This window comes from Patagioenas fasciata, chromosome 6 (assembly GCF_037038585.1).
Source record: "Patagioenas fasciata isolate bPatFas1 chromosome 6, bPatFas1.hap1, whole genome shotgun sequence".
Classification (NCBI taxonomy): domain Eukaryota; kingdom Metazoa; phylum Chordata; class Aves; order Columbiformes; family Columbidae; genus Patagioenas; species Patagioenas fasciata.
The window spans coordinates 51,702,961-51,840,184 of record NC_092525.1 but is presented as its reverse complement, the minus strand read 5'-3'; positions in this window follow the sequence as shown (position 1 = coordinate 51,840,184).

Below are 137,224 nucleotides of genomic sequence, written 5' to 3'. Positions count from 1 at the left end.
ATTTTAGGTTTAGATTTGGGGTTAGGTTTAGATTTTAGGTTTAGATTTGGGGTTAGGTTTAGATTTGGGGTTAGGTTTAGATTTTAGGTTTAGATTTGGGGTTAGGTTTAGATTTTAGGTTTAGATTTGGGGTTAGGTTTAGATTTGGGGTTAGGTTTAGATTTTAGGTTTAGATTTGGGGTTAAGTTTAGATTTTAGGTTTAGATTTGGGATTAGGTTTAGATTTGGGGTTAGGATTAGATTTTAGGTTTAGATTTGGGGTTAGGTTTAGATTTTAGGTTTAGATTTGGGGTTAGGTTTAGATTTGGGGTTAGGTTTAGATTTTAGGTTTAGATTTGGGGTTAGGTTTAGATTTTAGGTTTAGATTTGGTGTTAGATTTAGAATTGGGGTTTGGGGTTGGGCTTAGGTTTAGATCTGGGGTTAGGTTTCAATTTGGGGTTAGGGGTTGAGGTTAGGTTTAGATTTTAAATTAGGGGTTGGGTTTGGGTTTAGATTTGGGTTTAGGGGTTGGGGTTATGTTTAGATTTTGTATAGGTTTAGATTTGGGGTTAGGGATTGGGGTTAGGTTTAGCTTTGGGGTTAGGTTTATATTTGGGGTTAGGGGTTGGGGTTAGGTTTAGATTTGGTGTTAGGTTTAGATTTTAGGTTTAGATTTGGGGTTAGTTTTAGATTTGGGGTTAGGTTTAGATTTGGGGTTAGGGGTTGGAATTAGGGGTTGGGTTTAGGTTTAGATTTGGGTTTAGGTTTAGATTTGGGGTTAGGGGTTGGGTTTAGGTTAAGATTTGGGGTTAGGTTTATATTTGGGGTTAGGGGTTGGGGTTAGGTTTAGATTTGGGGTTAGGTTTATATTTGGGGTTAGGGGTTGGGGGTTAGGTTTAGATTTGGGGTTAGGTTTAGAATTGGGGTTAGGGATTGAGGTTAGGTTTAGATTTGGGGTTAGGTTTAGATTTGGGGTTAGGGGTTGGGGTTAGGTTTAGATTTGGGGTTAGGTTTAGATTTTGGGTTAGGGGTTGGGGTTAGGTTTAGATTTGGGGTTAGGTTTAGATTTTGGGTTAGGGGTTGGGGTTAGGTTTAGATTTGGGGTTAGGGGATGGCGTTAGGGGTTGGGGTTAGGGTTTGGGGTTAGGTTTAGATCTGGGGTTAGGTTTAGCTTTCTGGTTAGGGTTTGGGGTTAGGTTTAGATTTGGGGTTAGGTTTAGATTTGGGGTTAGAGGTTGGGGTTAGGTTTAGATTTGGGGTTAGGTTTAGATTTGGGGTTAGGTTTTGGGGTTAGGTTTAGATTTGGGGTTAGGTTTAGATTTGGGGTTAGGGGTTGTGGTTAGGGGTTGGGGTTAGGTTTAGATTTTGGGTTAGGGGTTGGGGTTAGGAATTGGGGTTAGGTTTAGATTTGGGGTTAGGGGTTGTGGTTAGGGGTTGGGGTTTGGTTTAGATTTGGAGTTAGGTTTGGATTTGGGGTTAGGGGTTTGGGTTAGGTTTAGATTTGGGGTTAGGTTTAGATTTGGGGTTAGTTGTTGTGGTTAGGTTTAGATTTGGGTTTAGGGGTTGGGGTTAGGTTTAGATTTGGGGTTAGGTTTAGATTTGGGGTTAGGTTTAGATTTGGGGTTTAGATTTGGGGTTAGGTTTAGATTTGGGGTTGGGGTTGGGGTTAGGTTTAGATTTGGGGTATAGATTTGGGGTTAGGTTTAGATTTGGGGTTAGGTTTAGATTTGGGGTTAAGGGTTGGGGTTAGGTTTAGATTTGGGGTTAGGTTTAGATTTGGGGTTAGGGGTTGGGGTTAGCTTTATATTTTGGGTTATGTTTAGATTTGGGGTTAGATTTGGGGTTAGGTTTAGATTTGGGGTTAGTTTTAGATTTGGGGTTAGGGGTTGGGGTTAGGTTTAGATTTGGGGTTAGGTTTAGATTTGGAGTTAGGGTTTGGGGTTAGGTTTAGATTTGGGGTTAGGTTTAGATTTGGGGTTAGGGGTTGGGGTTAGGTTTAGATTTGGGGTTAGGTTTAGATTTGGTGTTAGGGGTTGGGGTTAGGTTTAGATTTGGGGTTAGGTTTAGATTTGGAGTTAGGGGTTGAGGTTAGGTTTAGATTTGGGGTTAGGTTTAGATTTTGGGTTAGGGGTTGGGGTTAGGTTTAGATTTGGGGTTAGGTTTAGATTTTATGTTTAGATTCCGGGTTAGGTTTAGATTTGGGGTTAGGTTTAGATTTTAGGTTTAGATTTGGGGTTAGGTTTAGATTTGGGGTTAGGTTTAGATTTTAGTTTTAGATTTGGGGTTAGGTTTAGATTTTAGGTTTAGATTTGGGGTTAGGATTAGATTTGGGGTTAGGTTTAGATTTTAGGTTTAGATTTGGTGTTAGGTTTAGATTTTAGGTTTAGATTTGGGGTTAGGTTTAGATTTGGGGTTAGGTTTAGATTTTAGGTTTAGATTTGGGGTTAGGTTTAGATTTTAGGTTTAGATTTGGGGTTAGGTTTAGATTTGGGGTTAGGTTTAGATTTGGGGTTAGAGGTTTGGGGTTAGCTTTAGATTTCGGGTTAGGTTTAGATTTGGGGTTAGGTTTTGGGGTTAGGTTTAGATTTGGGGTTAGGTATAGATTTGGGGTTAGGGGTTGTGGTTAGGGGTTGGGGTTAGGTTTAGATTTTGGGTTAGGGGTTGGGGTTAGGAATTGGGGTTAGGTTTAGATTTGGGTTTACGGGTTGTGGTTAGGGGTTGGGGTTTTGTTTAGATTTGGGGTTAGGTTTGGATTTGGGGTTAGGGGTTTGGGTTAGGTTTAGATTTGGGGTTAGGTTTAGATTTGGGGTTAGTTGTTGTGGTTAGGTTTAGATTTGGGTTTAGGGGTTGGGGTTAGGTTTAGATTTGGGGTTAGGTTTAGATTTGGGGTTAGTTTTAGATTTGGGGTTTAGATTTGGGGTTAGGTTTAGATTTGGGGTTGGGGTTGGGGTTAGGTTTAGATTTGGGGTTTAGATTTGGGGTTAGGTTTAGATTTGGGGTTAAGGGTTGGGGTTAGGTTTAGATTTGGGGTTAGGTTTAGATTTGGGGTTAGGGGTTGGGGTTAGCTTTAGATTTTGGGTTAGGTTTAGATTTGGGGTTAGATTTGGGGTTAGGTTTAGATTTGGGGTTAGTTTTAGATTTGGGGTTAGGGGTTGGGGTTAGGTTTAGATTTGGGGTTAGGTTTAGATTTGGAGTTAGGTTTTGGGGTTAGGTTTAGATTTGGGGTTAGGTTTAGATTTGGGGTTAGGTTTAGATTTTAGGTTTAGATTTGGGGTTAGGTTTAGATTTGGTGTTAGGGGTTGGGGTTAGGTTTAGATTTGGGGTTAGGTTTAGATTTGGAGTTAGGGGTTGAGGTTAGGTTTAGATTTGGGGTTAGGTTTAGATTTTGGGTTAGGGGTTGGGGTTAGGTTTAGATTTGGGGTTAGGTTTAGATTTTATGTTTAGATTCCGGGTTAGGTTTAGATTTCGGGTTAGGTTTAGATTTTAGGTTTAGATTTGGGGTTAGGTTTAGATTTGGGGTTAGGTTTAGATTTTAGGTTTAGATTTGGGGTTAGGTTTAGATTTTAGGTTTAGATTTGGGGATAGGCTTAGATTTTAGGTTTAGATTTGGGGTTAGGTTTAGATTTTTGGGTTTAGATTTGGGTTTAGGTTTGGATTTGGGGTTAGGTTTAGATTTTAGGTTTAGATTTGGGGTTATGTTTAGATTTTAGGTTTAGATTTGGGGTTAGGTTTAGATTTTAGGTTTAGATTTGGGGTTAGGTTTAGATTTTAGGTTTAAATTTGGTGTTAGATTTAGAATTGGAATTAGGGGTTGGGGTTAGGTTTAGATCTGGGGTTAGGTTTAGATTTGGGGTTTGGGGTTGAGGTTAGGTTTAGATTTGGGGTTAGGTTTAGATTTTAGGTTTAAATTTGGGGTTAGGTTTAGATTTGGGGTTAGGTTTAGATTTTAGGTTTAGATTTGTGGTTAGGTTTAGATTTCAGGTTTAGATTTGGGGTTAGGTTTAGATTTTAGGTTTAGATTTGGGGTTAGGTTTAGATTTTAGGTTTAGATTTGGGGTTAGGTTTAGATTTTAGGTTTAGATTTGGGATTTTAGGTTTAGATTTGGGGTGAGGTTTAGATTTTAGGTTTAGATTTGGGGTTAGGTTTAGATTTGGGGTTAGGTTTAGATTTTAGGTTTAGATTTGGGGTTAGGTTTAGATTTGGGGTTAGGTTTAGATTTTAGGTTTAGATTTGGGGTTAGGTTTAGATTTTAGGTTTAGATTTGGGGTTAGGTTTAGATTTTAGGTTTATATTTGGGGTAAGGTTTAGATTTGGGGTTAGGTTTAGATTTGGGGTTAGATGTAGATTTGGGGTTAGGTTTAGATTTTAGGTTTAGATTTGGGGTTAGGTTTAGATTTTAGGTTTAGATTTGGGGTTAGGTTTAGCTTTGGGGTTAGGTTTAGATTTAAGGTTTAGATTTGGGGTTAGGTTTAGATTTAAGGTTTAGATTTGGGGTTAGGTTTAGATTTTAGGTTTAGATTTGGGGTTAGGTTTAGATTTGGGGTTAGGTTTAGATTTGGTGTTAGATTAGAATTGGGATTTGGGGTTGGGGTTAGGTTTAGATCTGGGGTTAGGTTTAGATTTGGGGTTAGGGGTTGAGGTTAGGTTTAGATTTTAGGTTAGCGGTTGGGTCTGGGTTTAGATTTGGGGTTAGGGGTTGGGGTTAGGTTTAGATTTTGTTTAGGTTTAGATTTGGGGTTAGGGATTGGGGTTAGGTTTAGATTTGAAGTTAGGTTTAGATTTGGGGTTAGGGGTTGGGGTTAGGTTTAGATTTGGGGTTAGGTTTAGATTTTAGGTTTAGATTTGGGGTTAGGTTTAGATTTGGGGTTAGGTTTAGATTTTAGGTTTAGATTTGTGGTTAGGTTTAGAGTTTAGTTTTAGATTTGGGGTTAGGTTTAGATTTTAGGTTTAGATTTGGGGTTAGGTTTAGATTTGGGGTTAGGTTTAGATTTTAGGTTTAGATTTGGGGTTAGGTTTAGATTTTAGGTTTAGATTTGGGGTTAGGTTTAGATTTGGGGTTAGGTTTAGATTTGGGGTTAGAGGTTTGGGGTTAGCTTTAGATTTCGGGTTAGGTTTAGATTTGGGGTTAGGTTTTGGGGTTAGGTTTAGATTTGGGGTTAGGTATAGATTTGGGGTTAGGGGTTGTGGTTAGGGGTTGGGGTTAGGTTTAGATTTTGGGTTAGGGGTTGGGGTTAGGAATTGGGGTTAGGTTTAGATTTGGGTTTACGGGTTGTGGTTAGGGGTTGGGGTTTTGTTTAGATTTGGGGTTAGGTTTGGATTTGGGGTTAGGGGTTTGGGTTAGGTTTAGATTTGGGGTTAGGTTTAGATTTGGGGTTAGTTGTTGTGGTTAGGTTTAGATTTGGGTTTAGGGGTTGGGGTTAGGTTTAGATTTGGGGTTAGGTTTAGATTTGGGGTTAGTTTTAGATTTGGGGTTTAGATTTGGGGTTAGGTTTAGATTTGGGGTTGGGGTTGGGGTTAGGTTTAGATTTGGGGTTTAGATTTGGGGTTAGGTTTAGATTTGGGGTTAAGGGTTGGGGTTAGGTTTAGATTTGGGGTTAGGTTTAGATTTGGGGTTAGGGGTTGGGGTTAGCTTTAGATTTTGGGTTAGGTTTAGATTTGGGGTTAGATTTGGGGTTAGGTTTAGATTTGGGGTTAGTTTTAGATTTGGGGTTAGGGGTTGGGGTTAGGTTTAGATTTGGGGTTAGGTTTAGATTTGGAGTTAGGTTTTGGGGTTAGGTTTAGATTTGGGGTTAGGTTTAGATTTGGGGTTAGGTTTAGATTTTAGGTTTAGATTTGGGGTTAGGTTTAGATTTGGTGTTAGGGGTTGGGGTTAGGTTTAGATTTGGGGTTAGGTTTAGATTTGGAGTTAGGGGTTGAGGTTAGGTTTAGATTTGGGGTTAGGTTTAGATTTTGGGTTAGGGGTTGGGGTTAGGTTTAGATTTGGGGTTAGGTTTAGATTTTATGTTTAGATTCCGGGTTAGGTTTAGATTTCGGGTTAGGTTTAGATTTTAGGTTTAGATTTGGGGTTAGGTTTAGATTTGGGGTTAGGTTTAGATTTTAGGTTTAGATTTGGGGTTAGGTTTAGATTTTAGGTTTAGATTTGGGGATAGGCTTAGATTTTAGGTTTAGATTTGGGGTTAGGTTTAGATTTTTGGGTTTAGATTTGGGTTTAGGTTTGGATTTGGGGTTAGGTTTAGATTTTAGGTTTAGATTTGGGGTTATGTTTAGATTTTAGGTTTAGATTTGGGGTTAGGTTTAGATTTTAGGTTTAGATTTGGGGTTAGGTTTAGATTTTAGGTTTAAATTTGGTGTTAGATTTAGAATTGGAATTAGGGGTTGGGGTTAGGTTTAGATCTGGGGTTAGGTTTAGATTTGGGGTTTGGGGTTGAGGTTAGGTTTAGATTTGGGGTTAGGTTTAGATTTTAGGTTTAAATTTGGGGTTAGGTTTAGATTTGGGGTTAGGTTTAGATTTTAGGTTTAGATTTGTGGTTAGGTTTAGATTTTAGGTTTAGATTTGGGGTTAGGTTTAGATTTTAGGTTTAGATTTGGGGTTAGGTTTAGATTTTAGGTTTAGATTTGGGGTTAGGTTTAGATTTTAGGTTTAGATTTGGGATTTTAGGTTTAGATTTGGGGTGAGGTTTAGATTTTAGGTTTAGATTTGGGGTTAGGTTTAGATTTGGGGTTAGGTTTAGATTTTAGGTTTAGATTTGGGGTTAGGTTTAGATTTGGGGTTAGGTTTAGATTTTAGGTTTAGATTTGGGGTTAGGTTTAGATTTTAGGTTTAGATTTGGGGTTAGGTTTAGATTTTAGGTTTATATTTGGGGTAAGGTTTAGATTTGGGGTTAGGTTTAGATTTGGGGTTAGATGTAGATTTGGGGTTAGGTTTAGATTTTAGGTTTAGATTTGGGGTTAGGTTTAGATTTTAGGTTTAGATTTGGGGTTAGGTTTAGCTTTGGGGTTAGGTTTAGATTTAAGGTTTAGATTTGGGGTTAGGTTTAGATTTAAGGTTTAGATTTGGGGTTAGGTTTAGATTTTAGGTTTAGATTTGGGGTTAGGTTTAGATTTGGGGTTAGGTTTAGATTTTAGGTTTAGATTTGGTGTTAGATTAGAATTGGGATTTGGGGTTGGGGTTAGGTTTAGATCTGGGGTTAGGTTTAGATTTGGGGTTAGGGGTTGAGGTTAGGTTTAGATTTTAGTTTAGCGGTTGGGTCTGGGTTTAGATTTGGGGTTAGGGGTTGGGGTTAGGTTTAGATTTTGTTTAGGTTTAGATTTGGGGTTAGGGATTGGGGTTAGGTTTAGATTTGAAGTTAGGTTTAGATTTGGGGTTAGGGGTTGGGGTTAGGTTTAGATTTGGGGTTAGGTTTAGATTTTAGGTTTAGATTTGGGGTTAGGTTTAGATTTGGGGTTAGGTTTAGATTTTAGGTTTAGATTTGTGGTTAGGTTTAGAGTTTAGTTTTAGATTTGGGGTTAGGTTTAGATTTTAGGTTTAGATTTGGGGTTAGGTTTAGATTTTAGGTTTAGATTTGGGGTTAGGTTTAGATTTGGGGTTAGGTTTAGATTTTAGGTTTAGATTTGGGGTTAGGTTTAGATTTTAGGTTTAGATTTGGGGTTAGGTTTAGATTTGGGGTTAGGTTTAGATTTTAGGTTTAGATTTGGGGTTAGGTTTAGATTTTAGGTTTAGATTTGTGGTTAGGTTTAGATTTGGGGTTAGGTTTAGATTTTAGGTTTAGATTTGGGGTTAGGTTTAGATTTTAGGTTTAGATTTGGGGTTAGGTTTAGATTTGGGGTTAGGTTTAGATTTTAGGTTTAGATTTGGGGTTAGGTTTAGATTTTAGGTTTAGATTTTGGGTTAGGTTTAGATTTGGGGTTAGGATTAGATTTTAGATTTAGATTTGGGGTTAGGTTTAGATTTTAGGTTTAGATTTGGGGTTAGGTTTAGATTTGGGGTTTAGGTTTAGATTTGGGGTTAGGTTCAGATTTTAGGTTTAGATTTGGGGTTAGGTTTAGATTTTAGGTTTAGATTTGGTGTTAGATTTAGAATTGGGGTTTGGGGTTGGGCTTAGGTTTAGATCTGGGGTTAGGTTTCAATTTGGGGTTAGGGGTTGAGGTTAGGTTTAGATTTTAAATTAGGGGTTGGGTTTGGGTTTAGATTTGGGTTTAGGGGTTGGGGTTATGTTTAGATTTTGTATAGGTTTAGATTTGGGGTTAGGGATTGGGGTTAGGTTTAGCTTTGGGGTTAGGTTTATATTTGGGGTTAGGGGTTGGGGTTAGGTTTAGATTTGGTGTTAGGTTTAGATTTTAGGTTTAGATTTGGGGTTAGTTTTAGATTTGGGGTTAGGTTTATATTTGGGGTTAGGGGTTGGAATTAGGGGTTGGGTTTAGGTTTAGATTTGGGGTTAGGTTTAGATTTGGGGTTAGGGGTTGGGTTTAGGTTAAGATTTGGGGTTAGGTTTATATTTGGGGTTAGGGGTTGGGGTTAGGTTTAGATTTGGGGTTAGGTTTATATTTGGGGTTAGGGGTTGGGGGTTAGGTTTAGATTTGGGGTTAGGTTTAGAATTGGGGTTAGGGATTGAGGTTAGGTTTAGATTTGGGTTTAGGTTTAGATTTGGGGTTAGGGGTTGGGGTTAGGTTTAGATTTGGGGTTAGGTTTATATTTGGGGTTAGGGGTTGGGGTTAGGTTTAGATTTGGGGTTAGGTTTAGATTTTGGGTTAGGGGTTGGGGTTAGGTTTAGATTTGGGGTTAGGGGATGGCGTTAGGGGTTGGGGTTAGGGTTTGGGGTTAGGTTTAGATCTGGGGTTAGGTTTAGCTTTCTGGTTAGGGTTTGGGGTTAGGTTTAGATTTGGGGTTAGGTTTAGATTTGGGGTTAGAGGTTGGGGTTAGCTTTAGATTTGGGGTTAGGTTTAGATTTGGGGTTAGGTTTTGGGGTTAGGTTTAGATTTGGGGTTAGGTTTAGATTTGGGGTTAGGGGTTGTGGTTAGGGGTTGGGGTTAGGTTTAGATTTTGGGTTAGGGGTTGGGGTTAGGAATTGGGGTTAGGTTTAGATTTGGGGTTAGGGGTTGTGGTTAGGGGTTGGGGTTTGTTTTAGATTTGGAGTTAGGTTTGGATTTGGGGTTAGGGGTTTGGGTTAGGTTTAGATTTGGGGTTAGGTTTAGATTTGGGGTTAGTTGTTGTGGTTAGGTTTAGATTTGGGTTTAGGGGTTGGGGTTAGGTTTAGATTTGGGGTTAGGTTTAGATTTGGGGTTAGTTTTAGATTTGGGGTTTAGATTTGGGGTTAGGTTTAGATTTGGGGTTGGGGTTGGGGTTAGGTTTAGATTTGGGGTTTAGATTTGGGGTTAGGTTTAGATTTTAGGTTTAGATTTGGGGTTAGGTTTAGATTTTAGGTTTAGATTTGGGGTTAGGTTTAGATTTTAGGTTTAGATTTGGGGTTAGGTTTAGATTTGGGGTTATGTTTAGATTTTAGGTTTAGATTTGGGGTTAGGTTTAGATTTTAGGTTTAGATTTGGGGTTAGGTTTAGATTTTAGGTTTAGATTTGGGGTTAGGTTTAGATTTTAGGTTTAGATTTGGGGTTAGGTTTAGATTTTAGGTTTAGATTTGGGATTTTAGGTTTAGATTTGGGGTGAGGTTTAGATTTTAGGTTTAGATTTGGGGTTAGGTTTAGATTTGGGGTTAGGTTTAGATTTTAGGTTTAGATTTGGTGTTAGGTTTAGATTTTAGCTTTAGATTTGGGGTTAGGTTTAGATTTGGGGTTAGGTTTAGATTTTAGGTTTAGATTTGGGGTTAGGTTTAGATTTTAGGTTTAGATTTGGGGTTAGGTTTAGATTTGGGGTTAGGTTTAGATTTTAGGTTTAGATTTGGGGTTAGGTTTAGATTTTAGGTTTAGATTTGGGGTTAGGTTTAGATTTGGGGTTAGATGTAGATTTGGGGTTAGGTTTAGATTTTAGGTTTAGATTTGGGGTTAGGTTTAGATTTTAGGTTTAGATTTGGGGTTAGGTTTAGCTTTGGGGTTAGGTTTAGATTTTAGGTTTAGATTTGGGGTTAGGTTTAGATTTTAGGTTTAGATTTGGGGTTAGGTTTAGATTTTAGGTTTAGATTTGGGGTTAGGTTTAGATTTTAGGTTTAGATTTGGTGTTAGGTTTAGATTTGGGGTTAGGTTTCGATTTTAGGTTTAGATTTGGGGTTAGGTTTAGATTTGGGATTAGGGGTCGGGGTTAGGTTTAGATTTGGGGTTAGGTTTAGATTTGGGGTTAGGGGTTGGGGTTAGGTTTAGATTTGGGGTTAGGTTTAGATTTGGAGTTAGGGTTTGGGGTTAGGTTTAGATTTGGGGTTAGGTTTAGATTTTAGGTTTAGATTTGGGGTTAGATTTAGATTTGGGGTTAGGTTTAGATTTTAGGTTTAGATTTGGGTTCAGGTTTAGATTTTAGGTTTAGATTTGGGGTCAGGTTTAGATTTTAGGTTTAGATTTGGGGTTAGGTTTATATTTGGGGTTAGGTTTAGATTTTAGGTTTAGATTTGGGGTTAGGTTTAGATTTGGGGTTAGGTTTAGATTTTAGGTTTAGATTTGAGGTTAGGTTTAGATTTTAGGTTTAGATTTGGGGTTAGGTTTAGATTTTAGGTTTAGATTTGGGGTTAGGTTTAGATTTGGGGTTAGGTTTAGATTTTAGGTTTAGATTTGGGGTTAGGTTTAGATTTGGGGTTAGGTTTAGATTTTAGGTATAGATTTGAGGTTAGGTTTAGATTTTAGGTTTAGATTTGGGGTTAGGTTTAGATTTTAGGTTTAGATTTGGGGTTAGGTTTAGATTTGGGGTTAGGTTTAGATTTTAGGTTTAGATTTGGGGTTAGGTTTAGATTTTAGGTTTAGATTTTAGGTTTAGATTTGGGGTTAGGTTTAGATTTTAGGTTTAGATTTGGGGTTAGGTTTAGATTTGGGTTTAGGTTTAGATTTTAGGTTTAGATTTGGGGTTAGGTTTAGATTTTAGGTTTAGATTTGGGGTTAGGTTTAGATTTGGGGTTAGGTTTAGATTTTAGGTTTAGATTTGGTGTTAGATTAGAATTGGGGTTTGGGGTTGGGGTTAGGTTTAGATCTGGGGTTAGGTTTAGATTTGGGGTTAGGGGTTGAGGTTAGGTTTAGATTTTAGGTTAGCGGTTGGGTCTGGGTTTAGATTTGGGGTTAGGGGTTGGGGTTAGGTTTAGATTTTGTTTAGGTTTAGATTTGGGGTTAGGGATTTGGGTTAGGTTTAGATTTGGGGTTAGGTTTAGATTTGGGGTTAGGGGTTGGGGTTAGGTTTAGATTTGGGGTTAGGTTTAGATTTTAGGTTTAGATTTGGGGTTAGGTTTAGATTTGGGGTTAGGTTTAGATTTTAGGTTTAGATTTGTGGTTAGGTTTAGAGTTTAGGTTTAGATTTGGGGTTAGGTTTAGATTTTAGGTTTAGATTTGGGGTTATGTTTAGATTTTAGGTTTAGATTTGGGGTTAGGTTTAGATTTGGGGTTAGGTTTAGATTTTAGGTTTAGATTTGGGGTTAGGTTTAGATTTGGGGTTAGGTTTAGATTTTAGGTTTAGATTTGGGGTTAGGTTTAGATTTGGGGTTAGGTTTAGATTTTAGGTTTAGATTTGGGGTTAGGTTTAGATTTTAGGTTTAGATTTGGGGTTAGGTTTAGATTTGGGGTTAAGATTAGATTTTAGGTTTAGATTTGGGGTTAGGTTTAGATTTTAGGTTTAGATTTGGGGTTAGGTTTAGATTTGGGGTTAGGTTTAGATTTTAGGTTTAGATTTGGGGTTAGGTTTAGATTTAGGGTTTAGATTTGGGGTTAGGTTTAGATTTTAGGTTTAGATTTGGGGTTAGGTTTAGATTTGGGGTTAGGTTTAGATCTTAGGTTTAGATTTGGGGTTAGGTTTAGATTTTAAATTAGGGGTTGGGTTTGGGTTTAGATTTGGGTTTAGGGGTTGGGGTTATGTTTAGATTTTGTATAGGTTTAGATTTGGGGTTAGGGATTGGGTTTAGGTTTAGCTTTGGGGTTAGGTTTATATTTGGGGTTAGAGGCTGGGGTTAGGCTTAGATTTGGTGTTAGGTTTAGATTTTAGGTTTAGATTTGGGGTTAGTTTTAGATTTGGGGTTAGGTTTAGATTTGGGGTTAGGGGTTGGAGTTAGGGGTTGGGTTTAGGTTTAGATTTGGGGTTAGGTTTAGATTTGGGCTTAGGGGTTGGGTTTAGGTTAAGATTTGGGGTTAGGTTTATATTTGGGGTTAGGGGTTGGGGTTAGGTTTAGATTTTGGGTTAGGGGTTGGGGTTAGGAATTGGGGTTAGGTTTAGATTTGGGTTTACGGGTTGTGGTTAGGGGTTGGGGTTTTGTTTAGATTTGGGGTTAGGTTTGGATTTGGGGTTAGGGGTTTGGGTTAGGTTTAGATTTGGGGTTAGGTTTAGATTTGGGGTTAGTTGTTGTGGTTAGGTTTAGATTTGGGTTTAGGGGTTGGGGTTAGGTTTAGATTTGGGGTTAGGTTTAGATTTGGGGTTAGTTTTAGATTTGGGGTTTAGATTTGGGGTTAGGTTTAGATTTGGGGTTGGGGTTGGGGTTAGGTTTAGATTTGGGGTTTAGATTTGGGGTTAGGTTTAGATTTGGGGTTAAGGGTTGGGGTTAGGTTTAGATTTGGGGTTAGGTTTAGATTTGGGGTTAGGGGTTGGGGTTAGCTTTAGATTTTGGGTTAGGTTTAGATTTGGGGTTAGATTTGGGGTTAGGTTTAGATTTGGGGTTAGTTTTAGATTTGGGGTTAGGGGTTGGGGTTAGGTTTAGATTTGGGGTTAGGTTTAGATTTGGAGTTAGGTTTTGGGGTTAGGTTTAGATTTGGGGTTAGGTTTAGATTTGGGGTTAGGTTTAGATTTTAGGTTTAGATTTGGGGTTAGGTTTAGATTTGGTGTTAGGGGTTGGGGTTAGGTTTAGATTTGGGGTTAGGTTTAGATTTGGAGTTAGGGGTTGAGGTTAGGTTTAGATTTGGGGTTAGGTTTAGATTTTGGGTTAGGGGTTGGGGTTAGGTTTAGATTTGGGGTTAGGTTTAGATTTTATGTTTAGATTCCGGGTTAGGTTTAGATTTCGGGTTAGGTTTAGATTTTAGGTTTAGATTTGGGGTTAGGTTTAGATTTGGGGTTAGGTTTAGATTTTAGGTTTAGATTTGGGGTTAGGTTTAGATTTTAGGTTTAGATTTGGGGATAGGCTTAGATTTTAGGTTTAGATTTGGGGTTAGGTTTAGATTTTTGGGTTTAGATTTGGGTTTAGGTTTTGATTTGGGGTTAGGTTTAGATTTTTGGTTTAGATTTGGGGTTATGTTTAGATTTTAGGTTTAGATGTGGGGTTAGGTTTAGATTTTAGGTTTAGATTTGGGGTTAGGTTTAGATTTTAGGTTTAAATTTGGTGTTAGATTTAGAATTGGAATTAGGGGTTGGGGTTAGGTTTAGATCTGGGGTTAGCTTTAGATTTGGGGTTTGGGGTTGAGGTTAGGTTTAGATTTGGGGTTAGGTTTAGATTTTAGGTTTAAATTTGGGGTTAGGTTTAGATTTGGGGTTAGGTTTAGATTTTAGGTTTAGATTTGTGGTTAGGTTTAGATTTTAGGTTTAGATTTGGGGTTAGGTTTAGATTTTAGGTTTAGATTTGGGGTTAGGTTTAGATTTTAGGTTTAGATTTGGGGTTAGGTTTAGATTTTAGGTTTAGATTTGGGATTTTAGGTTTAGATTTGGGGTGAGGTTTAGATTTTAGGTTTAGATTTGGGGTTAGGTTTAGATTTGGGGTTAGGTTTAGATTTTAGGTTTAGATTTGGGGTTAGGTTTAGATTTGGGGTTAGGTTTAGATTTTAGGTTTAGATTTGGGGTTAGGTTTAGATTTTAGGTTTAGATTTGGGGTTAGGTTTAGATTTTAGGTTTATATTTGGGGTAAGGTTTAGATTTGGGGTTAGGTTTAGATTTTAGGTTTAGATTTGGGGTTAGGTTTAGATTTGTGGTTAGGTTTAGATTTTAGGTTTAGATTTGGGGTTAGGTTTAGATTTTAGGTTTAGATTTGGGGTTAGGTTTAGATTTGGGGTTAGATGTAGATTTGGGGTTAGGTTTAGATTTTAGGTTTAGATTTGGGGTTAGGTTTAGATTTTAGGTTTAGATTTGGGGTTAGGTTTAGCTTTGGGGTTAGGTTTAGATTTAAGGTTTAGATTTGGGGTTAGGTTTAGATTTAAGGTTTAGATTTGGGGTTAGGTTTAGATTTTAGGTTTAGATTTGGGGTTAGGTTTAGATTTGGGGTTAGGTTTAGATTTTAGGTTTAGATTTGGTGTTAGATTAGAATTGGGATTTGGGGTTGGGGTTAGGTTTAGATCTGGGGTTAGGTTTAGATTTGGGGTAGGGGTTGAGGTTAGGTTTAGATTTTAGGTTAGCGGTTGGGTCTGGGTTTAGATTTGGGGTTAGGGGTTGGGGTTAGGTTTAGATTTTGTTTAGGTTTAGATTTGGGGTTAGGGATTGGGGTTAGGTTTAGATTTGAAGTTAGGTTTAGATTTGGGGTTAGGGGTTGGGATTAGGTTTAGATTTGGGGTTAGGTTTAGATTTTAGGTTTAGATTTGGGGTTAGGTTTAGATTTGGGGTTAGGTTTAGATTTTAGGTTTAGATTTGTGGTTAGGTTTAGAGTTTAGTTTTAGATTTGGGGTTAGGTTTAGATTTTAGGTTTAGATTTGGGGTTAGGTTTAGATTTTAGGTTTAGATTTGGGGTTAGGTTTAGATTTGGGGTTAGGTTTAGATTTTAGGTTTAGATTTGGGGTTAGGTTTAGATTTTAGGTTTAGATTTGGGGTTAGGTTTAGATTTGGGGTTAGGTTTAGATTTTAGGTTTAGATTTGGGGTTAGGTTTAGATTTTAGGTTTAGATTTGTGGTTAGGTTTAGATTTGGGGTTAGGTTTAGATTTTAGGTTTAGATTTGGGGTTAGGTTTAGATTTTAGGTTTAGATTTGGGGTTAGGTTTAGATTTGGGGTTAGGTTTAGATTTTAGGTTTAGATTTGGGGTTAGGTTTAGATTTGGGGTTAGGATTAGATTTTAGATTTAGATTTGGGGTTAGGTTTAGATTTTAGGTTTAGATTTGGGGTTAGGTTTAGATTTGGGGTTAGGTTTAGATTTGGGGTTAGGTTTAGATTTTAGGTTTAGATTTGGGGTTAGGTTTAGATTTTAGGTTTAGATTTGGTGTTAGATTTAGAATTGGGGTTTGGGGTTGGGCTTAGGTTTAGATCTGGGGTTAGGTTTCAATTTGGGGTTAGGGGTTGAGGTTAGGTTTAGATTTTAAATTAGGGGTTGGGTTTGGGTTTAGATTTGGGTTTAGGGGTTGGGGTTGTGTTTAGATTTTGTATAGGTTTAGATTTGGGGTTAGGGATTGGGGTTAGGTTTAGCTTTGGGGTTAGGTTTATATTTGGGGTTAGGGGTTGGGGTTAGGTTTAGATTTGGTGTTAGGTTTAGATTTTAGGTTTAGATTTGGGGTTAGTTTTAGATTTGGGGTTAGGTTTATATTTGGGGTTAGGGGTTGGAATTAGGGGTTGGGTTTAGGTTTAGATTTGGGGTTAGGTTTAGATTTGGGGTTAGGGGTTGGGTTTAGGTTAAGATTTGGGGTTAGGTTTATATTTGGGGTTAGGGGTTGGGGTTAGGTTTAGATTTGGGGTTAGGTTTATATTTGGGGTTAGGGGTTGGGGGTTAGGTTTAGATTTGGGGTTAGGTTTAGAATTGGGGTTAGGGATTGAGGTTAGGTTTAGATTTGGGTTTAGGTTTAGATTTGGGGTTAGGGGTTGGGGTTAGGTTTAGATTTGGGGTTAGGTTTATATTTGGGGTTAGGGGTTGGGGTTAGGTTTAGATTTGGGGTTAGGTTTAGGTTTTGGGTTAGGGGTTGGGGTTAGGTTTAGATTTGGGGTTAGGGGATGGCGTTAGGGGTTGGGGTTAGGGTTTGGGGTTAGGTTTAGATCTGGGGTTAGGTTTAGCTTTCTGGTTAGGGTTTGGGGTTAGGTTTAGATTTGGGGTTAGGTTTAGATTTGGGGTTAGAGGTTGGGGTTAGCTTTAGATTTGGGGTTAGGTTTAGATTTGGGGTTAGGTTTTGGGGTTAGGTTTAGATTTGGGGTTAGGTTTAGATTTGGGGTTAGGGGTTGTGGTTAGGGGTTGGGGTTAGGTTTAGATTTTGGGTTAGGGGTTGGGGTTAGGAATTGGGGTTAGGTTTAGATTTGGGGTTAGGGGTTGTGGTTAGGGGTTGGGGTTTGTTTTAGATTTGGAGTTAGGTTTGGATTTGGGGTTAGGGGTTTGGGTTAGGTTTAGATTTGGGGTTAGGTTTAGATTTGGGGTTAGTTGTTGTGGTTAGGTTTAGATTTGGGTTTAGGGGTTGGGGTTAGGTTTAGATTTGGGGTTAGGTTTAGATTTGGGGTTAGTTTTAGATTTGGGGTTTAGATTTGGGGTTAGGTTTAGATTTGGGGTTGGGGTTGGGGTTAGGTTTAGATTTGGGGTTTAGATTTGGGGTTAGGTTTAGATTTGGGGTTAGGTTTAGATTTGGGGTTAAGGGTTGGGGTTAGGTTTAGATTTGGGGTTAGGTTTAGATTTGGGGTTAGGGGTTGGGGTTAGCTTTATATTTTGGGTTAGGTTTAGATTTGGGGTTAGATTTGGGGTTAGGTTTAGATTTGGGGTTAGTTTTAGATTTGGGGTTAGGGGTTGGGGTTAGGTTTAGATTTGGGGTTAGGTTTAGATTTGGAGTTAGGGTTTGGGGTTAGGTTTAGATTTGGGGTTAGGTTTAGATTTGGGGTTAGGGGTTGGGGTTAGGTTTAGATTTGGGGTTAGGTTTAGATTTGGTGTTAGGGGTTGGGGTTAGGTTTAGATTTGGGGTTAGGTTTAGATTTGGAGTTAGGGGTTGAGGTTAGGTTTAGATTTGGGGTTAGGTTTAGATTTTGGTTTAGGGGTTGGGGTTAGGTTTAGATTTGGGGTTAGGTTTAGATTTTATGTTTAGATTCCGGGTTAGGTATAGATTTGGGGTTAGGTTTAGATTTTAGGTTTAGATTTGGGGTTAGGTTTAGATTTGGGGTTAGGTTTAGATTTTAGGTTTAGATTTGGGGTTAGGTTTAGATTTTAGGTTTAGATTTGGGGATAGGCTTAGATTTTAGGTTTAGATTTGGTGTTAGGTTTAGATTTTTGGGTTTAGATTTGGGGTTAGGTTTGGATTTGGGGTTAGGTTTAGATTTTAGGTTTAGATTTGGGGTTATGTTTAGATTTTAGGTTTAGATTTGGGGTTAGGTTTAGATTTTAGGCTTAGATTTGGGGTTAGGTTTAGATTTTAGGTTTAAATTTGGTGTTAGATTTAGAATTGGAATTAGGGGTTGGGGTTAGGTTTAGATCTGGGGTTAGGTTTAGATTTGGGGTTAGGGGTTGAGGTTAGGTTTAGATTTTAGGTTAGGTATAGATTTTAGGTTTAAATTTGGGGTTAGGATTAGATTTGGGGTTAGGTTTAGATTTTAGGTTTAGATTTGGGGTTAGGTTTAGATTTTAGGTTTAGATTTGGGGTTAGGTTTAGATTTGGGGTTATGTTTAGATTTTAGGTTTAGATTTGGGGTTAGGTTTAGATTTTAGGTTTAGATTTGGGGTTAGGTTTAGATTTTAGGTTTAGATTTGGGGTTAGGTTTAGATTTTACGTTTAGATTTGGGCTTAGGTTTAGATTTTAGGTTTAGATTTGGGATTTTAGGTTTAGATTTGGGGTGAGGTTTAGATTTTAGGTTTAGATTTGGGGTTAGGTTTAGATTTGGGGTTAGGTTTAGATTTTAGGTTTAGATTTGGGGTAAGGTTTAGATTTGGGGTTAGGTTTAGATTTTAGGTTTAGATTTGGGGTTAGGTTTAGATTTTAGGTTTATATTTGGGGTAAGGTTTAGATTTGGGGTTAGGTTTAGATTTTAGGTTTAGATTTGGGGTTAGGTTTAGATTTGGGGTTAGGTTTAGATTTTAGGTTTAGATTTGGTGTTAGGTTTAGATTTTAGGTTTAGATTTGGGGTTAGGTTTAGATTTGGGGTTAGGTTTAGATTTTAGGTTTAGATTTGGGGTTAGGTTTAGATTTTAGGTTTAGATTTGGGGTTAGGTATAGATTTGGGGTTAGGTTTAGATTTTAGGTTTAGATTTGGGGTTAGGTTTAGATTTTAGGTTTAGATTTGGGGTTAGGTTTAGATTTGGGGTTAGGTTTAGATTTTAGGTTTAGATTTGGGGTTAGGTTTAGATTTTAGGTTTAGATTTGGGGTTAGGTTTAGATTTGGGGTTAGATGTAGATTTGGGGTTAGGTTTAGATTTTAGGTTTAGATTTGGGGTTAGGTTTAGATTTTAGGTTTAGATTTGGGGTTAGGTTTAGCTTTGGGGTTAGGTTTAGATTTTAGGTTTAGATTTGGGGTTAGGTTTAGATTTTAGGTTTAGATTTGGGGTTAGGTTTAGATTTTAGGTTTAGATTTGGTGTTAGGTTTAGATTTGGGGTTAGGTTTCGATTTTAGGTTTAGATTTGGGGTTAGGTTTAGATTTGGGATTAGGGGTCGGGGTTAGGTTTAGATTTGGGGTTAGGTTTAGATTTGGGGTTAGGGGTTGGGGTTAGGTTTAGATTTGGGGTTAGGTTTAGATTTGGAGTTAGGGTTTGGGGTTAGGTTTAGATTTGGGGTTAGGGGTTGGGGTTAGGTTTAGATTTGGGGTTAGGTTTATATTTGGGGTTAGGGGTTGGGGTTAGGTTATATTTGGGGTTAGGTTTAGATTTTGGGTTAGGGGTTGGGGTTAGGTTTAGATTTGGGGTTAGGGGATGGCGTTAGGGGTTGGGGTTAGGGTTTGGGGTTAGGTTTAGATCTGGGGTTAGGTTTAGCTTTCTGGTTAGGGTTTGGGGTTAGGTTTAGATTTGGGGTTAGGTTTAGATTTGGGGTTAGAGGTTGGGGTTAGCTTTAGATTTGGGGTTAGGTTTAGATTTGGGGTTAGGTTTTGGGGTTAGGTTTAGATTTGGGGTTAGGTTTAGATTTGGGGTTAGGGGTTGTGGTTAGGGGTTGGGGTTAGGTTTAGATTTTGGGTTAGGGGTTGGGGTTAGGAATTGGGGTTAGGTTTAGATTTGGGGTTAGGGGTTGTGGTTAGGGGTTGGGGTTTGGTTTAGATTTGGGGTTAGGTTTGGATTTGGGATTAGGGGTTTGGGTTAGGTTTAGATTTGGGGTTAGGTTTAGATTTGGGGTTAGTTGTTGTGGTTAGGTTTAGATTTGGGTTTAGGGGTTGGGGTTAGGTTTAGATTTGGGGTTAGGTTTAGATTTGCGGTTAGTTTTAGATTTGGGGTTTAGATTTGGGGTTAGGTTTAGATTTGGGGTTGGGGTTGGGGTTAGGTTTAGATTTGGGGTTTAGATTTGGGGTTAGGTTTAGATTTGGGGTTAGGTTTAGATTTAGGGTTAGTTTTAGATTTGGGGTTAGGGGTTGGGGTTAGGTTTAGATTTGGGGTTAGGTTTAGATTTGGAGTTAGGGTTTGGGGTTAGGTTTAGATTTGGGGTTAGGTTTAGATTTGGGGTTAGGTGTTGGGGTTAGCTTTAGATTTGGGGTTAGGTTTAGATTTGGTGTTAGGGGTTGGGGTTAGGTTTAGATTTGGGGTTAGGTTTAGATTTGGAGTTAGGGGTTGAGGTTAGGTTTAGATTTGGGGTTAGGTTTAAATTTTGGGTTAGGGGTTGGGGTTAGGTTTAGATTTGGGGTTAGGTTTAGATTTTATGTTTAGATTCCGGGTTAGGTTTAGATTTGGGGTTAGGTTTAGATTTTAGGTTTAGATTTGGGGTTAGGTTTAGATTTGGGGTTAGGTTTAGATTTTAGGTTTAGATTTGGGGTTAGGTTTAGATTTTAGGTTTAGATTTGGGGATAGGCTTAGATTTTAGGTTTAGATTTGGGGTTAGGTTTAGATTTTTGGGTTTAGATTTGGGGTTAGGTTTGGATTTGGGGTTAGGTTTAGATTTTAGGTTTAGATTTGGGGTTATGTTTAGATTTTAGGTTTAGATTTGGGGTTAGGTTTAGATTTTAGGTTTAGATTTGGGGTTAGGTTTAGATTTTAGGTTTAAATTTGGTGTTAGATTTAGAATTGGAATTAGGGTTTGGGGTTAGGTTTAGATCTGGTCTTATGTTTAGATTTGGGGTTAGGGGTTGAGGTTAGGTTTAGATTTGGGGTTAGGTTTTGATTTGGGGTTAGGTTTAGATTTTAGGTTTAGATTTGGGGTTAGGTTTAGATTTTAGGTTTAAATTTGGGGTTAGGTTTAGATTTTAGGTTTAGATTTGGGGTTAGGTTTAGATTTGGGGTTAGGTTTAGATTTTAGGTTTAGATTTGGGATTTTAGGTTTAGATTTGGGGTGAGGTTTAGATTTTAGGTTTAGATTTGGGGTTAGGTTTAGATTTGGGGTTAGGTTTAGATTTGGGGTTTAGATTTGGGGTTAGGTTTAGATTTTAGGTTTAGATTTGGGGTTAGGTTTAGATTTTATGTTTAGATTTGGGGTTAGGTTTAGATTTGGGGTTAGGTTTAGATTTGGGGTTAGGTTTAGATTTTAGGTTTAGATTTGGGGTTAGGTTTAGATTTTAGGTTTAGATTTGGGGTTAGGTTTAGATTTGGGGTTAGGTTTAGATTTTAGGTTTAGATTTGGGGTTAGGTTTAGATTTTAGGTTTAGATTTGGGGTTAGGTTTAGATTTGGGGTTAGGTTTAGATTTTAGGTTTAGATTTGGGGTTAGGTTTAGATTTTGGGTTATGTTTAGATTTTAGGTTTAGATTTGGGGTTAGGTTTAGATTTTAGGTTTAGATTTGGGGTTAGGTTTAGATTTTAGGTTTAGATCTGGGGTTAGGTTTCGATTTGGGGTTAGGGGTTGAGGTTAGGTTTAGATTTTAAATTAGGGGTTGGGTTTGGGTTTAGATTTGGGTTTAGGGGTTGGGCTTATGTTTAGATTTTGTATAGGTTTAGATTTGGGGTTAGGGATTGGGGTTAGGTTTAGCTTTGGGGTTAGGTTTATATTTGGGGTTAGGGGTTGGGGTTAGGTTTAGATTTGGTGTTAGGTTTAGATTTTAGGTTTAGATTTGGGGTTAGTTTTAGATTTGGGGTTAGGTTTAGATTTGGGTTTAGGGGTTGGAGTTAGGGGTTGGGTTTAGGTTTAGATTTGGGGTTAGGTTTAGATTTGGGGTTAGGGGTTGGGTTTAGGTTAAGATTTGGGGTTATGTTTATATTTGGGGTTAGGGGTTGGGGTTAGGTTTAGATTTGGGGTTAGGTTTATATTTGGGGTTAGGTGTTGGGGGTTAGGTTTAGATTTGGGGTTAGGTTTAGAATTGGGGTTAGGGATTGAGGTTAGGTTTAGATTTGGGGTTAGGTTTAGATTTGGGGTTAGGGGTTGGGGTTAGGTTTAGATTTGGGGGTAGGTTTATATTTGGGGTTAGGGGTTGGGGTTAGGTTTAGATTTGGGGTTAGGTTTAGATTTTGGTTTAGGTGTTGGGGTTAGGGTTTGGGGTTAGGTTTAAATCTGGGGTTAGGTTTAGATTTCTGGTTAGGGTTTGGGGTTAGGTTTAGATTTGGGGTTAGGTTTAGATTTGGGGTTAGAGGTTGGGGTTAGCTTTAGATTTTGGGTTAGGTTTAGATTTGGGGTTAGGTTTTGCGGTTAGGTTTAGATTTGGGGTTAGGTTTAGATTTGGGGTTAGGGGTTGTGGTTAGGGGTTGGGGTTAGGTTTAGATTTTGGGTTAGGGGTTGGGGTTAGGAATTGGGGTTAGGTTTAGATTTGGGGTTAGGGGTTGTGGTTAGGGGTTGGGGTTTGGTTTAGATTTGGAGTTAGGTTTGGATTTGGGGTTATAGGTTTGGGTTAGGTTTAGATTTGGGGTTAGGTTTAGATTTGGGGTTAGTTGTTGTGGTTAGGTTTAGATTTCGGTTTAGGGGTTGGGGTTAGGTTTAGATTTGGGGTTAGTTTTAGATTTGGGGTTTAGATTTGGGGTTAGGTTTAGATTTGGGGTTGGGGTTGGGGTTAGGTTTAGATTTGGGGTTAGGTTTAGATTTGGGGTTAGGGGTTGGGGTTAGCTTTAGATTTTGGGTTAGGTTTAGATCTGGGGTTAGATTTGGGGTTAGGTTTAGATTTGGGGTTAGTTTTAGATTTGGGGTTAGGGGTTGGGGTTAGGTTTAGATTTGGAGTTAGGGTTTGGGGTTAGGTTTAGATTTGGGGTTAGGTTTAGATTTGGGGTTAGGGGTTGGGGTTAGGTTTAGATTTGGGTTTAGGTTTAGATTTGGTGTTAGGGTTTGGGGTTAGGTTTAGATTTGGGGTTAGGTTTAGATTTGGAGTTAGGGGTTGAGGTTAGGTTTAGATTTGGGGTTAGGTTTAGATTTTGGGTTAGGGGTTGGGGTTAGGTTTAGATTTGGGGTTAGGTTTAGATTTTATGTTTAGATTCCGGGTTAGGTTTAGATTTGGGGTTAGGTTTAGATTTTAGGTTTAGATTTGGGGTTAGGTTTAGATTTGGGGTTAGGTTTAGATTTTAGGTTTAGATTTGGGGTTAGGTTTAGATTTTAGGTTTAGATTTGGGGATAGGCTTAGATTTTAGGTTTAGATTTGGGGTTAGGTTTAGATTTTAGGTTTAGATTTGGGGTTAGGTTTAGATTTTAGGTTTAGATTTGGGGTTAGGTTTAGATTTTAGGTTTAGATCTGGGGTTAGGTTTAGATTTGGGGTTAGGGGTTGAGGTTAGGTTTAGATTTGGGGTTAGGTTTAGATTTTAGGTTTAAATTTGGGGTTAGGTTTAGATTTGGGGTTAGGTTTAGATTTTAGGTTTAGATTTGGGGTTAGGTTTAGATTTTAGGTTTAGATTTGGGGTTAGGTTTAGATTTGGGGTTATGTTTAGATTTGGGGTTAGGTTTAGATTTTAGGTTTAGATTTTGGGTTAGGTTTAGATTTTAGGTTTAGATTTGGGATTTTAGGTTTAGATTTGGGGTGAGGTTTAGATTTTAGGTTTAGATTTGGGGTTAGGTTTAGATTTGGGGTTAGGTTTAGATTTTAGGTTTAGATTTGGGGTTAGGTTTAGATTTTAGGTTTAGATTTGGGGTTAGGTTTAGATTTTAGGTTTAGATTTGGGGTTAGGTTTAGATTTTAGGTTTATATTTGGGGTAAGGTTTAGATTTGGGGTTAGGTTTAGATTTGGGGTTAGGGGTTGGGGTTAGGTTTAGATTTGGGGTTAGGTTTATATTTGGGGTTAGGGGTTGGGGTTAGGTTTAGATTTGGGGTTAGGTTTAGATTTTGGTTTAGGTGTTGGGGTTAGGGTTTGGGGTTAGGTTTAGATCTGGGGTTTGGTTTAGATTTCTGGTTAGGGTTTGGGGTTAGGTTTAGATTTGGGGTTAGGTTTAGATTTGGGGTTAGAGGTTGGGGTTAGCTTTAGATTTTGGGTTAGGTTTAGATTTGGGGTTAGGTTTTGCGGTTAGGTTTTGATTTGGGGTTAGGTTTAGATTTGGGGTTAGGGGTTGTGGTTAGGGGTTGGGGTTAGGTTTAGATTTTGGGTTAGGGGTTGGGGTTAGGAATTGGGGTTAGGTTTAGATTTGGGGTTAGGGGTTGTGGTTAGGGGTTGGGGTTTGGTTTAGATTTGGAGTTAGGTTTGGATTTGGGGTTATAGGTTTGGGTTAGGTTTACATTTGGGGTTAGGTTTAGATTTGGGGTTAGTTGTTGTGGTTAGGTTTAGATTTCGGTTTAGGGGTTGGGGTTAGGTTTAGATTTGGGGTTAGTTTTAGATTTGGGGTTTAGATTTGGGGTTAGGTTTAGATTTGGGGTTGGGGTTGGGGTTAGGTTTAGATTTGGGGTTAGGTTTAGATTTGGGGTTAGGGGTTGGGGTTAGCTTTAGATTTTGGGTTAGGTTTAGATTTGGGGTTAGATTTGGGGTTAGGTTTAGATTTGGGGTTAGTTTTAGATTTGGGGTTAGGGGTTGGGGTTAGGTTTAGATTTGGAGTTAGGGTTTGGGGTTAGGTTTAGATTTGGGGTTAGGTTTAGATTTGGGGTTAGGGGTTGGGGTTAGGTTTAGATTTGGGTTTAGGTTTAGATTTGGTGTTAGGGTTTGGGGTTAGGTTTAGATTTGGGGTTAGGTTTAGATTTGGAGTTAGGGGTTGAGGTTAGGTTTAGATTTGGGGTTAGGTTTAGATTTTGGGTTAGGGGTTGGGGTTAGGTTTAGATTTGGGGTTAGGTTTAGATTTTATGTTTAGATTCCGGGTTAGGTTTAGATTTGGGGTTAGGTTTAGATTTTAGGTTTAGATTTGGGGTTAGGTTTAGATTTGGGGTTAGGTTTAGATTTTAGGTTTAGATTTGGGGTTAGGTTTAGATTTTAGGTTTAGATTTGGGGATAGGCTTAGATTTTAGGTTTAGATTTGGGGTTAGGTTTAGATTTTAGGTTTAGATTTGGGGTTAGGTTTAGATTTTAGGTTTAGATTTGGGGTTAGGTTTAGATTTTAGGTTTAGATCTGGGGTTAGGTTTAGTTTTGGGGTTAGGGGTTAAGGTTAGGTTTAGATTTGGGGTTAGGTTTAGATTTTAGGTTTAAATTTGGGGTTAGGTTTAGATTTGGGGTTAGGTTTAGATTTTAGGTTTAGATTTGGGGTTAGGTTTAGATTTTAGGTTTAGATTTGGGGTTAGGTTTAGATTTGGGGTTATGTTTAGATTTGGGGTTAGGTTTAGATTTTAGGTTTAGATTTTGGGTTAGGTTTAGATTTTAGGTTTAGATTTGGGATTTTAGGTTTAGATTTGGGGTGAGGTTTAGATTTTAGGTTTAGATTTGGGGTTAGGTTTAGATTTGGGGTTAGGGGTTGGGGTTAGGTTTAGATTTGGGGTTAGGTTTAGATTTTAGGTTTAGATTTGGGGTTAGGTTTAGATTTTAGGTTTACATTTGGGGTTAGGTTTAGATTTTAGGTTTATATTTGGGGTAAGGTTTAGATTTGGGGTTAGGTTTAGATTTTAGGTTTAGATTTGGGGTTAGGTTTAGATTTGGGGTTAGGTTTAGATTTTAGGTTTAGATTTGGTGTTAGGTTTAGATTTTAGGTTTAGATTTGGGGTTAGGTTTAGATTTGGGGTTAGGTTTAGATTTTAGGTTTAGATTTGGGGTTAGGTTTAGATTTTAGGTTTAGATTTGGGGTTAGGTTTAGATTTGGGGTTAGGTTTAGATTTTAGGTTTAGGTTTGGGGTTAGGTTTAGATTTTAGGTTTAGATTTGGGGTTAGGTTTAGATTTGGGGTTAGATGTAGATTTGGGGTTAGGTTTAGATTTTAGGTTTAGATTTGGGGTTAGGTTTAGATTTTAGGTTTAGATTTGGGGTTAGGTTTAGATTTTAGGTTTAGATTTTAGGTTTAGATTTGGGGTTAGGTTTAGATTTTAGGTTTAGATTTGGGGTTAGGTTTAGATTTGGGGTTAGGTTTAGATTTTAGGTTTAGATTTGGGGTTAGGTTTAGATTTTAGGTTTAGATTTGGGGTTAGGTTTAGATTTGGGGTTAGGTTTAGATTTTAGGTTTAGATTTGGGGTTAGGTTTAGATTTTAGGTTTAGATTTGGGGTTAGGTTTAGATTTGGGGTTATGTTTAGATTTTAGGTTTAGATTTGGGGTTAGGTTTAGATTTTAGGTTTAGATTTGGGGTTAGGTTTAGATTTTAGGTTTAGATTTGGGGTTAGGTTTAGATTTTAGGTTTAGATTTGGGATTTTAGGTTTAGATTTGGGGTGAGGTTTAGATTTTAGGTTTAGATTTGGGGTTAGGTTTAGATTTGGGGTTAGGTTTAGATTTTAGGTTTAGATTTGGGGTTAGGTTTAGATTTTAGGTTTAGATTTGGGGTTAGGTTTAGATTTGGGGTTAGGTTTAGATTTTAGGTTTAGATTTGGGGTTAGGTTTAGATTTTAGGTTTAGATTTGGGGTTAGGTTTAGATTTTAGGTTTATATTTGGGGTAAGGTTTAGATTTGGGGTTAGGTTTAGATTTTAGGTTTAGATTTGGTGTTAGATTAGAATTGGGGTTTGGGGTTGGGGTTAGGTTTAGATCTGGGGTTAGGTTTAGATTTGGGGTTAGGGGTTGAGGTTAGGTTTAGATTTTAGGTTAGCGGTTGGGTCTGGGTTTAGATTTGGGGTTAGGGGTTGGTGTTAGGTTAAGATTTGGGGTTAGGTTTAGATTTGGGGTTAGGGGTTGGGGTTAGGTTTAGATTTGGGGTTAGGTTTAGATTTTAGGTTTAGATTTGGGGTTAGGTTTAGATTTTAGGTTTAGATTTGTGGTTAGGTTTAGAGTTTAGGTTTAGATTTGGGGTTAGGTTTAGATTTTAGGTTTAGATTTGGGGTTAGGTTTAGATTTTAGGTTTAGATTTGGGGTTAGGTTTAGATTTGGGGTTAGGTTTAGATTTTAGGTTTAGATTTGGGGTTAGGTTTAGATTTTAGGTTTAGATTTGGGGTTAGGTTTAGATTTGGGGTTAGGTTTAGATTTTAGGTTTAGATTTGGGGTTCGGTTTAGATTTTAGGTTTAGATTTGGGGTTAGGTTTAGATTTGGGGTTAGAATTAGATTTTAGGTTTAGATTTGGGGTTAGGTTTAGATTTTAGGTTTAGATTTGGGGTTAGGTTTAGATTTGGGGTTAGGTTTAGATTTGGGGTTAGGTTTAGATTTTAGGTTTAGATTTGGGGTTAGGTTTAGATTTTAGGTTTAGATTTGGTGTTAGATTTAGAATTGGGGTTTGGGGTTGGGCTTAGGTTTAGATCTGGGGTTAGGTTTCGATTAGGGGTTAGGGGTTGAGGTTAGGTTTAGATTTTAAATTAGGGGTTTGGTTTGGGTTTAGATTTGGGTTTAGGGGTTGGGGTTATGTTTAGATTTTGTATAGGTTTAGATTTGGGGTTAGGGATTGGGGTTAGGTTTAGCTTTGGGGTTAGGTTTATATTTGGGGTTAGGGGTTGGGGTTAGGTTTAGATTTGGTGTTAGGTTTAGATTTTAGGTTTAGATTTGGGGTTAGGTTTAGATTTTAGGTTTAAATTTGGGGTTAGGTTTAGATTTGGGGTTAGGTTTAGATTTTAGGTTTAGATTTGGGGTTAGGTTTAGATTTTAGGTTTAGATTTGGGGTTAGGTTTAGATTTGGGGTTATGTTTAGATTTGGGGTTAGGTTTAGATTTTAGGTTTAGATTTTGGGTTAGGTTTAGATTTTAGGTTTAGATTTGGGATTTTAGGTTTAGATTTGGGGTGAGGTTTAGATTTTAGGTTTAGATTTGGGGTTAGGTTTAGATTTTAGGTTTAGATTTGGGGTTAGGTTTAGATTTTAGGTTTAGATTTGGGGTTAGGTTTAGATTTTAGGTTTATATTTGGGGTAAGGTTTAGATTTGGGGTTAGGTTTAGATTTGGGGTTAGGGGTTGGGGTTAGGTTTAGATTTGGGGTTAGGTTTATATTTGGGGTTAGGGGTTGGGGTTAGGTTTAGATTTGGGGTTAGGTTTAGATTTTGGTTTAGGTGTTGGGGTTAGGGTTTGGGGTTAGGTTTAGATCTGGGGTTAGGTTTAGATTTCTGGTTAGGGTTTGGGGTTAGGTTTAGATTTGGGGTTAGGTTTAGATTTGGGGTTAGAGGTTGGGGTTAGCTTTAGATTTTGGGTTCGGTTTAGATTTGGGGTTAGGTTTTGCGGTTAGGTTTAGATTTGGGGTTAGGTTTAGATTTGGGGTTAGTTTTAGATTTGGGGTTAGGGGTTGGGGTTAGGTTTAGATTTGGAGTTAGGGTTTGGGGTTAGGTTTAGATTTGGGGTTAGGTTTAGATTTGGGGTTAGGGGTTGGGGTTAGGTTTAGATTTGGGTTTAGGTTTAGATTTGGTGTTAGGGTTTGGGGTTAGGTTTAGATTTGGGGTTAGGTTTAGATTTGGAGTTAGGGGTTGAGGTTAGGTTTAGATTTGGGGTTAGGTTTAGATTTTGGGTTAGGGGTTGGGGTTAGGTTTAGATTTGGGGTTAGGTTTAGATTTTATGTTTAGATTCCGGGTTAGGTTTAGATTTGGGGTTAGGTTTAGATTTTAGGTTTAGATTTGGGGTTAGGTTTAGATTTGGGGTTAGGTTTAGATTTTAGGTTTAGATTTGAGGTTAGGTTTAGATTTTAGGTTTAGATTTGGGGATAGGCTTAGATTTTAGGTTTAGATTTGGGGTTAGGTTTAGATTTTAGGTTTAGATTTGGGGTTAGGTTTAGATTTTAGGTTTAGATTTGGGGTTAGGTTTAGATTTTAGGTTTAGATCTGGGGTTAGGTTTAGTTTTGGGGTTAGGGGTTAAGGTTAGGTTTAGATTTGGGGTTAGGTTTAGATTTTAGGTTTAAATTTGGGGTTAGGTTTAGATTTGGGGTTAGGTTTAGATTTTAGGTTTAGATTTGGGGTTAGGTTTAGATTTTAGGTTTAGATTTGGGGTTAGGTTTAGATTTGGGGTTATGTTTAGATTTGGGGTTTGGTTTAGATTTTAGGTTTAGATTTTGGGTTAGGTTTAGATTTTAGGTTTAGATTTGGGATTTTAGGTTTAGATTTGGGGTGAGGTTTAGATTTTAGGTTTAGATTTGGGGTTAGGTTTAGATTTGGGGTTAGGGGTTGGGGTTAGGTTTAGATTTGGGGTTAGGTTTAGATTTTAGGTTTAGATTTGGGGTTAGGTTTAGATTTTAGGTTTAGATTTGGGGTTAGTTTTAGATTTTAGGTTTATATTTGGGGTAAGGTTTAGATTTGGGGTTAGGTTTAGATTTGGGGTTAGGTTTAGATTTTAGGTTTAGATTTGGGGTTAGGTTTAGATTTTGGGTTTAGATTTGGGGTTAGTTTTAGATTTTAGGTTTATATTTGGGGTAAGGTTTAGATTTGGGGTTAGGTTTAGATTTTAGGTTTAGATTTGGGGTTAGGTTTAGATTTGGGGTTAGGTTTAGATTTTAGGTTTAGATTTGGTGTTAGGTTTAGATTTTAGGTTTAGATTTGGGGTTAGGTTTAGATTTGGGGTTAGGTTTAGATTTTAGGTTTAGATTTGGGGTTAGGTTTAGATTTTAGGTTTAGATTTGGGGTTAGGTTTAGATTTGGGGTTAGGTTTAGATTTTAGGTTTAGGTTTGGGGTTAGGTTTAGATTTTAGGTTTAGATTTGGGGTTAGGTTTAGATTTGGGGTTAGATGTAGATTTGGGGTTAGGTTTAGATTTTAGGTTTAGATTTGGGGTTAGGTTTAGATTTTAGGTTTAGATTTGGGGTTAGGTTTAGATTTTAGGTTTAGATTTTAGGTTTAGATTTGGGGTTAGGTTTAGATTTTAGGTTTAGATTTGGGGTTAGGTTTAGATTTGGGGTTAGGTTTAGATTTTAGGTTTAGATTTGGGGTTAGGTTTAGATTTGGGGTTAGGTTTAGATTTTAGGTTTAGATTTGGGGTTAGGTTTAGATTTTAGGTTTAGATTTGGGGTTAGGTTTAGATTTGGGGTTATGTTTAGATTTTAGGTTTAGATTTGGGGTTAGGTTTAGATTTTAGGTTTAGATTTGGGGTTAGGTTTAGATTTTAGGTTTAGATTTGGGATTTTAGGTTTAGATTTGGGGTGAGGTTTAGATTTTAGGTTTAGATTTGGGGTTAGGTTTAGATTTGGGGTTAGGTTTAGATTTTAGGTTTAGATTTGGGGTTAGGTTTAGATTTTAGGTTTAGATTTGGGGTTAGGTTTAGATTTGGGGTTAGGTTTAGATTTTAGGTTTAGATTTGGGGTTAGGTATAGATTTTAGGTTTATATTTGGGGTAAGGTTTAGATTTGGGGTTAGGTTTAGATTTTAGTTTTAGATTTGGGGTTAGGTTTAGATTTGGGGTTAGGTTTAGATTTTAGGTTTAGATTTGGGGTTAGGTTTAGATTTGGGGTTAGGTTTAGATTTTAGGTTTAGATTTGGGGTTAGGTTTAGATTTTAGGTTTAGATTTGGGGTTAGGTTTAGATTTGGGGTTAGGTTTAGATTTTAGGTTTAGATTTGGGGTTAGGTTTAGATTTTAGGTTTAGATTTGGGGTTAGGTTTAGATTTGGGGTTAGATGTAGATTTGGGGTTAGGTTTAGATTTTAGGTTTAGATTTGGGGTTAGGTTTAGATTTTAGGTTTAGATTTGGGGTTAGGTTTAGCTTTGGGGTTAGGTTTAGATTTAAGGTTTAGATTTGGGGTTAGGTTTAGATTTAAGGTTTAGATTTGGGGTTAGGTTTAGATTTGGGGTTAGGTTTAGATTTTAGGTTTAGATTTGGGGTTAGGTTTAGATTTTAGGTTTAGATTTGGTGTTAGATTAGAATTGGGGTTTGGGGTTGGGGTTAGGTTTAGATCTGGGGTTAGGTTTAGATTTGGGGTTAGGGGTTGAGGTTAGGTTTAGATTTTAGGTTAGCGGTTGGGTCTGGGTTTAGATTTGGGGTTAGGGGTTGGTGTTAGGTTAAGATTTGGGGTTAGGTTTAGATTTGGGGTTAGGGGTTGGGGTTAGGTTTAGATTTGGGGTTAGGTTTAGATTTTAGGTTTAGATTTGGGGTTAGGTTTAGATTTGGGGTTAGGTTTAGATTTTAGGTTTAGATTTGTGGTTAGGTTTAGAGTTTAGGTTTAGATTTGGGGTTAGGTTTAGATTTTAGGTTTAGATTTGGGGTTAGGTTTAGATTTTAGGTTTAGATTTGGGGTTAGGTTTAGATTTGGGGTTAGGTTTAGATTTTAGGTTTAGATTTGGGGTTAGGTTTAGATTTTAGGTTTAGATTTGGGGTTAGGTTTAGATTTGGGGTTAGGTTTAGATTTTAGGTTTAGATTTGGGGTTAGGTTTAGATTTTAGGTTTAGATTTGGGGTTAGGTTTAGATTTGGGGTTAGAATTAGATTTTAGGTTTAGATTTGGGGTTAGGTTTAGATTTTAGGTTTAGATTTGGGGTTAGGTTTAGATTTGGGGTTAGGTTTAGATTTGGGGTTAGGTTTAGATTTTAGGTTTAGATTTGGGGTTAGGTTTAGATTTTAGGTTTAGATTTGGTGTTAGATTTAGAATTGGGGTTTGGGGTTGGGCTTAGGTTTAGATCTGGGGTTAGGTTTCGATTAGGGGTTAGGGGTTGAGGTTAGGTTTAGATTTTAAATTAGGGGTTTGGTTTGGGTTTAGATTTGGGTTTAGGGGTTGGGGTTATGTTTAGATTTTGTATAGGTTTAGATTTGGGGTTAGGGATTGGGGTTAGGTTTAGCTTTGGGGTTAGGTTTATATTTGGGGTTAGGGGTTGGGGTTAGGTTTAGATTTGGTGTTAGGTTTAGATTTTAGGTTTAGATTTGGGGTTAGTTTTAGATTTGGGTTTAGCTTTAGATTTGGGGTTAGGGGTTGGAGTTAGGGGTTGGGTTTAGGTTTAGATTTGGGGTTAGGTTTAGATTTTAGGTTTAAATTAGGGGTTAGGTTTAGATTTGGGGTTAGGTTTAGATTTTAGGTTTAGATTTGGGGTTAGGTTTAGATTTGGGGTTATGTTTAGATTTGGGGTTAGGTTTAGATTTTAGGTTTAGATTTTGGGTTAGGTTTAGATTTTAGGTTTAGATTTGGGATTTGAGGTTTAGATTTGGGGTGAGGTTTAGATTTTAGGTTTAGATTTGGGGTTAGGTTTAGATTTGGGGTTATGTTTAGATTTTAGGTTTAGATTTGGGGTTAGGTTTAGATTTTAGGTTTAGATTTGGGGTTAGGTTTAGATTTTAGGTTTAGATTTGGGGTTAGGTTTAGATTTTAGGTTTATATTTGGGGTAAGGTTTAGATTTGGGGTTAGGTTTAGATTTTAGGTTTAGATTTGGGGTTAGGTTTAGATTTGGGGTTAGGTTTAGATTTTAGGTTTAGATTTGGTGTTAGGTTTAGATTTTAGGTTTAGATTTGGGGTTAGGTTTAGATTTGGGGTTAGGTTTAGATTTTAGGTTTAGATTTGGGGTTAGGTTTAGATTTTAGGTTTAGATTTGGGGTTAGGTTTAGATTTGGGGTTAGGTTTAGATTTTAGGTTTAGGTTTGGGGTTAGGTTTAGATTTTAGGTTTAGATTTGGGGTTAGGTTTAGATTTGGTGTTAGATGTAGATTTGGGGTTAGGTTTAGATTTTAGGTTTAGATTTGGGGTTAGGTTTAGATTTTAGGTTTAGATTTGGGGTTAGGTTTAGATTTTAGGTTTAGATTTGGGGTTAGGTTTAGATTTGGGGTTAGGTTTAGATTTTAGGTTTAGATTTGGTGTTAGATTAGAATTGGGGTTTGGGGTTGGGGTTAGGTTTAGATCTGGGGTTAGGTTTAGATTTGGGGTTAGGGGTTGAGGTTAGGTTTAGATTTTAGGTTAGCGGTTGGGTCTGGGTTTAGATTTGGGGTTAGGGGTTGGGGTTAGGTTTAGATTTTGTTTAGGTTTAGATTTGGGGTTAGGGATTGGTGTTAGGTTAAGATTTGGGGTTAGGTTTAGATTTGGGGTTAGGGGTTGGGGTTAGGTTTAGATTTGGGGTTAGGTTTAGATTTTAGGTTTAGATTTGGGGTTAGGTTTAGATTTGGGGTTAGGTTTAGATTTTAGGTTTAGATTTGTGGTTAGGTTTAGAGTTTAGGTTTAGATTTGGGGTTAGGTTTAGATTTTAGGTTTAGATTTGGGGTTAGGTTTAGATTTTAGGTTTAGATTTGGGGTTAGGTTTAGATTTGGGGTTAGGTTTAGATTTTAGGTTTAGATTTGGGGTTAGGTTTAGATTTTAGGTTTAGATTTGGGGTTAGGTTTAGATTTGGGGTTAGGTTTAGATTTTAGGTTTAGATTTGGGGTTAGGTTTAGATTTTAGGTTTAGATTTGGGGTTAGGTTTAGATTTGGGGTTAGAATTAGATTTTAGGTTTAGATTTGGGGTTAGGTTTAGATTTTAGGTTTAGATTTGGGGTTAGGTTTAGATTTGGGGTTAGGTTTAGATTTGGGGTTAGGTTTAGATTTTAGGTTTAGATTTGGGGTTAGGTTTAGATTTTAGGTTTAGATTTGGTGTTAGATTTAGAATTGGGGTTTGGGGTTGGGCTTAGGTTTAGATCTGGGGTTAGGTTTCGATTAGGGGTTAGGGGTTGAGGTTAGGTTTAGATTTTAAATTAGGGGTTTGGTTTGGGTTTAGATTTGGGTTTAGGGGTTGGGGTTATGTTTAGATTTTGTATAGGTTTAGATTTGGGGTTAGGGATTGGGGTTAGGTTTAGCTTTGGGGTTAGGTTTATATTTGGGGTTAGGGGTTGGGGTTAGGTTTAGATTTGGTGTTAGGTTTAGATTTTAGGTTTAGATTTGGGGTTAGTTTTAGATTTGGGTTTAGCTTTAGATTTGGGGTTAGGGGTTGGAGTTAGGGGTTGGGTTTAGGTTTAGATTTGGGGTTAGGTTTAGATTTTAGGTTTAAATTTGGGGTTAGGTTTAGATTTGGGGTTAGGTTTAGATTTTAGGTTTAGATTTGGGGTTAGGTTTAGATTTGGGGTTATGTTTAGATTTGGGGTTAGGTTTAGATTTTAGGTTTAGATTTTGGGTTAGGTTTAGATTTTAGGTTTAGATTTGGGATTTTAGGTTTAGATTTGGGGTGAGGTTTAGATTTTAGGTTTAGATTTGGGGTTAGGTTTAGATTTGGGGTTATGTTTAGATTTTAGGTTTAGATTTGGGGTTAGGTTTAGATTTTAGGTTTAGATTTGGGGTTAGGTTTAGATTTTAGGTTTAGATTTGGGGTTAGGTTTAGATTTTAGGTTTATATTTGGGGTAAGGTTTAGATTTGGGGTTAGGTTTAGATTTTAGGTTTAGATTTGGGGTTAGGTTTAGATTTGGGGTTAGGTTTAGATTTTAGGTTTAGATTTGGTGTTAGGTTTAGATTTTAGGTTTAGATTTGGGGTTAGGTTTAGATTTGGGGTTAGGTTTAGATTTTAGGTTTAGATTTGGGGTTAGGTTTAGATTTTAGGTTTAGATTTGGGGTTAGGTTTAGATTTGGGGTTAGGTTTAGATTTTAGGTTTAGGTTTGGGGTTAGGTTTAGATTTTAGGTTTAGATTTGGGGTTAGGTTTAGATTTGGGGTTAGATGTAGATTTGGGGTTAGGTTTAGATTTTAGGTTTAGATTTGGGGTTAGGTTTAGATTTTAGGTTTAGATTTGGGGTTAGGTTTAGATTTTAGGTTTAGATTTTAGGTTTAGATTTGGGGTTAGGTTTAGATTTTAGGTTTAGATTTGGGGTTAGGTTTAGATTTGGGGTTAGGTTTAGATTTTAGGTTTAGATTTGGGGTTAGGTTTAGATTTTAGGTTTAGATTTGGGGTTAGGTTTAGATTTGGGGATAGGTTTATATTTTAGGTTTAGATTTGGGGTTAGGTTTAGATTTTAGGTTTAGATTTGGGGTTAGGTTTAGATTTGGGGTTATGTTTAGATTTTAGGTTTAGATTTGGGGTTAGGTTTAGATTTTAGGTTTAGATTTGGGGTTAGGTTTAGATTTTAGGTTTAGATTTGGGGTTAGGTTTAGATTTTAGGTTTAGATTTGGGGTTAGGTTTAGATTTTAGGTTTAGATTTGGGATTTTAGGTTTAGATTTGGGGTGAGGTTTAGATTTTAGGTTTAGATTTGGGGTTAGGTTTAGATTTGGGGTTAGGTTTAGATTTTAGGTTTAGATTTGGGGTTAGGTTTAGATTTTAGGTTTAGATTTGGGGTTAGGTTTAGATTTGGGGTTAGGTTTAGATTTTAGGTTTAGATTTGGGGTTAGGTTTAGATTTTAGGTTTAGATTTGGGGTTAGGTTTAGATTTTAGGTTTATATTTGGGGTAAGGTTTAGATTTGGGGTTAGGTTTAGATTTTAGTTTTAGATTTGGGGTTAGGTTTAGATTTGGGGTTAGGTTTAGATTTTAGGTTTAGATTTGGGGTTAGGTTTAGATTTGGGGTTAGGTTTAGATTTTAGGTTTAGATTTGGGGTTAGGTTTAGATTTTAGGTTTAGATTTGGGGTTAGGTTTAGATTTGGGGTTAGGTTTAGATTTTAGGTTTAGATTTGGGGTTAGGTTTAGATTTTAGGTTTAGATTTGGGGTTAGGTTTAGATTTGGGGTTAGATGTAGATTTGGGGTTAGGTTTAGATTTTAGGTTTAGATTTGGGGTTAGGTTTAGATTTTAGGTTTAGATTTGGGGTTAGGTTTAGCTTTGGGTTTAGGTTTAGATTTAAGGTTTAGATTTGGGGTTAGGTTTAGATTTAAGGTTTAGATTTGGGGTTAGGTTTAGATTTGGGGTTAGGTTTAGATTTTAGGTTTAGATTTGGGGTTAGGTTTAGATTTGGGGTTAGGTTTAGATTTTAGGTTTAGATTTGGTGTTAGATTAGAATTGGGGTTTGGGGTTGGGGTTAGGTTTAGATCTGGGGTTAGGTTTAGATTTGGGGTTAGGGGTTGAGGTTAGGTTTAGATTTTAGGTTAGCGGTTGGGTCTGGGTTTAGATTTGGGGTTAGGGGTTGGGGTTATGTTTAGATTTTGTTTAGGTTTAGATTTGGGGTTAGGGATTGGTGTTAGGTTAAGATTTGGGGTTAGGTTTAGATTTGGGGTTAGGGGTTGGGGTTAGGTTTAGATTTGGGGTTAGGTTTAGATTTTAGGTTTAGATTTGGGGTTAGGTTTAGATTTGGGGTTAGGTTTAGATTTTAGGTTTAGATTTGTGGTTAGGTTTAGAGTTTAGGTTTAGATTTGGGGTTAGGTTTAGATTTTAGGTTTAGATTTGGGGTTAGGTTTAGATTTTAGGTTTAGATTTGGGGTTATGTTTAGATTTGGGGTTAGGTTTAGATTTTAGGTTTAGATTTGGGGTTAGGTTTAGATTTTAGGTTTAGATTTGGGGTTAGGTTTAGATTTGGGGTTAGGTTTAGATTTTAGGTTTAGATTTGGGGTTAGGTTTAGATTTTAGGTTTAGATTTGGGGTTAGGTTTAGATTTGGGGTTAGAATTAGATTTTAGGTGTAGATTTGGGGTTAGGTTTAGATTTTAGTTTTAGATTTGGGGTTAGGTTTAGATTTGGGGTTAGGTTTAGATTTGGGGTTAGGTTTAGATTTTAGGTTTAGATTTGGGGTTAGGTTTAGATTTTAGGTTTAGATTTGGTGTTAGATTTAGAATTGGGGTTTGGGGTTGGGCTTAGGTTTAGATCTGGGGTTAGGTTTCGATTAGGGGTTAGGGGTTGAGGTTAGGTTTAGATTTTAAATTAGGGGTTTGGTTTGGGTTTAGATTTGGGTTTAGGGGTTGGGGTTATGTTTAGATTTTGTATAGGTTTAGATTTGGGGTTAGGGATTGGGGTTACGTTTAGCTTTGGGGTTAGGTTTATATTTGGGGTTAGGGGTTGGGGTTAGGTTTAGATTTGGTGTTAGGTTTAGATTTTAGGTTTAGATTTGGGGTTAGTTTTAGATTTGGGTTTAGCTTTAGATTTGGGGTTAGGGGTTGGAGTTGGGGGTTGGGTTTAGGTTTAGATTTGGGGTTAGGTTTAGATTTGGGGTTAGGGGTTGGGTTTAGGTTAAGATTTGGGGTTAGGTTTATATTTGGGGTTAGGGGTTGGGGTTCGGTTTAGATTTGGGGTTAGGTTTATATTTGGGGTTAGGGGTTGGGAGTTAGGTTTAGATTTGGGGTTAGGTTTAGATTTTAGGTTTATATTTGGGGTAAGGTTTAGATTTGGGGTTAGGTTTAGATTTTAGTTTTAGATTTGGGGTTAGGTTTAGATTTGGGGTTAGGTTTAGATTTTAGGTTTAGATTTGGGGTTAGGTTTAGATTTGGGGTTAGGTTTAGATTTTAGGTTTAGATTTGGGGTTAGGTTTAGATTTTAGGTTTAGATTTGGGGTTAGGTTTAGATTTGGGGTTAGGTTTAGATTTTAGGTTTAGATTTGGGGTTAGGTTTAGATTTTAGGTTTAGATTTGGGGTTAGGTTTAGATTTGGGGTTAGATGTAGATTTGGGGTTAGGTTTAGATTTTAGGTTTAGATTTGGGGTTAGGTTTAGATTTTAGGTTTAGATTTGGGGTTAGGTTTAGCTTTGGGTTTAGGTTTAGATTTAAGGTTTAGATTTGGGGTTAGGTTTAGATTTAAGGTTTAGATTTGGGGTTGGGTTTAGATTTGGGGTTAGGTTTAGATTTTAGGTTTAGATTTGGGGTTAGGTTTAGATTTGGGGTTAGGTTTAGATTTTAGGTTTAGATTTGGTGTTAGATTAGAATTGGGGTTTGGGGTTGGGGTTAGGTTTAGATCTGGGGTTAGGTTTAGATTTGGGGTTAGGGGTTGAGGTTAGGTTTAGATTTTAGGTTAGCGGTTGGGTCTGGGTTTAGATTTGGGGTTAGGGGTTGGGGTTAGGTTTAGATTTTGTTTAGGTTTAGATTTGGGGTTAGGGATTGGTGTTAGGTTAAGATTTGGGGTTAGGTTTAGATTTGGGGTTAGGGGTTGGGGTTAGGTTTAGATTTGGGGTTAGGTTTAGATTTTAGGTTTAGATTTGTGGTTAGGTTTAGATTTGGGGTTAGGTTTAGATTTTAGGTTTAGATTTGTGGTTAGGTTTAGATTTTAGGTTTAGATTTGGGGTTAGGTTTAGATTTTAGGTTTAGATTTGGGGTTAGGTTTAGATTTTAGGTTTAGATTTGGGGTTAGGTTTAGATTTGGGGTTAGGTTTAGATTTTAGGTTTAGATTTGGGGTTAGGTTTAGATTTTAGGTTTAGATTTGGGGTTAGGTTTAGATTTGGGGTTAGGTTTAGATTTTAGGTTTAGATTTGGGGTTAGGTTTAGATTTTAGGTTTAGATTTGGGGTTAGGTTTAGATTTGGGGTTAGAATTAGATTTTAGGTTTAGATTTGGGGTTAGGTTTAGATTTTAGGTTTAGATTTGGGGTTAGGTTTAGATTTGGGGTTAGGTTTAGATTTGGGGTTAGGTTTAGATTTTAGGTTTAGATTTGGGGTTAGGTTTAGATTTTAGGTTTAGATTTGGTGTTAGATTTAGAATTGGGGTTTGGGGTTGGGCTTAGGTTTAGATCTGGGGTTAGGTTTCGATTAGGGGTTAGGGGTTGAGGTTAGGTTTAGATTTTAAATTAGGGGTTTGGTTTGGGTTTAGATTTGGGTTTAGGGGTTGGGGTTATGTTTAGATTTTGTATAGGTTTAGATTTGGGGTTAGGGATTGGGGTTACGTTTAGCTTTGGGGTTAGGTTTATATTTGGGGTTAGGGGTTGGGGTTAGGTTTAGATTTGGTGTTAGGTTTAGATTTTAGGTTTAGATTTGGGGTTAGTTTTAGATTTGGGTTTAGCTTTAGATTTGGGGTTAGGGGTTGGAGTTAGGGGTTGGGTTTAGGTTTAGATTTGGGGTTAGGTTTAGATTTGGGGTTAGGGGTTGGGTTTAGGTTAAGATTTGGGGTTAGGTTTATATTTGGGGTTAGGGGTTGGGGTTAGGTTTAGATTTGGGGTTAGGTTTATATTTGGGGTTAGGGGTTGGGGGTTAGGTTTAGATTTGGGGTTAGGTTTAGAATTGGGGTTAGGGATTGAGGTTAGGTTTAGATTTGGGGTTAGGTTTAGATTTGGGGTTAGGGGTTGGGGTTAGGTTTAGATTTGGGGTTAGGTTTATATTTGGGGTTAGGTGTTGGGGTTAGGTTTAGATTTGGGGTTAGGTTTAGATTTTGGGTTAGGGGTTGGGGTTAGGTTTAGATTTGGGGTTAGGGGATGGCGTTAGGGGTTGGGGTTAGGGTTTGGGGTTAGGTTTAGATCTGGGGTTAGGTTTAGCTTTCTGGTTAGGGTTTGGGGTTAGGTTTAGTTTTGGGGTTAGGTTTAGATTTGGGGTTAGAGGTTGGGGTTAGCTTTAGATTTGGGGTTAGGTTTAGATTTGGGGTTAGGTTTTGGGGTTAGGTTTAGATTTGGGGTTAGGTTTAGATTTGGGGTTAGGGGTTGTGGTTAGGGGTTGGGGTTAGGTTTAGATTTTGGGTTAGGGGTTGGGGTTAGGAATTGGGGTTAGGTTTAGATTTGGGGTTAGGGGTTGTGGTTAGGGGTTGGGGTTTGGTTTAGATTTGGAGTTAGGTTTGGATTTGGGGTTATAGGTTTGGGTTAGGTTTAGATTTGGGGTTAGGTTTAGATTTGGGGTTAGTTGTTGTGGTTAGGTTTAGATTTGGGTTTAGGGGTTGGGGTTAGGTTTAGATTTGGGGTTAGGTTTAGATTTGGGGTTAGTTTTAGATTTGGGGTTTAGATTTGGGGTTAGGTTTAGATTTGGGGTTGGGGTTGGGGTTAGGTTTAGATTTGGGGTTTAGATTTGGGGTTAGGTTTAGATTTGGGGTTAGGTTTAGATTTGGGGTTAAGGGTTGGGGTTAGGTTTAGATTTGGGGTTAGGTTTAGATTTGGGGTTAGGGGTTGGGGTTAGCTTTAGATTTTGGGTTAGGTTTAGATTTGGGGTTAGATTTGGGGTTAGGTTTAGATTTGGGGTTAGTTTTAGATTTGGGGTTAGGGGTTGGGGTTAGGTTTAGATTTGGGGATAGGTTTAGATTTGGAGTTAGGGTTTGGGGTTAGGTTTAGATTTGGGTTTAGGTTTAGATTTGGGGTTAGGGGTTGGGGTTAGGTTTAGATTTGGGGTTAGGTTTAGATTTGGTGTTAGGGGTTGGGGTTAGGTTTAGATTTGGGGTTAGGTTTAGATTTGGAGTTAGGGGTTGAGGTTAGGTTTAGATTTGGGGTTAGGTTTAGATTTTGGGTTAGGGGTTGTGGTTAGGTTTAGATTTGGGGTTAGGTTTAGATTTTATGTTTAGATTCCGGGTTAGGTTTAGATTTGGGGTTAGGTTTAGATTTTAGGTTTAGATTTGGGGTTAGGTTTAGATTTGGGGTTAGGTTTAGATTTTAGGTTTAGATTTGGGGTTAGGTTTAGATTTTAGGTTTAGATTTGGGGATAGGCTTAGATTTTAGGTTTAGATTTGGGGTTAGGTTTAGATTTTTGGGTTTAGATTTGGGGTTAGGTTTGGATTTGGGGTTAGGTTTATATTTTAGGTTTAGATTTGGGGTTATGTTTACATTTTAGGTTTAGATTTGGGGTTAGGTTTAGATTTTAGGTTTAGATTTGGGGTTAGGTTTAGATTTTAGGTTTAAATTTGGTGTTAGATTTAGAATTGGAATTAGGGGTTGGGGTTAGGTTTAGATCTGGGCTTAGGTTTAGATTTGGGGTTAGGGGTTGAGGTTAGGTTTAGATTTTGGGTTAGGTTTAGATTTTAGGTTTAAATTTGGGGTTAGGTTTAGATTTGGGGTTAGGTTTAGATTTTAGGTTTAGATTTGGGGTTAGGTTTAGATTTGGGGTTAGGTTTAGATTTTAGGTTTAGATTTGGGGTTAGGTTTAGATTTTAGGTTTAGATTTGGGGTTAGGTTTAGATTTAAGGTTTAGATTTGGGGTTAGGTTTAGATTTTAGGTTTAGATTCAGGTTAGGTTTAGATTTTAGGTTTAGATTTGGGATTTTAGGTTTAGATTTGGGGTGAGGTTTAGATTTTACGTTTAGATTTGGGGTTAGGTTTAGATTTGGGGTTAGGTTTAGATTTTAGGTTTAGATTTGGGGTTAGGTTTAGATTTTAGGTTTAGATTTGGGGTAAGGTTTAGATTTGGGGTTAGGTTTAGATTTTAGGTTTAGATTTGGGGTTAGGTTTAGATTTGGGGTTAGGTTTAGATTTTAGGTTTAGATTTGGTGTTAGGTTTAGATTTTAGGTTTAGATTTGGTGTTAGTTTTAGATTTGGGGTTAGGTTTAGATTTTAGGTTTAGATTTGGGGTTAGGTTTAGATTTGGGGTTAGGTTTAGATTTTAGGTTTAGATTTGGGGTTAGGTTTAGATTTTAGGTTTAGATTTTAGGTTTAAATTTGGGGTTAGGTTTAGATTTTAGGTTTAGATTTGGGGTTAGGTTTAGATTTTAGGTTTAGATTTGGGGTTAGATGTAGATTTGGGGTTAGGTTTAGATTTTAGGTTTAGATTTGGGGTTAGGTTTAGATTTGGGGTTAGGTTTAGATTTTAGGTTTAGATTTGGGGTTAGGTTTAGATTTTAGGTTTAGATTTGGGGTTAGATGTAGATTTGGGGTTAGGTTTAGATTTTAGGTTTAGATTTGGGGTTAGGTTTAGATTTTAGGTTTTGATTTGGGGTTAGGTTTAGCTTTGGGGTTAGGTTTAGATTTTAGGTTTAGATTTGGGGTTAGGTTTAGATTTTAGGTTTAGATTTGGGGTTAGGTTTAGATTTGGGGTTAGGTTTAGATTTTAGGTTTAGATTTGGGGTTAGGTTTAGATTTTAGGTTTAGATTTGGGGCTAGGTTTAGATTTGGGGTTAGGTTTAGATTTTAGGTTTAGATTTGGGGTTAGGTTTAGATTTGGGGTTAGGTTTAGATTTTAGGTTTAGATTTGGGGTTAGGTTTAGATTTGGGGTTAGGTTTAGATTTTAGGTTTAAATTTGGGGTTAGGTTTAGATTTTAGGTTTAGATTTGGGGTTAGATGTAGATTTGGGGTTAGGTTTAGATTTTAGGTTTAGATTTGGGGTTAGGTTTAGATTTGGGGTTAGGATTAGATTTTAGGTTTAGATTTGGGGTTAGGTTTAGATTTTAGGTTTAGATTTGGGGTTAGGTTTAGATTTGGGGTTAGGTTTAGATTTTAGGTTTAGATTTGGGGTTAGGTTTAGATTTGGGGTTAGGTTTAGATTTTAGGTTTAGATTTGGGGTTAGGTTTAGATTTTAGGTTTAGATTTGGGGTTAGGTTTAGATTTGGGGTTAGGTTTAGATTTTAGGTTTAGATTTGGGGTTAGGTTTAGATTTAAGGTTTAGATTTGGGGTTAGGTTTAGATTTTAGGTTTAGATTTGGGGTTAGGTTTAGATTTGGGGTTAGGTTTAGATTTTAGGTTTAAATTTGGGGTTAGGTTTAGATTTTAGGTTTAGATTTGGGGTTAGATGTAGATTTGGGGTTAGGTTTAGATTTTAGGTTTAGATTTGGTGTTAGGTTTAGATTTGGGGTTAGGTTTAGATTTTAGGTTTAGATTTGGGGTTAGGTTTAGATTTTAGGTTTAGATTTGGGGTTAGATGTAGATTTGGGGTTAGGTTTAGATTTTAGGTTTAGATTTGGGGTTAGGTTTAGATTTTAGGTTTTGATTTGGGGTTAGGTTTAGCTTTGGGGTTAGGTTTAGATTTTAGGTTTAGATTTGGGGTTAGGTTTAGATTTTAGGTTTAGATTTGGGGTTAGGTTTAGATTTGGGGTTAGGTTTAGATTTTAGGTTTAGATTTGGGGTTAGGTTTAGATTTTAGGTTTAGATTTGGGGCTAGGTTTAGATTTGGGGTTAGGTTTAGATTTTAGGTTTAGATTTGGGGTTAGGTTTAGATTTGGGGTTAGGTTTAGATTTTAGGTTTAGATTTGGGGTTAGGTTTAGATTTTAGGTTTAGATTTTAGGTTTAGATTTGGGGTTAGGTTTAGATTTTAGGTTTAGATTTGGGGTTAGGTTTAGATTTTAGGTTTAGATTTGGGGTTAGGTTTAGATTTTAGGTTTAGATTTGGGGTAAGGTTTAGATTTGGGGTTAGGTTTAGATTTTAGGTTTAGATTTGGGGTTAGGTTTAGATTTGGGGTTAGGTTTAGATTTTAGGTTTAGATTTGGGGTTAGGTTTAGATTTTAGGTTTAGATTTGGGGTTAGGTTTAGATTTGGTGTTAGGTTTAGATTTTAGGTTTAGATTTGGGGTTAGGTTTAGATTTGGGGTTAGGATTAGATTTTAGTTTTAGATTTGGGGTTAGGTTTAGATTTTAGGTTTAGATTTGGGGTTAGGTTTAGATTTGGGGTTAGGTTTAGATTTTAGGTTTAGATTTGGGGTTAGGTTTAGATTTGGGGTTAGGTTTAGATTTTAGGTTTAGATTTGGGGTTAGGTTTAGATTTTAGGTTTAGATTTGGGGTTAGCTTTAGATTTTAGGTTTAGATTTGGGGTTAGGTTTAGATTTAAGGTTTAGATTTGGGGTTAGGTTTAGATTTGGGGTTAGGTTTAGATTTTAGGTTTAGATTTGGGGTTAGGTTTAGATTTGGGGTTAGGTTTAGATTTTAGGTTTAAATTTGGGGTTAGGTTTAGATTTTAGGTTTAGATTTGGGGTTAGGTTTACATTTTAGGTTTAGATTTGGTGTTAGTTTTAGATTTGGGGTTAGGTTTAGATTTTAGGTTTAGATTTGGGGTTAGGTTTAGATTTGGGGTTAGGTTTAGATTTTAGGTTTAGATTTGGGGTTAGGTTTAGATTTTAGGTTTAGATTTTAGGTTTAAATTTGGGGTTAGGTTTAGATTTTAGGTTTAGATTTGGGGTTAGGTTTAGATTTTAGGTTTAGATTTGGGGTTAGATGTAGATTTGGGGTTAGGTTTAGATTTTAGGTTTAGATTTGGGGTTAGGTTTAGATTTGGGGTTAGGTTTAGATTTTAGGTTTAGATTTGGGGTTAGGTTTAGATTTTAGGTTTAGATTTGGGGTTAGATGTAGATTTGGGGTTAGGTTTAGATTTTAGGTTTAGATTTGGGGTTAGGTTTAGATTTTAGGTTTTGATTTGGGGTTAGGTTTAGCTTTGGGGTTAGGTTTAGATTTTAGGTTTAGATTTGGGGTTAGGTTTAGATTTTAGGTTTAGATTTGGGGTTAGGTTTAGATTTGGGGTTAGGTTTAGATTTTAGGTTTAGATTTGGGGTTAGGTTTAGATTTTAGGTTTAGATTTGGGGCTAGGTTTAGATTTGGGGTTAGGTTTAGATTTTAGGTTTAGATTTGGGGTTAGGTTTAGATTTGGGGTTAGGTTTAGATTTTAGGTTTAGATTTGGGGTTAGGTTTAGATTTGGGGTTAGGTTTAGATTTTAGGTTTAAATTTGGGGTTAGGTTTAGATTTTAGGTTTAGATTTGGGGTTAGATGTAGATTTGGGGTTAGGTTTAGATTTTAGGTTTAGATTTGGGGTTAGGTTTAGATTTGGGGTTAGGATTAGATTTTAGGTTTAGATTTGGGGTTAGGTTTAGATTTTAGGTTTAGATTTGGGGTTAGGTTTAGATTTGGGGTTAGGTTTAGATTTTAGGTTTAGATTTGGGGTTAGGTTTAGATTTGGGGTTAGGTTTAGATTTTAGGTTTAGATTTGGGGTTAGGTTTAGATTTTAGGTTTAGATTTGGGGTTAGGTTTAGATTTTAGGTTTAGATTTGGGGTTAGGTTTAGATTTAAGGTTTAGATTTGGGGTTAGGTTTAGATTTTAGGTTTAGATTTGGGGTTAGGTTTAGATTTGGGGTTAGGTTTAGATTTTAGGTTTAAATTTGGGGTTAGGTTTAGATTTTAGGTTTAGATTTGGGGTTAGATGTAGATTTGGGGTTAGGTTTAGATTTTAGGTTTAGATTTGGTGTTAGGTTTAGATTTGGGGTTAGGTTTAGATTTTAGGTTTAGATTTGGGGTTAGGTTTAGATTTTAGGTTTAGATTTGGGGTTAGATGTAGATTTGGGGTTAGGTTTAGATTTTAGGTTTAGATTTGGGGTTAGGTTTAGATTTTAGGTTTTGATTTGGGGTTAGGTTTAGCTTTGGGGTTAGGTTTAGATTTTAGGTTTAGATTTGGGGTTAGGTTTAGATTTTAGGTTTAGATTTGGGGTTAGGTTTAGATTTGGGGTTAGGTTTAGATTTTAGGTTTAGATTTGGGGTTAGGTTTAGATTTTAGGTTTAGATTTGGGGCTAGGTTTAGATTTGGGGTTAGGTTTAGATTTTAGGTTTAGATTTGGGGTTAGGTTTAGATTTGGGGTTAGGTTTAGATTTTAGGTTTAGATTTGGGGTTAGGTTTAGATTTTAGGTTTAGATTTTAGGTTTAGATTTGGGGTTAGGTTTAGATTTTAGGTTTAGATTTGGGGTTAGGTTTAGATTTTAGGTTTAGATTTGGGGTTAGGTTTAGATTTTAGGTTTAGATTTGGGGTAAGGTTTAGATTTGGGGTTAGGTTTAGATTTTAGGTTTAGATTTGGGGTTAGGTTTAGATTTGGGGTTAGGTTTAGATTTTAGGTTTAGATTTGGGGTTAGGTTTAGATTTTAGGTTTAGATTTGGGGTTAGGTTTAGATTTGGTGTTAGGTTTAGATTTTAGGTTTAGATTTGGGGTTAGGTTTAGATTTGGGGTTAGGATTAGATTTTAGTTTTAGATTTGGGGTTAGGTTTAGATTTTAGGTTTAGATTTGGGGTTAGGTTTAGATTTGGGGTTAGGTTTAGATTTTAGGTTTAGATTTGGGGTTAGGTTTAGATTTGGGGTTAGGTTTAGATTTTAGGTTTAGATTTGGGGTTAGGTTTAGATTTTAGGTTTAGATTTGGGGTTAGCTTTAGATTTTAGGTTTAGATTTGGGGTTAGGTTTAGATTTAAGGTTTAGATTTGGGGTTAGGTTTAGATTTGGGGTTAGGTTTAGATTTTAGGTTTAGATTTGGGGTTAGGTTTAGATTTGGGGTTAGGTTTAGATTTTAGGTTTAAATTTGGGGTTAGGTTTAGATTTTAGGTTTAGATTTGGGGTTAGGTTTACATTTTAGGTTTAGATTTGGGATTTTAGGTTTAGATTTGGGGTGAGGTTTAGATTTTAGGTTTAGATTTGGGGTTAGGTTTAGATTTGGGGTTAGGTTTAGATTTGGGGTTTAGATTTGGGGTTAGGTTTAGATTTTAGGTTTAGATTTGGGGTTAGCTTTAGATTTGGGGTTAGGTTTAGATTTTAGGTTTAGATTTGGGGTTAGGTTTAGATTTTAGGTTTAGATTTGGGGTTAGGTTTAGATTTGGGGTTAGCTTTAGATTTTAGGTTTAGATTTGGGGTTAGGTTTAGATTTGGGGTTAGGTTTAGATTTGGGGTTAGGTTTAGATTTTAGGTTTAGATTTGGGGTTAGGTTTAGATTTTACGTTTAGATTTGGGGTTAGGTTTAGATTTTAGGTTTAAATTTGGGGTTAGGTTTAGATTTTAGGTTTAGATTTGGGGTTAGGTTTAGATTTGGGGTTAGGTTTAGAATTGGGGTTAGGGATTGAGGTTAGGTTTAGATTTGGGGTTAGATTTAGATTTGGGGTTAGGGGTTGTGGTTAGATTTAGATTTGGGGTTAGGTTTATATTTGGGGTTAGGGGTTGGGGTTAGGTTTAGATTTGGGGTTAGGTTTAGATTTTGGGTTAGGGGTTGGGGTTAGGTTTAGATTTGGGGTTAGGGGATGGCGTTAGGGGTTGGGGTTAGGGTTTGGGGTTAGGTTTAGATCTGGGGTTAGGTTTAGCTTTCTGGTTAGGGTTTGGGGTTAGGTTTAGTTTTGGGGTTAGGTTTAGATTTGGGGTTAGAGGTTGGGGTTAGCTTTAGATTTGGGGTTAGGTTTAGATTTGGGGTTAGGTTTTGGGGTTAGGTTTAGATTTGGGGTTAGGTTTAGATTTGGGGTTAGGGGTTGTGGTTAGGGGTTGGGGTTAGGTTTAGATTTTGGGTTAGGGGTTGGGGTTAGGAATTGGGGTTAGGTTTAGATTTGGGGTTAGGGGTTGTGGTTAGGGGTTGGGGTTTGGTTTAGATTTGGGGTTAGGTTTGGATTTGGGGTTAGGGGTTTGGGTTAGGTTTAGATTTGGGGTTAGGTTTAGATTTGGGGTTAGTAGTTGTGGTTAGGTTTAGATTTGGGTTTAGGGGTTGGGGTTAGGTTTAGATTTGGGGTTAGGTTTAGATTTGGGGTTAGTTTTAGATTTGGGGTTAGATTTGGGGTTAGGTTTAGATTTGGGGTTGGGGTTGTGGTTAGGTTTAGATTTGGGGTTTAGATTTGGGGTTAGGTTTAGATTTGGGGTTAGTAGTTGTGGTTAGGTTTAGATTTGGGTTTAGGGGTTGGGGTTAGGTTTAGATTTAGGGTTAGTTTTAGATTTGGGGTTAGGGGTTGGGGTTAGGTTTAGATTTGGGGTTAGGTTTAGATTTGGAGTTAGGGTTTGGGGTTAGGTTTAGATTTGGGGTTAGGTTTAGATTTGGGGTTAGGTGTTGGGGTTAGGTTTAGATTTGGGGTTAGGTTTAGATTTGGTGTTAGGGGTTGGGGTTAGGTTTAGATTTGGGGTTAGGTTTAGATTTGGAGTTAGGGGTTGAGGTTAGGTTTAGATTTGGGGTTAGGTTTAGATTTTGGGTTAGGGGTTGGGGTTAGGTTTAGATTTGGGGTTAGGTTTAGATTTTATGTTTAGATTCCGGGTTAGGTTTAGATTTGGGGTTAGGTTTAGATTTTAGGTTTAGATTTGGGGTTAGGTTTAGATTTGGGGTTAGGTTTAGATTTTAGGTTTAGATTTGGGGTTAGGTTTAGATTTTAGGTTTAGATTTGGGGATAGGCTTAGATTTTAGGTTTAGATTTGGGGTTAGGTTTAGATTTTTGGGTTTAGATTTGGGGTTAGGTTTAGATTTGGGGTTAGGTTTAGATTTTAGGTTTAGATTTGGGGTTATGTTTAGATTTTAGGTTTAGATTTGGGGTTAGGTTTAGATTTTAGGTTTAGATTTGGGGTTAGGTTTAGATTTTAGGTTTAAATTTGGTGTTAGATTTAGAATTGGAATTAGGGTTTGGGGTTAGGTTTAGATCTGGGCTTATGTTTAGATTTGGGGTTAGGGGTTGAGGTTAGGTTTTGATTTGGGGTTAGGTTTAGATTTTAGGTTTAAATTTGGGGTTAGGTTTAGATTTGGGGTTAGGTTTAGATTTTAGGTTTAGATTTGGGGTTAGGTTTAGATTTTAGGTTTAGATTTGGGGTTAGGTTTAGATTTTAGGTTTAGATTTGGGGTTAGGTTTAGATTTTAGGTTTAGATTTGGGATTTTAGGTTTAGATTTGGGGTGAGGTTTAGATTTTAGGTTTAGATTTGGGGTTAGGTTTAGATTTGGGGTTAGGTTTAGATTTTAGGTTTAGATTTGGGGTTAGGTTTAGATTTTAGGTTTAGATTTGGGGTTAGGTTTAGATTTGGGGTTAGGTTTAGATTTTAGGTTTAGATTTGGGGTTAGGTTTAGTTTTTAGGTTTAGATTTGGGGTTAGGTTTAGATTTTAGGTTTATATTTGGGGTAAGGTTTAGATTTGGGGTTAGGTTTAGATTTTAGGTTTAGATTTGGGGTTAGGTTTAGATTTGGGGTTAGGTTTAGATTTTAGGTTTAGATTTGGTGTTAGGTTTAGATTTTAGGTTTAGATTTGGGGTTAGGTTTAGATTTTAGGTTTAGATTTGGGGTTAGGTTTAGATTTTAGGTTTAGATTTGGGGTTAGGTTTAGATTTGGGGTTAGGTTTAGATTTTAGGTTTAGATTTGTGGTTAGGTTTAGAGTTTAGGTTTAGATTTGGGGTTAGGTTTAGATTTTAGGTTTAGATTTGGGGTTAGGTTTAGATTTTAGGTTTAGATTTGGGGTTAGGTTTAGATTTGGGGTTAGGTTTAGATTTTAGGTTTAGATTTGGGGTTAGGTTTAGATTTTAGGTTTAGATTTGGGATTAGGTTTAGATTTGGGGTTAGGTTTAGATTTTAGGTTTAGATTTGGGGTTAGGTTTAGATTTTAGGTTTAGATTTGGGGTTAGGTTTAGATTTGGGGTTACATGTAGATTTGGGGTTAGGTTTAGATTTTAGGTTTAGATTTGGGGTTAGGTTTAGATTTTAGGTTTTGATTTGGGGTTAGGTTTAGCTTTGGTGTTAGGTTTAGGTTTTAGGTTTAGATTTGGGGTTAGGTTTAGATTTTAGGTTTAAATTTGGGGTTAGGTTTAGATTTTAGGTTTAGATTTGGGGTTAGGTTTAGATTTGGGGTTAGGTTTAGATTTTAAGTTTAGATTTGGGATTTTAGGTTTAGATTTGGGGTGAGGTTTAGATTTTAGGTTTAGATTTGGGGTTAGGTTTAGATTTGGGGTTAGGTTTAGATTTGGGATTTAGATTTGGGGTTAGGTTTAGATTTTAGGTTTAAATTTGGGGTTAGGTTTAGATTTTAGGTTTAGATTTGGGGTTAGGTTTAGATTTTAGGTTTAGATTTGGGGTTAGGTTTAGATTTTAGGTTTAGATTTGGGGTTAGGTTTAGATTTGGGGTTAGGTTTAGAATTGGGGTTAGGGATTGAGGTTAGGTTTAGATTTGGGGTTAGGTTTAGATTTGGGGTTAGGGGTTGGGGTTAGGTTTAGATTTGGGGTTAGGTTTATATTTGGGGTTAGGGGTTGGGGTTAGGTTTAGATTTGGGGTTAGGTTTAGATTTTGGGTTAGGGGTTGGGGTTAGGTTTAGATTTGGGGTTAGGGGATAGCGTTAGGGGTTGGGGTTAGGGTTTGGGGTTAGGTTTAGATCTGGGGTTAGGTTTAGCTTTCTGGTTAGGGTTTGGGGTTAGGTTTAGATTTGGGGTTAGGTTTAGATTTGGGGTTAGAGGTTGGGGTTAGGTTTAGATTTGGGGTTAGGTTTAGATTTGGGGTTAGGGGTTGTGGTTAGGGGTTGGGGTTAGGTTTAGACTTTGGGTTACGGGTTGGGGTTAGGAATTGGGGTTAGGTTTAGATTTGGGGTTAGGGGTTGTGGTTAGGGGTTGGGGTTTGGTTTAGATTTGGGGTTAGGTTTGGATTTGGGGTTAGGGGTTTGGGTTAGGTTTAGATTTGGGGTTAGGTTTAGATTTGGGGTTAGTTGTGGTTAGGTTTAGATTTGGGTTTAGGGGTTGGGGTTAGGTTTAGATTTGGGGTTAGGTTTAGATTTGGGGTTAGGTTTAGATTTGGGGTTTAGATTTGGGGTTAGGTTTAGATTTGGGGTTGGGGTTGGGGTTAGGTTTAGATTTGGGGTTTAGATTTGGGGTTAGGTTTAGATTTGGGGTTAGGTTTAGATTTGGGGTTAAGGGTTGGGGTTAGGTTTAGATTTGGGGTTAGGTTTAGATTTGTGGTTAGATTTGGGGTTAGGTTTAGATTTCGGGTTAGTTTTAGATTTGGGGTTAGGGGTTGGGGTTCGGTTTAGATTTGGGGTTAGGTTTAGATTTGGAGTTAGGGGTTGGGGTTAGGTTTAGATTTGGGGTTAGGTTTAGATTTGGGGTTAGGGGTTGGGGTTAGGTTTAGATTTGGGGTTAGGTTTTGATTTGGTGTTAGGGGTTGGGGTTAGGTTTAGATTTGGGGTTAGGTTTAGATTTGGAGTTAGGGGTTGAGGTTAGGTTTAGATTTGGGGTTAGGTTTAGATTTTGGGTTAGGGGTTGGGGTTAGGTTTAGATTTGGGGTTAGGTTTAGATTTTATGTTTAGATTCCGGGTTAGGTTTAGATTTGGGGTTAGGTTTAGATTTTAGGTTTAGATTTGGGGTTAGGTTTAGATTTGGGGTTAGGTTTAGATTTTAGGTTTAGATTTGGGGTTAGGTTTAGATTTTAGGTTTAGATTTCGGGATAGGCTTAGATTTTAGGTTTAGATTTGGGGTTAGGTTTAGATTTTTGGGTTTAGATTTGGGGTTAGGTTTGGATTTGGGGTTAGGTTTAGATTTTAGGTTTAGATTTGGGGTTATGTTTAGATTTTAGGTTTAGATTTGGGGTTAGGTTTAGATTTTAGGTTTAGATTTGTGGTTAGGTTTCGATTTTAGGTTTAAATTTGGTGTTAGATTTAGAATTGGAATTAGGGGTTGGGGTTAGGTTTAGATCTGGGCTTAGGTTTAGATTTGGGGTTAGGGGTTGAGGTTAGGTTTAGATTTGGGGTTAGGTTTAGATTTTAGGTTTAAATTTGGGGTTAGGTTTAGATTTGGGGTTAGGTTTAGATTTTAGGTTTAGATTTGGGGTTAGGTTTAGATTTTAGGTTTAGATTTGGGCTTAGGTTTAGATTTGGGGTTATGTTTAGATTTTAGGTTTAGATTTGGGGTTAGGTTTAGATTTTAGGTTTAGATTTGGGGTTAGGTTTAGATTTTAGGTTTAGATATGGGGTTAGGTTTAGATTTTAGGTTTAGATTTGGGGTTAGGTTTAGATTTTAGGTTTAGATTTGGGATTTTAGGTTTAGATTTGGGGTGAGGTTTAGATTTTAGGTTTAGATTTGGGGTTAGGTTTAGATTTGGGGTTAGGTTTAGATTTTAGGTTTAGATTTGGGGTTAGGTTTAGATTTTAGGTTTAGATTTGGGGTTAGGTTTAGATTTGGGGTTAGGTTTAGATTTCAGGTTTAGATTTGGGGTTAGGTTTAGATTTTAGGTTTAGATTTGGGGTTAGGTTTAGATTTTAGGTTTATATTTGGGGTAAGGTTTAGATTTGGGGTTAGGTTTAGATTTGGTGTTAGATTTAGATTTTAGTTTTAGATTTGGGGTTAGGTTTAGATTTGGGGTTAGGTTTAGATTTTAGGTTTAGATTTGGGGTTAGGTTTAGATTTTAGGTTTAGATTTGGGGTTAGGTTTAGATTTGGGGTTAGGTTTAGATTTTAGGTTTAGATTTGGGGTTAGGTTTAGATTTTAGGTTTAGATTTGGGGTTAGGTTTAGATTTGGGGTTAGATGTAGACTTGGGTATAGGTTTAGATTTTAGGTTTAGATTTGGGGTTAGGTTTAGATTTTAGGTTTTGATTTGGGGTTAGGTTTAGCTTTGGGGTTAGGTTTAGATTTTAGGTTTAGATTTGGGGTTAGGTTTAGATTTTAGGTTTAGATTTGGGGTTAGGTTTAGATTTGGGGTTAGGTTTAGATTTTAGGTTTAGATTTGGGGTTAGGTTTAGATTTTAGGTTTAGATTTGGGGCTAGGTTTAGATTTGGGGTTAGGTTTAGAGTTTAGGTTTAGATTTGGGGTTAGGTTTAGATTTGGGGTTAGGTTTAGATTTTAGGTTTAGATTTGGGGTTAGGTTTAGATTTTTGGTTTAGATTTTAGGTTTAGATTTGGGGTTAGGTTTAGATTTTAGGTTTAGATTTGGGGTTAGGTTTAGATTTTAGGTTTAGATTTGGGGTTAGGTTTAGATTTTAGGTTTAGATTTGGGGTTAGGTTTAGATTTGGGGTTAGGTTTAGATTTTAGGTTTAGATTTGGGGTTAGGTTTAGATTTTAGGTTTAGATTTTAGGTTTAGATTTGGGGTTAGGTTTAGATTTTAGGTTTAGATTTGGGGTAAGGTTTAGATTTGGGGTTAGGTTTAGATTTTAGGTTTAGATTTGGGGTTAGGTTTAGATTTGGGGTTAGGTTTAGATTTTAGGTTTAGATTTGGGGTTAGGTTTAGATTTTAGGTTTAGATTTCGGGATAGGCTTAGATTTTAGGTTTAGATTTGGGGTTAGGTTTAGATTTTTGGGTTTAGATTTGGGGTTAGGTTTGGATTTGGGGTTAGGTTTAGATTTTAGGTTTAGATTTGGGGTTATGTTTAGATTTTAGGTTTAGATTTGGGGTTAGGTTTAGATTTTAGGTTTAGATTTGTGGTTAGGTTTCGATTTTAGGTTTAAATTTGGTGTTAGATTTAGAATTGGAATTAGGGGTTGGGGTTAGGTTTAGATCTGGGCTTAGGTTTAGATTTGGGGTTAGGGGTTGAGGTTAGGTTTAGATTTGGGGTTAGGTTTAGATTTTAGGTTTAAATTTGGGGTTAGGTTTAGATTTGGGGTTAGGTTTAGATTTTAGGTTTAGATTTGGGGTTAGGTTTAGATTTTAGGTTTAGATTTGGGCTTAGGTTTAGATTTGGGGTTATGTTTAGATTTTAGGTTTAGATTTGGGGTTAGGTTTAGATTTTAGGTTTAGATTTGGGGTTAGGTTTAGATTTTAGGTTTAGATTTGGGGTTAGGTTTAGATTTTAGGTTTAGATTTGGGGTTAGGTTTAGATTTTAGGTTTAGATTTGGGATTTTAGGTTTAGATTTGGGGTGAGGTTTAGATTTTAGGTTTAGATTTGGGGTTAGGTTTAGATTTGGGGTTAGGTTTAGATTTTAGGTTTAGATTTGGGGTTAGGTTTAGATTTTAGGTTTAGATTTGGGGTTAGGTTTAGATTTGGGGTTAGGTTTAGATTTTAGGTTTAGATTTGGGGTTAGGTTTAGATTTTAGGTTTAGATTTGGGGTTAGGTTTAGATTTTAGGTTTATATTTGGGGTAAGGTTTAGATTTGGGGTTAGGTTTAGATTTGGTGTTAGATTTAGATTTTAGTTTTAGATTTGGGGTTAGGTTTAGATTTGGGGTTAGGTTTAGATTTTAGGTTTAGATTTGGGGTTAGGTTTAGATTTTAGGTTTAGATTTGGGGTTAGGTTTAGATTTGGCGTTAGGTTTAGATTTTAGGTTTAGATTTGGGGTTAGGTTTAGATTTTAGGTTTAGATTTGGGGTTAGGTTTAGATTTGGGGTTAGATGTAGACTTGGGTATAGGTTTAGATTTTAGGTTTAGATTTGGGGTTAGGTTTAGATTTTAGGTTTTGATTTGGGGTTAGGTTTAGCTTTGGGGTTAGGTTTAGATTTTAGGTTTAGATTTGGGGTTAGGTTTAGATTTTAGGTTTAGATTTGGGGTTAGGTTTAGATTTGGGGTTAGGTTTAGATTTTAGGTTTAGATTTGGGGTTAGGTTTAGATTTTAGGTTTAGATTTGGGGCTAGGTTTAGATTTGGGGTTAGGTTTAGAGTTTAGGTTTAGATTTGGGGTTAGGTTTAGATTTGGGGTTAGGTTTAGATTTTAGGTTTAGATTTGGGGTTAGGTTTAGATTTTTGGTTTAGATTTTAGGTTTAGATTTGGGGTTAGGTTTAGATTTTAGGTTTAGATTTGGGGTTAGGTTTAGATTTTAGGTTTAGATTTGGGGTTAGGTTTAGATTTTAGGTTTAGATTTGGGGTTAGGTTTAGATTTGGGGTTAGGTTTAGATTTTAGGTTTAGATTTGGGGTTAGGTTTAGATTTTTGGTTTAGATTTTAGGTTTAGATTTGGGGTTAGGTTTAGATTTTAGGTTTAGATTTGGGGTAAGGTTTAGATTTGGGGTTAGGTTTAGATTTTAGGTTTAGATTTGGGGTTAGGTTTAGATTTGGGGTTAGGTTTAGATTTTAGGTTTAGATTTGGGGTTAGGTTTAGATTTTAGGTTTAGATTTGGGGTTAGGTTTAGATTTGGGGTTAGGTTTAGATTTTAGGTTTAGATTTGGGGTTAGGTTTAGATTTGGGGTTAGGATTAGATTTTAGGTTTAGATTTGGGGTTAGGTTTAGATTTGGGGTTAGGTTTAGATTTTAGGTTTAGATTTGGTGTTAGGTTTAGATTTTAGGTTTAGATTTGGGGTTAGGTTTAGATTTTAGGTTTAGATTTGGGGTTAGGTTTAGATTTTAGGTTTAGATTTGGGGTTAGGTTTAGATTTGGGGTTAGGTTTATATTTTAGGTTTAGATTTGGGGTTAGGTTTAGATTTTAGGTTTAGATTTGGGGTTAGGTTTAGATTTGGGGTTACATGTAGATTTGGGGTTAGGTTTAGATTTTAGGTTTAGATTTGGGGTTAGGTTTAGATTTTAGGTTTTGATTTGGGGTTAGGTTTAGCTTTGGGGTTAGATTTAGGTTTTAGGTTTAGATTTGGGGTTAGGTTTAGATTTTAGGTTTAAATTTGGGGTTAGGTTTAGATTTTAGGTTTAGATTTGGGGTTAGGTTTAGATTTGGGGTTAGGTTTAGATTTTAGGTTTAGATTTGGGATTTTAGGTTTAGATTTGGGGTGAGGTTTAGATTTTAGGTTTAGATTTGGGGTTAGGTTTAGATTTGGGGTTAGGTTTAGATTTGGGGTTTAGATTTGGGGTTAGGTTTAGATTTTAGGTTTAAATTTGGGGTTAGGTTTAGATTTTAGGTTTAGATTTGGGGTTAGGTTTAGATTTTAGGTTTAAATTTGGGGTTAGGTTTAGATTTTAGGTTTAGATTTGGGGTTAGGTTTAGATTTGGGGTTAGGTTTAGAATTGGGGTTAGGGATTGAGGTTAGGTTTAGATTTGGGGTTAGGTTTAGATTTGGGGTTAGGGGTTGGGGTTAGGTTTAGATTTGGGGTTAGGTTTATATTTGGGGTTAGGGGTTGGGGTTAGGTTTAGATTTGGGGTTAGGTTTAGATTTTGGGTTAGGGGTTGGGGTTAGGTTTAGATTTGGGGTTAGGGGATAGCGTTAGGGGTTGGGGTTAGGGTTTGGGGTTAGGTTTAGATCTGGGGTTAGGTTTAGCTTTCTGGTTAGGGTTTGGGGTTAGGTTTAGATTTGGGGTTAGGTTTAGATTTGGGGTTAGAGGTTGGGGTTAGGTTTAGATTTGGGGTTAGGTTTAGATTTGGGGTTAGGTTTTGGGGTTAGGTTTAGATTTGGGGTTAGGTTTAGATTTGGGGTTAGGGGTTGTGGTTAGGGGTTGGGGTTAGGTTTAGACTTTGGGTTACGGGTTGGGGTTAGGAATTGGGGTTAGGTTTAGATTTGGGGTTAGGGGTTGTGGTTAGGGGTTGGGGTTTGGTTTAGATTTGGGGTTAGGTTTGGATTTGGGGTTAGGGGTTTGGGTTAGGTTTAGATTTGGGGTTAGGTTTAGATTTGGGGTTAGGTTTAGATTTGGGGTTTAGATTTGGGGTTAGGTTTAGATTTGGGGTTGGGGTTAGGTTTAGATTTGGGGTTTAGATTTGGGGTTAGGTTTAGATTTGGGGTTAGGTTTAGATTCGGGGTTAAGGGTTGGGGTTAGGTTTAGATTTGGGGTTAGGTTTAGATTTGGGGTTAGGGATTGGGGTTAGCTTTAGATTTTGGGTTAGGTTTAGATTTGTGGTTAGATTTGGGGTTAGGTTTAGATTTCGGGTTAGTTTTAGATTTGGGGTTAGGGGTTGGGGTTAGGTTTAGATTTGGGGTTAGGTTTAGATTTGGAGTTAGGGTTTGGGGTTAGGTTTAGATTTGGGGTTAGGTTTAGATTTGGGTTTGGGGGTTGGGGTTAGGTTTAGATTTGGGGTTAGGTTTTGATTTGGTGTTAGGGGTTGGGGTTAGGTTTAGATTTTGGGTTAGGTTTAGATTTGTGGTTAGATTTGGGGTTAGGTTTAGATTTCGGGTTAGTTTTAGATTTGGGGTTAGGGGTTGGGGTTAGGTTTAGATTTGGGGTTAGGTTTAGATTTGGAGTTAGGGGTTGAGGTTAGGTTTAGATTTGGGGTTAGGTTTAGATTTTGGGTTAGGGGTTGGGGTTAGGTTTAGATTTGGGGTTAGGTTTAGATTTTATGTTTAGATTCCGGGTTAGGTTTAGATTTGGGGTTAGGTTTAGATTTTAGGTTTAGATTTGGGGTTAGGTTTAGATTTGGGGTTAGGTTTAGATTTTAGGTTTAGATTTGGGGTTAGGTTTAGATTTTAGGTTTAGATTTCGGGATAGGCTTAGATTTTAGGTTTAGATTTGGGGTTAGGTTTAGATTTTTGGGTTTAGATTTGGGGTTAGGTTTGGATTTGGGGTTAGGTTTAGATTTTAGGTTTAGATTTGGGGTTATGTTTAGATTTTAGGTTTAGATTTGGGGTTAGGTTTAGATTTTAGGTTTAGATTTGGGGTTAGGTTTCGATTTTAGGTTTAAATTTGGTGTTAGATATAGAATTGGAATTAGGGGTTGGGGTTAGGTTTAGATCTGGGCTTAGGTTTAGATTTGGGGTTAGGGGTTGAGGTTAGGTTTAGATTTGGGGTTAGGTTTAGATTTTAGGTTTAAATTTGGGGTTAGGTTTAGATTTGGGGTTAGGTTTATATTTTAGGTTTAGATTTGGGGTTAGGTTTAGATTTTAGGTTTAGATTTGGGGTTAGGTTTAGATTTGGGGTTAGGTTTAGATTTTGGGTTAGGGGTTGGGGTTAGGTTTAGATTTGGGGTTAGGGGATAGCGTTAGGGGTTGGGGTTAGGGTTTGGGGTTAGGTTTAGATCTGGGGTTAGGTTTAGCTTTCTGGTTAGGGTTTGGGGTTAGGTTTAGATTTGGGGTTAGGTTTAGATTTGGGGTTAGAGGTTGGGGTTAGGTTTAGATTTGGGGTTAGGTTTAGATTTGGGTTTAGGGGTTGTGGTTAGGGGTTGGGGTTAGGTTTAGACTTTGGGTTACGGGTTGGGGTTAGGAATTGGGGTTAGGTTTAGATTTGGGGTTAGGGGTTGTGGTTAGGGGTTGGGGTTTGGTTTAGATTTGGGGTTAGGTTTGGATTTGGGGTTAGGGGTTTGGGTTAGGTTTAGATTTGGGGTTAGGTTTAGATTTGGGGTTAGTTGTGGTTAGGTTTAGATTTGGGTTTAGGGGTTGGGGTTAGGTTTAGATTTGGGGTTAGGTTTAGATTTGGGGTTAGGTTTAGATTTGGGGTTTAGATTTGGGGTTAGGTTTAGATTTGGGGTTGGGGTTGGGGTTAGGTTTAGATTTGGGGTTTAGATTTGGGGTTAGGTTTAGATTTGGGGTTAGGTTTAGATTTGGGGTTAAGGGTTGGGGTTAGGTTTAGATTTGGGGTTAGGTTTAGATTTGTGGTTAGATTTGGGGTTAGGTTTAGATTTCGGGTTAGTTTTAGATTTGGGGTTAGGGGTTGGGGTTCGGTTTAGATTTGGGGTTAGGTTTAGATTTGGAGTTAGGGGTTGGGGTTAGGTTTAGATTTGGGGTTAGGTTTAGATTTGGGGTTAGGGGTTGGGGTTAGGTTTAGATTTGGGGTTAGGTTTTGATTTGGTGTTAGGGGTTGGGGTTAGGTTTAGATTTGGGGTTAGGTTTAGATTTGGAGTTAGGGGTTGAGGTTAGGTTTAGATTTGGGGTTAGGTTTAGATTTTATGTTTAGATTCCGGGTTAGGTTTAGATTTGGGGTTAGGTTTAGATTTTAGGTTTAGATTTGGGGTTAGGTTTAGATTTGGGGTTAGGTTTAGATTTTAGGTTTAGATTTGGGGTTAGGTTTAGATTTTAGGTTTAGATTTCGGGATAGGCTTAGATTTTAGGTTTAGATTTGGGGTTAGGTTTAGATTTTTGGGTTTAGATTTGGGGTTAGGTTTGGATTTGGGGTTAGGTTTAGATTTTAGGTTTAGATTTGGGGTTATGTTTAGATTTTAGGTTTAGATTTGGGGTTAGGTTTAGATTTTAGGTTTAGATTTGGGGTTAGGTTTCGATTTTAGGTTTAAATTTGGTGTTAGATATAGAATTGGAATTAGGGGTTGGGGTTAGGTTTAGATCTGGGCTTAGGTTTAGATTTGGGGTTAGGGGTTGAGGTTAGGTTTAGATTTGGGGTTAGGTTTAGATTTTAGGTTTAAATTTGGGGTTAGGTTTAGATTTGGGGTTAGGTTTAGATTTTAGGTTTAGATTTGGGGTTAGGTTTAGATTTTAGGTTTAGATTTGGGGTTAGGTTTAGATTTGGGGTTATGTTTAGATTTTAGGTTTATATTTGGGGTTAGGTTTAGATTTTAGGTTTAGATTTGGGGTTAGGTTTAGATTTTAGGTTTAGATTTGGGGTTAGGTTTAGATTTTAGGTTTAGATTTGGGGTTAGGTTTAGATTTTAGGTTTAGATTTGGGATTTTAGGTTTAGATTTGGGGTGAGGTTTAGATTTTAGGTTTAGATTTGGGGTTAGGTTTAGATTTGGGGTTAGGTTTAGATTTTAGGTTTAGATTTGGGGTTAGGTTTAGATTTTAGGTTTAGATTTGGGGTTAGGTTTAGATTTGGGGTTAGGTTTAGATTTTAGGTTTAGATTTGGGGTTAGGTTTAGATTTAAGGTTTAGATTTGGGGTTAGGTTTAGATTTTAGGTTTATATTTGGGGTAAGGTTTAGATTTGGGGTTAGGTTTAGATTTTAGGTTTAGATTTGGGGTTAGGTTTAGATTTGGGGTTAGGTTTAGATTTTAGGTTTAGATTTGGGGTTAGGTTTAGATTTTAGGTTTAGATTTGGGGTTAGGTTTAGATTTGGGGTTAGGTTTAGATTTTAGGTTTAGATTTGGGGTTAGGTTTAGATTTTAGGTTTAGATTTGGGGTTAGGTTTAGATTTGGGGTTAGATGTAGATTTGGGGTTAGGTTTAGATTTTAGGTTTAGATTTGGGGTTAGGTTTAGATTTTAGGTTTTGATTTGGGGTTAGGTTTAGCTTTGGGGTTAGGTTTAGATTTTAGGTTTAGATTTGGGGTTAGGTTTAGATTTTAAGTTTAGATTTGGGGTTAGGTTTAGATTTGGGGTTAGGTTTAGATTTTAGGTTTAGATTTGGGGTTAGGTTTAGATTTTAGGTTTAGATTTGGGGTTAGGTTTAGATTTGGGGTTAGTTTTAGATTTTAGGTTTAGATTTGGGGTTAGGTTTAGATTTGGGGTTAGGTTTAGATTTTAGGTTTAGATTTGGGGTTAGGTTTAGATTTTTGGTTTAGATTTTAGGTTTAGATTTGGGGTTAGGTTTAGATTTTAGGTTTAGATTTGGGGTTAGGTTTAGATTTTAGGTTTAGATTTGGGGTTAGGTTTAGATTTGGGGTTAGGTTTAGATTTTAGGTTTAGATTTGGGGTTAGGTTTAGATTTTTGGTTTAGATTTTAGGTTTAGATTTGGGGTTAGGTTTAGATTTTAGGTTTAGATTTGGGGTTAGGTTTAGATTTTAGGTTTAGATTTGGGGTAAGGTTTAGATTTGGGGTTAGGTTTAGATTTTAGGTTTAGATTTGGGGTTAGGTTTAGATTTGGGGTTAGGTTTAGATTTTAGGTTTAGATTTGGGGTTAGGTTTAGATTTTAGGTTTAGATTTGGGGTAAGGTTTAGATTTGGGGTTAGGTTTAGATTTTAGGTTTAGATTTGGGGTTAGGTTTAGATTTGGGGTTAGGTTTAGATTTTAGGTTTAGATTTGGGGTTAGGTTTAGATTTTAGGTTTAGATTTGGGTTAGGTTTAGATTTGGGGTTAGGTTTAGATTTAGGGTTAGATTTGGGGTTAGGTTTAGATTTGGGGTTAGGTTTAGATTTTAGGTTTAGATTTGGGGTTAGGTTTAGATTTAAGGTTTAAATTTGGGGTTAGGTTTAGATTTTAGGTTTAGATTTGGGGTTAGGTTTAGATTTGGGGTTATGTTTAGATTTTAGGTTTAGATTTGGGATTTTAGGTTTAGATTTGGGGTGAGGTTTAGATTTTAGGTTTAGATTTGGGGTTAGGTTTAGATTTGGGGTTAGGTTTAGATTTGGGTTTTAGATTTGGGGTTAGGTTTAGATTTTAGGTTTAGATTTGGGGTTAGGTTTAGATTTGGGGTTAGGTTTAGATTTTAGGTTTAGATTTGGGGTTAGGTTTAGATTTTAGGTTTAGATTTGGGGTTAGGTTTAGATTTTAGGTTTAGATTTGGGGTTAGGTTCAGATTTGGGGTTAGGTTTAGATTTTAGGTTTAGATTTGTGGTTAGGTTTAGATTTGGGGTTAGGTTTACATTTTAGGTTTAGATTTGGGGTTAGGTTTAGATTTTAGGTTTAAATTTGGGGTTAGGTTTAGATTTTAGGTTTAGATTTGGGGTTAGGTTTAGATTTGGGGTTAGGTTTAGATTTTAGGTTTAGATTTGGGATTTTAGGTTTAGATTTGGGGTTAGGTTTAGATTTTAGGTTTAGATTTGGGGTTAGGTTTAGATTTTAGGTTTAGATTTGGGGTTAGGTTTAGATTTTAGGTTTAGATTTGGGGTTAGGTTTAGATTTGGGGTTAGGTTTAGATTTTAGGTTTAGATTTGGGGTTATGTTTAGATTTTAGGTTTAGATTTGCGGTTAGGTTTAGATTTTAGGTTTAGATTTGGGGTTAGGTTTAGATTTGGGGTTATGTTTAGATTTTAGGTTTAGATTTGGGGTTAGGTTTAGATTTTAGGTTTAGATTTGGGGTTAGGTTTAGATTTTAGGTTTAGATTTGGGGTTAGGTTTAGATTTTAGGTTTAGATTTGTGATTTTAGGTTTAGATTTGGGGTGAGGTTTAGATTTTAGGTTTAGATTTGGGGTTAGGTTTAGATTTGGGGTTAGGTTTAGATTTTAGGTTTAGATTTGGGGTTAGGTTTAGATTTTAGGTTTAGATTTGGGGTTAGGTTTAGATTTGGGGTTAGGTTTAGATTTTAGGTTTAGATTTGGGGTTAGGTTTAGATGTTAGGTTTAGATTTGGGGTTAGGTTTAGATTTTAGGTTTATATTTGGGGTAAGGTTTAGATTTGGGGTTAGGTTTAGATTTTAGGTTTAGATTTGGGGTTAGGTTTAGATTTGGGGTTAGGTTTAGATTTTAGGTTTAGATTTGGTGTTAGGTTTAGATTTTAGGTTTAGATTTGGGGTTAGGTTTAGATTTTAGGTTTAGATTTGGGGTTAGGTTTAGATTTTAGGTTTAGATTTGGGGTTAGGTTTAGATTTGGGGTTAGGTTTAGATTTTAGGTTTAGATTTGGGGTTAGGTTTAGATTTTAGGTTTAGATTTGGGGTTAGGTTTAGATTTGGGGTTAGATGTAGATTTGGGGTTAGGTTTAGATTTTAGGTTTAGATTTGGGGTTAGGTTTAGATTTTAGGTTTAGATTTGGGGTTAGGTTTAGCTTTGGGGTTAGGTTTAGATTTTAGGTTTAGATTTGGGGTTAGGTTTAGATTTTAGGTTTAAATTTGGGGTTAGGTTTAGATTTTAGGTTTAGATTTGGGGTTAGGTTTAGATTTGGGGTTAGGTTTAGATTTTAGGTTTAGATTTGGGATTTTAGGTTTAGATTTGGGGTGATGTTTAGATTTTAGGTTTAGATTTGGGGTTAGGTTTAGATTTGGGGTTAGGTTTAGATTTGGGATTTAGATTTGGGGTTAGGTTTAGATTTTAGGTTTAAATTTGGGGTTAGGTTTAGATTTTAGGTTTAGATTTGGGGTTAGGTTTAGATTTTAGGTTTAAATTTGGGGTTAGGTTTAGATTTTAGGTTTAGATTTGGGGTTAGGTTTAGATTTGGGGTTAGGTTTAGAATTGGGGTTAGGGATTGAGGTTAGGTTTAGATTTGGGGTTAGGTTTAGATTTGGGGTTAGGGGTTGGGGTTAGGTTTAGATTTGGGGTTAGGTTTATATTTGGGGTTAGGGGTTGGGGTTAGGTTTAGATTTGGGGTTAGGTTTAGATTTTGGGTTAGGGGTTGGGGTTAGGTTTAGATTTGGGGTTAGGGGATGGCGTTAGGGGTTGGGGTTAGGGTTTGGGGTTAGGTTTAGATCTGGGGTTAGGTTTAGCTTTCTGGTTAGGGTTTGGGGTTAGGTTTAGATTTGGGGTTAGGTTTAGATTTGGGGTTAGAGGTTGGGGTTAGGTTTAGATTTGGGGTTAGGTTTAGATTTGGGGTTAGGTTTTGGGGTTAGGTTTAGATTTGGGGTTAGGTTTAGATTTGGGGTTAGGGGTTGTGGTTAGGGGTTGGGGTTAGGTTTAGATTTTGGGTTAGGGGTTGGGGTTAGGAATTGGGGTTAGGTTTAGATTTGGGGTTAGGGGTTGTGGTTAGGGGTTGGGGTTTGGTTTAGATTTGGGGTTAGGTTTGGATTTGGGGTTAGGGGTTTGGGTTAGGTTTAGATTTGGGGTTAGGTTTAGATTTGAGGTTAGTTGTTGTGGTTAGGTTTAGATTTGGGTTTAGGGGTTGGGGTTAGGTTTAGATTTGGGGTTAGGTTTAGATTTGGGGTTAGGTTTAGATTTGGGGTTTAGATTTGGGGTTAGGTTTAGATTTGGGGTTGGGGTTGGGGTTAGGTTTAGATTTGGGGTTTAGATTTGGGGTTAGGTTTAGATTTGGGGTTAGGTTTAGATTTGGGGTTAAGGGTTGGGGTTAGGTTTAGATTTGGGGTTAGGTTTAGATTTGGGGTTAGGGATTGGGGTTAGCTTTAGATTTTGGGTTAGGTTTAGATTTGTGGTTAGATTTGGGGTTAGGTTTAGATTTGGGGTTAGTTTTAGATTTGGGGTTAGGGGTTGGGGTTAGGTTTAGATTTGGGGTTAGGTTTAGATTTGGAGTTAGGGTTTGGGGTTAGGTTTAGATTTGGTCTTAGGTTTAGATTTGGGGTTAGGGGTTGGGGTTAGGTTTAGATTTGGGGTTAGGTTTTGATTTGGTGTTAGGGGTTGGGGTTAGGTTTAGATTTGGGATTAGGTTTAGATTTGGAGTTAGGGGTTGAGGTTAGGTTTAGATTTGGGGTTAGGTTTAGATTTTGGGTTAGGGGTTGGGGTTAGGTTTAGATTTGGGGTTAGGTTTAGATTTTATGTTTAGATTCCGGGTTAGGTTTAGATTTGGGGTTAGGTTTAGATTTGGGGTTAGGTTTAGATTTTAGGTTTAGATTTGGGGTTAGGTTTAGATTTGGGGTTAGGTTTAGATTTTAGGTTTAGATTTGGGGTTAGGTTTAGATTTTAGGTTTAGATTTGGGGATAGGCTTAGATTTTAGGTTTAGATTTGGAGTTAGGTTTAGATTTTTGGGTTTAGATTTGGGGTTAGGTTTGGATTTGGGGTTAGGTTTAGATTTTCGGGTTAGATTTGGGGTTATGTTTAGATTTTAGGTTTAGATTTGGGGTTAGGTTTAGATTTTAGGTTTAGATTTGGGGTTAGGTTTCGATTTTAGGTTTAAATTTGGTGTTAGATTTAGAATTGGAATTAGGGGTTGGGGTTAGGTTTAGATTTGGGGTTAGGTTTAGATTTGGGGTTAGGGATTGGGGTTAGCTTTAGATTTTGGGTTAGGTTTAGATTTGTGGTTAGATTTGTGGTTAGGTTTAGATTTGGGGTTAGTTTTAGATTTGGGGTTAGGGGTTGAGGTTAGGTTTAGATTTGGGGTTAGGGTTAGATTTTAGGTTTAAATTTGGGGTTAGGTTTAGATTTGGGGTTAGGTTTAGATTTTAGGTTTAGATTTGGGGTTAGGTTTAGATTTTAGGTTTAGATTTGGGGTTAGGTTTAGATTTGGGGTTAGGTTTAGATTTTAGGTTTAGATTTGGGGTTAGCTTTAGATTTTAGGTTTAGATTTGGGGTTAGGTTTAGATTTGGGGTTAGGTTTAGATTTTAGGTTTAGATTTGGGGTTAGGTTTAGATTTTAGGTTTAGATTTGGGGTTAGGTTTAGATTTTAGGTTTAGATTTGGGGTTAGGTTTAGATTTTAGGTTTAGATTTGGGGTTAGGTTTAGATTTAGGGTTAGATTTGGGGTTACGTTTAGATTTGGGGTTAGGTTTAGATTTTAGGTTTAGATTTGGGGTTAGGTTTAGATTTAAGGTTTAAATTTGGGGTTAGGTTTAGATTTTAGGTTTAGATTTGGGGTTAGGTTTAGATTTGGGGTTATGTTTAGATTTTAGGTGTAGATTTGGGATTTTAGGTTTAGATTTGGGGTGAGGTTTAGATTTTAGGTTTAGATTTGGGGTTAGGTTTAGATTTTAGGTTTAGATTTGGGGTTAGGTTTAGATTTGGGGTTAGATGTAGATTTGGGGTTAGGTTTAGATTTTAGGTTTAGATTTGGGGTTAGGTTTAGATTTGGGGTTAGATGTAGATTTGGGGTTAGGTTTAGATTTTAGGTTTAGATTTGGGGTTAGGTTTAGATTTTAGGTTTTGATTTGGGGTTAGGTTTAGCTTTGGGGTTAGGTTTAGATTTTAGGTTTAGATTTGGGGTTAGGTTTAGATTTTAGGTTTAAATTTGGGGTTAGGTTTAGATTTTAGGTTTAGATTTGGGGTTAGGTTTAGATTTGGGGTTAGGTTTAGATTTTAGGTTTAGATTTGGGATTTTAGGTTTAGATTTGGGGTGAGGTTTAGATTTTAGGTTTAGATTTGGGGTTAGGTTTAGATTTGGGGTTAGGTTTAGATTTGGGATTTAGATTTGGGGTTAGGTTTAGATTTTAGGTTTAAATTTGGGGTTAGGTTTAGATTTTAGGTTTAGATTTGGGGTTAGGTTTAGATTTTAGGTTTAAATTTGGGGTTAGGTTTAGATTTTAGGTTTAGATTTGGGGTTAGGTTTAGATTTGGGGTTAGGTTTAGATTTGGGGTTAGGTTTATATTTGGGGTTAGGGGTTGGGGTTAGGTTTAGATTTGGGGTTAGGTTTAGATTTTGGGTTAGGGGTTGGGGTTAGGTTTAGATTTGGGGTTAGGGGATGGCGTTAGGGGTTGGGGTTAGGGTTTGGGGTTAGGTTTAGATCTGGGGTTAGGTTTAGCTTTCTGGTTAGGGTTTGGGGTTAGGTTTAGATTTGGGGTTAGGTTTAGATTTGGGGTTAGAGGTTGGGGTTAGGTTTAGATTTGGGGTTAGGTTTAGATTTGGGGTTAGGTTTTGGGGTTAGGTTTAGATTTGGGGTTAGGTTTAGATTTGGGGTTAGGGGTTGTGGTTAGGGGTTGGGGTTAGGTTTAGATTTTGGGTTAGGGGTTGGGGTTAGGAATTGGGGTTAGGTTTAGATTTGGGGTTAGGGGTTGTGGTTAGGGGTTGGGGTTTGGTTTAGATTTGGGGTTAGGTTTGGATTTGGGGTTAGGGGTTTGGGTTAGGTTTAGATTTGGGGTTAGGTTTAGATTTGAGGTTAGTTGTTGTGGTTAGGTTTAGATTTGGGTTTAGGGGTTGGGGTTAGGTTTAGATTTGGGGTTAGGTTTAGATTTGGGGTTAGGTTTAGATTTGGGGTTTAGATTTGGGGTTAGGTTTAGATTTGGGGTTGGGGTTGGGGTTAGGTTTAGATTTGGGGTTTAGATTTGGGGTTAGGTTTAGATTTGGGGTTAGGTTTAGATTTGGGGTTAAGGGTTGGGGTTAGGTTTAGATTTGGGGTTAGGTTTAGATTTGGGGTTAGGGATTGGGGTTAGCTTTAGATTTTGGGTTAGGTTTAGATTTGTGGTTAGATTTGGGGTTAGGTTTAGATTTGGGGTTAGTTTTAGATTTGGGGTTAGGGGTTGGGGTTAGGTTTAGATTTGGGGTTAGGTTTAGATTTGGAGTTAGGGTTTGGGGTTAGGTTTAGATTTGGGCTTAGGTTTAGATTTGGGGTTAGGGGTTGGGGTTAGGTTTAGATTTGGGGTTAGGTTTTGATTTGGTGTTGGGGGTTGGGGTTAGGTTTAGATTTGGGGTTAGGTTTAGATTTGGAGTTAGGGGTTGAGGTTAGGTTTAGATTTGGGGTTAGGTTTAGATTTTGGGTTAGGGGTTGGGGTTAGGTTTAGATTTGGGGTTAGGTTTAGATTTTATGTTTAGATTCCGGGTTAGGTTTAGATTTGGGGTTAGGTTTAGATTTGGGGTTAGGTTTAGATTTTAGGTTTAGATTTGGGGTTAGGTTTAGATTTGGGGTTAGGTTTAGATTTTAGGTTTAGATTTGGGGTTAGGTTTAGATTTTAGGTTTAGATTTGGGGATAGGTTTAGATTTTAGGTTTAGATTTGGGGTTAGGTTTAGATTTTTGGGTTTAGATTTGGGGTTAGGTTTGGATTTGGGGTTAGGTTTAGATTTTCGGGTTAGATTTGGGGTTATGTTTAGATTTTAGGTTTAGATTTGGGGTTAGGTTTCGATTTTAGGTTTAGATTTGGGGTTAGGTTTCGATTTTAGGTTTAAATTTGGTGTTAGATTTAGAATTGGAATTAGGGGTTGGGGTTAGGTTTAGATTTGGGGTTAGGTTTAGATTTGGGGTTAGTGATTGGGGTTAGCTTTAGATTTTGGGTTAGGTTTAGATTTGTGGTTAGATTTGTGGTTAGGTTTAGATTTGGGGTTAGTTTTAGATTTGGGGTTAGGGGTTGAGTTTAGGTTTAGATTTGGGGTTAGGGTTAGATTTTAGGTTTAAATTTGGGGTTAGGTTTAGATTTGGGGTTAGGTTTAGATTTTAGGTTTAGATTTGGGGTTAGGTTTAGATTTTAGGTTTAGATTTGGGGTTAGGTTTAGATTTGGGGTTATGTTTAGATTTTAGGTTTAGATTTGGGGTTAGGTTTAGATTTTAGGTTTAGATTTGGGGTTAGGTTTAGATTTTAGGTTTAGATTTGGGGTTAGGTTTAGATTTTAGGTTTAGATTTAGGATTTTAGGTTTAGATTTGGGGTGAGGTTTAGATTTTAGGTTTAGATTTGGGGTTAGGTTTAGATTTGGGGTTAGGTTTAGATTTTAGGTTTAGATTTGGGGTTAGGTTTAGATTTTAGGTTTAGATTTGGGGTTAGGTTTAGATTTTAGGTTTAGATTTGGGGTAAGGTTTAGATTTGGGGTTAGGTTTAGATTTTAGGTTTAGATTTGGGGTTAGGTTTAGATTTTAGGTTTAGATTTGGTGTTAGGTTTAGATTTTAGGTTTAGATTTGGGGTTAGGTTTAGATTTGGGGTTAGGTTTAGATTTTAGGTTTAGATTTGGGGTTAGGTTTAGATTTTAGGTTTAGATTTGGGGTTAGGTTTAGATTTGGGGTTAGGTTTAGATTTTAGGTTTAGATTTGGGGTTAGGTTTAGATTTTAGGTTTAGATTTGGGGTTAGGTTTAGATTTGGGGTTAGATGTAGATTTGGGGTTAGGTTTAGATTTTAGGTTTAGATTTGGGGTTAGGTTTAGATTTTAGGTTTTGATTTGGGGTTAGGTTTAGCTTTGGGGTTAGGTTTAGATTTTAGGTTTAGATTTGGGTTTAGGTTTAGATTTTAGGTTTAGATTTGGGGTTAGGTTTAGATTTGGGGTTAGGTTTAGATTTTAGGTTTAGATTTGGGGTTAGGTTTAGATTTTAGGTTTAGATTTGGGGTTAGGTTTAGATTTTAGGTTTAGATTTGGGGTAAGGTTTAGATTTGGGGTTAGGTTTAGATTTTAGGTTTAGATTTGGGGTTAGGTTTAGATTTTTGGTTTAGATTTGGGGTTAGGTTTAGATTTTTGGTTTAGATTTTAGGTTTAGATTTGGGGTTAGGTTTAGATTTTAGGTTTAGATTTGGGGTTAGGTTTAGATTTTAGGTTTAGATTTGGGGTAAGGTTTAGATTTGGGGTTAGGTTTAGATTTTAGGTTTAGATTTGGGGTTAGGTTTAGATTTGGGGTTAGGTTTAGATTTTAGGTTTAGATTTGGGGTTAGGTTTAGATTTTAGGTTTAGATTTGGGGTTAGGTTTAGATTTTTGGTTTAGATTTTAGGTTTAGATTTGGGGTTAGGTTTAGATTTGGGGTTAGGATTAGATTTTAGGTTTAGATTTGGGGTTAGGTTTAGATTTTAGGTTTAGATTTGGGGTTAGGTTTAGATTTGGGGTTAGGTTTAGATTTTAGGTTTAGATTTGGGGTTAGCTTTAGATTTTAGGTTTAGATTTGGGGTTAGGTTTAGATTTGGGGTTAGGTTTAGATTTTAGGTTTAGATTTGGGGTTAGGTTTAGATTTTAGGTTTAGATTTGGGGTTAGGTTTAGATTTTAGGTTTAGATTTGGGGTTAGCTTTAGATTTTAGGTTTAGATTTGGGGTTAGGTTTAGATTTAGGGTTAGATTTGGGGTTAGGTTTAGATTTGGGGTTAGGTTTAGATTTGGGGTTAGATTTGGGGTTAGGTTTAGATTTAAGGTTTAAATTTGGGGTTAGGTTTAGATTTTAGGTTTAGATTTGGGGTTAGGTTTAGATTTGGGGTTATGTTTAGATTTTAGGTTTAGATTTGGGATTTTAGGTTTAGATTTGGGGTGAGGTTTAGATTTTAGGTTTAGATTTGGGGTTAGGTTTAGATTTGGGGTTAGGTTTAGATTTGGGGTTTAGATTTGGGGTTAGGTTTAGATTTTAGGTTTAGATTTGGGGTTAGGTTTAGATTTGGGGTTAGGTTTAGATTTTAGGTTTAGATTTGGGGTTAGGTTTAGATTTTAGGGTTAGATTTGGGGTTAGGTTTAGATTTTAGGTTTAGATTTGGGGTTAGGTTCAGATTTGGGGTTAGGTTTAGATTTTAGGTTTAGATTTGTGGTTAGGTTTAGATTTGGGGTTAGGTTTACATTTTAGGTTTAGATTTGGGGTTAGGTTTAGATTTTAGGTTTAAATTTGGGGTTAGGTTTAGATTTTAGGTTTAGATTTGGGGTTAGGTTTAGATTTGGGGTTAGGTTTAGATTTTAGGTTTAGATTTGGGATTTTAGGTTTAGATTTGGGGTGAGGTTTAGATTTTAGGTTTAGATTTGGGGTTAGGTTTAGATTTTAGGTTTAGATTTGGGGTTAGGTTTATATTTTAGGTTTAGATTTGGGGTTAGGTTTAGATTTGGGGTTAGGTTTAGATTTTAGGTTTAGATTTGGGGTTATGTTTAGATTTTAGGTTTAGATTTGGGGTTAGGTTTAGATTTTAGGTTTAGATTTGTGGTTAGGTTTAGATTTTAGGTTTAAATTTGGTGTTAGATTTAGAATTGGAATTAGGGTTTGGGGTTAGGTTTAGATCTGGGCTTATGTTTAGATTTGGGGTTAGGGGTTGAGGTTAGGTTTAGATTTGGGGTTAGGTTTAGATTTTAGGTTTAAATTTGGGGTTAGGTTTAGATTTGGGTTTAGGTTTAGATTTTAGGTTTAGATTTGGGGTTAGGTTTAGATTTTAGGTTTAGATTTGGGGTTAGGTTTAGATTTGGGGTTAGCTTTAGATTTTAGGTTTAGATTTGGAGTTAGGTTTAGATTTTAGGTTTAGATTTGGGGTTAGGTTTAGATTTTAGGTTTAGATTTGGGGTTAGGTTTAGATTTTAGGTTTAGATTTGTGATTTTAGGTTTAGATTTGGGGTGAGGTTTAGATTTTAGGTTTAGATTTGGGGTTAGGTTTAGATTTGGGGTTAGGTTTAGATTTTAGGTTTAGATTTGGGGTTAGGTTTAGATTTTAGGTTTAGATTTGGGGTTAGGTTTAGATTTGGGGTTAGGTTTAGATTTTAGGTTTAGATTTGGGGTTAGGTTTAGATTTTAGGTTTAGATTTGGGGTTAGGTTTAGATTTTAGGTTTATATTTGGGGTAAGGTTTAGATTTGGGGTTAGGTTTAGATTTTAGGTTTAGATTTGGGGTTAGGTTTAGATTTGGGGTTAGGTTTAGATTTTAGGTTTAGATTTGGGGTTAGGTTTAAATTTTAGGTTTAGATTTGGGGTTAGGTTTAGATTTTAGGTTTAGATTTGGGGTTAGGTTTAGATTTGGGGTTAGGTTTAGATTTTAGGTTTAGATTTGGGGTTAGGTTTAGATTTTAGGGTTAGATTTGGGGTTAGGTTTAGATTTGGGGTTAGATGTAGATTTGGGGTTAGGTTTAGATTTTAGGTTTAGATTTGGGGTTAGGTTTAGATTTTAGGTTTTGATTTGGGATTAGGTTTAGCTTGGGGGTTAGGTTTAGATTTTAGGTTTAGATTTGGGGTTAGGTTTAGATTTTAGGTTTAAATTTGGGGTTAGGTTTAGATTTTAGGTTTAGATTTGGGGTTAGGTTTAGATTTGGGGTTAGGTTTAGATTTTAGGTTTAGATTTGGGATTTTAGGTTTAGATTTGGGGTGAGGTTTAGATTTTAGGTTTAGATTTGGGGTTAGGTTTAGATTTGGGGTTAGGTTTAGATTTGGGATTTAGATTTGGGGTTAGGTTTAGATTTTAGGTTTAAATTTGGGGTTAGGTTTAGATTTTAGGTTTAGATTTGGGGTTAGGTTTAGATTTTAGGTTTAAATTTGGGGTTAGGTTTAGATTTTAGGTTTAGATTTGGGGTTAGGTTTAGATTTGGGGTTAGGTTTAGAATTGGGGTTAGGGATTGAGGTTAGGTTTAGATTTGGGGTTAGGTTTAGATTTGGGGTTAGGGGTTGGGGTTAGGTTTAGATTTGGGGTTAGGTTTATATTTGGGGTTAGGGGTTGGGGTTAGGTTTAGATTTGGGGTTAGGTTTAGATTTTGGGTTAGGGGTTGGGGTTAGGTTTAGATTTGGGGTTAGGGGATGGCGTTAGGGGTTGGGGTTAGGGTTTGGGGTTAGGTTTAGATCTGGGGTTAGGTTTAGCTTTCTGGTTAGGGTTTGGGGTTAGGTTTAGATTTGGGGTTAGGTTTAGATTTGGGGTTAGAGGTTGGGGTTAGGTTTAGATTTGGGGTTAGGTTTAGATTTGGGGTTAGGTTTTGGGGTTAGGTTTAGATTTGGGGTTAGGTTTAGATTTGGGGTTATGGGTTGTGGTTAGGGGTTGGGGTTAGGTTTAGATTTTGGGTTAGGGGTTGGGGTTAGGAATTGGGGTTAGGTTTAGATTTGGGGTTAGGGGTTGTGGTTAGGGGTTGGGGTTTGGTTTAGATTTGGGGTTAGGTTTGGATTTGGGGTTAGGGGTTTGGGTTAGGTTTAGATTTGGGGTTAGGTTTAGATTTGGGGTTAGTTGTTGTGGTTAGGTTTAGATTTGGGTTTAGGGGTTGGGGTTAGGTTTAGATTTGGGGTTAGGTTTAGATTTGGGGTTAGGTTTAGATTTGGGGTTTAGATTTGGGGTTAGGTTTAGATTTGGGGTTGGGGTTGGGGTTAGGTTTAGATTTGGGGTTTAGATTTGGGGTTAGGTTTAGATTTGGGGTTAGGTTTAGATTTGGGGTTAAGGGTTGGGGTTAGGTTTAGATTTGGGGTTAGGTTTAGATTTGGGGTTAGGGATTGGGGTTAGCTTTAGATTTTGGGTTATGTTTAGATTTGTGGTTAGATTTGGGGTTAGGTTTAGATTTGGGGTTAGTTTTAGATTTGGGGTTAGGGGTTGGGGTTAGGTTTAGATTTGGGGTTAGGTTTAGATTTGGAGTTAGGGTTTGGGGTTAGGTTTAGATTTGGGCTTAGGTTTAGATTTGGGGTTAGGGGTTGGGGTTAGGTTTAGATTTGGGGTTAGGTTTTGATTTGGTGTTAGGGGTTGGGGTTAGGTTTAGATTTGGGGTTAGGTTTAGATTTGGACTTAGGGGTTGAGGTTAGGTTTAGATTTGGGGTTAGGTTTAGATTTGGTGTTAGGGGTTGGGGTTAGGTTTAGATTTGGGGTTAGGTTTAGATTTTATGTTTAGATTCCGGGTTAGGTTTAGATTTGGGGTTAGGTTTAGATTTGGGGTTAGGTTTAGATTTTAGGTTTAGATTTGGGGTTAGGTTTAGATTTGGGGTTAGGTTTAGATTTTAGGTTTAGATTTGGGGTTAGGTTTAGATTTTAGGTTTAGATTTGGGGATAGGCTTAGATTTTAGGTTTAGATTTGGGGTTAGGTTTAGATTTTTGGGTTTAGATTTGGGGTTAGGTTTGGATTTGGGGTTAGGTTTAGATTTTAGGGTTAGATTTGGGGTTATGTTTAGATTTTAGGTTTAGATTTGGGGTTAGGTTTAGATTTTAGGTTTAGATTTGGGGTTAGGTTTCGATTTTAGGTTTAAATTTGGTGTTAGATTTAGAATTGGAATTAGGGGTTGGGGTTAGGTTTAGATTTGGGGTTAGGTTTAGATTTGGGGTTAGGGATTGGGGTTAGCTTTAGATTTTGGGTTAGGTTTAGATTTGTGGTTAGATTTGTGGTTAGGTTTAGATTTGGGGTTAGTTTTAGATTTGGGGTTAGGGGTTGAGGTTAGGTTTAGATTTGGGGTTAGGGTTAGATTTTAGGTTTAAATTTGGGGTTAGGTTTAGATTTGGGGTTAGGTTTAGATTTTAGGTTTAGATTTGGGGTTAGGTTTAGATTTTAGGTTTAGATTTGGGGTTAGGTTTAGATTTGGGGTTAGGTTTAGATTTTAGGTTTAGATTTGGGGTTAGCTTTAGATTTTAGGTTTAGATTTGGGGTTAGGTTTAGATTTGGGGTTAGGTTTAGATTTTAGGTTTAGATTTGGGGTTAGGTTTAGATTTTAGGTTTAGATTTGGGGTTAGGTTTAGATTTAGGGTTAGATTTGGGGTTAGGTTTAGATTTGGGGTTAGGTTTAGATTTTAGGTTTAGATTTGGGGTTAGGTTTAGATTTAAGGTTTAAATTTGGGGTTAGGTTTAGATTTTAGGTTTAGATTTGGGGTTAGGTTTAGATTTGGGGTTATGTTTAGATTTTAGGTTTAGATTTGGGATTTTAGGTTTAGATTTGGGGTGAGGTTTAGATTTTAGGTTTAGATTTGGGGTTAGGTTTAGATTTTAGGTTTAGATTTGGGGTTAGGTTTAGATTTGGGGTTAGATGTAGATTTGGGGTTAGGTTTAGATTTTAGGTTTAGATTTGGGGTTAGGTTTAGATTTGGGGTTAGATGTAGATTTGGGGTTAGGTTTAGATTTGGGGTTAGGTTTAGATTTTAGGTTTAGATTTGTGATTTTAGGTTTAGATTTGGGGTGAGGTTTAGATTTTAGGTTTAGATTTGGGGTTAGGTTTAGATTTGGGGTTAGGTTTAGATTTTAGGTTTAGATTTGGGGTTAGGTTTAGATTTTAGGTTTAGATTTGGGGTTAGGTTTAGATTTGGGGTTAGGTTTAGATTTTAGGTTTAGATTTGGGGTTAGGTTTAGATTTTAGGTTTAGATTTGGGGTTAGGTTTAGATTTTAGGTTTATATTTGGGGTAAGGTTTAGATTTGGGGTTAGGTTTAGATTTTAGGTTTAGATTTGGGGTTAGGTTTAGATTTGGGGTTAGGTTTAGATTTTAGGTTTAGATTTGGGGTTAGGTTTAAATTTTAGGTTTAGATTTGGGGTTAGGTTTAGATTTTAGGTTTAGATTTGGGGTTAGGTTTAGATTTGGGGTTAGGTTTAGATTTTAGGTTTAGATTTGGGGTTAGGTTTAGATTTTAGGTTTAGATTTGGGGTTAGGTTTAGATTTGGGGTTAGATGTAGATTTGGGGTTAGGTTTAGATTTTAGGTTTAGATTTGGGGTTAGGTTTAGATTTTAGGTTTTGATTTGGGATTAGGTTTAGCTTGGGGGTTAGGTTTAGATTTTAGGTTTAGATTTGGGGTTAGGTTTAGATTTTAGGTTTAAATTTGGGGTTAGGTTTAGATTTTAGGTTTAGATTTGGGGTTAGGTTTAGATTTGGGGTTAGGTTTAGATTTTAGGTTTAGATTTGGGATTTTAGGTTTAGATTTGGGGTGAGGTTTAGATTTTAGGTTTAGATTTGGGGTTAGGTTTAGATTTGGGGTTAGGTTTAGATTTGGGATTTAGATTTGGGGTTAGGTTTAGATTTTAGGTTTAAATTTGGGGTTAGGTTTAGATTTTAGGTTTAGATTTGGGGTTAGGTTTAGATTTTAGGTTTAAATTTGGGGTTAGGTTTAGATTTTAGGTTTAGATTTGGGGTTAGGTTTAGATTTGGGGTTAGGTTTAGAATTGGGGTTAGGGATTGAGGTTAGGTTTAGATTTGGGGTTAGGTTTAGATTTGGGGTTAGGGGTTGGGGTTAGGTTTAGATTTGGGGTTAGGTTTATATTTGGGGTTAGGGGTTGGGGTTAGGTTTAGATTTGGGGTTAGGTTTAGATTTTGGGTTAGGGGTTGGGGTTAGGTTTAGATTTGGGGTTAGGGGATGGCGTTAGGGGTTGGGGTTAGGGTTTGGGGTTAGGTTTAGATCTGGGGTTAGGTTTAGCTTTCTGGTTAGGGTTTGGGGTTAGGTTTAGATTTGGGGTTAGGTTTAGATTTGGGGTTAGAGGTTGGGGTTAGGTTTAGATTTGGGGTTAGGTTTAGATTTGGGGTTAGGTTTTGGGGTTAGGTTTAGATTTGGGGTTAGGTTTAGATTTGGGGTTATGGGTTGTGGTTAGGGGTTGGGGTTAGGTTTAGATTTTGGGTTAGGGGTTGGGGTTAGGAATTGGGGTTAGGTTTAGATTTGGGGTTAGGGGTTGTGGTTAGGGGTTGGGGTTTGGTTTAGATTTGGGGTTAGGTTTGGATTTGGGGTTAGGGGTTTGGGTTAGGTTTAGATTTGGGGTTAGGTTTAGATTTGGGGTTAGTTGTTGTGGTTAGGTTTAGATTTGGGTTTAGGGGTTGGGGTTAGGTTTAGATTTGGGGTTAGGTTTAGATTTGGGGTTAGGTTTAGATTTGGGGTTTAGATTTGGGGTTAGGTTTAGATTTGGGGTTGGGGTTGGGGTTAGGTTTAGATTTGGGGTTTAGATTTGGGGTTAGGTTTAGATTTGGGGTTAGGTTTAGATTTGGGGTTAAGGGTTGGGGTTAGGTTTAGATTTGGGGTTAGGTTTAGATTTGGGGTTAGGGATTGGGGTTAGCTTTAGATTTTGGGTTATGTTTAGATTTGTGGTTAGATTTGGGGTTAGGTTTAGATTTGGGGTTAGTTTTAGATTTGGGGTTAGGGGTTGGGGTTAGGTTTAGATTTGGGGTTAGGTTTAGATTTGGAGTTAGGGTTTGGGGTTAGGTTTAGATTTGGGCTTAGGTTTAGATTTGGGGTTAGGGGTTGGGGTTAGGTTTAGATTTGGGGTTAGGTTTTGATTTGGTGTTAGGGGTTGGGGTTAGGTTTAGATTTGGGGTTAGGTTTAGATTTGGACTTAGGGGTTGAGGTTAGGTTTAGATTTGGGGTTAGGTTTAGATTTGGTGTTAGGGGTTGGGGTTAGGTTTAGATTTGGGGTTAGGTTTAGATTTTATGTTTAGATTCCGGGTTAGGTTTAGATTTGGGGTTAGGTTTAGATTTGGGGTTAGGTTTAGATTTTAGGTTTAGATTTGGGGTTAGGTTTAGATTTGGGGTTAGGTTTAGATTTTAGGTTTAGATTTGGGGTTAGGTTTAGATTTTAGGTTTAGATTTGGGGATAGGCTTAGATTTTAGGTTTAGATTTGGGGTTAGGTTTAGATTTTTGGGTTTAGATTTGGGGTTAGGTTTGGATTTGGGGTTAGGTTTAGATTTTAGGGTTAGATTTGGGGTTATGTTTAGATTTTAGGTTTAGATTTGGGGTTAGGTTTAGATTTTAGGTTTAGATTTGGGGTTAGGTTTCGATTTTAGGTTTAAATTTGGTGTTAGATTTAGAATTGGAATTAGGGGTTGGGGTTAGGTTTAGATTTGGGGTTAGGTTTAGATTTGGGGTTAGGGATTGGGGTTAGCTTTAGATTTTGGGTTAGGTTTAGATTTGTGGTTAGATTTGTGGTTAGGTTTAGATTTGGGGTTAGTTTTAGATTTGGGGTTAGGGGTTGAGGTTAGGTTTAGATTTGGGGTTAGGGTTAGATTTTAGGTTTAAATTTGGGGTTAGGTTTAGATTTGGGGTTAGGTTTAGATTTTAGGTTTAGATTTGGGGTTAGGTTTAGATTTTAGGTTTAGATTTGGGGTTAGGTTTAGATTTGGGGTTAGGTTTAGATTTTAGGTTTAGATTTGGGGTTAGCTTTAGATTTTAGGTTTAGATTTGGGGTTAGGTTTAGATTTGGGGTTAGGTTTAGATTTTAGGTTTAGATTTGGGGTTAGGTTTAGATTTTAGGTTTAGATTTGGGGTTAGGTTTAGATTTTAGGTTTAGATTTGGGGTTAGGTTTAGATTTAGGGTTAGATTTGGGGTTAGGTTTAGATTTGGGGTTAGGTTTAGATTTTAGGTTTAGATTTGGGGTTAGGTTTAGATTTAAGGTTTAAATTTGGGGTTAGGTTTAGATTTTAGGTTTAGATTTGGGGTTAGGTTTAGATTTGGGGTTATGTTTAGATTTTAGGTTTAGATTTGGGATTTTAGGTTTAGATTTGGGGTGAGGTTTAGATTTTAGGTTTAGATTTGGGGTTAGGTTTAGATTTTAGGTTTAGATTTGGGGTTAGGTTTAGATTTGGGGTTAGATGTAGATTTGGGGTTAGGTTTAGATTTTAGGTTTAGATTTGGGGTTAGGTTTAGATTTGGGGTTAGATGTAGATTTGGGGTTAGGTTTAGATTTTAGGTTTAGATTTGGGGTTAGGTTTAGATTTTAGGTTTTGATTTGGGGTTAGGTTTAGCTTTGGGGTTAGGTTTAGATTTTAGGTTTAGATTTGGGGTTAGGTTTAGATTTTAGGTTTAAATTTGGGGTTAGGTTTAGATTTTAGGTTTAGATTTGGGGTTAGGTTTAGATTTGGGGTTAGGTTTAGATTTTAGGTTTAGATTTGGGATTTTAGGTTTAGATTTGGGGTGAGGTTTAGATTTTAGGTTTAGATTTGGGGTTAGGTTTAGATTTGGGGTTAGGTTTAGATTTGGGATTTAGATTTGGGGTTAGGTTTAGATTTTAGGTTTAAATTTGGGGTTAGGTTTAGATTTTAGGTTTAGATTTGGGGTTAGGTTTAGATTTTAGGTTTAAATTTGGGGTTAGGTTTAGATTTTAGGTTTAGATTTGGGGTTAGGTTTAGATTTGGGGTTAGGTTTAGATTTGGGGTTAGGTTTATATTTGGGGTTAGGGGTTGGGGTTAGGTTTAGATTTGGGGTTAGGTTTAGATTTTGGGTTAGGGGTTGGGGTTAGGTTTAGATTTGGGGTTAGGGGATGGCGTTAGGGGCTGGGGTTAGGGTTTGGGGTTAGGTTTAGATCTGGGGTTAGGTTTAGCTTTCTGGTTAGGGTTTGGGGTTAGGTTTAGATTTGGGGTTAGGTTTAGATTTGGGGTTAGAGGTTGGGGTTAGGTTTAGATTTGGGGTTAGGTTTAGATTTGGGGTTAGGTTTTGGGGTTAGGTTTAGATTTGGGGTTAGGTTTAGATTTGGGGTTAGGGGTTGTGGTTAGGGGTTGGGGTTAGGTTTAGATTTTGGGTTAGGGGTTGGGGTTAGGAATTGGGGTTAGGTTTAGATTTGGGGTTAGGGGTTGTGGTTAGGGGTTGGGGTTTGGTTTAGATTTGGGGTTAGGTTTGGATTTGGGGTTAGGGGTTTGGGTTAGGTTTAGATTTGGGGTTAGGTTTAGATTTGAGGTTAGTTGTTGTGGTTAGGTTTAGATTTGGGTTTAGGGGTTGGGGTTAGGTTTAGATTTGGGGTTAGGTTTAGATTTGGGGTTAGGTTTAGATTTGGGGTTTAGATTTGGGGTTAGGTTTAGATTTGGGGTTGGGGTTGGGGTTAGGTTTAGATTTGGGGTTTAGATTTGGGGTTAGGTTTAGATTTGGGGTTAGGTTTAGATTTGGGGTTAAGGGTTGGGGTTAGGTTTAGATTTGGGGTTAGGTTTAGATTTGGGGTTAGGGATTGGGGTTAGCTTTAGATTTTGGGTTAGGTTTAGATTTGTGGTTAGATTTGGGGTTAGGTTTAGATTTGGGGTTAGTTTTAGATTTGGGGTTAGGGGTTGGGGTTAGGTTTAGATTTGGGGTTAGGTTTAGATTTGGAGTTAGGGTTTGGGGTTAGGTTTAGATTTGGGCTTAGGTTTAGATTTGGGGTTAGGGGTTGGGGTTAGGTTTAGATTTGGGGTTAGGTTTTGATTTGGTGTTGGGGGTTGGGGTTAGGTTTAGATTTGGGGTTAGGTTTAGATTTGGAGTTAGGGGTTGAGGTTAGGTTTAGATTTGGGGTTAGGTTTAGATTTTGGGTTAGGGGTTGAGGTTAGGTTTAGATTTGGGGTTAGGTTTAGATTTTATGTTTAGATTCCGGGTTAGGTTTAGATTTGGGGTTAGGTTTAGATTTGGGGTTAGGTTTAGATTTTAGGTTTAGATTTGGGGTTAGGTTTAGATTTGGGGTTAGGTTTAGATTTTAGGTTTAGATTTGGGGTTAGGTTTAGATTTTAGGTTTAGATTTGGGGATAGGTTTAGATTTTAGGTTTAGATTTGGGGTTAGGTTTAGATTTTTGGGTTTAGATTTGGGGTTAGGTTTGGATTTGGGGATAGGCTTAGATTTTCGGGTTAGATTTGGGGTTATGTTTAGATTTTAGGTTTAGATTTGGGGTTAGGTTTCGATTTTAGGTTTAGATTTGGGGTTAGGTTTCGATTTTAGGTTTAAATTTGGTGTTAGATTTAGAATTGGAATTAGGGGTTGGGGTTAGGTTTAGATTTGGGGTTAGGTTTAGATTTGGGGTTAGGGATTGGGGTTAGCTTTAGATTTTGGGTTAGGTTTAGATTTGTGGTTAGATTTGTGGTTAGGTTTAGATTTGGGGTTAGTTTTAGATTTGGGGTTAGGGGTTGAGTTTAGGTTTAGATTTGGGGTTAGGGTTAGATTTTAGGTTTAAATTTGGGGTTAGGTTTAGATTTGGGGTTAGGTTTAGATTTTAGGTTTAGATTTGGGGTTAGGTTTAGATTTTAGGTTTAGATTTGGGGTTAGGTTTAGATTTGGGGTTATGTTTAGATTTTAGGTTTAGATTTGGGGTTAGGTTTAGATTTTAGGTTTAGATTTGGGGTTAGGTTTAGATTTTAGGTTTAGATTTGGGGTTAGGTTTAGATTTTAGGTTTAGATTTAGGATTTTAGGTTTAGATTTGGGGTGAGGTTTAGATTTTAGGTTTAGATTTGGGGTTAGGTTTAGATTTGGGGTTAGGTTTAGATTTTAGGTTTAGATTTGGGGTTAGGTTTAGATTTTAGGTTTAGATTTGGGGTTAGGTTTAGATTTTAGGTTTAGATTTGGGGTAAGGTTTAGATTTGGGGTTAGGTTTAGATTTTAGGTTTAGATTTGGGGTTAGGTTTAGATTTTAGGTTTAGATTTGGTGTTAGGTTTAGATTTTAGGTTTAGATTTGGGGTTAGGTTTAGATTTGGGGTTAGGTTTAGATTTTAGGTTTAGATTTGGGGTTAGGTTTAGATTTTAGGTTTAGATTTGGGGTTAGGTTTAGATTTGGGGTTAGGTTTAGATTTTAGGTTTAGATTTGGGGTTAGGTTTAGATTTTAGGTTTAGATTTGGGGTTAGGTTTAGATTTGGGGTTAGATGTAGATTTGGGGTTAGGTTTAGATTTTAGGTTTAGATTTGGGGTTAGGTTTAGATTTTAGGTTTTGATTTGGGGTTAGGTTTAGCTTTGGGGTTAGGTTTAGATTTTAGGTTTAGATTTGGGTTTAGGTTTAGATTTTAGGTTTAGATTTGGGGTTAGGTTTAGATTTGGGGTTAGGTTTAGATTTTAGGTTTAGATTTGGGGTTAGGTTTAGATTTTAGGTTTAGATTTGGGGTTAGGTTTAGATTTTAGGTTTAGATTTGGGGTAAGGTTTAGATTTGGGGTTAGGTTTAGATTTTAGGTTTAGATTTGGGGTTAGGTTTAGATTTTTGGTTTAGATTTGGGGTTAGGTTTAGATTTTTGGTTTAGATTTTAGGTTTAGATTTGGGGTTAGGTTTAGATTTTAGGTTTAGATTTGGGGTTAGGTTTAGATTTTAGGTTTAGATTTGGGGTAAGGTTTAGATTTGGGGTTAGGTTTAGATTTTAGGTTTAGATTTGGGGTTAGGTTTAGATTTGGGGTTAGGTTTAGATTTTAGGTTTAGATTTGGGGTTAGGTTTAGATTTTAGGTTTAGATTTGGGGTTAGGTTTAGATTTTTGGTTTAGATTTTAGGTTTAGATTTGGGGTTAGGTTTAGATTTGGGGTTAGGATTAGATTTTAGGTTTAGATTTGGGGTTAGGTTTAGATTTTAGGTTTAGATTTGGGGTTAGGTTTAGATTTGGGGTTAGGTTTAGATTTTAGGTTTAGATTTGGGGTTAGCTTTAGATTTTAGGTTTAGATTTGGGGTTAGGTTTAGATTTGGGGTTAGGTTTAGATTTTAGGTTTAGATTTGGGGTTAGGTTTAGATTTTAGGTTTAGATTTGGGGTTAGGTTTAGATTTTAGGTTAGATTTGGGGTTAGCTTTAGATTTTAGGTTTAGATTTGGGGTTAGGTTTAGATTTAGGGTTAGATTTGGGGTTAGGTTTAGATTTGGGGTTAGGTTTAGATTTGGGGTTAGATTTGGGGTTAGGTTTAGATTTAAGGTTTAAATTTGGGGTTAGGTTTAGATTTTAGGTTTAGATTTGGGGTTAGGTTTAGATTTGGGGTTATGTTTAGATTTTAGGTTTAGATTTGGGATTTTAGGTTTAGATTTGGGGTGAGGTTTAGATTTTAGGTTTAGATTTGGGGTTAGGTTTAGATTTGGGGTTAGGTTTAGATTTGGGGTTTAGATTTGGGGTTAGGTTTAGATTTTAGGTTTAGATTTGGGGTTAGGTTTAGATTTGGGGTTAGGTTTAGATTTTAGGTTTAGATTTGGGGTTAGGTTTAGATTTTAGGGTTAGATTTGGGGTTAGGTTTAGATTTTAGGTTTAGATTTGGGGTTAGGTTCAGATTTGGGGTTAGGTTTAGATTTTAGGTTTAGATTTGTGGTTAGGTTTAGATTTGGGGTTAGGTTTACATTTTAGGTTTAGATTTGGGGTTAGGTTTAGATTTTAGGTTTAAATTTGGGGTTAGGTTTAGATTTTAGGTTTAGATTTGGGGTTAGGTTTAGATTTGGGGTTAGGTTTAGATTTTAGGTTTAGATTTGGGATTTTAGGTTTAGATTTGGGGTGAGGTTTAGATTTTAGGTTTAGATTTGGGGTTAGGTTTAGATTTTAGGTTTAGATTTGGGGTTAGGTTTATATTTTAGGTTTAGATTTGGGGTTAGGTTTAGATTTGGGGTTAGGTTTAGATTTTAGGTTTAGATTTGGGGTTATGTTTAGATTTTAGGTTTAGATTTGGGGTTAGGTTTAGATTTTAGGTTTAGATTTGTGGTTAGGTTTAGATTTTAGGTTTAAATTTGGTGTTAGATTTAGAATTGGAATTAGGGTTTGGGGTTAGGTTTAGATCTGGGCTTATGTTTAGATTTGGGGTTAGGGGTTGAGGTTAGGTTTAGATTTGGGGTTAGGTTTAGATTTTAGGTTTAAATTTGGGGTTAGGTTTAGATTTGGGTTTAGGTTTAGATTTTAGGTTTAGATTTGGGGTTAGGTTTAGATTTTAGGTTTAGATTTGGGGTTAGGTTTAGATTTGGGGTTAGCTTTAGATTTTAGGTTTAGATTTGGAGTTAGGTTTAGATTTTAGGTTTAGATTTGGGGTTAGGTTTAGATTTTAGGTTTAGATTTGGGGTTTAGATTTGCGGTTAGGTTTAGATTTTAGGTTTAGATTTGGGGTTAGGTTTAGATTTGGGGTTAGGTTTAGATTTTAGGTTTAGATTTGGGGTTAGATTTAGATTTTAGGGTTAGATTTGGGGTTAGGTTTAGATTTTAGGTTTAGATTTGGGGTTAGGTTCAGATTTGGGGTTAGGTTTAGATTTTAGGTTTAGATTTGTGGTTAGGTTTAGATTTGGGGTTAGGTTTACATTTTAGGTTTAGATTTGGGGTTAGGTTTAGATTTTAGGTTTAAATTTGGGGTTAGGTTTAGATTTTAGGTTTAGATTTGGGGTTAGGTTTAGATTTGGGGTTAGGTTTAGATTTTAGGTTTAGATTTGGGATTTTAGGTTTAGATTTGGGGTGAGGTTTAGATTTTAGGTTTAGATTTGGGGTTAGGTTTAGATTTTAGGTTTAGATTTGGGGTTAGGTTTATATTTTAGGTTTAGATTTGGGGTTAGGTTTAGATTTGGGGTTAGGTTTAGATTTTAGGTTTAGATTTGGGGTTAGGTTTAGATTTTAGGTTTAGATTTGGGGTTAGGTTTAGATTTTAGGTTTAGATTTGTGGTTAGGTTTAGATTTTAGGTTTAAATTTGGTGTTAGATTTAGAATTGGAATTAGGGTTTGGGGTTAGGTTTAGATCTGGGCTTATGTTTAGATTTGGGGTTAGGGGTTGAGGTTAGGTTTAGATTTGGGGTTAGGTTTAGATTTTAGGTTTAAATTTGGGGTTAGGTTTAGATTTGGGTTTAGGTTTAGATTTTAGGTTTAGATTTGGGGTTAGGTTTAGATTTTAGGTTTAGATTTGGGGTTAGGTTTAGATTTGGGGTTAGCTTTAGATTTTAGGTTTAGATTTGGAGTTAGGTTTAGATTTTAGGTTTAGATTTGGGGTTAGGTTTAGATTTTAGGTTTAGATTTGGGGTTAGGTTTAGATTTTAGGTTTAGATTTGTGATTTTAGGTTTAGATTTGGGGTGAGGTTTAGATTTTAGGTTTAGATTTGGGGTTAGGTTTAGATTTGGGGTTAGGTTTAGATTTTAGGTTTAGATTTGGGGTTAGGTTTAGATTTTAGGTTTAGATTTGGGGTTAGGTTTAGATTTGGGGTTAGGTTTAGATTTTAGGTTTAGATTTGGGGTTAGGTTTAGATTTTAGGTTTAGATTTGGGGTTAGGTTTAGATTTTAGGTTTATATTTGGGGTAAGGTTTAGATTTGGGGTTAGGTTTAGATTTTAGGTTTAGATTTGGGGTTAGGTTTAGATTTGGGGTTAGGTTTAGATTTTAGGTTTAGATTTGGGGTTAGGTTTAAATTTTAGGTTTAGATTTGGGGTTAGGTTTAGATTTTAGGTTTAGATTTGGGGTTAGGTTTAGATTTGGGGTTAGGTTTAGATTTTAGGTTTAGATTTGGGGTTAGGTTTAGATTTTAGGTTTAGATTTGGGGTTAGGTTTAGATTTGGGGTTAGATGTAGATTTGGGGTTAGGTTTAGATTTTAGGTTTAGATTTGGGGTTAGGTTTAGATTTTAGGTTTTGATTTGGGATTAGGTTTAGCTTGGGGGTTAGGTTTAGATTTTAGGTTTAGATTTGGGGTTAGGTTTAGATTTTAGGTTTAAATTTGGGGTTAGGTTTAGATTTTAGGTTTAGATTTGGGGTTAGGTTTAGATTTGGGGTTAGGTTTAGATTTTAGGTTTAGATTTGGGATTTTAGGTTTAGATTTGGGGTGAGGTTTAGATTTTAGGTTTAGATTTGGGGTTAGGTTTAGATTTGGGGTTAGGTTTAGATTTGGGATTTAGATTTGGGGTTAGGTTTAGATTTTAGGTTTAAATTTGGGGTTAGGTTTAGATTTTAGGTTTAGATTTGGGGTTAGGTTTAGATTTTAGGTTTAAATTTGGGGTTAGGTTTAGATTTTAGGTTTAGATTTGGGGTTAGGTTTAGATTTGGGGTTAGGTTTAGAATTGGGGTTAGGGATTGAGGTTAGGTTTAGATTTGGGGTTAGGTTTAGATTTGGGGTTAGGGGTTGGGGTTAGGTTTAGATTTGGGGTTAGGTTTATATTTGGGGTTAGGGGTTGGGGTTAGGTTTAGATTTGGGGTTAGGTTTAGATTTTGGGTTAGGGGTTGGGGTTAGGTTTAGATTTGGGGTTAGGGGATGGCGTTAGGGGTTGGGGTTAGGGTTTGGGGTTAGGTTTAGATCTGGGGTTAGGTTTAGCTTTCTGGTTAGGGTTTGGGGTTAGGTTTAGATTTGGGGTTAGGTTTAGATTTGGGGTTAGAGGTTGGGGTTAGGTTTAGATTTGGGGTTAGGTTTAGATTTGGGGTTAGGTTTTGGGGTTAGGTTTAGATTTGGGGTTAGGTTTAGATTTGGGGTTATGGGTTGTGGTTAGGGGTTGGGGTTAGGTTTAGATTTTGGGTTAGGGGTTGGGGTTAGGAATTGGGGTTAGGTTTAGATTTGGGGTTAGGGGTTGTGGTTAGGGGTTGGGGTTTGGTTTAGATTTGGGGTTAGGTTTGGATTTGGGGTTAGGGGTTTGGGTTAGGTTTAGATTTGGGGTTAGGTTTAGATTTGGGGTTAGTTGTTGTGGTTAGGTTTAGATTTGGGTTTAGGGGTTGGGGTTAGGTTTAGATTTGGGGTTAGGTTTAGATTTGGGGTTAGGTTTAGATTTGGGGTTTAGATTTGGGGTTAGGTTTAGATTTGGGGTTGGGGTTGGGGTTAGGTTTAGATTTGGGGTTTAGATTTGGGGTTAGGTTTAGTTTTGGGGTTAGGTTTAGATTTGGGGTTAAGGGTTGGGGTTAGGTTTAGATTTGGGGTTAGGTTTAGATTTGGGGTTAGGGATTGGGGTTAGCTTTAGATTTTGGGTTATGTTTAGATTTGTGGTTAGATTTGGGGTTAGGTTTAGATTTGGGGTTAGTTTTAGATTTGGGGTTAGGGGTTGGGGTTAGGTTTAGATTTGGGGTTAGGTTTAGATTTGGAGTTAGGGTTTGGGGTTAGGTTTAGATTTGGGCTTAGGTTTAGATTTGGGGTTAGGGGTTGGGGTTAGGTTTAGATTTGGGGTTAGGTTTTGATTTGGTGTTAGGGGTTGGGGTTAGGTTTAGATTTGGGGTTAGGTTTAGATTTGGACTTAGGGGTTGAGGTTAGGTTTAGATTTGGGGTTAGGTTTAGATTTGGTGTTAGGGGTTGGGGTTAGGTTTAGATTTGGGGTTAGGTTTAGATTTTATGTTTAGATTCCGGGTTAGGTTTAGATTTGGGGTTAGGTTTAGATTTGGGGTTAGGTTTAGATTTTAGGTTTAGATTTGGGGTTAGGTTTAGATTTGGGGTTAGGTTTAGATTTTAGGTTTAGATTTGGGGTTAGGTTTAGATTTTAGGTTTAGATTTGGGGATAGGCTTAGATTTTAGGTTTAGATTTGGGGTTAGGTTTAGATTTTTGGGTTTAGATTTGGGGTTAGGTTTGGATTTGGGGTTAGGTTTAGATTTTAGGGTTAGATTTGGGGTTATGTTTAGATTTTAGGTTTAGATTTGGGGTTAGGTTTAGATTTTAGGTTTAGATTTGGGGTTAGGTTTCGATTTTAGGTTTAAATTTGGTGTTAGATTTAGAATTGGAATTAGGGGTTGGGGTTAGGTTTAGATTTGGGGTTAGGTTTAGATTTGGGGTTAGGGATTGGGGTTAGCTTTAGATTTTGGGTTAGGTTTAGATTTGTGGTTAGATTTGGGGTTAGGTTTAGATTTGGTGTTAGTTTTAGATTTGGGGTTAGGGGTTGAGGTTAGGTTTAGATTTGGGGTTAGGGTTAGATTTTAGGTTTAAATTTGGGGTTAGGTTTAGATTTGGGGTTAGGTTTAGATTTTAGGTTTAGATTTGGGGTTAGGTTTAGATTTTAGGTTTAGATTTGGGGTTAGGTTTAGATTTGGGGTTAGGTTTAGATTTTAGGTTTAGATTTGGGGTTAGGTTTAGATTTTAGGTTTAGATTTGGGGTTAGGTTTAGATTTTAGGTTTAGATTTGGGGTTAGGTTTAGATTTTAGGTTTAGATTTGGGGTTAGGTTTAGATTTTAGGTTTAGATTTGGGATTTTAGGTTTAGATTTGGGGTGAGGTTTAGATTTTAGGTTTAGATTTGGGGTTAGGTTTAGATTTGGGGTTAGGTTTAGATTTTAGGTTTAGATTTGGGGTTAGGTTTAGATTTTAGGTTTAGATTTGGGGTTAGGTTTAGATTTTAGGTTTTGATTTGGGATTAGGTTTAGCTTGGGGGTTAGGTTTAGATTTTAGGTTTAGATTTGGGGTTAGGTTTAGATTTTAGGTTTAAATTTGGGGTTAGGTTTAGATTTTAGGTTTAGATTTGGGGTTAGGTTTAGATTTGGGGTTAGGTTTAGATTTTAGGTTTAGATTTGGGATTTTAGGTTTAGATTTGGGGTGAGGTTTAGATTTTAGGTTTAGATTTGGGGTTAGGTTTAGATTTGGGGTTAGGTTTAGATTTGGGATTTAGATTTGGGGTTAGGTTTAGATTTTAGGTTTAAATTTGGGGTTAGGTTTAGATTTTAGGTTTAGATTTGGGGTTAGGTTTAGATTTTAGGTTTAAATTTGGGGTTAGGTTTAGATTTTAGGTTTAGATTTGGGGTTAGGTTTAGATTTGGGGTTAGGTTTAGAATTGGGGTTAGGGATTGAGGTTAGGTTTAGATTTGGGGTTAGGTTTAGATTTGGGGTTAGGGGTTGGGGTTAGGTTTAGATTTGGGGTTAGGTTTATATTTGGGGTTAGGGGTTGGGGTTAGGTTTAGATTTGGGGTTAGGTTTAGATTTTGGGTTAGGGGTTGGGGTTAGGTTTAGATTTGGGGTTAGGGGATGGCGTTAGGGGTTGGGGTTAGGGTTTGGGGTTAGGTTTAGATCTGGGGTTAGGTTTAGCTTTCTGGTTAGGGTTTGGGGTTAGGTTTAGATTTGGGGTTAGGTTTAGATTTGGGGTTAGAGGTTGGGGTTAGGTTTAGATTTGGGGTTAGGTTTAGATTTGGGGTTAGGTTTTGGGGTTAGGTTTAGATTTGGGGTTAGGTTTAGATTTGGGGTTATGGGTTGTGGTTAGGGGTTGGGGTTAGGTTTAGATTTTGGGTTAGGGGTTGGGGTTAGGAATTGGGGTTAGGTTTAGATTTGGGGTTAGGGGTTGTGGTTAGGGGTTGGGGTTTGGTTTAGATTTGGGGTTAGGTTTGGATTTGGGGTTAGGGGTTTGGGTTAGGTTTAGATTTGGGGTTAGGTTTAGATTTGGGGTTAGTTGTTGTGGTTAGGTTTAGATTTGGGTTTAGGGGTTGGGGTTAGGTTTAGATTTGGGGTTAGGTTTAGATTTGGGGTTAGGTTTAGATTTGGGGTTTAGATTTGGGGTTAGGTTTAGATTTGGGGTTGGGGTTGGGGTTAGGTTTAGATTTGGGGTTTAGATTTGGGGTTAGGTTTAGATTTGGGGTTAGGTTTAGATTTGGGGTTAAGGGTTGGGGTTAGGTTTAGATTTGGGGTTAGGTTTAGATTTGGGGTTAGGGATTGGGGTTAGCTTTAGATTTTGGGTTATGTTTAGATTTGTGGTTAGATTTGGGGTTAGGTTTAGATTTGGGGTTAGTTTTAGATTTGGGGTTAGGGGTTGGGGTTAGGTTTAGATTTGGGGTTAGGTTTAGATTTGGAGTTAGGGTTTGGGGTTAGGTTTAGATTTGGGCTTAGGTTTAGATTTGGGGTTAGGGGTTGGGGTTAGGTTTAGATTTGGGGTTAGGTTTTGATTTGGTGTTAGGGGTTGGGGTTAGGTTTAGATTTGGGGTTAGGTTTAGATTTGGACTTAGGGGTTGAGGTTAGGTTTAGATTTGGGGTTAGGTTTAGATTTGGTGTTAGGGGTTGGGGTTAGGTTTAGATTTGGGGTTAGGTTTAGATTTTATGTTTAGATTCCGGGTTAGGTTTAGATTTGGGGTTAGGTTTAGATTTGGGGTTAGGTTTAGATTTTAGGTTTAGATTTGGGGTTAGGTTTAGATTTGGGGTTAGGTTTAGATTTTAGGTTTAGATTTGGGGTTAGGTTTAGATTTTAGGTTTAGATTTGGGGATAGGCTTAGATTTTAGGTTTAGATTTGGGGTTAGGTTTAGATTTTTGGGTTTAGATTTGGGGTTAGGTTTGGATTTGGGGTTAGGTTTAGATTTTAGGGTTAGATTTGGGGTTATGTTTAGATTTTAGGTTTAGATTTGGGGTTAGGTTTAGATTTTAGGTTTAGATTTGGGGTTAGGTTTCGATTTTAGGTTTAAATTTGGTGTTAGATTTAGAATTGGAATTAGGGGTTGGGGTTAGGTTTAGATTTGGGGTTAGGTTTAGATTTGGGGTTAGGGATTGGGGTTAGCTTTAGATTTTGGGTTAGGTTTAGATTTGTGGTTAGATTTGGGGTTAGGTTTAGATTTGGGGTTAGTTTTAGATTTGGGGTTAGGGGTTGAGGTTAGGTTTAGATTTGGGGTTAGGGTTAGATTTTAGGTTTAAATTTGGGGTTAGGTTTAGATTTGGGGTTAGGTTTAGATTTTAGGTTTAGATTTGGGGTTAGGTTTAGATTTTAGGTTTAGATTTGGGGTTAGGTTTAGATTTGGGGTTATGTTTAGATTTTAGGTTTAGATTTGGGGTTAGGTTTAGATTTTAGGTTTAGATTTGGGGTTAGGTTTAGATTTTAGGTTTAGATTTGGGGTTAGGTTTAGATTTTAGGTTTAGATTTGGGGTTAGGTTTAGATTTTAGGTTTAGATTTGGGATTTTAGGTTTAGATTTGGGGTGAGGTTTAGATTTTAGGTTTAGATTTGGGGTTAGGTTTAGATTTGGGGTTAGGTTTAGATTTTAGGTTTAGATTTGGGGTTAGGTTTAGATTTTAGGTTTAGATTTGGGGTTAGGTTTAGATTTTAGGTTTATATTTGGGGTAAGGTTTAGATTTGGGGTTAGGTTTAGATTTTAGGTTTAGATTTGGGGTTAGGTTTAGATTTTAGGTTTAGATTTGGTGTTAGGTTTAGATTTTAGGTTTAGATTTGGGGTTAGGTTTAGATTTGGGGTTAGGTTTAGATTTTAGGTTTAGATTTGGGGTTAGGTTTAGATTTTAGGTTTAGATTTGGGGTTAGGTTTAGATTTGGGGTTAGGTTTAGATTTTAGGTTTAGATTTGGGGTTAGGTTTAGATTTTAGGTTTAGATTTGGGGTTAGGTTTAGATTTGGGGTTAGATGTAGATTTGGGGTTAGGTTTAGATTTTAGGTTTAGATTTGGGGTTAGGTTTAGATTTTAGGTTTTGATTTGGGGTTAGGTTTAGCTTTGGGGTTAGGTTTAGATTTTAGGTTTAGATTTGGAATTAGGTTTAGATTTTAGGTTTAGATTTGGGGTTAGGTTTAGATTTGGGGTTAGGTTTAGATTTTAAGTTTAGATTTGGGGTTAGGTTTAGATTTGAGGTTTAGATTTGGGGTTAGGTTTAGATTTTAGGTTTAGATTTGGGGTAAGGTTTAGATTTGGGGTTAGGTTTAGATTTTAGGTTTAGATTTGGGGTTAGGTTTAGATTTTTGGTTTAGATTTGGGGTTAGGTTTAGATTTTTGGTTTAGATTTTAGGTTTAGATTTGGGGTTAGGTTTAGATTTTAGGTTTAGATTTGGGGTTAGGTTTAGATTTTAGGTTTAGATTTGGGGTAAGGTTTAGATTTGGGGTTAGGTTTAGATTTTAGGTTTAGATTTGGGGTTAGGTTTAGATTTGGGGTTAGGTTTAGATTTTAGGTTTAGATTTGGGGTTAGGTTTAGATTTTAGGTTTAGATTTGGGGTTAGGTTTAGATTTGGGGTTAGGTTTAGATTTTAGGTTTAGATTTGGGGTTAGGTTTAGATTTGGGGTTAGGATTAGATTTTAGGTTTAGATTTGGGGTTAGGTTTAGATTTTAGGTTTAGATTTGGGGTTAGGTTTAGATTTTAGGTTTAGATTTGGGGTTAGGTTTAGATTTGGGGTTAGGTTTAGATTTTAGGTTTAGATTTGGGGTTAGGTTCAGATTTGGGGTTAGGTTTAGATTTTAGGTTTAGATTTGGGGTTAGGTTTAGATTTTAGGTTTAGATTTGGGGTTAGGTTTAGATTTGGGGTTAGGTTTAGATTTTAGGTTTAGATTTGGGGTTAGCTTTAGATTTTAGGTTTAGATTTGGGGTTAGGTTTAGATTTGGGGTTAGGTTTAGATTTTAGGTTTAGATTTGGGGTTAGGTTTAGATTTTAGGTTTAGATTTGGGGTTAGGTTTAGATTTAAGGTTTAAATTTGGGGTTAGGTTTAGATTTTAGGTTTAGATTTGTGGTTAGGTTTACATTTGGGGTTAGGTTTACATTTTAGGTTTAGATTTTGGGTTAGGTTTAGATTTTAGGTTTAAATTTGGGGTTAGGTTTAGATTTTAGGTTTAGATTTGGGGTTAGGTTTAGATTTGGGGTTAGGTTTAGATTTTAGGTTTAGATTTGGGATTTTAGGTTTAGATTTGGGGTGAGGTTTAGATTTTAGGTTTAGATTTGGGGTTAGGTTTAGATTTTAGGTTTAGATTTGGGGTTAGGTTTAGATTTTAGGTTTAGATTTGGGGTTAGGTTTAGATTTTAGGTTTAGATTTGGGGTTAGGTTTAGATCTGGAGTTAGGTTTAGATTTGGGGTTAGGTTTAGATTTTAGGTTTAGATTTGGGGTTAGGTTTAGATTTAGGTTTAGATTTGGGGTTAGGTTTAGATTATAGGTTTATATTTGGGGTAAGGTTTAGATTTGGGGTTAGGTTTAGATTTGGGGTTAGGTTTAGATTTTAGGTTTAGATTTGGGGTTAGGTTTAGATTTTAGGTTTAGATTTGGGGTTAGGTTTAGATTTGGGGTTAGGTTTAGATTTTAGGTTTAGATTTGGGGTTAGGTTTAGATTTTAGGTTTAGATTTGGGGCTAGGTTTAGATTTGGGGTTAGGTTTAGATTTTAGGTTTAGATTTGGGGTTAGGTTTAGATTTGGGGTTAGGTTTAGATTTTAGGTTTAGATTTGGGGTTAGGTTTAGATTTTTGGTTTAGATTTTAGGTTTAGATTTGCGGTTAGGTTTAGATTTTAGGTTTAGATTTGGGGTTAGGTTTAGATTTTAGGTTTAGATTTGGGGTAAGGTTTAGATTTGGGGTTAGGTTTAGATTTTAGGTTTAGATTTGGGGTTAGGTTTAGATTTGGGGTTAGGTTTAGATTTTAGGTTTAGATTTGGGGTTAGGTTTAGATTTTAGGTTTAGATTTGGGGTTAGGTTTAGATTTGGGCTTAGGTTTAGATTTTAGGTTTAGATTTGGGGTTAGGTTTAGATTTGGGGTTAGGATTAGATTTTAGGTTTAGATTTGGGGTTAGGTTTAGATTTTAGGTTTAGATTTGGGGTTAGGTTTAGATTTTAGGTTTAGATTTGGGGTTAGGTTTAGATTTGGGGTTAGGTTTAGATTTTAGGTTTAGATTTGGGGTTAGGTTCAGATTTGGGGTTAGGTTTAGATTTTAGGTTTAGATTTGGGGTTAGGTTTAGATTTTAGGTTTAGATTTGGGGTTAGGTTTAGATTTGGGGTTAGGTTTAGATTTTAGGTTTAGATTTGGGGTTAGCTTTAGATTTTAGGTTTAGATTTGGGGTTAGGTTTAGATTTGGGGTTAGGTTTAGATTTAGGGTTAGATTTGGGGTTAGGTTTAGATTTGGGGTTAGGTTTAGATTTTAGGTTTAGATTTGGGGTTAGGTTTAGATTTAAGGTTTAAATTTGGGGTTAGGTTTAGATTTTAGGTTTAGATTTGGGGTTAGGTTTAGATTTGGGGTTATGTTTAGATTTTAGGTTTAGATTTGGGATTTTAGGTTTAGATTTGGGGTGAGGTTTACATTTGGGGTTAGGTTTACATTTTAGGTTTAGATTTTGGGTTAGGTTTAGATTTTAGGTTTAAATTTGGGGTTAGGTTTAGATTTTAGGTTTAGATTTGGGGTTAGGTTTAGATTTGGGGTTAGGTTTAGATTTTAGGTTTAGATTTGGGATTTTAGGTTTAGATTTGGGGTGAGGTTTAGATTTTAGGTTTAGATTTGGGGTTAGGTTTAGATTTTAGGTTTAGATTTGGGGTTAGGTTTAGATTTTAGGTTTAGATTTGGGGTTAGGTTTAGATTTTAGGTTTAGATTTGGGGTTAGGTTTAGATCTGGAGTTAGGTTTAGATTTGGGGTTAGGTTTAGATTTTAGGTTTAGATTTGGGGTTAGGTTTAGATTTAGGTTTAGATTTGGGGTTAGGTTTAGATTATAGGTTTATATTTGGGGTAAGGTTTAGATTTGGGGTTAGGTTTAGATTTGGGGTTAGGTTTAGATTTTAGGTTTAGATTTGGGGTTAGGTTTAGATTTTAGGTTTAGATTTGGGGTTAGGTTTAGATTTGGGGTTAGGTTTAGATTTTAGGTTTAGATTTGGGGTTAGGTTTAGATTTTAGGTTTAGATTTGGGGCTAGGTTTAGATTTGGGGTTAGGTTTAGATTTTAGGTTTAGATTTGGGGTTAGGTTTAGATTTGGGGTTAGGTTTAGATTTTAGGTTTAGATTTGGGGTTAGGTTTAGATTTTTGGTTTAGATTTTAGGTTTAGATTTGCGGTTAGGTTTAGATTTTAGGTTTAGATTTGGGGTTAGGTTTAGATTTTAGGTTTAGATTTGGGGTAAGGTTTAGATTTGGGGTTAGGTTTAGATTTTAGGTTTAGATTTGGGGTTAGGTTTAGATTTGGGGTTAGGTTTAGATTTTAGGTTTAGATTTGGGGTTAGGTTTAGATTTTAGGTTTAGATTTGGGGTTAGGTTTAGATTTGGGCTTAGGTTTAGATTTTAGGTTTAGATTTGGGGTTAGGTTTAGATTTGGGGTTAGGATTAGATTTTAGGTTTAGATTTGGGGTTAGGTTTAGATTTTAGGTTTAGATTTGGGGTTAGGTTTAGATTTTAGGTTTAGATTTGGGGTTAGGTTTAGATTTGGGGTTAGGTTTAGATTTTAGGTTTAGATTTGGGGTTAGGTTCAGATTTGGGGTTAGGTTTAGATTTTAGGTTTAGATTTGGGGTTAGGTTTAGATTTTAGGTTTAGATTTGGGGTTAGGTTTAGATTTGGGGTTAGGTTTAGATTTTAGGTTTAGATTTGGGGTTAGCTTTAGATTTTAGGTTTAGATTTGGGGTTAGGTTTAGATTTGGGGTTAGGTTTAGATTTAGGGTTAGATTTGGGGTTAGGTTTAGATTTGGGGTTAGGTTTAGATTTAGGGTTAGATTTGGGGTTAGGTTTAGATTTGGGGTTAGGTTTAGATTTTAGGTTTAGATTTGGGGTTAGGTTTAGATTTAAGGTTTAAATTTGGGGTTAGGTTTAGATTTTAGGTTTAGATTTGGGGTTAGGTTTAGATTTGGGGTTATGTTTAGATTTTAGGTTTAGATTTGGGATTTTAGGTTTAGATTTGGGGTGAGGTTTAGATTTTAGGTTTAGATTTGGGGTTAGGTTTAGATTTGGGGTTAGGTTTAGATTTGGGGTTTAGATTTGGGGTTAGGTTTAGATTTTAGGTTTAGATTTGGGGTTAGGTTTAGATTTGGGGTTAGGTTTAGATTTTAGGTTTAGATTTGGGGTTAGGTTTAGATTTTAGGTTTAGATTTGGGGTTAGGTTTAGATTTTAGGTTTAGATTTGGGGTTAGGTTTAGATTTGGGGTTAGGTTTAGATTTTAGGTTTAGATTTGTGGTTAGGTTTAGATTTGGGGTTAGGTTTACATTTTAGGTTTAGATTTGGGGTTAGGTTTAGATTTTAGGTTTAAATTTGGGGTTAGGTTTAGATTTTAGGTTTAGATTTGGGGTTAGGTTTAGATTTGGGGTTAGGTTTAGATTTTAGGTTTAGATTTGGGATTTTAGGTTTAGATTTGGGGTGAGGTTTAGATTTTAGGTTTAGATTTGGGGTTAGGTTTAGATTTTAGGTTTAGATTTGGGGTTAGGTTTAGATTTTAGGTTTAGATTTGGGGTTAGGTTTAGATTTTAGGTTTAGATTTGGGGTTATGTTTAGATTTTAGGTTTAGATTCGGGTTAGGTTTAGATTTTAGGTTTAGATTTGTGGTTAGGTTTAGATTTTAGGTTTAAATTTGGTGTTAGATTTAGAATTGGAATTAGGGTTTGGGGTTAGTTTTAGATCTGGGCTTATGTTTAGATTTGGGGTTAGGGGTTGAGGTTAGGTTTAGATTTGGGGTTAGGTTTAGATTTTAGGTTTAAATTTGGGGTTAGGTTTAGATTTGGGGTTAGGTTTAGATTTTAGGTTTAGATTTGGGGTTAGGTTTAGATTTTAGGTTTAGATTTGGGGTTAGGTTTAGATTTGGGGTTATGTTTAGATTTTAGGTTTAGATTTGGGGTGAGGTTTAGATTTTAGGTTTAGATTTGGGGTTAGGTTTAGATTTGGGGTTAGGTTTAGATTTTAGGTTTAGATTTGGGGTTAGGTTTAGATTTTAGGTTTAGATTTGGGGTTAGGTTTAGGTTTGGGGTTAGGTTTAGATTTTAGGTTTAGATTTGGGGTTAGGTTTAGATTTTAGGTTTAGATTTGGGGTTAGGTTTAGATTTTAGGTTTAGATTTGGGGTTAGGTTTAGATTTTAGGTTTAGATTTGGGGTTAGGTTTAGATTTGGGGTTAGGTTTAGATTTTAGGTTTAGATTTGGGGTTAGGTTTAGATTTTAGGTTTAGATTTGGGGTTAGGTTTAGATTTGGGGTTAGATGTAGATTTGGGGTTAGGTTTAGATTTTAGGTTTAGATTTGGGGTTAGGTTTAGCTTTGGGGTTAGGTTTAGATTTTAGGTTTAGATTTGGGGTTAGGTTTTGATTTTAGGTTTAAATTTGGGGTTAGGTTTAGATTTTAGGTTTAGATTTGGGGTTAGGTTTAGATTTGGGGTTAGGTTTAGATTTTAGGTTTAGATTTGGGATTTTAGGTTTAGATTTGGGGTGAGGTTTAGATTTTAGGTTTAGATTTGGGGTTAGGTTTAGATTTGGGGTTAGGTTTAGATTTGGGATTTAGATTTGGGGTTAGGTTTAGATTTTAGGTTTAAATTTGGGGTTAGGTTTAGATTTTAGGTTTAGATTTGGGGTTAGGTTTAGATTTTAGGTTTAAATTTGGGGTTAGGTTTAGATTTTAGGTTTAGATTTGGGGTTAGGTTTAGATTTGGGGTTAGGTTTATAATTGGGGTTAGGGATTGAGGTTAGGTTTAGATTTGGGGTTAGGTTTAGATTTTGGGTTAGGTGTTTGGGTTAGGTTTAGATTTGGGGTTAGGTTTATATTTGGGGTTAGGGGTTGGGGTTAGGTTTAGATTTGGGGTTAGGTTATAGATTTTGGGTTAGGGGTTGGGGTTAGGTTTAGATTTGGGGTTAGGGGATGGCGTTAGGGGTTGGGGTTAGGGTTTGGGGTTAGGTTTAGATCTGGGGTTAGGTTTAGCTTTCTGGTTAGGGTTTGGGGTTAGGTTTAGATTTGGGGTTAGGTTTAGATTTGGGGTTAGAGGTTGGGGTTAGGTTTAGATTTGGGGTTAGGTTTAGATTTGGGGTTAGGTTTTGGGGATAGGTTTAGATTTGGGGTTAGGTTTAGATTTGGGGTTAGGGGTTGTGGTTAGGGGTTGGGGTTAGGTTTAGACTTTGGGTTAGGGGTTGGGGTTAGGAATTGGGGTTAGGTTTAGATTTGGGGTTAGGGGTTGTGGTTAGGGGTTGGGGTTTGGTTTAGATTTGGGGTTAGGTTTGGATTTGGGGTTAGGGGTTTGGGTTAGGTTTAGATTTGGGGTTAGGTTTAGATTTGGGGTTAGTTGTTGTGGTTAGGTTTAGATTTGGGTTTAGGGGTTGGGGTTAGGTTTAGATTTGGGGTTAGGTTTAGATTTGGGGTTAGGTTTAGATTTGGGGTTTAGATTTGGGGTTAGGTTTAGATTTGGGGTTGGGGTTGGGGTTAGGTTTAGATTTGGGGTTTAGATTTGGGGTTAGGTTTAGATTTGGGGTTAGGTTTAGATTTGGGGTTAAGGGTTGGGGTTAGGTTTAGATTTGGGGTTAGGTTTAGATTTGGGGTTAGGGATTGGGGTTAGCTTTAGATTTTGGGTTAGGTTTAGATTTGTGGTTAGATTTGGGGTTAGGTTTAGATTTGGGGTTAGTTTTAGATTTGGGGTTAGGGGTTGGGGTTAGGTTTAGATTTGGGGTTAGGTTTAGATTTGGAGTTAGGGTTTGGGGTTAGGTTTAGATTTGGGGTTAGGTTTAGATTTGGAGTTAGGGGTTGAGGTTAGATTTAGATTTGGGGTTAGGTTTAGATTTTGGGTTAGGGGTTGGGGTTAGGTTTAGATTTGGGGTTAGGTTTAGATTTTATGTTTAGATTCCGGGTTAGGTTTAGATTTGGGGTTAGGTTTAGATTTGGGGTTAGGTTTAGATTTTAGGTTTAGATTTGGGGTTAGGTTTAGATTTGGGGTTAGGTTTAGATTTTAGGTTTAGATTTGGGGTTAGGTTTAGATTTTAGGTTTAGATTTGGGGATAGGCTTAGATTTTAGGTTTAGATTTGGGGTTAGGTTTAGATTTTTGGGTTTAGATTTGGGGTTAGGTTTGGATTTGGGGTTAGGTTTAGATTTTAGGGTTAGATTTGGGGTTATGTTTAGATTTTAGGTTTAGATTTGGGGTTAGGTTTAGATTTTAGGTTTAGATTTGGGGTTAGGTTTCGATTTTAGGTTTAAATTTGGTGTTAGATTTAGAATTGGAATTAGGGGTTGGGGTTAGGTTTAGATTTGGGGTTAGGTTTAGATTTGGGGTTAGGGATTGGGGTTAGCTTTAGATTTTGGGTTAGGTTTAGATTTGTGGTTAGATTTGGGGTTAGGTTTAGATTTGGGGTTAGTTTTAGATTTGGGGTTAGGGGTTGAGGTTAGGTTTAGATTTGGGGTTAGGGTTAGATTTTAGGTTTAAATTTGGGGTTAGGTTTAGATTTGGGGTTAGGTTTAGATTTTAGGTTTAGATTTGGGGTTAGGTTTAGATTTTAGGTTTAGATTTGGGGTTAGGTTTAGATTTGGGGTTATGTTTAGATTTTAGGTTTAGATTTGGGGTTAGGTTTAGATTTTAGGATTAGATTTGGGGTTAGGTTTAGATTTTAGATTTAGATTTGGGGTTAGGTTTAGATTTTAGGTTTAGATTTGGGGTTAGGTTTAGATTTTAGGTTTAGATTTGGGTTTTAGGTTTAGATTTGGGGTGAGGTTTAGATTTTAGGTTTAGATTTGGGGTTAGGTTTAGATTTGGGGTTAGGTTTAGATTTTAGGTTTAGATTTGGGGTTAGGTTTAGATTTTAGGTTTAGATTTGGGGTTAGGTTTAGATTTGGGGTTAGGTTTAGATTTTAGGTTTAGATTTGGGGTTAGGTTTAGATTTTAGGTTTAGATTTGGGGTTAGGTTTAGATTTTAGGTTTATATTTGGGGTAAGGTTTAGATTTGGGGTTAGGTTTAGATTTTAGGTTTAGATTTGGGGTTAGGGTTAGATTTTCGGTTTAGATTTGGTTTTAGGTTTAGATTTTAGGTTTAGATTTGGGGTTAGGTTTAGATTTGGGGTTAGGTTTAGATTTTAGGTTTAGATTTGGGGTTAGGTTTAGATTTTAGGTTTAGATTTGGGGTTAGGTTTAGATTTGGGGTTAGGTTTAGATTTTAGGTTTAGATTTGGGGTTAGGTTTAGATTTGGGGTTAAATGTAGATTTGGGGTTAGGTTTAGATTTTAGGTTTAGATTTGGGCTTAGGTTTAGATTTTAGGTTTTGATTTGGGGTTAGGTTTAGCTTTCGGGTTAGGTTTAGATTTTAGGTTTAGATTTGGGGTTAGGTTTAGATTTTAGGTTTAGATTTGGGGTTAGGTTTAGATTTGGGGTTAGCTTTAGATTTTAGGTTTAGATTTGGGGTTAGGTTTAGATTTTAGGTTTAGATTTGGGGCTAGGTTTAGATTTGGGCTTAGGTTTAGATTTTAGGTTTAGATTTGGGGTTAGGTTTAGATTTGGGGTTAGGTTTAGATTTTAGGTTTAGATTTGGGGTTAGGTTTAGATTTTAGGTTTAGATTTTAGGTTTAGATTTGGGGTTAGGTTTAGATTTTAGGTTTAGATTTGGGGTTAGGTTTAGATTTTAGGTTTAGATTTGGGGTAAGGTTTAGATTTGGGGTTAGGTTTAGATTTTAGGTTTAGATTTGGGGTTAGGTTTAGATTTGGGGTTAGGTTTAGATTTTAGGTTTAGATTTGGGGTTAGGTTTAGATTTTAGGTTTAGATTTGGGGTTAGGTTTAGATTTGGGGTTAGGTTTAGATTTTAGGTTTAGATTTGGGGTTAGGTTTAGATTTGGGGTTAGGATTAGATTTTAGGTTTAGATTTGGGGTTAGGTTTAGATTTGGGGTTAGGTTTAGATTTTAGGTTTAGATTTGGGGTTAGGTTTAGATTTTAGGTTTAGATTTGGGGTTAGGTTTAGATTTGGGGTTAGGTTTAGATTTTAGGTTTAGATTTGGGGTTAGGTTTAGATTTGGGGTTAGGATTAGATTTTAGTTTTAGATTTGGGGTTAGGTTTAGATTTTAGGTTTAGATTTGGGGTTAGGTTTAGATTTTAGGTTTAGATTTGGGGTTAGGTTTAGATTTGGGGTTAGGTTTAGATTTTAGGTTTAGATTTGGGGTTAGGTTCAGATTTGGGGTTAGGTTTAGATTTTAGGTTTAGATTTGGGGTTAGGTTTAGATTTTAGGTTTAGATTTGGGGTTAGGTTTAGATTTGGGGTTAGGTTTAGATTTTATGTTTAGATTTGGGGTTAGCTTTAGATTTTAGGTTTAGATTTGGGGTTAGGTTTAGATTTGGGGTTAGGTTTAGATTTTAGGTTTAGATTTGGGGTTAGGTTTAGATTTTAGGTTTAGATTTGGGGTTAGGTTTAGATTTAAGGTTTAAATTTGGGGTTAGGTTTAGATTTTAGGTTTAGATTTGGGGTTAGCTTTAGATTTGGGGTTATGTTTAGATTTTAGGTTTAGATTTGGGATTTTAGGTTTAGATTTGGGGTGAGGTTTAGATTTTAGGTTTAGATTTGGGGTTAGGTTTAGATTTGGGGTTAGGTTTAGATTTGGGGTTTAGATTTGGGGTTAGGTTTAGATTTTAGGTTTAGATTTGGGGTTAGGTTTAGATTTGGGGTTAGGTTTAGATTTTAGGTTTAGATTTGGGGTTAGGTTTAGATTTTAGGTTTAGATTTGGGGTTAGCTTTAGATTTTAGGTTTAGATTTGGGGTTAGGTTTAGATTTGGAGTTAGGTTTAGATTTTAGGTTTAGATTTGTGGTTAGGTTTAGATTTGGGGTTAGGTTTAGATTTTAGGTTTAGATTTGGGGTTAGGTTTAGATTTTAGGTTTAAATTTGGGGTTAGGTTTAGATTTTAGGTTTAGATTTGGGGTTAGGTTTAGATTTGGGGTTAGGTTTAGATTTTAGGTTTAGATTTGGGGTTAGGTTTAGATTTTAGGTTTAGATTTGGGGTTAGGTTTAGATTTTAGGTTTAGATTTGGGGTTAGGTTTAGATTTTAGGTTTAGATTTGGGGTTAGGTTTAGATTTTAGGTTTAGATTTGGGGTTAGGTTTAGATTTGGGGTTAGGTTTAGATTTTAGGTTTAGATTTGGGGTTAGGTTTAGATTTGGGGTTAGGTTTAGATTTTAGGTTTAGATTTGGGGTTAGGTTTAGATTTTAGGTTTATATTTGGGGTAAGGTTTAGATTTGGGGTTAGGTTTAGATTTTAGGTTTAGATTTGGGGTTAGGTTTAGATTTGGGGTTAGGTTTAGATTTTAGGTTTAGATTTGGGGTTAGGTTTAGATTTTAGGTTTAGATTTGGGGTTAGGTTTAGATTTGGGGTTAGGTTTAGATTTTAGGTTTAGATTTGGGGTTAGGTTTAGATTTTAGGTTAGGTTTAGATTTTAGGCTTAGATTTGGGGTTAGGTTTAGATTTTAGGTTTAGATTTGGGGTTAGGTTTAGATTTTGGGTTAGGGTTTGGGGTTAGGTTTAGATTTGGGGTTAGTTTTAGATTTGGGGTTAGGGGTTGGGGTTAGGTTTAGATTTGGTGTTAGGTTTAGATTTGGAGTTAGGGTTTGGGGTTAGGTTTAGATTTGGGGTTAGGTTTAGATTTTAGGTTTAGATTTGCGGTTAGGTTTAGATTTGGGTTTAGGTTTAGATTGTAGGTTTAGATTTGGGGTTAGATTTAGATTTTAGGTTTAGATTTGGGGTTAGGTTTAGATTTGGGGTTAGGTTTAGATTTTAGGTTTAGATTTGGGGTTAGGTTTAGATTTTAGGTTTAGATTTGGGATTAGGTTTAGATTTGGGGTTAGGTTAAGATTTTAGGTTTAGATTTTAGGGTTAGATTTGGGGTTAGGTTTAGATTTTAGGTTTAGATTTGGGGTTAGGTTTAGATTTTCGGTTTAGATTTGGGGTTAAGTTTAGATTTGGGGTTAGTTTTAGATTTTAGGTTTAGATTTGGGGTTAGGTTTAGATTTTAGGTTTAAATTTGGGGTTAGGTTTAGATTTTAGGTTTAGATTTGGGGTTAGGTTTAGATTTGGGGTTAGGTTTAGATTTTAGGTTTAGATTTGGGGTTAGGTTTAGATTTGGGGTTAGATTTTGATTTGGGGTTAGGTTTAGATTTGGGGTTATGTTTAGATTTTAGGTTTAGATTCGGGTTAGGTTTAGATTTTAGGTTTAGATTTGTGGTTAGGTTTAGATTTTAGGTTTAAATTTGGTGTTAGATTTAGAATTGGAATTAGGGTTTGGGGTTAGTTTTAGATCTGGGCTTATGTTTAGATTTGGGGTTAGGGGTTGAGGTTAGGTTTAGATTTGGGGTTAGGTTTAGATTTTAGGTTTAAATTTGGGGTTAGGTTTAGATTTGGGGTTAGGTTTAGATTTTAGGTTTAGATTTGGGGTTAGGTTTAGATTTTAGGTTTAGATTTGGGGTTAGGTTTAGATTTGGGGTTATGTTTAGATTTTAGGTTTAGATTTGGGGTTAGGTTTAGATTTTAGGTTTAGATTTGGGGTTAGGTTTAGATTTTAGGTTTAGATTTGGGGTTAGGTTTAGATTTTAGGTTTAGATTTGTGATTTTAGGTTTAGATTTGGGGTGAGGTTTAGATTTTAGGTTTAGATTTGGGGTTAGGTTTAGATTTGGGGTTAGGTTTAGATTTTAGGTTTAGATTTGGGGTTAGGTTTAGATTTTAGGTTTAGATTTGGGGTTAGGTTTAGATTTGGGGTTAGGTTTAGATTTTAGGTTTAGATTTGGGGTTAGGTTTAGATTTGGAGTTAGGTTTAGATTTTAGGTTTAGATTTGTGGTTAGGTTTAGATTTGGGGTTAGGTTTACATTTTAGGTTTAGATTTGGGGTTAGGTTTAGATTTTAGGTTTAAATTTGGGGTTAGGTTTAGATTTTAGGTTTAGATTTGGGGTTAGGTTTAGATTTGGGGTTAGGTTTAGATTTTAGGTTTAGATTTGGGGTTAGGTTTAGATTTTAGGTTTAGATTTGGGGTTAGGTTTAGATTTTAGGTTTAGATTTGGGGTTAGGTTTAGATTTTAGGTTTAGATTTGGGGTTAGGTTTAGATTTTAGGTTTAGATTTGGGGTTAGGTTTAGATTTGGGGTTAGGTTTAGATTTGGGGTTAGGTTTAGATTTTAGGTTTAGATTTGGGGTTAGGTTTAGATTTTAGGTTTATATTTGGGGTAAGGTTTAGATTTGGGGTTAGGTTTAGATTTTAGGTTTAGATTTGGGGTTAGGTTTAGATTTGGGGTTAGGTTTAGATTTTAGGTTTAGATTTGGGGTTAGGTTTAGATTTTAGGTTTAGATTTGGGGTTAGGTTTAGATTTGGGGTTAGGTTTAGATTTTAGGTTTAGATTTGGGGTTAGGTTTAGATTTTAGGTTAGGTTTAGATTTTAGGCTTAGATTTGGGGTTAGGTTTAGATTTTAGGTTTAGATTTGGGGTTAGGTTTAGATTTTGGGTTAGGGTTTGGGGTTAGGTTTAGATTTGGGGTTAGTTTTAGATTTGGGGTTAGGGGTTGGGGTTAGGTTTAGATTTGGTGTTAGGTTTAGATTTGGAGTTAGGGTTTGGGGTTAGGTTTAGATTTGGGGTTAGGTTTAGATTTTAGGTTTAGATTTGCGGTTAGGTTTAGATTTGGGTTTAGGTTTAGATTGTAGGTTTAGATTTGGGGTTAGATTTAGATTTTAGGTTTAGATTTGGGGTTAGGTTTAGATTTGGGGTTAGGTTTAGATTTTAGGTTTAGATTTGGGGTTAGGTTTAGATTTTAGGTTTAGATTTGGGATTAGGTTTAGATTTGGGATTAGGTTAAGATTTTAGGTTTAGATTTTAGGGTTAGATTTGGGGTTAGGTTTAGATTTTAGGTTTAGATTTGGGGTTAGGTTTAGATTTTCGGTTTAGATTTGGGGTTAAGTTTAGATTTGGGGTTAGTTTTAGATTTTAGGTTTAGATTTGGGGTTAGGTTTAGATTTTAGGTTTAAATTTGGGGTTAGGTTTAGATTTTAGGTTTAGATTTGGGTTTAGGTTTAGATTTGGGGTTAGGTTTAGATTTTAGGTTTAGATTTGGGGTTAGGTTTAGATTTGGGGTTAGATTTTGATTTGGGGTTAGGTTTAGATTTGGGGTTATGTTTAGATTTTAGGTTTAGATTCGGGTTAGGTTTAGATTTTAGGTTTAGATTTGTGGTTAGGTTTAGATTTTAGGTTTAAATTTGGTGTTAGATTTAGAATTGGAATTAGGGTTTGGGGTTAGTTTTAGATCTGGGCTTATGTTTAGATTTGGGGTTAGGGGTTGAGGTTAGGTTTAGATTTGGGGTTAGGTTTAGATTTTAGGTTTAAATTTGGGGTTAGGTTTAGATTTGGGGTTAGGTTTAGATTTTAGGTTTAGATTTGGGGTTAGGTTTAGATTTTAGGTTTAGATTTGGGGTTAGGTTTAGATTTGGGGTTATGTTTAGATTTTAGGTTTAGATTTGGGGTTAGGTTTAGATTTTAGGTTTAGATTTGGGGTTAGGTTTAGATTTTAGGTTTAGATTTGGGGTTAGGTTTAGATTTTAGGTTTAGATTTGTGATTTTAGGTTTAGATTTGGGGTGAGGTTTAGATTTTAGGTTTAGATTTGGGGTTAGGTTTAGATTTGGGGTTAGGTTTAGATTTTAGGTTTAGATTTGGGGTTAGGTTTAGATTTTAGGTTTAGATTTGGGGTTAGGTTTAGATTTGGGGTTAGGTTTAGATTTTAGGTTTAGATTTGGGGTTAGGTTTAGATTTTAGGTTTAGATTTGGGGTTAGGTTTAGATTTTAGGTTTATATTTGGGGTAAGGTTTAGATTTGGGGTTAGGTTTAGATTTTAGGTTTAGATTTGGGGTTAGGTTTAGATTTTAGGTTTAGATTTGCTGTTAGGTTTAGATTTTAGGTTTAGATTTGGGGTTAGGTTTAGATTTTAGGTTTAGATTTGGGGTTAGGTTTAGATTTTAGGTTTAGATTTGGGGTTAGGTTTAGATTTGGGGTTAGGTTTAGATTTTAGGTTTAGATTTGGGGTTAGGTTTAGATTTTAGGTTTAGATTTGGGGTTAGGTTTAGATTTTAGGTTTAGATTTGGGGTTAGGTTTAGATTTTAGGTTTAGATTTGGGGTTAGGTTTAGATTTGGGGTTAGGTTTAGATTTTAGGTTTAGATTTGGGGTTAGGTTTAGATTTTAGGTTTAGATTTGGGGTTAGGTTTAGATTTGGGGTTAGATGTAGATTTGGGGTTAGGTTTAGATTTTAGGTTTAGATTTGGGGTTAGGTTTAGCTTTGGGGTTAGGTTTAGATTTTAGGTTTAGATTTGGGGTTAGGTTTTGATTTTAGGTTTAAATTTGGGGTTAGGTTTAGATTTTAGGTTTAGATTTGGGGTTAGGTTTAGATTTGGGGTTAGGTTTAGATTTTAGGTTTAGATTTGGGATTTTAGGTTTAGATTTGGGGTGAGGTTTAGATTTTAGGTTTAGATTTGGGGTTAGGTTTAGATTTGGGGTTAGGTTTAGATTTGGGATTTAGATTTGGGGTTAGGTTTAGATTTTAGGTTTAAATTTGGGGTTAGGTTTAGATTTTAGGTTTAGATTTGGGGTTAGGTTTAGATTTTAGGTTTAAATTTGGGGTTAGGTTTAGATTTTAGGTTTAGATTTGGGGTTAGGTTTAGATTTGGGGTTAGGTTTATAATTGGGGTTAGGGATTGAGGTTAGGTTTAGATTTGGGGTTAGGTTTAGATTTGGGGTTAGGGGTTTGGGTTAGGTTTAGATTTGGGGTTAGGTTTATATTTGGGGTTAGGGGTTGGGGTTAGGTTTAGATTTGGGGTTAGGTTTAGATTTTGGGTTAGGGGTTGGGGTTAGGTTTAGATTTGGGGTTAGGGGATGGCGTTAGGGGTTGGGGTTAGGGTTTGGGGTTAGGTTTAGATCTGGGGTTAGGTTTAGCTTTCTGGTTAGGGTTTGGGGTTAGGTTTAGATTTGGGGTTAGGTTTAGATTTGGGGTTAGAGGTTGGGGTTAGGTTTAGATTTGGGGTTAGGTTTAGATTTGGGGTTAGGTTTTGGGGTTAGGTTTAGATTTGGGGTTAGGTTTAGATTTGGGGTTAGGGGTTGTGGTTAGGGGTTGGGGTTAGGTTTAGACTTTGGGTTAGGGGTTGGGGTTAGGAATTGGGGTTAGGTTTAGATTTGGGGTTAGGGGTTGTGGTTAGGGGTTGGGGTTTGGTTTAGATTTGGGGTTAGGTTTGGATTTGGGGTTAGGGGTTTGGGTTAGGTTTAGATTTGGGGTTAGGTTTAGATTTGGGGTTAGTTGTTGTGGTTAGGTTTAGATTTGGGTTTAGGGGTTGGGGTTAGGTTTAGATTTGGGGTTAGGTTTAGATTTGGGGTTTAGATTTGGGGTTAGGTTTAGATTTGGGGTTGGGGTTGGGGTTAGGTTTAGATTTGGGGTTTAGATTTGGGGTTAGGTTTAGATTTGGGGTTAGGTTTAGATTTGGGGTTAAGGGTTGGGGTTAGGTTTAGATTTGGGGTTAGGTTTAGATTTGGGGTTAGGGATTGGGGTTAGGTTTAGATTTGGGGTTAGGTTTAGATTTGGAGTTAGGGTTTGGGGTTAGGTTTAGATTTGGGGTTAGGTTTAGATTTGGGGTTAGTTTTAGATTTGGGGTTAGGGGTTGGGGTTAGGTTTAGATTTGGGGTTAGGTTTAGATTTGGAGTTAGGGTTTGGGGTTAGGTTTAGATTTGGGGTTAGGTTTAGATTTGGGGTTAGGGGTTGGGGTTAGGTTTAGATTTGGGGTTAGGTTTTGATTTGGTGTTAGGGGTTGGGGTTAGGTTTAGATTTGGGGTTAGGTTTAGATTTGGAGTTAGGGGTTGAGGTTAGATTTAGATTTGGGGTTAGGTTTAGATTTTGGGTTAGGGGTTGGGGTTAGGTTTAGATTTGGGGTTAGGTTTAGATTTTATGTTTAGATTCCGGGTTAGGTTTAGATTTGGGGTTAGGTTTAGCTTTGGGGTTAGGTTTAGATTTTAGGTTTAGATTTGGGGTTAGGTTTAGATTTGGGGTTAGGTTTAGATTTTAGGTTTAGATTTGGGGTTAGGTTTAGATTTTAGGTTTAGATTTGGGGATAGGCTTAGATTTTAGGTTTAGATTTGGGGTTAGGTTTAGATTTTTGGGTTTAGATTTGGGGTTAGGTTTGGATTTGGGGTTAGGTTTAGATTTTAGGGTTAGATTTGGGGTTATGTTTAGATTTTAGGTTTAGATTTGGGGTTAGGTTTAGATTTTAGGTTTAGATTTGGGGTTAGGTTTCGATTTTAGGTTTAAATTTGGTGTTAGATTTAGAATTGGAATTAGGGGTTGGGGTTAGGTTTAGATTTGGGGTTAGGTTTAGATTTGGGGTTAGGGATTGGGGTTAGCTTTAGATTTTGGGTTAGGTTTAGATTTGTGGTTAGATTTGGGGTTAGGTTTAGATTTGGGGTTAGTTTTAGATTTGGGGTTAGGGGTTGAGGTTAGGTTTAGATTTGGGGTTAGGGTTAGATTTTAGGTTTAAATTTGGGGTTAGGTTTAGATTTGGGGTTAGGTTTAGATTTTAGGTTTAGATTTGGGGTTAGGTTTAGATTTTAGGTTTAGATTTGGTGTTAGGTTTAGATTTGGGGTTATGTTTAGATTTTAGGTTTAGATTTGGGGTTAGGTTTAGATTTTAGGATTAGATTTGGGGTTAGGTTTAGATTTTAGATTTAGATTTGGGGTTAGGTTTAGATTTTAGGTTTAGATTTGGGGTTAGGTTTAGATTTTAGGTTTAGATTTGGGGTGAGGTTTAGATTTTAGGTTTAGATTTGGGGTTAGGTTTAGATTTGGGGTTAGGTTTAGATTTTAGGTTTAGATTTGGGGTTAGGTTTAGATTTTAGGTTTAGATTTGGGGTTAGGTTTAGATTTGGGGTTAGGTTTAGATTTTAGGTTTAGATTTGGGGTTAGGTTTAGATTTTAGGTTTAGATTTGGGGTTAGGTTTAGATTTTAGGTTTATATTTGGGGTAAGGTTTAGATTTGGGGTTAGGTTTAGATTTTAGGTTTAGATTTGGGGTTAGGTTTAGATTTTAGGTTTAGATTTGGTTTTAGGTTTAGATTTTAGGTTTAGATTTGGGGTTAGGTTTAGATTTGGGGTTAGGTTTAGATTTTAGGTTTAGATTTGGGGTTAGGTTTAGATTTTAGGTTTAGATTTGGGGTTAGGTTTAGATTTGGGGTTAGGTTTAGATTTTAGGTTTAGATTTGGGCTTAGGTTTAGATTTGGGGTTAAATGTAGATTTGGGGTTAGGTTTAGATTTTAGGTTTAGATTTGGGCTTAGGTTTAGATTTTAGGTTTTGATTTGGGGTTAGGTTTAGCTTTGGGGTTAGGTTTAGATTTTAGGTTTAGATTTGGGGTTAGGTTTAGATTTTAGGTTTAGATTTGGGGTTAGGTTTAGATTTGGGGTTAGGTTTAGATTTTAGGTTTAGATTTGGGGTTAGGTTTAGATTTTAGGTTTAGATTTGGGGCTAGGTTTAGATTTGGGCTTAGGTTTAGATTTTAGGTTTAGATTTGGGGTTAGGTTTAGATTTGGGGTTAGGTTTAGATTTTAGGTTTAGATTTGGGGTTAGGTTTAGATTTTAGGTTTAGATTTTAGGTTTAGATTTGGGGTTAGGTTTAGATTTTAGGTTTAGATTTGGGGTTAGGTTTAGATTTTAGGTTTAGATTTGGGGTAAGGTTTAGATTTGGGGTTAGGTTTAGATTTTAGGTTTAGATTTGGGGTTAGGTTTAGATTTGGGGTTAGGTTTAGATTTTAGGTTTAGATTTGGGGTTAGGTTTAGATTTTCGGTTTAGATTTGGGGTTAGGTTTAGATTTGGGGTTAGGTTTAGATTTTAGGTTTAGATTTGGGGTTAGGTTTAGATTTGGGGTTAGGATTAGATTTTAGGTTTAGATTTGGGGTTAGGTTTAGATTTGGGGTTAGGTTTAGATTTTAGGTTTAGATTTGGGGTTAGGTTTAGATTTTAGGTTTAGATTTGGGGTTAGGTTTAGATTTGGGGTTAGGTTTAGATTTTAGGTTTAGATTTGGGGTTAGGTTTAGATTTGGGGTTAGGATTAGATTTTAGGTTTAGATTTGGGGTTAGGTTTAGATTTTAGGTTTAGATTTGGGGTTAGGTTTAGATTTTAGGTTTAGATTTGGGGTTAGGTTTAGATTTGGGGTTAGGTTTAGATTTTAGGTTTAGATTTGGGGTTAGGTTCAGATTTGGGGTTAGGTTTAGATTTTAGGTTTAGATTTGGGGTTAGGTTTAGATTTTAGGTTTAGATTTGGGGTTAGGTTTAGATTTGGGGTTAGGTTTAGATTTTAGGTTTAGATTTGGGGTTAGCTTTAGATTTTAGGTTTAGATTTGGGGTTAGGTTTAGATTTGGGGTTAGGTTTAGATTTTAGGTTTAGATTTGGGGTTAGGTTTAGATTTTAGGTTTAGATTTGGGGTTAGGTTTAGATTTAAGGTTTAAATTTGGGGTTAGGTTTAGATTTTAGGTTTAGATTTGGGGTTAGCTTTAGATTTGGGGTTATGTTTAGATTTTAGGTTTAGATTTGGGATTTTAGGTTTAGATTTGGGGTGAGGTTTAGATTTTAGGTTTAGATTTGGGGTTAGGTTTAGATTTGGGGTTAGGTTTAGATTTGGGGTTTAGATTTGGGGTTAGGTTTAGATTTTAGGTTTAGATTTGGGGTTAGGTTTAGATTTGGGGTTAGGTTTAGATTTTAGGTTTAGATTTGGGGTTAGGTTTAGATTTTAGGTTTAGATTTGGGGTTAGCTTTAGATTTTAGGTTTAGATTTGGGGTTAGGTTTAGATTTGGAGTTAGGTTTAGATTTTAGGTTTAGATTTGTCGTTAGGTTTAGATTTGGGGTTAGGTTTACATTTTAGGTTTAGATTTGGGGTTAGGTTTAGATTTTAGGTTTAAATTTGGGGTTAGGTTTAGATTTTAGGTTTAGATTTGGGGTTAGGTTTAGATTTGGGGTTAGGTTTAGATTTTAGGTTTAGATTTGGGGTTAGGTTTAGATTTTAGGTTTAGATTTGGGGTTAGGTTTAGATTTTAGGTTTAGATTTGGGGTTAGGTTTAGATTTTAGGTTTAGATTTGGGGTTAGGTTTAGATTTTAGGTTTAGATTTGGGGTTAGGTTTAGATTTGGGGTTAGGTTTAGATTTTAGGTTTAGATTTGGGGTTAGGTTTAGATTTGGGGTTAGGTTTAGATTTTAGGTTTAGATTTGGGGTTAGGTTTAGATTTTAGGTTTATATTTGGGGTAAGGTTTAGATTTGGGGTTAGGTTTAGATTTTAGGTTTAGATTTGGGGTTAGGTTTAGATTTGGGGTTAGGTTTAGATTTTAGGTTTAGATTTGGGGTTAGGTTTAGATTTTAGGTTAGGTTTAGATTTTAGGCTTAGATTTGGGGTTAGGTTTAGATTTTAGGTTTAGATTTGGGGTTAGGTTTAGATTTTGGGTTAGGGTTTGGGGTTAGGTTTAGATTTGGGGTTAGTTTTAGATTTGGGGTTAGGGGTTGGGGTTAGGTTTAGATTTGGTGTTAGGTTTAGATTTGGAGTTAGGGTTTGGGGTTAGGTTTAGATTTGGGGTTAGGTTTAGATTTTAGGTTTAGATTTGCGGTTAGGTTTAGATTTGGGTTTAGGTTTAGATTGTAGGTTTAGATTTGGGGTTAGATTTAGATTTTAGGTTTAGATTTGGGGTTAGGTTTAGATTTTCGGTTTAGATTTGGGGTTAGGTTTAGATTTTAGGTTTAGATTTGGGGTTAGGTTTAGATTTTAGGTTTAGATTTGGGATTAGGTTTAGATTTGGGGTTAGGTTAAGATTTTAGGTTTAGATTTTAGGGTTAGATTTGGGGTTAGGTTTAGATTTTAGGTTTAGATTTGGGGTTAGGTTTAGATTTTCGGTTTAGATTTGGGGTTAAGTTTAGATTTGGGGTTAGTTTTAGATTTTAGGTTTAGATTTGGGGTTAGGTTTAGATTTTAGGTTTAAATTTGGGGTTAGGTTTAGATTTGGGGTTAGGTTTAGATTTTAGGTTTAGATTTGGGGTTAGGTTTAGATTTGGGGTTAGGTTTAGATTTTAGGTTTAGATTTGGGGTTAGGTTTAGATTTTAGGTTAGGTTTAGATTTTAGGCTTAGATTTGGGGTTAGGTTTAGATTTTAGGTTTAGATTTGGGGTTAGGTTTAGATTTTGGGTTAGGGTTTGGGGTTAGGTTTAGATTTGGGGTTAGTTTTAGATTTGGGGTTAGGGGTTGGGGTTAGGTTTAGATTTGGTGTTAGGTTTAGATTTGGAGTTAGGGTTTGGGGTTAGGTTTAGATTTGGGGTTAGGTTTAGATTTTAGGTTTAGATTTGCGGTTAGGTTTAGATTTGGGTTTAGGTTTAGATTGTAGGTTTAGATTTGGGGTTAGATTTAGATTTTAGGTTTAGATTTGGGGTTAGGTTTAGATTTTCGGTTTAGATTTGGGGTTAGGTTTAGATTTTAGGTTTAGATTTGGGGTTAGGTTTAGATTTTAGGTTTAGATTTGGGATTAGGTTTAGATTTGGGGTTAGGTTAAGATTTTAGGTTTAGATTTTAGGTTTAGATTTGGGGTTAGGTTTAGATTTTAGGTTTAGATTTGGGGTTAGGTTTAGATTTTCGGTTTAGATTTGGGGTTAAGTTTAGATTTGGGGTTAGTTTTAGATTTTAGGTTTAGATTTGGGGTTAGGTTTAGATTTTAGGTTTAAATTTGGGGTTAGGTTTAGATTTTAGGTTTAGATTTGGGGTTAGGTTTAGATTTGGGGTTAGGTTTAGATTTTAGGTTTAGATTTGGGGTTAGGTTTAGATTTGGGGTTAGATTTTGATTTGGGGTTAGGTTTAGATTTGGGGTTAGGTTTAGATTTTAGGTTTAGATTTGGGGTTACGGGATGGCGTTAGGGGTTGGGGTTAGGGTTTGGGGTTAGGTTTAGATCTGGGGTTAGGTTTAGCTTTCTGGTTAGGGTTTGGGGTTAGGTTTAGATTTGGGGTTAGGTTTAGATTTGGGGTTAGAGGTTGGGGTTAGGTTTAGATTTGGGGTTAGGTTTAGATTTGGGGTTAGGTTTTGGGGTTAGGTTTAGATTTGGGGTTAGGTTTAGATTTGGGGTTAGGGGTTGTGGTTAGGGGTTGGGGTTAGGAATTGGGGTTAGGTTTAGATTTGGGGTTAGGGGTTGTGGTTAGGGTTTGGGGTTTGGTTTAGATTTGGGGTTAGGTTTGGATTTGGGGTTAGGGGTTTGGGTTAGGTTTAGATTTGGGGTTAGGGGTTGGGGTTAGGTTTAGATTTGGGGTTAGGTTTAGATTTGGGGTTAGTTGTTGTGGTTAGGTTTAGATTTGGGTTTAGGGGTTGGGGTTAGGTTTAGATTTGGGGTTAGGTTTAGATTTGGGGTTAGTTTTAGATTTGGGGTTTAGATTTGGGGTTAGGTTTAGATTTGGGGTTGGGGTTGGGGTTAGGTTTAGATTTGGGGTTTAGATTTGGGGTTAGGTTTAGATTTGGGGTTAGGTTTAGATTTGGGGTTAAGGGTTGGGGTTAGGTTTAGATTTGGGGTTAGGTTTAGATTTGGGGTTAGGGGTTGGGGTTAGCTTTAGATTTTGGGTTAGGTTTAGATTTGGGGTTAGATTTGGGGTTAGGTTTAGATTTGGGGTTAGTTTTAGATTTGGCGTTAGGGGTTGGGGTTAGGTTTAGATTTGGGGTTAGGTTTAGATTTGGAGTTAGGGTTTGGGGTTAGGTTTAGATTTGGGGTTAGGTTTAGATTTGGGGTTAGGGGTTGGGGTTAGGTTTAGATTTGGGGTTAGGTTTAGATTTGGTGTTAGGGGTTGGGGTTAGGTTTAGATTTGGGGTTAGGTTTAGATTTGGAGTTAGGGGTTGAGGTTAGGTTTAGATTTGGGGTTAGGTTTAGATTTGGGGTTATGGGTTGGGGTTAGGTTTAGATTTGGGGTTAGGTTTAGATTTTAGGTTTAGATTTGGGGTTAGGTTTAGATTTGGGGTTAGGATTAGATTTTAGGTTTAGATTTGGGGTTAGGTTTAGATTTTAGGTTTAGATTTGGGGTTAGGCTTAGATTTTAGGTTTAGATTTGGGGTTAGGTTTAGATTTTTGGGTTTAGATTTGGGGTTAGGTTTAGATTTTAGGTTTAGATTTGGGGTTAGGTTTAGATTTGGTGTTAGGTTTAGATTTTAGGTTTAGATTTGGGGTTAGGTTTAGATTTTAGGTTTAGATTTGGGGCTAGGTTTAGATTTGGGGTTAGGTTTAGATTTTAGGTTTAGATTTGGGGTTAGGTTTAGATTTGGGGTTAGGTTTAGATTTTAGGTTTAGATTTGGGGTTAGGTTTAGATTTTAGGTTTAGATTTTAGGTTTAGATTTGGGGTTAGCTTTAGATTTTAGGTTTAGATTTGGGGTTAGGTTTAGATTTTAGGTTTAGATTTGGGGTTAGGTTTAGATTTTAGGTTTAGATTTTAGGTTTAGATTTGGGGTTAGGTTTAGATTTTAGGTTTAGATTTGGGGTTAGGTTTAGATTTTAGGTTTAGATTTGGGGTTAGGTTTAGATTTGGGGTTAGGTTTAGATTTAAGGTTTAGATTTGGGGTTAGGTTTAGATTTAAGGTTTAGATTTGGGGTTAGGTTTAGATTTGGGGTTAGGTTTAGATTTTAGGATTAGATTTGGGGTTAGGTTTAGATTTGGGGTTAGGTTTAGATTTTAGGTTTAGATTTGGTGTTAGATTAGAATTGGGGTTTGGGGTTGGGGTTAGGTTTAGATCTGGTGTTAGGTTTAGATTTGGGGTTAGGGGTTGAGGTTAGGTTTAGATTTTAGGTTAGGGGTTAGGTCTGGGTTTATATTTGGGGTTAGGGGTTGGGGTTAGGTTTAGATTTTGTTTAGGTTTAGATTTGGGGTTAGGGATTGGGGTTAGGTTTAGATTTGGGGTTAGGTTTAGATTTGGGGTTAGGGGTTGGGGTTAGGTTTAGATTTGGGGTTAGGTTTAGATTTTAGGTTTAGATTTGGGGTTAGGTTTAGATTTGGGGTTAGGTTTAGATTTTAGGTTTAGATTTGTGGTTAGGTTTAGATTTTAGGTTTAGATTTGGGGTTAGGTTTAGATTTTAGGTTTAGATTTGGGGTTAGGTTTAGATTTTAGGTTTAGATTTGGGGTTAGGTTTAGATTTGGGGTTAGGTTTAGATTTTAGGTTTAGATTTGGGGTTAGGTTTAGATTTTAGGTTTAGATTTGGGGTTAGGTTTAGATTTGGGGTTAGGTTTAGATTTTAGGTTTAGATTTGGGGTTAGGTTTAGATTTTAGGTTTAGATTTGGGGTTAGGTTTAGATTTGGGGTTAGGGGTTGTGGTTAGGGGTTGGGGTTAGGTTTAGATTTTGGGTTAGGGGTTGGGGTTAGGAATTGGGGTTAGGTTTAGATTTGGGGTTATGTGTTGTGGTTAGGGGTTGGGGTTTGGTTTAGATTTGGGGTTAGGTTTAGATTTGGGTTTACTGGTTGGGGTTAGGTTTAGATTTGGGGTTAGGTTTAGATTTGGGGTTAGTTTTAGATTTGGGGTTTAGATTTGGGGTTAGGTTTAAATTTGGGGTTGGGGTTGGGGTTAGGTTTAGATTTGGGGTTTAGATTTGGGGTTAGGTTTAGATTTGGGGTTAGGTTTATATTTGGGGTTAGGTTTAGATTTGGGGTTAGGGGTTGGGGTTAGCTTTAGATTTTGTGTTAGGTTTAGATTTGGGGTTAGTTTTGGGGTTAGGTTTATATTTGGGGTTAGTTTTAGATTTGGGGTTAGGGGTTGGGGTTAGGTTTAGATTTGGGGTTAGGTTTTGATTTGGAGTTAGGGTTTGGGGTTAGGTTTAGATTTGGGGTTAGGTTTAGATTTGGGGTTAGGGGTTGGGGTTAGGTTTAGATTTGGGGTTAGGTTTAGATTTGGTGTTAGGGGTTGCGGTTAGGTTTAGATTTGGGGTTAGGTTTAGATTTGGAGTTAGGGGTTGAGGTTAGGTTTAGATTTGGGGTTAGGTTTAGATTTTAGGTTCAGATTTGGGGTTAGGTTTAGATTTTAGGTTCAGATTTGGGGTTAGTTTTAGATTTGGGGTTAGGTTTAGATTTGGGGTTAGGTTTAGATTTTAGGTTTAGATTTGGGGTTAGGCTTAAATTTTATTTTTAGATTTGGGGTTAGGTTTAGATTTTAGGTTTAGATTTGGGGTTAGGTTTAGATTTGGGGTTAGGTTTAGATTTTAGGTTTAGATTTGGGGTTAGGTTTAGATTTGGGGTTAGGTTTAGATTTTAGGTTTAGATTTGGGGTTAGGTTTAGATTTTAGGTTAGGTTTAGATTTTAGGCTTAGATTTGGGGTTAGGTTTAGATTTTAGGTTTAGATTTGGGGTTAGGTTTAGATTTTGGGTTAGGGTTTGGGGTTAGGTTTAGATTTGGGGTTAGTTTTAGATTTGGGGTTAGGGGTTGGGGTTAGGTTTAGATTTGGTGTTAGGTTTAGATTTGGAGTTAGGGTTTGGGGTTAGGTTTAGATTTGGGGTTAGGTTTAGATTTTAGGTTTAGATTTGCGGTTAGGTTTAGATTTGGGTTTAGGTTTAGATTGTAGGTTTAGATTTGGGGTTAGATTTAGATTTTAGGTTTAGATTTGGGGTTAGGTTTAGATTTTCGGTTTAGATTTGGGGTTAGGTTTAGATTTTAGGTTTAGATTTGGGATTAGGTTTAGATTTGGGGTTAGGTTAAGATTTTAGGTTTAGATTTTAGGGTTAGATTTGGGGTTAGGTTTAGATTTTAGGTTTAGATTTGGGGTTAGGTTTAGATTTTCGGTTTAGATTTGGGGTTAAGTTTAGATTTGGGGTTAGTTTTAGATTTTAGGTTTAGATTTGGGGTTAGGTTTAGATTTTAGGTTTAAATTTGGGGTTAGGTTTAGATTTTAGGTTTAGATTTGGGGTTAGGTTTAGATTTGGGGTTAGGTTTAGATTTTAGGTTTAGATTTGGGGTTAGGTTTAGATTTGGGGTTAGATTTTGATTTGGGGTTAGGTTTAGATTTGGGGTTAGGTTTAGATTTTAGGTTTAGATTTGGGGTTACGGGATGGCGTTAGGGGTTGGGGTTAGGGTTTGGGGTTAGGTTTAGATCTGGGGTTAGGTTTAGCTTTCTGGTTAGGGTTTGGGGTTAGGTTTAGATTTGGGGTTAGGTTTAGATTTGGGGTTAGAGGTTGGGGTTAGGTTTAGATTTGGGGTTAGGTTTAGATTTGGGGTTAGGTTTTGGGGTTAGGTTTAGATTTGGGGTTAGGTTTAGATTTGGGGTTAGGGGTTGTGGTTAGGGGTTGGGGTTAGGAATTGGGGTTAGGTTTAGATTTGGGGTTAGGGGTTGTGGTTAGGGTTTGGGGTTTGGTTTAGATTTGGGGTTAGGTTTGGATTTGGGGTTAGGGGTTTGGGTTAGGTTTAGATTTGGGGTTAGGGGTTGGGGTTAGGTTTAGATTTGGGGTTAGGTTTAGATTTGGGGTTAGTTGTTGTGGTTAGGTTTAGATTTGGGTTTAGGGGTTGGGGTTAGGTTTAGATTTGGGGTTAGGTTTAGATTTGGGGTTAGTTTTAGATTTGGGGTTTAGATTTGGGGTTAGGTTTAGATTTGGGGTTGGGGTTGGGGTTAGGTTTAGATTTGGGGTTTAGATTTGGGGTTAGGTTTAGATTTGGGGTTAGGTTTAGATTTGGGGTTAAGGGTTGGGGTTAGGTTTAGATTTGGGGTTAGGTTTAGATTTGGGGTTAGGGGTTGGGGTTAGCTTTAGATTTTGGGTTAGGTTTAGATTTGGGGTTAGATTTGGGGTTAGGTTTAGATTTGGGGTTAGTTTTAGATTTGGGGTTAGGGGTTGGGGTTAGGTTTAGATTTGGGGTTAGGTTTAGATTTGGAGTTAGGGTTTGGGGTTAGGTTTAGATTTGGGGTTAGGTTTAGATTTGGGGTTAGGGGTTGGGGTTAGGTTTAGATTTGGGGTTAGGTTTAGATTTGGTGTTAGGGGTTGGGGTTAGGTTTAGATTTGGGGTTAGGTTTAGATTTTAGGTTTAGATTTGGGGTTAGGTTTAGATTTTAGGTTTATATTTGGGGTAAGGTTTAGATTTGGGGTTAGGTTTAGATTTTAGGTTTAGATTTGGGGTTAGGTTTAGATTTTAGGTTTAGATTTGCTGTTAGGTTTAGATTTTAGGTTTAGATTTGGGGTTAGGTTTAGATTTTAGGTTTAGATTTGGGGTTAGGTTTAGATTTTAGGTTTAGATTTGGGGTTAGGTTTAGATTTTAGGTTTAAATTTGGGGTTAGGTTTAGATTTTAGGTTTAGATTTGGGGTTAGGTTTAGATTTGGGGTTAGGTTTAGATTTTAGGTTTAGATTTGGGGTTAGGTTTAGATTTGGGGTTAGATTTTGATTTGGGGTTAGGTTTAGATTTGGGGTTATGTTTAGATTTTAGGTTTAGATTCGGGTTAGGTTTAGATTTTAGGTTTAGATTTGTGGTTAGGTTTAGATTTTAGGTTTAAATTTGGTGTTAGATTTAGAATTGGAATTAGGGTTTGGGGTTAGTTTTAGATCTGGGCTTATGTTTAGATTTGGGGTTAGGGGTTGAGGTTAGGTTTAGATTTGGGGTTAGGTTTAGATTTTAGGTTTAAATTTGGGGTTAGGTTTAGATTTGGGGTTAGGTTTAGATTTTAGGTTTAGATTTGGGGTTAGGTTTAGATTTTAGGTTTAGATTTGGGGTTAGGTTTAGATTTGGGGTTATGTTTAGATTTTAGGTTTAGATTTGGGGTTAGGTTTAGATTTTAGGTTTAGATTTGGGGTTAGGTTTAGATTTTAGGTTTAGATTTGGGGTTAGGTTTAGATTTTAGGTTTAGATTTGTGATTTTAGGTTTAGATTTGGGGTGAGGTTTAGATTTTAGGTTTAGATTTGGGGTTAGGTTTAGATTTGGGGTTAGGTTTAGATTTTAGGTTTAGATTTGGGGTTAGGTTTAGATTTTAGGTTTAGATTTGGGGTTAGGTTTAGATTTGGGGTTATGTTTAGATTTTAGGTTTAGATTTGGGGTTAGGTTTAGATTTTAGGTTTAGATTTGGGGTTAGGTTTAGATTTTAGGTTTAGATTTGGGGTTAGGTTTAGATTTTAGGTTTAGATTTGTGATTTTAGGTTTAGATTTGGGGTGAGGTTTACATTTTAGGTTTAGATTTGGGGTTAGGTTTAGATTTTAGGTTTAAATTTGGGGTTAGGTTTAGATTTTAGGTTTAGATTTGGGGTTAGGTTTAGATTTGGGGTTAGGTTTAGATTTTAGGTTTAGATTTGGGGTTAGGTTTAGATTTTAGGTTTAGATTTGGGGTTAGGTTTAGATTTTAGGTTTAGATTTGGGGTTAGGTTTAGATTTTAGGTTTAGATTTGGGGTTAGGTTTAGATTTTAGGTTTAGATTTGGGGTTAGGTTTAGATTTTAGGTTTAGATTTGGGGTTAGGTTTAGATTTTAGGTTTAGATTTGGGGTTAGGTTTAGATTTGGGGTTAGGTTTAGATTTGGGGTTAGGTTTAGATTTTAGGTTTAGATTTGGGGTTAGGTTTAGATTTTAGGTTTATATTTGGGGTAAGGTTTAGATTTGGGGTTAGGTTTAGATTTTAGGTTTAGATTTGGGGTTAGGTTTAGATTTGGGGTTAGGTTTAGATTTTAGGTTTAGATTTGGGGTTAGGTTTAGATTTTAGGTTTAGATTTGGGGTTAGGTTTAGATTTGGGGTTAGGTTTAGATTTTAGGTTTAGATTTGGGGTTAGGTTTAGATTTTAGGTTAGGTTTAGATTTTAGGCTTAGATTTGGGGTTAGGTTTAGATTTTAGGTTTAGATTTGGGGTTAGGTTTAGATTTTGGGTTAGGGTTTGGGGTTAGGTTTAGATTTGGGGTTAGTTTTAGATTTGGGGTTAGGGGTTGGGGTTAGGTTTAGATTTGGTGTTAGGTTTAGATTTGGAGTTAGGGTTTGGGGTTAGGTTTAGATTTGGGGTTAGGTTTAGATTTTAGGTTTAGATTTGCGGTTAGGTTTAGATTTGGGTTTAGGTTTAGATTGTAGGTTTAGATTTGGGGTTAGATTTAGATTTTAGGTTTAGATTTGGGGTTAGGTTTAGATTTGGGGTTAGGTTTAGATTTTAGGTTTAGATTTGGGGTTAGGTTTAGATTTTAGGTTTAGATTTGGGATTAGGTTTAGATTTGGGGTTAGGTTAAGATTTTAGGTTTAGATTTTAGGGTTAGATTTGGGGTTAGGTTTAGATTTTAGGTTTAGATTTGGGGTTAGGTTTAGATTTTCGGTTTAGATTTGGGGTTAAGTTTAGATTTGGGGTTAGTTTTAGATTTTAGGTTTAGATTTGGGGTTAGGTTTAGATTTTAGGTTTAAATTTGGGGTTAGGTTTAGATTTTAGGTTTAGATTTGGGTTTAGGTTTAGATTTGGGGTTAGGTTTAGATTTTAGGTTTAGATTTGGGGTTAGGTTTAGATTTGGGGTTGGATTTTGATTTGGGGTTAGGTTTAGATTTGGGGTTATGTTTAGATTTTAGGTTTAGATTCGGGTTAGGTTTAGATTTTAGGTTTAGATTTGTGGTTAGGTTTAGATTTTAGGTTTAAATTTGGTGTTAGATTTAGAATTGGAATTAGGGTTTGGGGTTAGTTTTAGATCTGGGCTTATGTTTAGATTTGGGGTTAGGGGTTGAGGTTAGGTTTAGATTTGGGGTTAGGTTTAGATTTTAGGTTTAAATTTGGGGTTAGGTTTAGATTTGGGGTTAGGTTTAGATTTTAGGTTTAGATTTGGGGTTAGGTTTAGATTTTAGGTTTAGATTTGGGGTTAGGTTTAGATTTGGGGTTATGTTTAGATTTTAGGTTTAGATTTGGGGTTAGGTTTAGATTTTAGGTTTAGATTTGGGGTTAGGTTTAGATTTTAGGTTTAGATTTGGGGTTAGGTTTAGATTTTAGGTTTAGATTTGTGATTTTAGGTTTAGATTTGGGGTGAGGTTTAGATTTTAGGTTTAGATTTGGGGTTAGGTTTAGATTTGGGGTTAGGTTTAGATTTTAGGTTTAGATTTGGGGTTAGGTTTAGATTTTAGGTTTAGATTTGGGGTTAGGTTTAGATTTGGGGTTAGGTTTAGATTTTAGGTTTAGATTTGGGGTTAGGTTTAGATTTTAGGTTTAGATTTGGGGTTAGGTTTAGATTTTAGGTTTATATTTGGGGTAAGGTTTAGATTTGGGGTTAGGTTTAGATTTTAGGTTTAGATTTGGGGTTAGGTTTAGATTTTAGGTTTAGATTTGCTGTTAGGTTTAGATTTTAGGTTTAGATTTGGGGTTAGGTTTAGATTTTAGGTTTAGATTTGGGGTTAGGTTTAGATTTTAGGTTTAGATTTGGGGTTAGGTTTAGATTTGGGGTTAGGTTTAGATTTTAGGTTTAGATTTGGGGTTAGGTTTAGATTTTAGGTTTAGATTTGGGGTTAGGTTTAGATTTTAGGTTTAGATTTGGGGTTAGGTTTAGATTTTAGGTTTAGATTTGGGGTTAGGTTTAGATTTGGGGTTAGGTTTAGATTTTAGGTTTAGATTTGGGGTTAGGTTTAGATTTTAGGTTTAGATTTGGGGTTAGGTTTAGATTTGGGGTTAGATGTAGATTTGGGGTTAGGTTTAGATTTTAGGTTTAGATTTGGGGTTAGGTTTAGCTTTGGGGTTAGGTTTAGATTTTAGGTTTAGATTTGGGGTTAGGTTTTGATTTTAGGTTTAAATTTGGGGTTAGGTTTAGATTTTAGGTTTAGATTTGGGGTTAGGTTTAGATTTGGGGTTAGGTTTAGATTTTAGGTTTAGATTTGGGATTTTAGGTTTAGATTTGGGGTGAGGTTTAGATTTTAGGTTTAGATTTGGGGTTAGGTTTAGATTTGGGGTTAGGTTTAGATTTGGGATTTAGATTTGGGGTTAGGTTTAGATTTTAGGTTTAAATTTGGGGTTAGGTTTAGATTTTAGGTTTAGATTTGGGGTTAGGTTTAGATTTTAGGTTTAAATTTGGGGTTAGGTTTAGATTTTAGGTTTAGATTTGGGGTTAGGTTTAGATTTGGGGTTAGGTTTATAATTGGGGTTAGGGATTGAGGTTAGGTTTAGATTTGGGGTTAGGTTTAGATTTGGGGTTAGGGGTTTGGGTTAGGTTTAGATTTGGGGTTAGGTTTATATTTGGGGTTAGGGGTTGGGGTTAGGTTTAGATTTGGGGTTAGGTTTAGATTTTGGGTTAGGGGTTGGGGTTAGGTTTAGATTTGGGGTTAGGGGATGGCGTTAGGGGTTGGGGTTAGGGTTTGGGGTTAGGTTTAGATCTGGGGTTAGGTTTAGCTTTCTGGTTAGGGTTTGGGGTTAGGTTTAGATTTGGGGTTAGGTTTAGATTTGGGGTTAGAGGTTGGGGTTAGGTTTAGATTTGGGGTTAGGTTTAGATTTGGGGTTAGGTTTTGGGGTTAGGTTTAGATTTGGGGTTAGGTTTAGATTTGGGGTTAGGGGTTGTGGTTAGGGGTTGGGGTTAGGTTTAGACTTTGGGTTAGGGGTTGGGGTTAGGAATTGGGGTTAGGTTTAGATTTGGGGTTAGGGGTTGTGGTTAGGGGTTGGGGTTTGGTTTAGATTTGGGGTTAGGTTTGGATTTGGGGTTAGGGGTTTGGGTTAGGTTTAGATTTGGGGTTAGGTTTAGATTTGGGGTTAGTTGTTGTGGTTAGGTTTAGATTTGGGTTTAGGGGTTGGGGTTAGGTTTAGATTTGGGGTTAGGTTTAGATTTGGGGTTTAGATTTGGGGTTAGGTTTAGATTTGGGGTTGGGGTTGGGGTTAGGTTTAGATTTGGGGTTTAGATTTGGGGTTAGGTTTAGATTTGGGGTTAGGTTTAGATTTGGGGTTAAGGGTTGGGGTTAGGTTTAGATTTGGGGTTAGGTTTAGATTTGGGGTTAGGGATTGGGGTTAGGTTTAGATTTGGGGTTAGGTTTAGATTTGGAGTTAGGGTTTGGGGTTAGGTTTAGATTTGGGGTTAGGTTTAGATTTGGGGTTAGTTTTAGATTTGGGTTAGGGGTTGGGGTTAGGTTTAGATTTGGGGTTAGGTTTAGATTTGGAGTTAGGGTTTGGGGTTAGGTTTAGATTTGGGGTTAGGTTTAGATTTGGGGTTAGGGGTTGGGGTTAGGTTTAGATTTGGGGTTAGGTTTTGATTTGGTGTTAGGGGTTGGGGTTAGGTTTAGATTTGGGGTTAGGTTTAGATTTGGAGTTAGGGGTTGAGGTTAGATTTAGATTTGGGGTTAGGTTTAGATTTTGGGTTAGGGGTTGGGGTTAGGTTTAGATTTGGGGTTAGGTTTAGATTTTATGTTTAGATTCCGGGTTAGGTTTAGATTTGGGGTTAGGTTTAGATTTGGGGTTAGGTTTAGATTTTAGGTTTAGATTTGGGGTTAGGTTTAGATTTGGGGTTAGGTTTAGATTTTAGGTTTAGATTTGGGGTTAGGTTTAGATTTTAGGTTTAGATTTGGGGATAGGCTTAGATTTTAGGTTTAGATTTGGGGTTAGGTTTAGATTTTTGGGTTTAGATTTGGGGTTAGGTTTGGATTTGGGGTTAGGTTTAGATTTTAGGGTTAGATTTGGGGTTATGTTTAGATTTTAGGTTTAGATTTGGGGTTAGGTTTAGATTTTAGGTTTAGATTTGGGGTTAGGTTTCGATTTTAGGTTTAAATTTGGTGTTAGATTTAGAATTGGAATTAGGGGTTGGGGTTAGGTTTAGATTTGGGGTTAGGTTTAGATTTGGGGTTAGGGATTGGGGTTAGCTTTAGATTTTGGGTTAGGTTTAGATTTGTGGTTAGATTTGGGGTTAGGTTTAGATTTGGGGTTAGTTTTAGATTTGGGGTTAGGGGTTGAGGTTAGGTTTAGATTTGGGGTTAGGGTTAGATTTTAGGTTTAAATTTGGGGTTAGGTTTAGATTTGGGGTTAGGTTTAGATTTTAGGTTTAGATTTGGGGTTAGGTTTAGATTTTAGGTTTAGATTTGGTGTTAGGTTTAGATTTGGGGTTATGTTTAGATTTTAGGTTTAGATTTGGGGTTAGGTTTAGATTTTAGGATTAGATTTGGGGTTAGGTTTAGATTTTAGATTTAGATTTGGGGTTAGGTTTAGATTTTAGGTTTAGATTTGGGGTTAGGTTTAGATTTTAGGTTTAGATTTGGGGTGAGGTTTAGATTTTAGGTTTAGATTTGGGGTTAGGTTTAGATTTGGGGTTAGGTTTAGATTTTAGGTTTAGATTTGGGGTTAGGTTTAGATTTTAGGTTTAGATTTGGGGTTAGGTTTAGATTTGGGGTTAGGTTTAGATTTTAGGTTTAGATTTGGGGTTAGGTTTAGATTTTAGGTTTAGATTTGGGGTTAGGTTTAGATTTTAGGTTTATATTTGGGGTAAGGTTTAGATTTGGGGTTAGGTTTAGATTTTAGGTTTAGATTTGGGGTTAGGTTTAGATTTTAGGTTTAGATTTGGTTTTAGGTTTAGATTTTAGGTTTAGATTTGGGGTTAGGTTTAGATTTGGGGTTAGGTTTAGATTTTAGGTTTAGATTTGGGGTTAGGTTTAGATTTTAGGTTTAGATTTGGGGTTAGGTTTAGATTTGGGGTTAGGTTTAGATTTTAGGTTTAGATTTGGGCTTAGGTTTAGATTTGGGGTCAAATGTAGATTTGGGGTTAGGTTTAGATTTTAGGTTTAGATTTGGGCTTAGGTTTAGATTTTAGGTTTTGATTTGGGGTTAGGTTTAGCTTTGGGGTTAGGTTTAGATTTTAGGTTTAGATTTGGGGTTAGGTTTAGATTTTAGGTTTAGATTTGGGGTTAGGTTTAGATTTGGGGTTAGGTTTAGATTTTAGGTTTAGATTTGGGGTTAGGTTTAGATTTTAGGTTTAGATTTGGGGCTAGGTTTAGATTTGGGCTTAGGTTTAGATTTTAGGTTTAGATTTGGGGTTAGGTTTAGATTTGGGGTTAGGTTTAGATTTTAGGTTTAGATTTGGGGTTAGGTTTAGATTTTAGGTTTAGATTTTAGGTTTAGATTTGGGGTTAGGTTTAGATTTTAGGTTTAGATTTGGGGTTAGGTTTAGATTTTAGGTTTAGATTTGGGGTAAGGTTTAGATTTGGGGTTAGGTTTAGATTTTAGGTTTAGATTTGGGGTTAGGTTTAGATTTGGGGTTAGGTTTAGATTTTAGGTTTAGATTTGGGGTTAGGTTTAGATTTTAGGTTTAGATTTGGGGTTAGGTTTAGATTTGGGGTTAGGTTTAGATTTTAGGTTTAGATTTGGGGTTAGGTTTAGATTTGGGGTTAGGATTAGATTTTAGGTTTAGATTTGGGGTTAGGTTTAGATTTGGGGTTAGGTTTAGATTTTAGGTTTAGATTTGGGGTTAGGTTTAGATTTTAGGTTTAGATTTGGGGTTAGGTTTAGATTTGGGGTTAGGTTTAGATTTTAGGTTTAGATTTGGGGTTAGGTTTAGATTTGGGGTTAGGATTAGATTTTAGGTTTAGATTTGGGGTTAGGTTTAGATTTTAGGTTTAGATTTGGGGTTAGGTTTAGATTTTAGGTTTAGATTTGGGGTTAGGTTTAGATTTGGGGTTAGGTTTAGATTTTAGGTTTAGATTTGGGGTTAGGTTCAGATTTGGGGTTAGGTTTAGATTTTAGGTTTAGATTTGGGGTTAGGTTTAGATTTTAGGTTTAGATTTGGGGTTAGGTTTAGATTTGGGGTTAGGTTTAGATTTTAGGTTTAGATTTGGGGTTAGCTTTAGATTTTAGGTTTAGATTTGGGGTTAGGTTTAGATTTGGGGTTAGGTTTAGATTTTAGGTTTAGATTTGGGGTTAGGTTTAGATTTTAGGTTTAGATTTGGGGTTAGGTTTAGATTTAAGGTTTAAATTTGGGGTTAGGTTTAGATTTTAGGTTTAGATTTGGGGTTAGCTTTAGATTTGGGGTTATGTTTAGATTTTAGGTTTAGATTTGGGATTTTAGGTTTAGATTTGGGGTGAGGTTTAGATTTTAGGTTTAGATTTGGGGTTAGGTTTAGATTTGGGGTTAGGTTTAGATTTGGGGTTTAGATTTGGGGTTAGGTTTAGATTTTAGGTTTAGATTTGGGGTTAGGTTTAGATTTGGGGTTAGGTTTAGATTTTAGGTTTAGATTTGGGGTTAGGTTTAGATTTTAGGTTTAGATTTGGGGTTAGCTTTAGATTTTAGGTTTAGATTTGGGGTTAGGTTTAGATTTGGAGTTAGGTTTAGATTTTAGGTTTAGATTTGTCGTTAGGTTTAGATTTGGGGTTAGGTTTACATTTTAGGTTTAGATTTGGGGTTAGGTTTAGATTTTAGGTTTAAATTTGGGGTTAGGTTTAGATTTTAGGTTTAGATTTGGGGTTAGGTTTAGATTTGGGGTTAGGTTTAGATTTTAGGTTTAGATTTGGGGTTAGGTTTAGATTTTAGGTTTAGATTTGGGGTTAGGTTTAGATTTTAGGTTTAGATTTGGGGTTAGGTTTAGATTTTAGGTTTAGATTTGGGGTTAGGTTTAGATTTGGGGTTAGGTTTAGATTTTAGGTTTAGATTTGGGGTTAGGTTTAGATTTGGGGTTAGGTTTAGATTTTAGGTTTAGATTTGGGGTTAGGTTTAGATTTTAGGTTTATATTTGGGGTAAGGTTTAGATTTGGGGTTAGGTTTAGATTTTAGGTTTAGATTTGGGGTTAGGTTTAGATTTGGGGTTAGGTTTAGATTTTAGGTTTAGATTTGGGGTTAGGTTTAGATTTTAGGTTAGGTTTAGATTTTAGGCTTAGATTTGGGGTTAGGTTTAGATTTGGGGTTAGGTTTAGATTTGGGGTTAGGTTTAGATTTTGGGTTAGGGTTTGGGGTTAGGTTTAGATTTGGGGTTAGTTTTAGATTTGGGGTTAGGGGTTGGGGTTAGGTTTAGATTTGGTGTTAGGTTTAGATTTGGAGTTAGGGTTTGGGGTTAGGTTTAGATTTGGGGTTAGGTTTAGATTTTAGGTTTAGATTTGCGGTTAGGTTTAGATTTGGGTTTAGGTTTAGATTGTAGGTTTAGATTTGGGGTTAGATTTAGATTTTAGGTTTAGATTTGGGGTTAGGTTTAGATTTTCGGTTTAGATTTGGGGTTAGGTTTAGATTTTAGGTTTAGATTTGGGGTTAGGTTTAGATTTTAGGTTTAGATTTGGGATTAGGTTTAGATTTGGGGTTAGGTTAAGATTTTAGGTTTAGATTTTAGGGTTAGATTTGGGGTTAGGTTTAGATTTTAGGTTTAGATTTGGGGTTAGGTTTAGATTTTCGGTTTAGATTTGGGGTTAAGTTTAGATTTGGGGTTAGTTTTAGATTTTAGGTTTAGATTTGGGGTTAGGTTTAGATTTTAGGTTTAAATTTGGGGTTAGGTTTAGATTTGGGGTTAGGTTTAGATTTTAGGTTTAGATTTGGGGTTAGGTTTAGATTTGGGGTTAGGTTTAGATTTTAGGTTTAGATTTGGGGTTAGGTTTAGATTTTAGGTTAGGTTTAGATTTTAGGCTTAGATTTGGGGTTAGGTTTAGATTTTAGGTTTAGATTTGGGGTTAGGTTTAGATTTTGGGTTAGGGTTTGGGGTTAGGTTTAGATTTGGGGTTAGTTTTAGATTTGGGGTTAGGGGTTGGGGTTAGGTTTAGATTTGGTGTTAGGTTTAGATTTGGAGTTAGGGTTTGGGGTTAGGTTTAGATTTGGGGTTAGGTTTAGATTTTAGGTTTAGATTTGCGGTTAGGTTTAGATTTGGGTTTAGGTTTAGATTGTAGGTTTAGATTTGGGGTTAGATTTAGATTTTAGGTTTAGATTTGGGGTTAGGTTTAGATTTTCGGTTTAGATTTGGGGTTAGGTTTAGATTTTAGGTTTAGATTTGGGGTTAGGTTTAGATTTTAGGTTTAGATTTGGGATTAGGTTTAGATTTGGGGTTAGGTTAAGATTTTAGGTTTAGATTTTAGGTTTAGATTTGGGGTTAGGTTTAGATTTTAGGTTTAGATTTGGGGTTAGGTTTAGATTTTCGGTTTAGATTTGGGGTTAAGTTTAGATTTGGGGTTAGTTTTAGATTTTAGGTTTAGATTTGGGGTTAGGTTTAGATTTTAGGTTTAAATTTGGGGTTAGGTTTAGATTTTAGGTTTAGATTTGGGGTTAGGTTTAGATTTGGGGTTAGGTTTAGATTTTAGGTTTAGATTTGGGGTTAGGTTTAGATTTGGGGTTAGATTTTGATTTGGGGTTAGGTTTAGATTTGGGGTTAGGTTTAGATTTTAGGTTTAGATTTGGGGTTACGGGATGGCGTTAGGGGTTGGGGTTAGGGTTTGGGGTTAGGTTTAGATCTGGGGTTAGGTTTAGCTTTCTGGTTAGGGTTTGGGGTTAGGTTTAGATTTGGGGTTAGGTTTAGATTTGGGGTTAGAGGTTGGGGTTAGGTTTAGATTTGGGGTTAGGTTTAGATTTGGTTTAGGTTTTGGGGTTAGGTTTAGATTTGGGGTTAGGTTTAGATTTGGGGTTAGGGGTTGTGGTTAGGGGTTGGGGTTAGGAATTGGGGTTAGGTTTAGATTTGGGGTTAGGGGTTGTGGTTAGGGTTTGGGGTTTGGTTTAGATTTGGGGTTAGGTTTGGATTTGGGGTTAGGGGTTTGGGTTAGGTTTAGATTTGGGGTTAGGGGTTGGGGTTAGGTTTAGATTTGGGGTTAGGTTTAGATTTGGGGTTAGTTGTTGTGGTTAGGTTTAGATTTGGGTTTAGGGGTTGGGGTTAGGTTTAGATTTGGGGTTAGGTTTAGATTTGGGGTTAGTTTTAGATTTGGGGTTTAGATTTGGGGTTAGGTTTAGATTTGGGGTTGGGGTTGGGGTTAGGTTTAGATTTGGGGTTTAGATTTGGGGTTAGGTTTAGATTTGGGGTTAGGTTTAGATTTGGGGTTAAGGGTTGGGGTTAGGTTTAGATTTGGGGTTAGGTTTAGATTTGGGGTTAGGGGTTGGGGTTAGCTTTAGATTTTGGGTTAGGTTTAGATTTGGGGTTAGATTTGGGGTTAGGTTTAGATTTGGGGTTAGTTTTAGATTTGGCGTTAGGGGTTGGGGTTAGGTTTAGATTTGGGGTTAGGTTTAGATTTGGAGTTAGGGTTTGGGGTTAGGTTTAGATTTGGGGTTAGGTTTAGATTTGGGGTTAGGGGTTGGGGTTAGGTTTAGATTTGGGGTTAGGTTTAGATTTTAGGTTTAGATTTGGGGTTAGGTTTAGATTTGGGGTTAGGTTTAGATTTTAGGTTTAGATTTGTGGTTAGGTTTAGATTTTAGGTTTAGATTTGGGGTTAGGTTTAGATTTTAGGTTTAGATTTGGGGTTAGGTTTAGATTTTAGGTTTAGATTTGGGGTTAGGTTTAGATTTGGGGTTAGGTTTAGATTTTAGGTTTAGATTTGGGGTTAGGTTTAGATTTTAGGTTTAGATTTGGGGTTAGGTTTAGATTTGGGGTTAGGTTTAGATTTTAGGTTTAGATTTGGGGTTAGGTTTAGATTTTAGGTTTAGATTTGGGGTTAGGTTTAGATTTGGGGTTAGGGGTTGTGGTTAGGGGTTGGGGTTAGGTTTAGATTTTGGGTTAGGGGTTGGGGTTAGGAATTGGGGTTAGGTTTAGATTTGGGGTTATGTGTTGTGGTTAGGGGTTGGGGTTTGGTTTAGATTTGGGGTTAGGTTTAGATTTGGGTTTACTGGTTGGGGTTAGGTTTAGATTTGGGGTTAGGTTTAGATTTGGGGTTAGTTTTAGATTTGGGGTTTAGATTTGGGGTTAGGTTTAAATTTGGGGTTGGGGTTGGGGTTAGGTTTAGATTTGGGGTTTAGATTTGGGGTTAGGTTTAGATTTGGGGTTAGGTTTATATTTGGGGTTAGGTTTAGATTTGGGGTTAGGGGTTGGGGTTAGCTTTAGATTTTGTGTTAGGTTTAGATTTGGGGTTAGTTTTGGGGTTAGGTTTATATTTGGGGTTAGTTTTAGATTTGGGGTTAGGGGTTGGGGTTAGGTTTAGATTTGGGGTTAGGTTTTGATTTGGAGTTAGGGTTTGGGGTTAGGTTTAGATTTGGGGTTAGGTTTAGATTTGGGGTTAGGGGTTGGGGTTAGGTTTAGATTTGGGGTTAGGTTTAGATTTGGTGTTAGGGGTTGGGGTTAGGTTTAGATTTGGGGTTAGGTTTAGATTTGGAGTTAGGGGTTGAGGTTAGGTTTAGATTTGGGGTTAGGTTTAGATTTTAGGTTCAGATTTGGGGTTAGGTTTAGATTTTAGGTTCAGATTTGGGGTTAGTTTTAGATTTGGGGTTAGGTTTAGATTTGGGGTTAGGTTTAGATTTTAGGTTTAGATTTGGGGTTAGGCTTAAATTTTATTTTTAGATTTGGGGTTAGGTTTAGATTTTAGGTTTAGATTTGGGGTTAGGTTTAGATTTGGGGTTAGGTTTAGATTTTAGGTTTAGATTTGGGGTTAGGTTTAGATTTGGGGTTAGGTTTAGATTTTAGGTTTAGATTTGGGGTTAGGTTTAGATTTTAGGTTAGGTTTAGATTTTAGGCTTAGATTTGGGGTTAGGTTTAGATTTTAGGTTTAGATTTGGGGTTAGGTTTAGATTTTGGGTTAGGGTTTGGGGTTAGGTTTAGATTTGGGGTTAGTTTTAGATTTGGGGTTAGGGGTTGGGGTTAGGTTTAGATTTGGTGTTAGGTTTAGATTTGGAGTTAGGGTTTGGGGTTAGGTTTAGATTTGGGGTTAGGTTTAGATTTTAGGTTTAGATTTGCGGTTAGGTTTAGATTTGGGTTTAGGTTTAGATTGTAGGTTTAGATTTGGGGTTAGATTTAGATTTTAGGTTTAGATTTGGGGTTAGGTTTAGATTTTCGGTTTAGATTTGGGGTTAGGTTTAGATTTTAGGTTTAGATTTGGGATTAGGTTTAGATTTGGGGTTAGGTTAAGATTTTAGGTTTAGATTTTAGGGTTAGATTTGGGGTTAGGTTTAGATTTTAGGTTTAGATTTGGGGTTAGGTTTAGATTTTCGGTTTAGATTTGGGGTTAAGTTTAGATTTGGGGTTAGTTTTAGATTTTAGGTTTAGATTTGGGGTTAGGTTTAGATTTTAGGTTTAAATTTGGGGTTAGGTTTAGATTTTAGGTTTAGATTTGGGGTTAGGTTTAGATTTGGGGTTAGGTTTAGATTTTAGGTTTAGATTTGGGGTTAGGTTTAGATTTGGGGTTAGATTTTGATTTGGGGTTAGGTTTAGATTTGGGGTTAGGTTTAGATTTTAGGTTTAGATTTGGGGTTACGGGATGGCGTTAGGGGTTGGGGTTAGGGTTTGGGGTTAGGTTTAGATCTGGGGTTAGGTTTAGCTTTCTGGTTAGGGTTTGGGGTTAGGTTTAGATTTGGGGTTAGGTTTAGATTTGGGGTTAGAGGTTGGGGTTAGGTTTAGATTTGGGGTTAGGTTTAGATTTGGGGTTAGGTTTTGGGGTTAGGTTTAGATTTGGGGTTAGGTTTAGATTTGGGGTTAGGGGTTGTGGTTAGGGGTTGGGGTTAGGAATTGGGGTTAGGTTTAGATTTGGGGTTAGGGGTTGTGGTTAGGGTTTGGGGTTTGGTTTAGATTTGGGGTTAGGTTTGGATTTGGGGTTAGGGGTTTGGGTTAGGTTTAGATTTGGGGTTAGGGGTTGGGGTTAGGTTTAGATTTGGGGTTAGGTTTAGATTTGGGGTTAGTTGTTGTGGTTAGGTTTAGATTTGGGTTTAGGGGTTGGGGTTAGGTTTAGATTTGGGGTTAGGTTTAGATTTGGGGTTAGTTTTAGATTTGGGGTTTAGATTTGGGGTTAGGTTTAGATTTGGGGTTGGGGTTGGGGTTAGGTTTAGATTTGGGGTTTAGATTTGGGGTTAGGTTTAGATTTGGGGTTAGGTTTAGATTTGGGGTTAAGGGTTGGGGTTAGGTTTAGATTTGGGGTTAGGTTTAGATTTGGGGTTAGGGGTTGGGGTTAGCTTTAGATTTTGGGTTAGGTTTAGATTTGGGGTTAGATTTGGGGTTAGGTTTAGATTTGGGGTTAGTTTTAGATTTGGGGTTAGGGGTTGGGGTTAGGTTTAGATTTGGGGTTAGGTTTAGATTTGGAGTTAGGGTTTGGGGTTAGGTTTAGATTTGGGGTTAGGTTTAGATTTGGGGTTAGGGGTTGGGGTTAGGTTTAGATTTGGGGTTAGGTTTAGATTTGGTGTTAGGGGTTGGGGTTAGGTTTAGATTTGGGGTTAGGTTTAGATTTGGAGTTAGGGGTTGAGGTTAGGTTTAGATTTGGGGTTAGGTTTAGATTTGGGGTTATGGGTTGGGGTTAGGTTTAGATTTGGGGTTAGGTTTAGATTTTAGGTTTAGATTTGGGGTTAGGTTTAGATTTGGGGTTAGGATTAGATTTTAGGTTTAGATTTGGGGTTAGGTTTAGATTTTAGGTTTAGATTTGGGGTTAGGCTTAGATTTTAGGTTTAGATTTGGGGTTAGGTTTAGATTTTTGGGTTTAGATTTGGGGTTAGGTTTAGATTTTAGGTTTAGATTTGGGGTTAGGTTTAGATTTTAGGTTTAGATTTGGGGTTAGGTTTAGATTTTAGGTTTAGATTTGGGGTTAGGTTTAGATTTTAGGTTTAGATTTGGGGTTAGGTTTAGATTTGGTGTTAGGTTTAGATTTTAGGTTTAGATTTGGGGTTAGGTTTAGATTTTAGGTTTAGATTTGGGGCTAGGTTTAGATTTGGGGTTAGGTTTAGATTTTAGGTTTAGATTTGGGGTTAGGTTTAGATTTGGGGTTAGGTTTAGATTTTAGGTTTAGATTTGGGGTTAGGTTTAGATTTTAGGTTTAGATTTTAGGTTTAGATTTGGGGTTAGCTTTAGATTTTAGGTTTAGATTTGGGGTTAGGTTTAGATTTTAGGTTTAGATTTGGGGTTAGGTTTAGATTTTAGGTTTAGATTTTAGGTTTAGATTTGGGGTTAGGTTTAGATTTTAGGTTTAGATTTGGGGTTAGGTTTAGATTTTAGGTTTAGATTTGGGGTTAGGTTTAGATTTGGGGTTAGGTTTAGATTTAAGGTTTAGATTTGGGGTTAGGTTTTGATTTAAGGTTTAGATTTGGGGTTAGGTTTAGATTTGGGGTTAGGTTTAGATTTTAGGATTAGATTTGGGGTTAGGTTTAGATTTGGGGTTAGGTTTAGATTTTAGGTTTAGATTTGGTGTTAGATTAGAATTGGGGTTTGGGGTTGGGGTTAGGTTTAGATCTGGGGTTAGGTTTAGATTTGGGGTTAGGGGTTGAGGTTAGGTTTAGATTTTAGGTTAGGGGTTAGGTCTGGGTTTATATTTGGGGTTAGGGGTTGGGGTTAGGTTTAGATTTTGTTTAGGTTTAGATTTGGGGTTAGGGATTGGGGTTAGGTTTAGATTTGGGGTTAGGTTTAGATTTGGGGTTAGGGGTTGGGGTTAGGTTTAGATTTGGGGTTAGGTTTAGATTTTAGGTTTAGATTTGGGGTTAGGTTTAGATTTGGGGTTAGGTTTAGATTTTAGGTTTAGATTTGTGGTTAGGTTTAGATTTTAGGTTTAGATTTGGGGTTAGGTTAAGATTTTAGGTTTAGATTTGGGGTTAGGTTTAGATTTTAGGTTTAGATTTGGGGTTAGGTTTAGATTTGGGGTTAGGTTTAGATTTTAGGTTTAGATTTGGGGTTAGGTTTAGATTTTAGGTTTAGATTTGGGGTTAGGTTTAGATTTGGGGTTAGGTTTAGATTTTAGGTTTAGATTTGGGGTTAGGTTTAGATTTTAGGTTTAGATTTGGGGTTAGGTTTAGATTTGGGGTTAGGGGTTGTGGTTAGGGGTTGGGGTTAGGTTTAGATTTTGGGTTAGGGGTTGGGGTTAGGAATTGGGGTTAGGTTTAGATTTGGGGTTATGTGTTGTGGTTAGGGGTTGGGGTTTGGTTTAGATTTGGGGTTAGGTTTAGATTTGGGTTTACTGGTTGGGGTTAGGTTTAGATTTGGGGTTAGGTTTAGATTTGGGGTTAGTTTTAGATTTGGGGTTTAGATTTGGGGTTAGGTTTAAATTTGGGGTTGGGGTTGGGGTTAGGTTTAGATTTGGGGTTTAGATTTGGGGTTAGGTTTAGATTTGGGGTTAGGTTTATATTTGGGGTTAGGTTTAGATTTGGGGTTAGGGGTTGGGGTTAGCTTTAGATTTTGTGTTAGGTTTAGATTTGGGGTTAGTTTTGGGGTTAGGTTTATATTTGGGGTTAGTTTTAGATTTGGGGTTAGGGGTTGGGGTTAGGTTTAGATTTGGGGTTAGGTTTAGATTTGGAGTTAGGGTTTGGGGTTAGGTTTAGATTTGGGGTTAGGTTTAGATTTGGGGTTAGGGGTTGGGGTTAGGTTTAGATTTGGGGTTAGGTTTAGATTTGGTGTTAGGGGTTGGGGTTAGGTTTAGATTTGGGGTTAGGTTTAGATTTGGAGTTAGGGGTTGAGGTTAGGTTTAGATTTGGGGTTAGGTTTAGATTTTAGGTTCAGATTTGGGGTTAGGTTTAGATTTTAGGTTCAGATTTGGGGTTAGTTTTAGATTTGGGGTTAGGTTTAGATTTGGGGTTAGGTTTAGATTTTAGGTTTAGATTTGGGGTTAGGCTTAAATTTTATTTTTAGATTTGGGGTTAGGTTTAGATTTTAGGTTTAGATTTGGGGTTAGGTTTAGATTTGGGGTTAGGTTTAGATTTTAGGTTTAGATTTGTGGTTAGGTTTAGATTTTAGGTTTAGATTTGGGGTTAGGTTTAGATTTTAGGTTTAGATTTGGGGTTAGGTTTAGATTTTAGGTTAGGTTTAGATTTTAGGTTTAGATTTGGGGTTAGGTTTAGATTTTAGGTTTAGATTTGGGGTTAGGTTTAGATTTGGGGTTAGGTTTAGATTTTAGGTTTAGATTTGGGGTTAGGTTTAGATTTTAGGTTTAAATTTGGGGTTAGGTTTAGATTTTAGGTTTAGATTTGGGGTTAGGTTTAGATTTGGGGTTAGGTTTAGATTTTAGGTTTAGATTTGGGGTTAGGTTTAGATTTGGGGTTAGGTTTAGATTTTAGGTTTAGATTTGGGGTTAGGTTTAGATTTTAGGTTTATATTTGGGGTAAGGCTTAGATTTGGGGTTAGGTTTAGATTTTAGGTTTAGATTTGGGGTTAGGTTTAGATTTGGGTTTAGGTTTAGATTTTAGGTTTAGATTTGGGGTTAGGTTTAGATTTTAGGTTCAGATTTGGGGTTAGGTTTAGATTTGGGTTTAGGTTTAGATTTTAGGTTTAGATTTGGGGTTAGGCTTAGATTTGGGGTTAGGTTTAGATTTTAGGCTTAGATTTGGGGTTAGGTTTAGATTTTAGGTTTAGATTTGGGGTTAGGTTTAGATTTTGGGTTAGGGTTTGGGGTTAGGTTTAGATTTGGGGTTAGTTTTAGATTTGGGGTTAGGGGTTGGGGTTAGGTTTAGATTTGGGGTTAGCTTTAGATTTGGAGTTAGGGTTTGGGGTTAGGTTTAGATTTGGGGTTAGGTTTAGATTTTAGGTTTAGATTTGGGGTTAGGTTTAGATTTTAGGTTTAGATTTGGGGTTAGGTTTAGATTTTAGGTTTATATTTGGGGTAAGGTTTAGATTTGGGGTTAGGTTTAGATTTTAGGTTTAGATTTGGGGTTAGGTTTAGATTTGGGGTTAGGTTTAGATTTTAGGTTTAGATTTGGGGTTAGGTTTAGATTTTAGGTTCAGATTTGGGGTTAGGTTTAGATTTGGGGTTAGGTTTAGATTTTAGGTTTAGATTTGGGGTTAGGTTTAGATTTGGGGTTAGGTTTAGATTTTAGGTTTAGATTTGGGGTTAGGTTTAGATTTTAGGTTTAGATTTGGGGTTAGGTTTAGATTTTAGGTTTATATTTGGGGTTAGGTTTAGATTTGGGGTTAGTTTTAGATTTGGGGTTAGGGGTTGGGGTTAGGTTTAGATTTGGGGTTAGGTTTAGATTTTAGGTTTAGATTTGGGGTTAGGTTTAGTTTTTAGGTTTAGATTTGGGGTTAGGTTTAGATTTGGGGTTAGGTTTAGATTTTAGGTTTAGATTTGGGGTTAGGTTTAGATTTGGGGTTAGGTTTAGATTTTAGGTTTAGATTTGGGGTTAGGTTTAGATTTTAGGTTTAAATTTGGGGTTAGGTTTAGATTTTAGGTTTAGATTTGGGGTTAGGTTTAGATTTGGGGTTAGGTTTAGATTTTAGGTTTAGATTTGGGGTTAGGTTTAGATTTGGGGTTAGGTTTAGATTTTAGGTTTAGATTTGGGGTTAGGTTTAGATTTGGGGTTAGGTTTAGATTTTAGGTTTAGATTTGGGGTTAGGTTTAGATTTTAGGTTTATATTTGGGGTAAGGTTTAGATTTGGGGTTAGGTTTAGATTTTAGGTTTAGATTTGGGGTTAGGTTTAGATTTGGGGTTAGGTTTAGATTTTAGGTTTAGATTTGGGGTTAGGTTTAGATTTTAGGTTTAGATTTGGGGTTAGGTTTAGATTTGGGGTTAGGTTTAGATTTTAGGTTTAGATTTGGGGTTAGGTTTAGATTTTAGGTTAGGTTTAGATTTTAGGCTTAGATTTGGGGTTAGGTTTAGATTTTAGGTTTAGATTTGGGGTTAGGTTTAGATTTTGGGTTAGGGTTTGGGGTTAGGTTTAGATTTGGGGTTAGTTTTAGATTTGGGGTTAGGGGTTGGGGTTAGGTTTAGATTTGGTGTTAGGTTTAGATTTGGAGTTAGGGTTTGTGGTTAGGTTTAGATTTGGGGTTAGGTTTAGATTTTAGGTTTAGATTTGCGGTTAGGTTTAGATTTGGGTTTAGGTTTAGATTGTAGGTTTAGATTTGGGGTTAGATTTAGATTTTAGGTTTAGATTTGGGGTTAGGTTTAGATTTTCGGTTTAGATTTGGGGTTAGGTTTAGATTTTAGGTTTAGATTTGGGGTTAGGTTTAGATTTTAGGTTTAGATTTGGGATTAGGTTTAGATATGGGGTTAGGTTAAGATTTTAGGTTTAGATTTTAGGGTTAGATTTGGGGTTAGGTTTAGATTTTAGGTTTAGATTTGGGGTTAGGTTTAGATTTTCGGTTTAGATTTGGGGTTAAGTTTAGATTTGGGGTTAGTTTTAGATTTTAGGTTTAGATTTGGGGTTAGGTTTAGATTTTAGGTTTAAATTTGGGGTTAGGTTTAGATTTTAGGTTTAGATTTGGGGTTAGGTTTAGATTTGGGGTTAGGTTTAGATTTTAGGTTTAGATTTGGGGTTAGGTTTAGATTTGGGGTTAGATTTTGATTTGGGGTTAGGTTTAGATTTGGGGTTAGGTTTAGATTTTAGGTTTAGATTTGGGGTTACGGGATGGCGTTAGGGGTTGGGGTTAGGGTTTGGGGTTAGGTTTAGATCTGGGGTTAGGTTTAGCTTTCTGGTTAGGGTTTGGGGTTAGGTTTAGATTTGGGGTTAGGTTTAGATTTGGGGTTAGAGGTTGGGGTTAGGTTTAGATTTGGGGTTAGGTTTATATTTGGGGTTAGGTTTTGGGGTTAGGTTTAGATTTGGGGTTAGGTTTAGATTTGGGGTTAGGGGTTGTGGTTAGGGGTTGGGGTTAGGAATTGGGGTTAGGTTTAGATTTGGGGTTAGGGGTTGTGGTTAGGGTTTGGGGTTTGGTTTAGATTTGGGGTTAGGTTTGGATTTGGGGTTAGGGGTTTGGGTTAGGTTTAGATTTGGGGTTAGGGGTTGGGGTTATGTTTAGATTTGGGGTTAGGTTTAGATTTGGGGTTAGTTGTTGTGGTTAGGTTTAGATTTGGGTTTAGGGGTTGGGGTTAGGTTTAGATTTGGGGTTAGGTTTAGATTTGGGGTTAGTTTTAGATTTGGGGTTTAGATTTGGGGTTAGGTTTAGATTTGGGGTTGGGGTTGGGGTTAGGTTTAGATTTGGGGTTTAGATTTGGGGTTAGGTTTAGATTTGGGGTTAGGTTTAGATTTGGGGTTAAGGGTTGGGGTTAGGTTTAGATTTGGGGTTAGGTTTAGATTTGGGGTTAGGGGTTGGGGTTAGCTTTAGATTTTGGGTTAGGTTTAGATTTGGGGTTAGATTTGGGGTTAGGTTTAGATTTGGGGTTAGTTTTAGATTTGGGGTTAGGGGTTGGGGTTAGGTTTAGATTTGGGGTTAGGTTTAGATTTGGAGTTAGGGTTTGGGGTTAGGTTTAGATTTGGGGTTAGGTTTAGATTTGGGGTTAGGGGTTGGGGTTAGGTTTAGATTTGGGGTTAGGTTTAGATTTGGTGTTAGGGGTTGGGGTTAGGTTTAGATTTGGGGTTAGGTTTAGATTTGGAGTTAGGGGTTGAGGTTAGGTTTAGATTTGGGGTTAGGTTTAGATTTGGGGTTATGGGTTGGGGTTAGGTTTAGATATGGGGTTAGGTTTAGATTTTAGGTTTAGATTTGGGGTTAGGTTTAGATTTGGGGTTAGGATTAGATTTTAGGTTTAGATTTGGGGTTAGGTTTAGATTTTAGGTTTAGATTTGGGGTTAGGCTTAGATTTTAGGTTTAGATTTGGGGTTAGGTTTAGATTTTTGGGTTTAGATTTGGGGTTAGGTTTAGATTTTAGGTTTAGATTTGGGGTTATGTTTAGATTTTAGGTTTAGATTTGGGGTTAGGTTTAGATTTTAGGTTTAGATTTGGGGTTAGGTTTAGATTTTAGGTTTAGATTTGGGGTTAGGTTTAGATTTGGGGTTAGGTTTAGATTTTAGGTTTAGATTTGGGGTTAGGTTTAGATTTTAGGTTTAGATTTGGGGCTAGGTTTAGATTTGGGGTTAGGTTTAGATTTTAGGTTTAGATTTGGGGTTAGGTTTAGATTTGGGGTTAGGTTTAGATTTTAGGTTTAGATTTGGGGTTAGGTTTAGATTTTAGGTTTAGATTTTAGGTTTAGATTTGGGGTTAGGTTTAGATTTTAGGTTTAGATTTGGGGTTAGGTTTAGATTTTAGGTTTAGATTTTAGGTTTAGATTTGGGGTTAGGTTTAGATTTTAGGTTTAGATTTGGGGTTAGGTTTAGATTTGGGGTTAGGTTTAGATTTAAGGTTTAGATTTGGGGTTAGGTTTAGATTTAAGGTTTAGATTTGGGGTTAGGTTTAGATTTGGGGTTAGGTTTAGATTTTAGGATTAGATTTGGGGTTAGGTTTAGATTTGGGGTTAGGTTTAGATTTTAGGTTTAGATTTGGTGTTAGATTAGAATTGGGGTTTGGGGTTGGGGTTAGGTTTAGATCTGGGGTTAGGTTTAGATTTGGGGTTAGGGGTTGAGGTTAGGTTTAGATTTTAGGTTAGGGGTTAGGTCTGGGTTTATATTTGGGGTTAGGGGTTGGGGTTAGGTTTAGATTTTGTTTAGGTTTAGATTTGGGGTTAGGGATTGGGGTTAGGTTTAGATTTGGGGTTAGGTTTAGATTTGGGGTTAGGGGTTGGGGTTAGGTTTAGATTTGGGGTTAGGTTTAGATTTTAGGTTTAGATTTGGGGTTAGGTTTAGATTTGGGGTTAGGTTTAGATTTTAGGTTTAGATTTGTGGTTAGGTTTAGATTTTAGGTTTAGATTTGGGGTTAGGTTTAGATTTTAGGTTTAGATTTGGGGTTAGGTTTAGATTTTAGGTTTAGATTTGGGGTTAGGTTTAGATTTGGGGTTAGGTTTAGATTTTAGGTTTAGATTTGGGGTTAGGTTTAGATTTTAGGTTTAGATTTGGGGTTAGGTTTAGATTTGGGGTTAGGTTTATATTTTAGGTTTAGATTTGGGGTTAGGTTTAGATTTTAGGTTTAGATTTGGGGTTAGGTTTAGATTTGGGGTTAGGGGTTGTGGTTAGGGGTTGGGGTTAGGTTTAGATTTTGGGTTAGGGGTTGGGGTTAGGAATTGGGGTTAGGTTTAGATTTGGGGTTATGTGTTGTGGTTAGGGGTTGGGGTTTGGTTTAGATTTGGGGTTAGGTTTGGATTTGGGGTTAGGGGTTTGGGTTAGGTTTAGATTTGGGGTTAGGTTTAGATTTGGGGTTAGTTGTTGTGGTTAGGTTTAGATTTGGGTTTACTGGTTGGGGTTAGGTTTAGATTTGGGGTTAGGTTTAGATTTGGGGTTAGGTTTAGATTTGGGGTTAGTTGTTGTGGTTAGGTTTAGATTTGGGTTTACTGGTTGGGGTTAGGTTTAGATTTGGGGTTAGGTTTAGATTTGGGGTTAGGGGTTGGGGTTAGCTTTAGATTTTGGGTTAGGTTTAGATTTGGGGTTAGTTTTGGTGTTAGGTTTATATTTGGGGTTAGTTTTAGATTTGGGGTTAGGGGTTGGGGTTAGGTTTAGATTTGGGGTTAGGTTTAGATTTGGAGTTAGGGTTTGGGGTTAGGTTTAGATTTGGGGTTAGGTTTAGATTTGGGGTTAGGGGTTGGGGTTAGGTTTAGATTTGGGGTTAGGTTTAGATTTGGTGTTAGGGGTTGGGGTTAGGTTTAGATTTGGGGTTAGGTTTAGATTTGGAGTTAGGGGTTGAGGTTAGGTTTAGATTTGGGGTTAGGTTTAGATTTTAGGTTCAGATTTGGGGTTAGGTTTAGATTTTAGGTTCAGATTTGGGGTTAGTTTTAGATTTGGGGTTAGGTTTAGATTTGGGGTTAGGTTTA